The 103,991-nt window shown below is 40.7% G+C and overlaps 4 protein-coding genes and 1 pseudogene across 6 annotated transcripts; 2 read left to right on the forward strand and 3 right to left on the reverse strand.

Annotated features, from left to right (window-relative positions):
* The first annotated feature begins 9,771 nt into the window (after positions 1-9,771).
* hlfa (HLF transcription factor, PAR bZIP family member a) lies at positions 9,772-22,056 on the forward strand. The gene is made up of 4 exons (XM_085455022.1): positions 9,772-10,166; positions 11,118-11,477; positions 17,502-17,704; positions 18,534-22,056. The coding sequence occupies exons 1-4, from the start codon at positions 10,052-10,054 to the stop codon at positions 18,747-18,749; spliced, it is 894 nt and encodes a 297-aa protein (XP_085311148.1). The 5' UTR covers positions 9,772-10,051; the 3' UTR covers positions 18,750-22,056.
* Positions 22,057-23,418: 1,362 nt separating this feature from the next.
* Positions 23,419-29,489, reverse strand: mmd (monocyte to macrophage differentiation-associated). 2 transcript variants are annotated; one of them, XM_085455024.1, is made up of 7 exons: positions 28,991-29,485; positions 27,903-27,984; positions 27,640-27,800; positions 26,487-26,561; positions 26,290-26,391; positions 25,887-25,956; positions 24,872-25,147 (listed from the first exon to the last, which is right to left on the reverse strand). In XM_085455024.1, exons 1-7 carry the CDS (start codon positions 29,014-29,016, stop codon positions 24,944-24,946), a joined length of 720 nt encoding a protein of 239 aa, XP_085311150.1. In that variant the 5' UTR covers positions 29,017-29,485; the 3' UTR covers positions 24,872-24,943. The 2 variants fall into 2 exon arrangements, with proteins under 2 accessions (XP_085311149.1, XP_085311150.1); XM_085455023.1 differs by lacking the exon at positions 25,887-25,956 and having other exon boundaries at positions 23,419-25,147; positions 28,991-29,489.
* Positions 29,490-38,432: 8,943 nt separating this feature from the next.
* On the reverse strand, positions 38,433-38,796 carry LOC146711966 (small integral membrane protein 36 pseudogene; annotated as a pseudogene).
* Positions 38,797-57,318: 18,522 nt separating this feature from the next.
* Positions 57,319-60,615, reverse strand: tmem100a (transmembrane protein 100a). 2 transcript variants are annotated; one of them, XM_085455025.1, is made up of 2 exons: positions 60,224-60,615; positions 57,319-58,557 (listed from the first exon to the last, which is right to left on the reverse strand). In XM_085455025.1, exon 2 carries the CDS (start codon positions 58,472-58,474, stop codon positions 58,070-58,072), a length of 405 nt encoding a protein of 134 aa, XP_085311151.1. In that variant the 5' UTR covers positions 58,475-58,557; positions 60,224-60,615; the 3' UTR covers positions 57,319-58,069. The 2 variants fall into 2 exon arrangements, with proteins under 2 accessions (XP_085311151.1, XP_085311152.1); XM_085455026.1 differs by lacking the exon at positions 60,224-60,615 and adding an exon at positions 58,709-60,217.
* Positions 60,616-61,673: 1,058 nt separating this feature from the next.
* On the forward strand, positions 61,674-66,137 carry pctp (phosphatidylcholine transfer protein). The gene is made up of 6 exons (XM_085455027.1): positions 61,674-61,851; positions 62,812-62,929; positions 63,830-63,909; positions 64,013-64,184; positions 64,702-64,769; positions 65,322-66,137. The coding sequence occupies exons 1-6, from the start codon at positions 61,723-61,725 to the stop codon at positions 65,394-65,396; spliced, it is 642 nt and encodes a 213-aa protein (XP_085311153.1). The 5' UTR covers positions 61,674-61,722; the 3' UTR covers positions 65,397-66,137.
* Positions 66,138-103,991: the final 37,854 nt, after the last annotated feature.

A 103,991-nucleotide genomic window follows, 5' to 3' on the forward strand; every position in this document is an offset into this window, starting at 1 on the left:
TAATGCCAGCCTCAGCACATTTTTAGTAAGGAATAAAAATATGTGTGATTGATAACTTTTCTAAAATAATAACACTCTGCAGAAGCCTTCCTGCAGAGCCATCCATGCACTGAATCCTTTGATTCAATTCTGACCCCTTAACAGCATATTCAGCACCTCAGGCTGAGGTGAAAATGTAGCTATTTTGTAACCTTATCGCTCTTATGAACTTAATATAACACCACGGTGGGTAAAACGAACCACTGCAAACAGCTTCTCCGCTGCCTTGTTGATGACAGATTATGTGCAGGAAAGATTACACTTACAGGGCTGTAAGAGGTGGTTTACTGTCCCTGCACGAATCCTACACGTGAGAGGTTTATTGGTCAAAACAAGCCAAATAACAGTGAGAGTGGACAACGAGTCTGCCTTCACAAAAATATCCAACGTCTTATATCGAATTTTGTTATCTTTCTCTTAACAAGCTAGGCTGAGTCAGACCACTCACAGGTGGAAATTAATCATTTGTTTCAGCAGAAGAATATAAAATGAATTGGTTTAGTTTCCTACTCGGTGCAAATAAATATATTTTTGTGCTGGATGAATGACTATCCTCCAGACCCTGCTGATGGATGAGTGGTGGAGGGGTTGAAACATGCCAGAAGGAAAGATGGGAAATTTTATCCTAAATAGATAACCAGTTTTGGAGGGTGTGTTTGGTGTATGATGTTCAGATTGCCTGCCTGAACTAGCTCGCGGGCTTCGCTCCATTTGTGTATCCACCAGCACTAATTGACTTTCCACTGGCATTGTTTCAGTGAGCCTGGCATGTCATTTTAATACAGCACCGAGCTGTAACAGCTCTTTGTACACTACTCTGTGATATCTGGTTGGGGGGAGGTTGGTAGTTTTGGGGGTTTTCTTGCATTTTATAATTTGTTTGGTTGCAGAATACTTTTAATACAAGTAGACATTAAACAGAACAAAATGAACTTACCTACAGTCATGTTATAACGCACCACATGGAGCAAGATTTTATTTTGATGTGATTAAATCAAATTTGATTTAATCACATCAGCTGCTACATACTGGAATCACCTGCTCTTCATGGATGAGCTTCAACCTTAGAGGAGGTTTGCAGTCACTGAGTCAGCAGAGCATCCGTCACTTATATTCACTGTATGTCTCAGCACTCGGCCATCCCGCTCTGGAGCTTACGTGTTCTGTCACTTAGCTGAGGTGCTATGATTCCTAAATGCATCAACTTTGCAATATTAATGCTTGCATTTTATGCATTTTATGGAATATCTGTTAAGGAAGAAACGTTAGGAATGGACTTGTTGCAGCGTCAGCATCGTGTTACCGTGCACTCGAGTTCAGTGAGCTCTCTATTTTTCCCCATTCTCTCAGAGATGTTTGCAAAGGCAGGCTGCTAAATCTGCTCTTTATTGTAAACTCTATTTTGTTGTGAGAGAACATATTAGCTTTGATGATGAGTTAAGTTCTGAATGCTGCTGTTGTGTTTTTAAAGCTGTTCATAACTCCTACAGTTACGTGATTATTCAGCATACAGTAAGTGGACACCACGTGGTTATTGAGCATGTCATTTTAACAGCACTCAAATCTGCTCCAGTTGTTGTTTTTGGCTTTCGATCTGAGCTTTGAACCAGATTTGATCCCATTCGTGCATAAGAGCGTTAGATAGGTCTGAAAACACTGCTGGGTGATTGGGCTTGCAAGATGTCTGACGTTATCATTTTTTAAGAAACAAAAGCAAATTCATAGGTGAACAGTGATGTTATCAGAATTCAAGTCCAATATATATATTTGATCATTTCTGCAACACTTGTGGATTTAATGCAGGTAGGCTGCACTGCTCCCTCTTTGGATTCAAATTAGGACGGAAACTTGCACAATATACAACTTGTAAGGTTTTATCAGCTTTCCAAACATATCAGGTGATTATATGGAATTTCCAAAAGTATTTTCAAGGCAGATTTTCTGCAAACTCTTAGAAGCTTCCCTCCTGTCCTGTCTGAACAGCGTGTGCAGGGCGAGCCGTGTAGATTTGAACTCGGCACGCTGTTGCCATGAGCGAGGGATAACCGCCTGAGTCCGTGTAATTGCTTTGCTGAGCGTTATGTAACAGGAGTAGTTTTGTTGCAGATTCGGGATAATTTCAGCAGCAGCAGCAACAGCAGGCACAAAGCCTCCTCGCTGCTGGATTATTCAGTATATTTCATCCAGTGTATTCGCTTACGCTTCTCCTCGAGTTGTCCTGTTTCTCAGAAAGAGAAAAAAGGCGTGCCCAGTAGCATTTAATATTACATTTCTTACACTCACTTGTTACTTTTTCCAATTCATATTGTCAGGATGGACTAAAGTCAATCTCGTGGAATAATGAACTTACTCCATATCAAAAACAAAGGCCCTTCAGTTTCATTGTCTGTGATATACCTGGCCACATATTTTTATGTGGAAGGAAACATGATGCTCAGGCCTACAAAGGTTATGCAGATAGTTTTCAGCTTTGTTCCACAGAACAGTATGGGGAAGACCCATTCCTGTTTCAACATGATAACACCCCTGGCTATGTGCACGTAGCCACGGGTGAAATACCAACCAGTAATTTGCCATGTATGTAATGACTCTTCTTATGATAACAGATTTCATTAATAATGAAATGAACTGTTTAATGTGCTATTATGTTTTATTACACATAAACACATTACATGGTGGTTAGCAAAGAATAACAGGAAATGCTTTTTTGTATCATTTATACTGGACAAAAATAACAGGATAGAGTCCAGTTTGATCCTGTATCTGATCCTAAGGAGTTCCAGAATATCGGAACGATGTGGGTTTTGCTTTGGGGTGCAATGGTGATGGACATGCTGACAGATAAGGTCAGGCAGGAGTCTCTATGAATTATGATGTTTGCAGACAACATTGCAATCTGTAACGAGGAGCCGGCAGGTGGATGAGAGCCTGGAGAAGTCAAAGTATGCACTGCAAGTCTGTAGAAGCAAGAAAGAATCTGTGCGTGAATGAGACGGAGGCAGATGGAAAGGTGAAAGTGCAAGGTGTAGAGGTCGAGAGCTTAAATACTTGGGCTCAGTCATTCAACACAATTGAGTGAGGTAAAGGAGAGAGTGCAGGCAGGGTGGAGTGGGTGGAGACGAGTGTCAGGGGTGATTTGTGACACAAGGATAGCAGCAAGAGTGAAAGGGAAGATTTACAGAAGAGTGAGACCTGCTGTGATGTATGGCTCGGAGGTGGAGGCATAGATTGGAGTTGAAGAGGCTCAGAGCTTCATTGGGAGTGACCCGGATGGACAGGATTAGAAATGCGTATATGAGAGGGACAGCTCAGGTCGAGCTGTCTGGTGTCACAGCTCTCCAACCCTGCTGGTTTCTGTTTGCCTATTCTCATTGTGTGGATGGAGGCATTATGCTTACCTTTTTTTGAGAGTGGTCCTCCTTGGTGCCCGTTCTCCACCCATGTTACAGGCACACCTAAGTGTACACACTAGACAAAGATAAAAATAGGACAAGAGGAAGATCACAGAGAGGATCTATGGATGAGATGAAGGCAGATGTAAGACCCCCTAATGGGAACAGTTCAAAAAGTGAAGATTTTTGGGGTTCATTGCAATGCAAATTGTCACAAATAAGGACCCAAAGAAGGACAGCAGAAGTAGAGGTGGTAAATCCACAGGTGCTACATGGGTGGGCATCATAGACTGTTTAAAGTGAGCAGTAGTCTTAGACTTCAAATTTGGAAGCCTCAACCAGCAGTGGCCATATTTGGATGAGCAAGTGGAATGCCAAGTCCTGAGGTAATGCTAGATGCTTGGTTGTCTGTATATCTGTAGTTTCACGTGTCATACTTGTCAGATTATTTTATTAAAATGCTCCAAAGGGCTCCGATAGCTGGAGAGGCAGACAACGACCCGCTGCAGCTGCCTGTGCCGCTACACGGAGGCGCCTTAAAGCTGCATTTAGTAAATTAATGTGACTATTAGAGTCAGACAGGAGGATATCCGGGGTATGCCTATAAGCTAACAATCACAAGTCATTAGCCAATCAGCTTGCAGTGTGCTGCCTGCCACAGCAGTCGTAACATCATAATGTGGATCCAGGCAGATATGCTGTGTTTTACAATATTAACCCCCCCCTCTGTAGCAGATAGGCACCATTAAAAGTACGCTGAATCATTTATTAGCAGTTCCTGTTTGCAAAACAGTCACACATGAATGGCCAGCTGTCATTGGATTACTTTCAAGCTGAATATAACTAAAAATAAAAATGAGATAATTTGCAGGCAAGTTTTCAGCTGACAGGGACAAACTTTTATCCCTTTGTTTTTACGGAGGAGTCGCTCCAAGACGTACCTGTTCACCTGCAGTGGCAGCATTTCCACGTCTCTAAGGGTCCTCGGAAACTTGTGGCCTCGACCTTTGTGCATATTTTCTCATTATCTCATTCTTCTGTCTTGGACTTACTGATTTAAACAGTTTTCTACCTTTCTCATATCAGAATCAATATCACTTCAGCTGACAAGCAATACAGTTTTTTGTACTTCTGAGAAATGTTACCAAACATTTTTAAGTTTTTGGGAGATGGTGAGCATATTTACTCGTTGTACGCTGATCACATTAAGCAGGATTTACGTTTTGCCCAGTTCTCTTGAAACAAAATTGAATTTTTTACACTTCAACAGGAGAAAATGACCTGATTCTATTATGGCCAAAGGAGGACGTTCCGGTTCCACGTATCACTGGGTCACGCAGGCCTTATCAGGTACAAGAAACTATGTACATTTTAGAGCGTTTCTGTCTTTGTCTGTGGTGTACGTGCAAAAATGAGTCCTCTTAAACTGTGAGAAAACTCTGTGGAGGGAAATTTGTGACGTATGAGAAGAACAAAACATGTGTTGTATGAAAGCGGTCAGCTGAAGGCAGCATCATGCCCCCGAATCACTGCGGCAGAGTTAGTCAAGGACGCATAAAAAACAAATTCTAAGAACTCCGGCCCTTTGAAAATGTGATTTCCAACTGTGACTCTGGACTACAAAGACTTGTGTGTACAGGCAGAGAGGATTGCACAGTTTAACGAAGGATAAAGTCGACATAGGACATTCAGATTTCAAGATATTTATCATGAAAAGCGCTATACAAATACAGCCCATTTACCATGATGTTTGCTGTCTAGAAAAAAAAAATCTGTGTACGTGACTTAGCTATATTCAGTTGACATAAGATAAAAGTTGCCAAAGTGGTCTGTGCTTACCTTCAGCCGTTCGGTCAGACTCTGCTGTCTCGCCTCGCAAAGGAAAAACTTCCTCTGAGTGTTGTCCTGGGGAATATTATGGGATATCACGGGGGCATTCACCGTGATGAATTTGTGCCACGTCTTAAGTGTGCTCGGTGAAAAAAGGTAGGCACATTTCCATGACTATCTATATTCTAAATGCATACAAATCCCACAGGAAATACCATTAATAATGCTTTCTAGTACTGAAAAGTGTGTCACACAGAGGAGGCGGTCACACAGACCTAGTCCTGCACATCTTTAAAACCCAACCTGACAATACACGGCACTCCACATCCACACCAATGACAGTGAAGAATACTTTTTTAAACGTATGTTCATACTCTTCTCATATCCACCATATGTCTGCATACAAAGTACTACTGTTTTGTTACTTTGTTACTTTACATCTAAATACACAAACTCCTACTCACTGGACTTCCACCTTAATGAGGGCTGTTTGGGAGGAAGTCCAGAAGCAGTTTACTTCTACGAAGCTTTAGCCCAGCTCTCTCCCTCATTGTGTTCAATACATTATTTATTAGGCAAAAGAAAAACTGAATTCATGTTTTATACCCAAATTTGAGCTGTTTGATGTCAGAAATTAATCAAACATAACATTCAACCACTAAAAAATGCTAAAAGTAAATAAAAGTAAAGTTTTATTCTATGAATAAAAGATAACAGTTGTAAAAATAAATAAATAAAGATAAATAAATACAGTGTAAATATATAGGTATGGCATATACTGTACTTATGCCCGTGTCCTCAGCATAAATGGCATTATTTCACAGGTGAGAAAGCAGCAACAGGTGTGACAGAGGTGCTTACACTTTAATCAATTCATTATAAACTAATTTATCTACTTATCCTTCTATGGAAGCTTTATGGGTGTGTTTGGTGTTTCACACACAGCGTCTGCATTTTGGCTTAATTTTTTGTTAAATAAATAACGACATGATATAATGTGTGTTGTTGTTCATCTGAGATCATATTTACTGAATTACGAGACCTCCAGAGGATCCGAAGGTTCATTTTGTGTTCTGTTTGCACTAACGTGTCTCCATCTACTCATACAGCCAACATTACGTGACATTTCAAACAGTGTCTGATAAAATGATCACATCTTCTCTTCATCCGTTCATTTTCCTCGTGGTTCAAGGTTGCAGTCGGCTGAAGTCTGAGGGTAAATTAAATGCACTGAGTCATCGTTGCAGCTAGCTGTTCTGTTGTATTTTACATGAAGAGAGTGATTAAATGTTTGGCATGAAAAACAAATAAAGAGAGATGAGATGATAAATGGCAAATGTCCTTGGCCAACAACACAGTTTCTGAATGATCCAACAGTTTAACACTTCCTCACACACCCCCTGGAGAGCATCACACAATTTGAAAGGCAAATTCAAAATACTGTAACAGCTTGAATTTCAGGGACAAGAGGACATTTCCAATCAGCGGGGCTTTGAATCTAAACTAAATAAGACTTTAAAGGCATGGTGTGATGCTCTGTGACAGGATTTAACCCCTTCTAGCTTCAGTCTCTGTCTGCATTTCAGTTCCTTGCTTTAAATTTTTATTATCTGCTAATAAAATAAGTTTTCCTCAGCTCGTCATTCTTGTTATTTCTGTTTTTCTAGAGCATTTTTGTGGCGACGACAGGGTCCAATCATTAAAAACAAACAGATAGGCAGAGCCAGCAGTTGATACTATGACTCAGCCACTACAAAACTAGAAAGCATGAGTTTCCATGTGCCACGACCTGCACAGACAGAGTTTCAGCCGGGCAACACCCATTGGATAAAAGTAGGTCAAGTTTACATTCACGTCATTCTCCGCTGTGGAATTACAGTGGACCGTTTCCCTATTGCTCAGATTTACAGTTGAACGCAGCTGCTCTAAGAAGCTCGTTTTGTCGTGCCTGAGAGAAAGACTGTGTAAAGTACACAAAAGCAGGAGCTCATGTTCGAATATGAGCATGCACTAACCCTGAGGAGCAACTGTAGCAATCAGGAATCTGTGCCGTTATCACAAAACCAAGCTGGTTCATTTACTGGTCCGAGGTGGGAACATATTCGCATCCAAATGAGTTTAAATAACTCTGACATAAAATATTCTTAAATAAAAGTTTTTTGCTCATATGTTGCTTAGGAAGTTTAAACCTCGGTGAAATAAACCACCCAACAAACAAAACAAACCCCCCCCAAATGCTGTTCGTGTACATTTTTCTGTGTAATGTAGTAAAAATGATTTAAATGTGTTTTTAGGAGGAAAGCGCCCACACTCGTAATGTTTTAAATGCTTTTGGTTGGCCTGAAAAAGAACATTTGTTGTTTTTTTGTATAGCTGAGGTACAAATCCAGCGTAACTGATGGGCTGCAACATGTAACAGATTTTACATTTTGGCATAAATCCTCCAATTTCCTTGAGGTTGTAGCAAATATTGGAAAATTACATGGTTTCATCTGAACCGTTAAACATTTCACTAATAGGCTACAGATTATAACTGACATACGCTTGAAGTTTCGTGGTGGGCATGTGTGGGCGAGCATTACACAACCTGTTGTACAACCCACTTTTTAGCAAAACCGCGTGACATTCATTTAAAAGTTCAAAGACAAGAAATGAAAATTGACCCTTGTTGTTCATAGCGTGCTAACTGTGCACATCCTGGATGTTGCTTTGAAACTGATCGTTTAGCATTGATGGGACCCTCACTTATATGTAGAACAGTTATTCTATCTGCCTTAGCTTAAACCTCATTGAACGTTTTTGAACTGCATGCCGATAACAAGCCAGACAATTGTCCTTCTCTTTAGAGGACACAGCGTCCGGAGAGTCTTTCTGAATCTGTCTAATATTTCTATTTTTCTCTGCATGGTACAGTTTTAACTTTCAAGTGTTCCTAAGTTTGTGTTTCTATGCAGTGACCTGCAGCCTGGTCCTTACAGCCTAGTTCATTCCTTGAAGAGGTCTCTCCATATTCTCTGAATCTTTTAATAATTGTATGCACTGTGCATAAAAGAAAGTCCCAAATTCTTTGCATTTTTTGTGGGAGAAACTTGAAATTGTTGAAGTTTTTACCTACAAAGTTACAAACTTGTTTTCAGATGTTTTACTAGGAGCTTTTTTAAATTTTGATTTAGGATTAAAGAGATTTCCCAGTCGTTTCCTCTCCCAACTGTTACAGTTACTGTTACAGATGTATCAATTTATTCAATTAATTAACATCGATTAAAACAATAAAACTAATAAAACCCAAACAATTTCTAAAATGTAATCATTAATAATTGACTAGATTTCTCGATCTGACTTTAAAACTGGCTCTGAACCCTCCTCGAGGTTAGATAATACTGGGAGATGTCACATTTTCTCAATTTTTAAGGCATTTTTCATTTTATTTTGTTTGTTCTTTGGTGATGCACATTCCAAAAATGGCATTTAATAAAACCAGCAGCTAAAATTGTGACTTCTGGTATCTCCAAGAATCTGGAGTCCTGGGACAGTTGTTTGCTTTGCAGATAGTCTGATCTAGCTCTTGTGGAACAATTCATGGAAAATGCCCTTGTTGTGCTGAAATAACTTCTCTTTTTTTAAGGGGGGGCAGGGAGGGGGGGGGGCAAAGGAGACAGATATTTAATGACCTCTACATAGTTTTATGGATAGTGCTTTGGCTATCTGGGGGTTTTGTAGTGTAGTATGTATATTTCTTTGCAACTACGGTGAGAGGGCAGGGTGAAATAAGATAATAAAAAGGTTTTATTCATCTCCATAAAATCTTTTATGACAAAGATGCTTGGCCTAGTAAAATAAATATGTACGTAATAAACTTCTGGTGGCTTTGAGAGTTCAAATTGACTCCAACCTAAGAAAACACCAGCAAATAAAGAAATGCTGCAAAAGCGCACAAACCACAATGATTTAGGTGAGACAATAAAGTGACAAACCGGCTGTGGAAGTGACAGAAACCAAAAGATCCAATGGACAGAAGTGAAATGCGCTGAAAAGATTGTGAGGAAGAAAAAGATGCTTTTGGTGCATTTTTCTACTACAGCTGTTAGTTTTGGGTTTTACTTCTGCTGTATTTTGTGAGCCTTGGCAGCATTTTTATTTTTTTATGATATTTTCTTATTTTGCAGTGCATTTGGTCTCTCAGGGCCAGACTTCTTCTGGACACGATCTATCCTGTTATACGTTATACATGTATTTCATCATATTTTGAAAGGCAGTGTTAAATAACACTTTTACATGCCAGTTTAAACTATAATAATCTCTATATTAATATTTCCCCTAAAAAACTGAAAAATAATTAAAAGTAAATCTAAATGTATGTGTACTTGCTAGACACGTACTTTGATTAAAGCCAATGTTTCCGACTGTCACTGAACGCACCTCTGAAGCAACTCTTTTTTCTTTTTTTTCCGAACGCGCCGCGCTCCCCGCCCTCCCGGTGCTTTGACGTCACCGGCATCCGTCTCCGCACATGGATGGAGGAGTGTAGGAGCTCTGACAGCGACACTCCTCCCTCTGCCCTCCTCCTCCAGCTATTTGCCAGCCGCCCTCGACGACAGACAGCCAGCCGCTCGCCGACCTGCTGCTGCGCGGAACCCTATCGTCTCCCTCCGAGCACCGGCGTCGTTTATTCCACCTGCGCGGGACCTTCACGGACCGGCCAGCGAGTTCGGTTGCCTCTTTTTCTTTTGTTTTCGGGGGGGGAATTTAAGTCTTTGTGAGCTTTGTTCTCAAATTGCCCTTCAAGACATATGGAGAAAATGGCCAGACCTCTTCCTATAAACCCAACTTTTCTGCCGCCGACTCACGGCGTGCTGAAATCCCTGCTGGAGAATCCGCTGAAGCTGCCTTTCCACCACGATGAAGGTACGTTTAAACCGGGCCAAAACTTGAAGCCGCGAGCGCGCACTCTCGGCCGTGGTGTTTACGTGCGGGCTGTTGTGGTCATTCAGTGCGTAGATTTGACAGATCGGAGGCGATGAAGGACACTGGTTCGCTAAATCCATCAGCTGTGACTTTCCTGTTAACGTTTTTACGACGTTTGTCGATGTAACGTTATTTATCACAGATCGCTGTCCGTATCTGTTAAATGTGAGTTGACTGACAGGTTGACGTGAACTTTGGCTCGAGCTGTTTAGCATGTACTTGTCATGTAAATTAGCGCAGTGCGTGTTAATTTGCACGCTATGTGCTCCCGACTGCGCCGTTTTGAGCTTGCGGGCTCCTTCTGCAACCTTTAAACCCGCTCGTCTTCTGTGGGATTTACAGTAGCGCCACCTCTGGCTGCCGATAGAGGGCGTCGTTTCCGTTATGAAGCTGCTGCTGTTTGCGCTCTGTTTGGATTCTTGGATGCATTGAGTGAAAATGTATTTAAATATGAGTGGAGAGCAGGTTATTAATTTTTAAAAGGTGATTCCATCCAAGTTACAGGTTTCTATGTGCATTTCTATGGTTTTATTTGTCTGTGGTGTAAAATGTTGGACTTTTGTCACCGCTTCAGCACACTTGGAGCCAATACTTTTAATGTTGCTTACATTATTGGAAGATGACACACTGAAATCCCATCAGAAATCATTTATTGGCGTGTTTTAATAAGTTAACATATTATTTTTTTGTTATTTTTAACATCTGGTGCTTGCACAGATAAATAAAGTATTTTAAATTCGGTTAATCGTTTAATTTGGTCCCTTTTTGGAAAATTGGTTAAACTGACCCTTTTTTTTAACATGAGACCCTGTCTATTTATAACCAAGATCTGACCCGTGATTTCCCTCAATAAAGCAAGACAATAAAATGACTGTGTGCAAACATTTGCAGGATTCGGGAAGGACAAGGAGAAGGAGAAGAAGCTGGACGATGAGAGCAGCGCAGCCAGCCATCCACAGTCGGCTTTCCTTGGCCCGACCCTCTGGGACAAGACCCTGCCCTACGATGGGGACAACTTTCAGCTGGAGTACATGGACCTGGAGGAGTTCCTGTCGGAAAACGGCATCCCCGCCAACTCGGCCCAGAGCGACCAGGCCCCGCAGACGGCGCAGCCGCCGCAGGCCCCTCTGCAGCAGGCCCCGCCACCTGCCCCGCCCACGCCCTCCGTGGTTGACCTCAGCAGCCGTGCCACCACATCGGTTCACACGGGCATGGCGCCTCAGACCTGCCTCCACAGCCCCAGCACAGCAGGTAGGCAGCCTATGCAGTGGAGCCTATCATGCACCTCGAAATACTCGAGGCCACGTGAGTTAGTTGTACCCTTTCAGTGTAGGGGTGGGGGGGCGGAGGCCTCGAGAGGTCCGTCCTCCTGTTTGCTCACCTGGTGCAAGCACACTCTCGCCACATTTACTCACTATCAGCCAGGACGCTGAGACAGAACAATATCTTGTGCGTTTTCTCATTTAGCTCCTGATTGGAGCGTTGCATCGCACCTTAAATTCACCCTGACACACTTTAGTCCTGTTATACAGCCCTGCACTGAACTTTGGAGCGTTGCATCGCACCTTAAATTCACCCTGACACACTTTAGTCCTGTTATACAGCCCTGCACTGAACTTTGGAGCGCCTGTAAGCAAGCTCAAGTTCAAGGGTGGTGTACAATCTCATTCACAAAGCTCCGATTAGCAGAACAAATCTTCCCGCACCAACCGTGTCAGGCATTAGTCATGGTTGTTTTCTGTGTTGTGTTTCTAAAGTTGTATTGTTGCCTTCAGATTCACCCTTTTAAAGTTAGTTTCCATCGTCTTCATTCAGAATAAATCCCTGCTGGGTTTGGCAAACACTGACATCGGCTGTTTACATTACTCAGAAATGTGACTCAGAGACTACTACATACTGCTGAGCTTCATTTAGTTTGCACACATACTTCTTTTCAGCTCGGTGATGTGACTTTTGAATGAATTTTAAGGTGCCGTCTAATTATTTCTTTATTGGTTGCATGAAATCCTCAAAGCATTTTAGGTGTTAGAACCATGTTTTGTTTCGGTGCAGAGCTCCAGCGTTTCAGTGACGTGTTGATAAGCTAAAGCTCCTCATCCAGGAAGATTTCTTTTATTGTAATGAGCTAACATTAAGTGGGCAGTTTGCATTCAGGCGGAGGCGCTAAACTGTGTGACTGAGTTTGTTAAGGCGCTGCCAGATTCTGTTTGGGTTTTACGCCAGACACCAGAAGGATTGAAGTCAGTTTAAAGGACCGGCCTTCGGTACGAATGTAAACGGAGCGAGGTCTCTGCATTTAAAGGGAAGCAAGAAGTTCTTTATGTTTGTTACTCGATGCTCAAGTGGGGGCGTCCTGATTAAGTGAGTGCCTAATAGTTTGAGTGATATTTCAATGACACAACTGATAATCAGGATGAACGTGGACTGATCTGACCAAAGACTTTGGATGATAATAGAGGATGACTGGTGATTTGGCCTGACATCAGATGGGTCAAGGTCGACTCCTCGTCTATAAAATCACTCTTTTCTTAAAAGCCGCAAACAGAGTCCCGACATAAATGCTACGCAGCTGTTGTACTGGCACCTGAAAAGAAAACTCCCCCTCAGCGCGTCGTGCCTCTGAGTTTGGAGATTAGGAAGGAACAAACCTTGATGAGGTATTGTCAGCATTGTGTTGGCTTTACTCTAATATGCTAAATACATTACACAGCACCAAATCTTAGCTCTTGAACCAAGTTGGGTCATGGAAAGCTACCAAAATATTACCAGCCGTTGATAAGAAAGAAGGTTCAAATGAAAGTTTAATTAGCTACATTTTATTGACCAAGTGGCTTTTACAAAGACACTGAAACGTTCCACTGCGTCCTCGTTATGTATATGAAAGCCGATGATTAGTATCGGCATTGATTGATATCTGTGTCGTTCTTTATGCTGATTAAGTGCTCAAAGATGGTGTGATGAAGAGCTAGAAGACATAATAAAGACTTGATCGCATTCGCGGCACAAAAAGTCGAATCAGTAACAAAAAAACTGCATCTTTGGGTAACCCGATAAAATATCCAGCTGTTACATTTGTAACACCTGTTGCCTTTTAAGCCTTTCTATCCATAAAACAGTAATAAAAACCAAATATTATGACCTTCACCTCTCAGCGTTTGCGCTGACATAGCTTACACTGCTATCTCTTCATGACGCAAGTGACTAATAGTGGCGCGCTCTCTCTGACGCTGTAATTGGCCAAAGTTTCTGTGGTGTCGGCTGTGAGTTTCACAGTGTTTGCACGACAACAATAGCGAGGCAAACATTTAGAAAAGTGTGATTTTTATTTTTTATATTTATATATAGACCATTTCCTGTTCCCATTTATAATAAAATCAAATGAATAGACTTAATAACATAATTTTATATATATATATATATATATATATATATATATATATATACACTGTATAATTTTTTTTGAGGGTCAAGTTTTTTCCTCTTGAAAAATGTTTATGCAGCAGTTTAATGATGACTTTTAAAGAAGCAAGTTGCTGTGAGTGCTTTGATGTAAAGTTTTCGCTTTGAATGCATCAGCTGTGAAATTGTGGCCCAATATCAAGTTATCCAATAACAGCTTGACCAGTGGCTGGTTCCAGTCCATATTTCTGCTGTGACCAATAGCTGACCCATTTTACAGTCTTTGAGCAGTTGAATGCGTTTTTGAATGTCAGCCAACTTAAAGTTCATGCAACATGACGGCTTTATTTGCGGAAATGCTGGCATACACAGGGTTCACATTGGGTGACGTATCAGTGCAAGCACATTTTGACATTTGATTACCAGAAAACGCTAAATGCTTATTTTTGATTGATTATAGTTGAACTGGTAATTAACAAATCATCCATTAGGTTGTATAGAAAGTTGTGCAGACTAGAGTTTGAGGAGCTAACCTTACTCAGTGGAGGTGCATCTGTACCTTATGGGGTTTTTTCTTAGAGGCTGGGTGCACATGTGCATAAAGACGTATGTGTGTGTGTGTAGGTGTGTGTGTTCTGCTTGGGTCTGTCTCTGTCTGCCTCTTCACATTTGTCTCTCACGTGAACGCGGCTGGGGTTTCCTGCAGCATGCCGGGCCATGTGACGGACACATGCAGGCGCCGTGTGCAGCGCTGAGCTGCAAACAGGAGCTTGTCACGGCATGAAACCTGCCCGCTTCTCTTGTCTCCTCCTCCCTCCGTCTCTCACTCACTCTCACTTTCACGCTCCCCACCTCTCCTTCCCTCCCTACAATGCTGTCCACTTCCTGTCCAGTCTTCCTCCCCCTCCCTCGCCGGGCTCAGCTCTAAAACAGCCTCTGACTCAGAGCCAAGGCACAGACTGTACCCTGCAGAGATCACATGGACTCGGGTGTGCTTCGGTCACGTGAGCGCAATATTGTTCCAGCTCAGCGAGTCTAGTCTCGTCTAACCAGCCACACTGCCACCGTCGTCTAGCGATACAGGCAGCTGATAAGTTATCACAAGCAACAAACAAATAAAAGAGAGGGGGATGGTTTTCCTCAAACTAGCGGTTGGTTCAGAAGATGGACTCTGCTACACCGTTGGCAGGAGGCAAAGGGGAAGTCAGATCTAGGAGGGGTCAAAGGATGTGTTGTGGCGCATTCCACTAAGTTATGAAAGGTGGCTTGATGAGGGGGAAAATGAGCCGTGGCGAAAAATATCTCTCCGCTTTGTTGTTGTGGCCAGTTTCCGCTGGTCTTGTGGAAATGGTAGCTTTCCTCTGCAGGACCAGCCCGTCCTGCATGAGTGCCCTCGAGGAATGAAGTCCTGTTGACCTACAAGACACGGAGACAAACAAAATCTACGCACTTATTATAATGAACGGGGTGGGGTGGGTGCACGGTCTTAAGGGAATTTGGTGCTTCACTGTAATTTTAATAGTTTTAGACACCAATGGAGCCCCATGGCCCAGAGGTATAATTAATATCTGATTTAGGACGCTTTAATCAAATTTGTTTTGAGTTGATGCATTTTTTTTTACCTTGCCACTAGGATTTTTACGTCATGCAAATACGTTTTGACTGCCAGCTTAAAGAAGCATCATTTAAAGCCAACATAGAGGAACAGCACTTGTGGCCTTTAACGCTTTTGCACAGTATCGAGTGACTGCTGTTGGGCTCGTGTCACTCCGAGGTCAGAGTTCTGCTGCACTTCCATCCCCGCGCACAGATATGACCACCAGCTCCGCTTATCGCCGACCGTCGTGTTATCACCCACGCAGCCACATGATTACACTCACAGTAAGCTCGATACGATCATTTAGCGTGACAACAGCCTGTAACCAGCGGCGCACCGAAAGAGATAAAGTCCACAAAGGAAAACAAGTTCCACGGGTATTTCTCAGCTCAATCCTGCTTTCCCACAGCTTTTTATAAGACAGACTACCTTTCATGCCTTGTTAATTTTAGATTTCCTGGTCAGGGAGGGAACTATTTTGTGCATCCACATTCAACTACTTCCTCTCCCCTGGAATGTGCGGTCCATTAGTTTAGGATACTGCAGGTCAATGAACGGGCTTGTGTTGTAACTCTGGTAATTAGGAGATCCCAGTGGCTCGTAAAGGTGATTAGGGTGAGGTTGGGTATTTACAGCTTACAGACAGATTTATCTCTACTCTGGAAACGGTGACTCTACTTACCGACCCGACCTTAGTTGACTTGCTAAAAGATATTATTAAAAACACCTTATTCACCAAACAGGTCATCAGTATTGCTCGTTGTCTAGCCCGCAGCCTTTATCTCAGATTGAGGGTTTTTTTAAGTATCTATACTCATAATTATAACATTGAGAATAAAAAATAAAATAAAAAAGCCCACAATACCATGATAGACCAACAGGGGGCTACAGCCCACATTTTGGGACCACAGCAAAAAATATGTTGACATATCAAAAGCTGGTATTAAATCTGTTCTTTTTTTATTATATAATTCCAGTTTTTTCAAATAAGTTTAATGCTGAATTTTCAAGAAAGTTAATAAAGAGGTTGAAGATATCCAACTGTAACCATTCCCAGAAAAAATGCCAGAGGAAATTCCCTTTTCCTCAGATTTATGAGCTGATAATCGGTCATTTTAATACTCCTGCATCGTTTTTTCCGAACAAACCTGCTTCAGTGTTGTTTTCCTTTTACTTTCTATGAGAAATCCGAAGCAGGGTGGCCACTCTCTCGAGGTTTTCTTGTCATGTGATGAAGGAACCGTCACTTCCTGTGGTTGGGACGGTGCCTCTTGAGGGGCAGACAGATGCAGAGTGAGCTCAAGGATTCAGTCTGTTTCTGTTTTAAATGCAAGTGTTCTCAAACCTCCACGGCATCCAAAAGCAGAAAGCGGTGCGACTGTGTGCACGCTGGATGAAGGTCTGCAGCATTCATTGGCCATGGCCGCTCACAAGTCCAACAATTTGGGTCGTGATGTATGAGCTGCCAGTGGATCGGCAGCTCGTGGGAATGTAGGCCGCTGTGACTCGCTTTATTCGCAGTTTTTTTTTTTTTTTTCTAAGTGGGGAATACAAATGGGGTTTTTAATCACAAAACTAATTAGTGCTAATGTGATGAATCACTCAGTAAATGTTCAGCGAACTGGACTCGTTGGCCCTCAGCTTGAGATTGGTTGGAGAAGTCTCACACGACAGGCAGGTAGAGATGGGGGGAGGGGGCTGCTGATAGCTTTCAAGATGGTTTGAGAGTTGACTTCCTTGAGATCTCTAGACAATCAGTGAAATCAGCAGTATTAACAGTTCATTATAATAAGCGCGTAGATCTTGTTTGTCTTCGTGTCTTGTAAGAAGTGAGGCCTGTGTGTGTGTGTGTGTGTGTGTGTGTGTGTGTGTGTGTTTCTTTGTCCTTTTAAAGCTTGTGTGCTTGCACCACCTGCTGGGCAAATGAGGCACAAAGATTGTCTTCTATAAAAGTAGCCACCTGTCCTCAAGTCAAAGCCTGACGTCTCCTCCTGCTGCTCTAAGATGTGTGCATTCAGAGGAGAGAAAGAGCGTCCTCCTTTGTCCTTGGTCCAGCTTTAGAGCTGCTGATTGGGCCTCACCCGTGTTGCCTCGCTGCTTTCTTTAAATAGAAGTACAACTCAGAACCTTAAGGGCGCTGCTTCTGCCAAAATTAGAGGTGCTTATTGTTTAGGTCCTGCTGATTTCAAATCACGAAAGGCTTTCAACATGTAGCTCTTGCTGAGAGAATTGCATGCTTCTGTGCACTTACTGACAGCTAATGTGTCTTTTGTCCTCAGCCCGGGACACCCCCAGCCCCATCGACCCAGAGTCCATTCAGGTCCCCGTGACCTATGACCCCGACCCAGCAGACCTGGCTCTGTCCAGCGTGCCGGGCCAGGAGATGTTTGATCCGAGGAAACGCAAGTTCTCTGCCGAAGAGCTGAAGCCACAGCCGATGATCAAAAAAGCCCGCAAGGTCTTCATCCCCGAGGACCTGAAGGTGACCCGCTGCTCCGTCTCTTTGTGTTTGTGTTTATAGCCGTGTGAGATCAGATTTCATGTTCTGGCTGAAATGCCGTTATGTAAGAATGTGAGAATCTGAAGCAAGTTAAACAATGAGGGGGAGGAAGACTTTTGAACTATAAGCAAAACAATCTGTGTTCTTAAATTCAAGTCATGCAAAAAAAACAAAGATAATGGCTACATTCAAGTTGGAGATAATATTTATATATCAATTAAAAAAAGGGTTTTGCATTTGAAATGTGGGACTGGGGATCATTTAAAATTTATTGAGCGTAGCGATTTTGCAGGGTTTACACCTAAATCCCGGATGAGCCCCCATTTGTTTCCCCAACCATACTTATGAATAATTATTTCACTGAAAAGGAATACACATGAAATCTGTAAGTCTGCACTAACTGTGTAAGTGATGCATGTATGAGTCGTGCATGTGCAGCAAAACAAAACAACTATAATTCGAACAGTAACGTGTTTCTGTTCTCGCTCACAGAGAGGTATGCTCGAGACAACTATATTAGGAATGTCCCCTATTTATGACATCATACAGAGCCAAAAGTAGGAAAAGGTACTAAAACTTTAGTGTTTAGAGCATCATTATTTGTGAGCACGTTAAATATGAGCATTCACCCTTTTAACTGTGTACAAATGACAGAAAATAAGGAAAAGCATAAGCTTTCAGCAGTTAGAATAAATCACTGTCTCCCCCTAGTGGATGGATCGGGAACAGGCATCACATTCAGAGCTGTGTTTACTGTTTTTTTTAGCTCAGACTCTTGACCTCCCCATCCTGTCCCCACTGTTCTCCACAGGATGATAAGTACTGGGCCCGGCGCAGAAAGAACAACGTGGCAGCCAAGCGGTCAAGGGACGCCCGGCGGCTGAAGGAGAACCAGATTGCCATCCGCGCCTCCTTCCTGGAGAAGGAGAACGCCGCTCTCCGCCTGGAGGTAGCGGACTTGAGGAAGGAGCTGGGCCGCTGCAAGAACGTTCTGGCTAAATACGAGACCCGGCACGGGCCCCTGTGAGCCCTCAAATCCCCACCCTGCCCATCCAGCACCACCACCATGCCCCCTCCTTCCACCTGACACCCACTCTACTCCCCAGACCTCCCTTCCCCTCGAATTTGAAGGACAATGTGTCTCTTTTGGTGGCACTGAATCCCCCCCCCAGTACCCCCTGGCCCTTGAGCCCCTTCTCCTCCCACACCAACACACACCTGTATGATTCTGGTATTTTTGACTTCTATCATAAGCTTCAATTTGTCTGTACCTTCTTTTAATTTCTGTACACATTGTTTGACTAAATATGTATACATATACATGGATAATGATATATATATATTTACACCTGCATACTTCCCACTTTAATGTACTGTGAGGAGTCATGAGCCAACCCACCAGCTGAATCCCCCCGCCCGCTACCTTCCACCTTTTGAGAAGTGATGCCATGTTTGTTGTTCACTTTCATACCGATTTTATACGTGACATCAGGACTGAAAACTGTCATTTCCTTTCTTCTTCGTGTCCCCGTAACGAGCTTAAGCGCCCGCTTCCTGCTTCAAACTTGCGTTTTGTTTTTGTTTTTTAAGCCCTGTTAAAGTTGTCTTCTTCTGTTAACAACATCATCTCTTTTTTTTGTTCATGTTGTATTTTAGTTGGGTAACTCCGCCCCCCCCCCTACGTAAAGAAAACATGTCTCTTCCTCTGCAGTCATGCCCATTTTTCTTTCCTTCATCTCTCTCGGACACTGAGCAATAATTCCTGTCCACCGCTAACCCGACACAAGCATCTCTTAGCTCCGCCTTCTCTCCACATTGCATCCTAGCTCGTTAACTAAGCTAACGTTAGTTGACATCTGCACTAATGCGTGTCTCACAATCTGATCCAGTGCAATGTTTCCACTCGCTCAATTTCCTCTAACTCATATTTATCTACCTTTTATTTCTCAGATGGAAGATTGTTGTTTTGAGAAAAAAAAAATATATATATACATATATATTTCTGTTGATATAATTGTTAGTATTAATACTACTCTTGACATTGATGTTATTTAGCCTCCTTGTTTTTCAGATTTAAGCATGATTTCTTTGACAGAATGAAAAGCTCTTTGCGGTTATTTTCTCCCTTTTTTTTCCTTTTTTTTGTTTTGTTTTTGCAAAGTTGTCGATTTTTTTTGCTTCTGTTCAACTTAGCATGATTAATATGAGTGTTTTTACTTTAGAAATCAATCCAGATGTCTGTAGTCTCTCCTCATAGCTCTATGTTTGCCTTCTTTTAAAGATGGCTGTATGAATGTAAAAGGTGTTGACAAAAAGAGTTGGATGGTGTTGTCCAATACTGTGGTTAACTCAATCGATTTGTTTACTGCAGACCAAACGATTCACAACAGAGATGATATATTGGTTACAAGAGATATGTTTATATAGACCTATTCTATAAGTTGTTCTTTTTGTACAGTATTTTTCCTATACATTACTGAACTGTGTATTTTAAAGGCACAACAGATCCAGAAAATAATTAAAGAATACAAATGTATAACTCAAAGACAAATGCATATACTGGTATTTTGATATTCTGTAACAGGTAGGATGTGGTAGATTTACAGAGATTTGTGGACATCCAGCGGCACCCAAAAAGCTCCCGGGCATCGTTATTATTATGACACTCTGGTTTGTGCAGGTGCCACGTTTAGGCTCCCATATAAATCTCATGTAACTCAAAAGAAGCAAATGCGGTTCAGAAGAGAGATTTGGGCCCGCGCACGTTCACCGCGGTTAGCGTCACAGCCTCCCCGGGGATCCGAAGCTGCCCGTGAGCAAGCTTTTAATTGAATTTCCTGCTACATAATGAAACGCTTCACACAGCTCGTTGGTTTTCTTCTTCGATGGGATGAAGTTACTATGAAGGAAGGGAAATCTGTCGCTGGTTACTCTTGCTGCTCCGTGCGATTGGTTCCTTTTGGCCAATGCACTTGTAACGTGTCCCGAACCTGAGTGATAGACACCGAGAAGCTTTTTTTTTTTTTCTTCTTCTTCTTTAAACAAAGGCTGACAGTGAAGATCTACAACGTTGTTGTAGTGTAGAAATTTCCGAGCATTCAGTCCAATGCTGAAGCTTCAGCTTATTGTATGGAAGTTCAGATGTGCCAGCATTAAAATGAAATTAATGGAATTTTTCTGCAGTGGATCATCTGGTAACAAAATTACCACCCACCACTTTTTTTGGTCCTTATCTTTGTTTTTCTACACGTAATAAACTCAGTTTGTGGTTTTATGTGCTGGAGTATTGGAGATGATATTCCCAAATACGGAATTATTCATGTAATCCAGCACGTATGGCATTTTCCACATGAATAATGTTACATTCCTGCACAACTCACATTTTAGTAGGTTAAAGTCTAATTTATCTATTTGCATTTTGAAAGTAAGTAAATCTCTATAATTGGTAAACAGAACTTTGATTTGAGTAAATGATTTTATTTTCTTACTGGCATCCCTGGACTTGTTATGTTTGTGGTGACGTGTTGAAATTTTAGTCGTGAATTTCCATTTTGTTCTTTACGAAGTTGGAAGAAAAAAGGAACGACCCCAAAAAAGGCTGATATCCGCCCAGTAAAACAAAACTCACACATTCCAGCCTCAGCACCAGAGTCTGTTGAACGTAATCTATCTGATCCAAAGGCGTGCGCGATGTAAAATGATTATTTTGTAACTGTAAACTATCATCTCAGTGCTTCAGCGCTTTAGACGTTTCCTTCTCCATCCTAGCTGCACAGGCACACGGGAGAGCGTAAACAGAGTTTGCGGTAAAGACTGGAACGATGCCTCCAGAATCTCCGGAGCACCTTTCTATGAAATCGTATGCCGTGCGTGTATATATAAATACAGGAGAAAGCCAATAATGAACCCACGTGTATCCCAAAATGACCTCACTGTCAAGTGATTTCACTACCTCACCCGGAAATGTTATCCATAATCCTGAGTCTATTCCAGTGCCTTGAATACACCGACTGTTTCCCAGTCTCTCAGCAATGTAGTTTTCATCGCAGCGCCACTCGGATAAGTTCAGATCTGCACTGAAGGGCTTCTTAGTGCATCAAAATATCTACACATTATATATACTAATAACTCTCTCATGTCTTATTTTGGACATTACACCAGAACTGTAACCATTGTATTCATGGCAACACCAAAAGACTGTTTCAGAGTGTGCGGCTTAGAGTACTCGGTCTTGCTTGTCATGGAATGGATGCATAACATTTACTTGTGCTGTTCAGCCCTCAGCCTCTGTCTCTGTACATTGTAGTGTCTAATAAAATCCCAGTGCTTTTCTGCTTTGTCGTATTTTTCTGCCCGATTACAAAAGATCGCAGACGTTTGGTAAGAGTCCGTGTGGCACTGAACTCTGGGTCAGACTCGTTATTAAAAATGTGTTTTCTGATGTTAATTTGTGACTTTTATAGCTTTTTTTGTGCCTGACATGAAAAGCATCAGACAGGGACGTGATTGTTGACCAATCACATTTGAGCTGGCTGCGAACAGTGTGACAGTCAATTTGCTTTTTTTTTTGTGTCAGCATCCTTATTTTAAAAAAAAAAAAAAAAACTGGCACACAAAACAGGAAGCCATGATGATCCAGTAACTGCCCTGAAAATCCAGTAAAACTGAGAAACTAATTAACTCAATCGGTTAAATATTTATTAAAATAAAACTAGAAAAGGATGGATGAGTAGTTTTTAAAGTAAACTGAACTGCACATCAATCTTCTCTTCAAAAGCACTCAATACGTGCTGTGTGAGCTTATGCAACCTTCATTTACTTAATCTGAAGAATCAGTTTTTCCTTAATGTGTTCAGAAGTTTCCACTATGGGGTGCGTTGAGAGGACGCCCACATGTCATAGTGCTGAGAACGGCCGTTCCGAGTCCGACCCGCAGCCCTTTGCTACCTGTCTGTCCTCGTTTTCCTGTCGTTTCTTCACTTATCTAATAAAACTGAAAAAGGCCAAAAAGAGACTCCAGTCTGAGCACTTCCCATAATCGCAGACACTCGTCGGCGGAGGCTCAACTCATCCTCTTCGAGCCACGATCTGATTCCTTGGGTCAACAGCTGCAGCTCGTGGCTGTAGGTGAGGGTGGGAATGTAAATCACCCAGTAGATGGACCAGTGGGATCACAGGATGGTAACCTCAGAGATATTTCCTGCTTTGTGTGAAGAGAAATGATGCTTTGTGTCTAAAAAACACAATTATCCTATCGTTATTGAAAGAAACGCAAAGTAATGTAAATATCACACCGAATACTGAATCCTGTTTGGATTCGTGCTTCAGGGCCTTGAATCACTTTTTAAAATTATGATCATAAAAGTTTAAATTAATAAGTTTAAAAGTGTATAAATCAGGCTTGACACTCACTACCAAAAATATATTTGTACCACAAAGAAGTAAAAGTTGTGACATTAGCGCTGAATATAATATAACGAATAATTAAGCAGACTCTGGGGCTTTCTTGTTAAAGCAGAATTACATATTTATCTGTTGTAGAGGGATATTAAAAAAACCCAGCAGCAGCCTAAATGAAGAGCCTGAGATGTGCTCGTCTAAATCCTCTTAGAAACTCAATAAAGGCAGATTCTAGTTTCTTTTGTATGGAGCGTCTAATGAGAGCTGGATTAGACACAGACACAGTCAGTGCAAAGTGAATTTAGGAGAAAACCTGAAAGAGATGCAGACGTAGGGTTTCCTCGTTTTTTTATTCTCACATCAGAAAGGTGGAGAAGCTTTCGTGGTTATGCAGCACCGTTAACAGCCAACAGAAGATATGAGAAGAATTTTGTTTCCCCTGCAAAGGCCAGGAGCATGTCATTAACAGAGCAAAGAAGAGAATGTACAAACATTACAAAACAGTGGTTAAGGAAATCATTCAGCTCCAGACATCACTAAGAGGAAAGCAACAGGATTATAACTGTACAAATCAGGAGCCGTGAAGCTAATTTACAAAACCAGCAGCATGAGACAAAGACAGGAACACGAGGATTTCCCCACTGATCAGACCCTTCCAAAGACTGCAGACGGGGAACGCTGCTCAAACCTGAGCAGTCAGTGGAAACAAATGTAATACTGGACCACAGTACAAAGGTCGTGCATACAAACACTGTTCACATTACAGAAAAAGTGGAGAAAAAAAAAATCATTCTGTCTCCTTTATCCACCTCACCTGATTTCTCTCTCATGGTTTGGCTCATTACCAAAAATCCCACCTTGCCCGAGTCAAACTGAAATAGCATGAGTCGCTTTCATTACGCCTGCCCACCAGCAGGGGGCGCCAACTACTTAGAAAAGAAACAGTGGTTCTCTGAAAACTGCATCTGGTCACAGAAACAAAGCGCTGTGCATTAGACCAAAAAAGTGCAAATGTGAATCAGATGGATTTAAAACATCACTGTAACTTTACAGGAAGCAAAAAAACAAAAACAACTCCATGTGTTCACAAAACGTTACCAGCAGAATACACTGAAGCACTGAGCGGCTCTACACACTGTACATGTGTAACTACTGAGAAGAGTTTTCAATGTCGGCTTGTTTGGCATTGAACGTGTGGTTAGATCACTACTTTGCTTCTTGTTTGATCAAGTTTAAATCAGTTTTCCATTTGAAGAAATGCTTCAGTTTAGACAACATTACAGACCTTTGGCTTCTGTTAAATAAAAGTTAAATTCAGCTCCTACATTAACACTAACGTCTGATATAACATCATATAAGAGCTACTGATCAGAGTGGATATTTAGCACCTCATTCGATATCCTCCCTCATGTTCAAAACACTGAAACTGATCAATCTCCGAGTTTTGACACTCAAATAACCCCCAAAGTGGAATGTGACTGACTTCAAGTGATACAAAAGACGGCTATCAAATTTCTCAAATACTCTTTCAAATATTTATGAATGTGCCAAGGTCAACAGCAAGTGTAAAAGTTCAAAATTCCCTTCCTGACTGTCAAAGGATTTGTTTTTATTTTTACAAAACGGCTATAAAGTAGCTTTTCTTCATTGGCTTAAAAATCTGTTTTCCTTGTTAGAAAACAGTAAACAATTCACGGTCATTGTTTTCGTAAACCTTACGGCTGTCGTTGCAGCTTCAGCGGGCAGTCGAGGGAGTCGCCCCGCGCTCGGCGCGAGAGCACGAGGGTGACGGGACGGGAAGCGCCCTGTCTGGGGTCGCGGTCACGAGTCGAGGAGGGTGTCTGAGCTGGGAGCGTTGTAGAGGTACTTCCAGATGGCGTAGTAGTGCACTGCCGCCGCCAGCGCCACGAACATGTGCCAGATGGCGTGGGCGAATGGGATGACGCCATCGCTCTTGAAGAAGAAGACACCGAGGCAGTAGATGAGTCCTCCACAGGCCAGCTCCTGAAGACCGTCTGTGTTGCTCTGCAAAAACACACAAAAATGGATACATGTAACATATTCATTAAACATTACTGTTTAAAACACATTGCTGACTGTGCACTGATTGGTTGAATCGTTACAACCTGACCAGTGAGCAGGTCGGTAGGAAGAATCGGGCAGCTGGTTTGTAGCAGCTGAACCCTCAAAATGAGATTGAGTAAACCGTTTTTTGTAAGCGCATCGTGGACGGCGCCGTTTTCACAGACGGAAGACAAAGTCGAAAATAACTTTGCAAGAATGATTTGCTACACCTGAGCAGCTAACCCAAGTAAAGTGTGCAGGACATAACAGGAGCCAATGGACATAATGAAATATCAGAAAGAGCACACAAACCACCAAAGCACCACAAAATCCTGCAAAATATTAACAATAAAACATGCAGCATGCACAGAAAAGGATTACTGAGATGTGTGGCTGCTATTTCCACTGAGACCAGTAGAAGCAGAGATTAAAACAAAGACGAGGCGCCACAGCAGGATTCAAAAATTATTTTTCAGCTCTGAATCGTTTTATATGAATCATTAAATCACAAAGAAAACTTTAAATGCATCGTTTGTTTTCTGTGAACTCTTGTCAAACACCCTAAAGAGGAAGTAAGACACACTGCTAACAGCTCCACCCTACAGATGTTCGGTTTATCGGCTGAGATGAAGAAGTGATGTGAGGGTTTAAGAATTAAGCTGAATGTGATTGTGCTTGTATTAATAAAAATATATATTACCATTGATGTCACCACAGATGCGGGAAAAAATCCCATCGACAAATAGAAGGCCAGCTCAACGAGTTTATACCTGTGGAGGCAAAAAAGGGGGGAAAGTGTGTGTTTACGAGGTCTGTGCCATGCAAAGGAAAAGTGAAACACAAGCAAGGCAGGGAGATGATCAGATCTGACACAGGCGGCGTTTGGAGGATGTGACAAAGTGAAATCATGAGGAAAAAGGATTTTCGGGCATGAGTGTAGAGTTTTGAGACGTGTTTTGTATCCAGGGAAGAGTTTCGAAGCACTGTGGTTACTTCAGACTAACACAGAAAGACATTTCTAGCTATTGTGATTTTTCTTTCCTGGCTTTCTCAATAAAATGTAAAAAAACGAATGAAGAGTGAAAAACACTTTGCGAGCTCACTTTTCATGGTAGTTGAAGACATAAATGGTTCCAGCAGCAGCCATGAGCCACACAAACCAGCGCATGTGTGCTGCGAGGGGGCCCAGTTCACGCAGGTTCAACCTGAATAAAGATGAAAATCCAAATTAGATCAAGTTAGATCTCCGTGTATGACTCAGGTCCAGGGGAGTATATCATGCTGTCTGTCTGACACTCACCAAGGTGTGTAGGAGGCAGCAATGAAGAAATAGATGACCACTCTGTCACACATGTGAAAGCAATGCTCCACTGACCTGAAACAGACGACACTCAGGTTTATGCCGTTTTCCTCAACAACCATCATTTTCATGCCCACTTAGGCAGAAACATTTCTGCCTAACAGGACGTGAGATTGTGTTTCCATACCAGCAGTGAGTAATTTGCAAGTGTATGGAAATTATTGTCTGAGCAGGACAGACAAAGAACCACAAAAAAAAAAAAAAAAAAAAAAAAACAATGAGGTCGCAGGTCATTTGTCTGCAGCGTGACGCAAATGCAAACAAAGTGAATTTGCTAACACGCTAAAGGTAAACAAAAGAAGATGGGACATACGAGTCACCATAACAGGTCAACATTTCACAGTATCAAAGTATGAGAAGCGCCACACCCACTCACATGATTTTAAAAAAAGCAAAAGAAATAATGAAATGGAAAGAACACGCTAACGAAAGCATTACTCGATACACAGTAATGTTGTAATTCGCAGCGGCGTCTGAACATGTAGCATTATGTCCTGCGCAGTGATCAAAAATGATAGAATGACAGAAAAATGGCCGATGGATGAGAAGAAAGATGGCAGCGTATATCTACCTAAAAGCAACAAAGTATTTGTGAAAGCAAAGCAACAAAGAATGTTGATTTTATTCATTTAGCTCACACCAAATATCATCATCATATTTTAATTATTTAATAACAAGAAAACAAAGGACTGTCCAAATGTGTCTTTTCCAAAAAGCTCACGATATCCGGAGACTGATCGTATGTATGAAAGCTTTTATTAGAACAGTCACTCAAGGTAATACTTGAAATTCCATGAGATGACCTCAAGCACAGATTAGAAGTGGGCCATAAGGGTCCGTCTGCTTTGCATCACTTAAAATAGCACCAGATTTATTTTTTTTTTAAATGGATGCACGAAGCAGATGATGAGGACAGGAAGTCAGAGAAATGGCACAGAGAATGTGGGCAATTTCCAAAAATAAAAGAGCCTGTGCAGACTAAACGCTCCACTTTGGAAACACTGGAACAAAACTAACACAAAAACACACACACCCACCAGTATTTCTGGCATGAATCTTCTGCCTGAGTGCTTATTAATGCTTCAGTCCTCACCTCATGTGACTCTTCTTCCAGGTGATGATATGAAACACGGTGGAGACGAGGAAGAGGGCACACAGGCCCATGCCGTACACCCAGGCCGTGATCCTCTCCCAGCGGTTGTCCGACAGACAGTGCAGCAGCGTCATCCCCACGAAGGCTGGCACGATGAGGAGCTGCAAGGATGAGGGAGAAATCACAGAATAAATAAATTATTAAGACAGTTAAAGAGCAACTGTGAAATTACACGGAGGCCTAAACAGTTTGGAGCCACTCACTGCATGGGTGTAAAAGTTTGCAGCATGCTCATAGCAGGTAGGCTGGTAGCGGCAGTTTGCAGAGGCCCGTCTGTTCATGAACCTGAAACACACACAAAAACAAACAGAACAAAACATTAAAAGACCCCACGGCACCTCACCAACAAACCCACCCTTCAGTATCTGCGCTTTAAGAGAGGAATTTAATTACATCAGAGGGACAGCTCAGGTGGAGACAAAGTTTGAGCTGTGGATGTCCCTAAAAACAAAAGCATCCAAAAGAAGAACTTTATCTAGACAATATGCGTACACTGATTTTTTGAATATTTATGTACATTTATTTATTCATTCTAACATCACATATTACACAACCCGTGCAAAACAATTAACATAGGTTACATGTTGTATATGTGCTTATATATGTGCCTGGCCTTTATTCTTATCATTAGAGCTATCCTACCTTCCAAGTACAAAAAAAGAAATACCAGCAGACAGATGAACAACAATATTCTCACATTTAATGCTTTGAAATATATTTTTCTTAACACTGAAAAATGCAAATACTGCTCAAATCACACTTACTCTCCTGCACTGAAAAAAGTCTGTACACAGTTTCAAGTAAATTATGATTTTGTTTTAAACTTTATTTAAAAAATAAACCAAATCATTATAAACAGTGGCTCAGTGTGATCATATTAAATAGTCTAGAATTAACAACAACATCTGCCATTAGCTTATTTTACTGTCTCCGAACCAAAAGATTAAGATATTTAATTAAGATTAAGTGTAAGATGTAAGTCGAGGCCAGAAAATGAAGCACTTTTTTAAAATCAATGTTCGAAAAATAATTTATTATCACTCGTAGACTGAATTATTAATTTTAAATCACAGTTTAGCGCCAGTTTGTTAAAATTTAAACGTTTCGATATTTAAAGTGAAAGTTCCTTTCGTTTGTCTAAAACAGCGCTTTGCTAACGGCCAGTAGAAAGAGGAACCTAAACACTGAGTGCTTTATAAAAGTATGTAGCGTTGAAATCTCCCTGTTTTTTCTCCAATCTCATCCAGGCACAACCAAAACAGCATTTTTCGTTTTTCAGATTTCCGCTTACCTCTGAAAGCTGTTCACACGCTTCATTCCGGTGTCTTTTTTTAACCGCGGGAAGCAACGAAAAATGGACCACAGCCAGCAAAGTAAAGAGCAAAAGCCCAGCTTTAAAGAGGGAGGGATAAAACAATAAACTGTCCTGACAAGCCAAAGGAAACGAAAGGCCTAGCATTAGCTAGTCGGCTAACGTTCTGCTGTTCATAAGCTAACTTGCACTACGGCTACAAGGCACCGGCAAAATTAATACCCCTGCTGCAAAGGCACCATTTTAGTCTTTTTCGTAATACCATTCTGCAGCAAATACTGACTCACTGCCTCTTCTTTGCGCAATAAAGATCCATAAGCACCCCGTGGCAGCCAAGACAAACTAAAAACACCCCCGCAAATAAGCAACCCCGCCGGCCAAAGACGAGCTGCTACCCGCTGATCCGCTCTACAAAAAATATGATTTCTTTTTGAGCTGCACAGAGTCACAGCAGTGGTGAGATGCTGAGTGGCACGGCATGAGCCAATGAAGAGCAACGACGTCGGAAAACGACCAATCAGATCTCAGGTGGGCGGGATCCTGTAGAGGGATGTGTCATTTTTGGTTGACAGTTAAAATAGTGACAATGGCACAGTTTATGGCAATGACGGTTGAAAGGATAGTAATAAAACACAATTAGTCTTTTCACCTTCTAAGATGCATAAGGCTCAATTGAAAGTTAATTAATGATTTACCAGCACTTTTAATAGTTTTTTAATAGTTTGCAAAGATTTCCGGCTGCTGTCCATCATCATTAAACTTCAGTTTATTAGGAACTGTTTGACCTTTGACGTTAAACTTTGTAAATATGGGAACAATGGTTTCCTAACCATTATTTGATTTGTTTAATTTTTAACTGACCTCCTGCAAATTAAAACAAGAGTGATTTCTAAGTTTCCTAAAATATGCCAGGCTGTGCACACTCAGTAGTCTGCTGCTGTTCTAGTAAGCAAAACAAGCTCCGTGGGAAGATCTAAGATGGGGATGTGGTACATATCACTGTTGTTGTCCCTACAGTATACAGTCACCATGAAATCTTAGCATGTAATGCTTTAACTCAGTTTCAGCTTCTTTTTGCAGATATTAATCATATGACGGATTTTACAGTAGGCTTAAAACATGAAAAATGGGCCGCTTTATCTTAAAAGTTTCTTATGGTGCAGCACGAGTTTATGCAGCAGCAGACTGACTCACACAAGCAGAGAGTGAACTACACACAGTATCACACTGTGACAGCCTTGTTACATAATAGCACCACAACTTGACCAGTGCCCCTTAGCTATAAGAGAGCTGTGAGAGTGTTTATGTAAGACTGAAGTGAAATCCTTCGGATTAATGAAGTTCACGCCGTGCAGTTTTAGCCTCAGAGCATTCGTACCATCTTCTCTGTCTACGAATGTTTTATAGCTCAAAGAATTTAAATATTTTTAGCAAACACCACAAAAATCTGGTTATATTGCACATTGGAAATTGTACACCCCTCTTGGGTGTAGCCTGTCACTGTAAATAAAAATCAGCACACAGCAGTTACTACACCAGCGAGGGCAGAGAATAGGATTGATCCAGACAAAGACAAACGGCTCATTGTGCTTGGTTGAGTTTTAAAAAGGACGTTGGCACAGACAATGGGAGAGTGCCAGAGGCCATGTGTCAAAGGACAATGTCTTCTTCTGTTCGGTTTCTCTCTTAGTTGACACTGGCCTGAGAGCTGCAGGTGGCAGTCTGTCACAGCAGCCTAGAGTAGCTTCCTGTCCCTAAACAGTCCAGGTCTGTCTGTGTCTCACTTGCACTGATCACCTTCTCAGCTGGATGGAGTTTCCCTGCTGTGTAACCTGCACTCTTGAATCGCAGGAGCAGCTGTATCAATTTGCACCTACTCCTGTCACCATGAGGGCAGTGACTGGATTTAAAGCTGCAACCTCATCTTACTGCTTCCAATACTATTGTCACGGAAAACAACACCCAGTGCTTCACCAAAGCCCTACAGTTCAGGAAAATCAAGCAGATTTGTATTTTCCTTCTATCTCGACTAAAACAAACCAATAATTAACGAATTAATTTGAGGTGTTGTGTTCATTTACAGTTCGAAACTATCATTATCAGTCTCTTGAGTCACATTTCCAGCCTTCTGTTTACTCTCCTTTAGCTCTGTTTTGGTCACATTCTTCCTCAGCTGCTACACGATCAAGTACAATCATCAGGTGCTCTGTAAATAAGTGACTGTTGCATTTGAAAAAAAAAAAAGACTATTAACTTGAAGAGTAAAAGTATGGACTAGAAAGCTAAACAATGGCCTGAAACTCACTCACAAAAGCCCAGAAGAACTGCAGAGTCCAGCACTAGTTATTTGTTATCTTTTATCATATATCAGACTGTATCTTTTTTAATTGGTTTGATCGACTTCTTCTCAAACTGAATTTGAGAGTTATTCAATGATTTAATCAGAATTAAGATGAAAAGTTTTATAGGGATCAAAGCAAAGGAACCAAATGGTCATTTTATTGTCTCGTGGAAATACTTCGCCTCCGGTGCAGCTCGACCAACAACAGCCCAGTCAGAGAATGAAGCAGCTTATGTTTCACTGAGTCATGAAGCTCACGCTGGAGACCTAAAAGCCTTTATACAAACTTCTCCATATATGTGAAATTATTCCAAAGGACCTGCAATTAGATTGTGATGCGTTACTTCTGTCCTGTTAGCACTGACACACCTGTTAGAGCAGGATTTACCCAGCCGTCAGAATGATTGTGATAAAGAGCGATTACATTATTACACTAACAAACTACAGCTGCAGCGCTGCTCTAACAGACTCTTTGCATTTTATTTTGCTACAGTAAAAATTTAACCAAAAACACACGCGCGTCAGAAATCTAAGGTTTCAGTCTGCTGAGTGTAATATTTCATTCCTGCAATCATTTATTGTTTGATTATTTTATGAACTAATTGCGTTAATCCAGAAATATCAAAAGGAGACTGAGAAATGTTTATATAACTATGGAAATTCCTAAATGTACTACTTTATTTTGAAAAGGAATTGCAACAGCAATTTAGAGTAAGCTGAGCCGATTCTGTGTTATTTAACTTACATTTGAGTGTCTTTGGTCATCTTTAATCTGGAATAATTGTTTAAAATCACAAAGTTTTTATCATTTTTTTAATCTCAGTCCATATTTCTGATTGAATGTAGGACGCTCTATGATAGCCACAAACTGGGGGCTTCGTATCTAAAACGTTTACTACTTTATAGTACTACTATATAAGTATATAGACTGACAGAACATTGTTAAAGTTCTCACTGATTAGGTTTTGGAAATACAAGTCCAACCTGTCTTTGCAGATGACGTAAATGCTTCCAAAGTGTAAACATGGGGATTTTTACAGTAAAATGTGACGCGGTCTTCAGCATTTCCTGCTTTGCCGATCATTTCTAGTCCCCACACACCTGTTCCTTGTTTTCTCACCAAGCCACGGCACATCCCGACCCTGTGATGCTAGAATCTGAGTATTTTCATCTGATACAGAGGCCAGCTTCCTGTTTTACTTCAGGCTTGTGTGTAACCACAGCTAAAACAAATCAAATCTTTGTAATCTCTCTGCAACTGTATGAATAGCTACAGTTAGAAATGCACGCTATCTAATCTTCCTGATAGCCCGGGGTCAGGGTTCAGGTATGCTTATGGTGCACCTGGAGAACTTTCAGTTTCCTTAAAAACATTTACTGCAGACAACACAAGGTGGAAAACACGACTCAGTCCTCCACATGTAAATACTGATGCAGGATTAGCAGAAAAGCAAAGAGAAAGCACGGCTCTCGGCTCTTAGTAGATTTGTCTTGTAGGGGAAACGTATAGACAAGTGCCCTTGGAATAAAAGAGGCTTTATGTGTACATGTGACAGGGGGTTAAACAGCTTTGTAATTGGTTTACTGTTTCAGGGTAGAATGCAAAGTCCATGGGTAATATCCAGTGGGTGATGAGGGGGAGGGGAGGTATTAAGAAAATGAGTATTTAAGACATCATTTGGTTGTTGCATATTAGCTAAATGAACCGACTGTGTTTGAGAATAGAATAGACTAGAATATCCCTTTCATGTACACGTATGTCGCCGTAATGAAATAAATGTACTGAATGTATTTAAAGTGTCATCACAAACCCCAAACATAACTTTACTAAAAATGAAGGCAAATAGTTGCTTTATTTTATTTAAAATTTCATGCACTTTTTGATTGCAAATTGTTTCCTTTTGCTTTCTCAAAAAAAGGACAATCAGTGTCGCACTACTGACAGTATGTTTTTGCTTTGCCTCATTATGTTGCAAACCTTTAATAGAAACATTAAAGCTTGCCATCACAGGGCTTTACTTTGACATTGAGCAGAGGATTATTTTACACTCTCCTGTTTGTCATCACTCACTCACTCCACTCATGGTGTCACAGTTTTCCTCATCTATTTAATAGATGCAATTTAATATTAACTACAAACACAGGAACAGCTTATTTTCCTTTTCTCGTCTTCCACAGTGAAAAAACTGAATCGAATATAATAAAATGAATAAGTGTTAATTAATCATGAACAATCTGTTTAACTGCCATCGAAAGAAAGAAAATGTCAAATGAATGAAACGTTTTTAAGTCTAAATAACTATTTAAACTTAAAAATGTTTAATTTGGCTTTAGCATGATGCACAATAAAAAAGTACAATGGATCAGCACCTTTAAATCCCAGTGATTTTACAAAGCTTCTCATTCATCCAATCACCTGCGCTGCACGCTGGCATGCCATTGCCATGCAGAGAGGGCACAGCCTGAACCTCTGAGCCTGTTAATGATGGACAACTGGTCTGACGGGCAGAGCCACAGTCACCGCAGCACGAAAATGCAAAACTAAACAGAGTATTTAGGTCAGGAGCTCTCCCGCTGCAGCGTTTTCCGTACCCATCTTAATTAATCTCGCATCTATCGAGCTGAGCCTGCCGCTCTGTGTAATGGAAAGCACAAAGGCAGGATTACTATTGCTGCCGTTCTGTCCTCTTTTTACACACCTCAGTGTCAAAGGCCAACATCTATTATATCACAACCAATACTTAGAACGAGAACTGACTGTACTTTAACTGTGTCAGCTGGGAAACACATCCTCATTAGACAGAAATAATTTGGCCTCATTTAAAAAATGTAAAAAAAACCTCCATCGATACACAAGAAGTTTTAATACTATATGTACAGTTTTATTAAAGTCTCATGTCTATTAGATTCTGGAAAGTATTGATCACGATGTCACATTTTTCATTTTGGAGGAGAAACTATTGTGAGAGTAACTGAAATCTGCAAAAATACAAGAATTAGAGTGATTGAAACATTAACTCAAATATTACAGTGTGATTTTGATGTGTGCATGATATAATTAAAGTCTGCTGTTAGTACATTTAACCACCAAACTAAATGCAGTGACCTATCTTAAATGAAATTAGTGCTTAGTGCACATATTCACATTTTGTCCATATTTTATTTAATAATCTGTAGTTTATTATAGACGCTGGAGAGATTATATCTCTCGGCTGGCCTGGGAACGCCTTGGTATTCCCCCGGATAAGCTGGAGGAGGTGGCTGGGGAGAGGGAGGTCTGGGCCTCTTTGCTTAGGCTGCTGCCCCCGCGACCCGGCCCCGGACAAAGCGGATGAAGATGGATGGATGGATAGTTTATTATAGATGTTATAGATTTATTTAGGAGTGCTGTGATTGGTGTTCGGTTTTGATGTTTTTCGGCTTTGACTTGTCGATGTTGTGAGATTAAGCCATCCATGGACCCCATGACCACAGTAACACCTTTACTCTCATGTACTGTAGCACATGTACAGTACATGAGATTATCCTCATACATGTTATACATATCTCTGTACAATTTTTCTATACATATTTCAGTACATTGTTGCCTGTATATACAAACTTCAGTTGCTCATGTATGTAGGACCACTTTGTGTCTTCCTTTTATATTTTATATAATTTTCTCATCCGCAGGATAATAAAGGTCTATTCTATTCTATTCTATTCTATTCTATTCTATTCTATTCTACGCATTCGTACTATGTGAAACAAATATTAAAAGGTTGTAATTTTATAATAATTAAAAGGCTGTAAATTATAAACTAAAAGTGCAGTTTTAACAGTAGCAAAGATCTCTTAACGCCCTCTTTTGCCCATTGACCTTTGACCTTTGGTTATGAATTGGTTTCCTTTTTAATTAGGTAAAAAAAAAATTAGTGTGTTTAAATTGGTGTTAATTAAAACTCAGTTACTCTATCATGCTATATCAGGTTTATGTGCCTTATCTTTTATGCTAGTTGCACTATTTTAATTTGCACAATCAAAATTATTTATTGATTTAATTTTTGCACAAACCAGAGAGAATCTAACTGAGGCTATTTCTGGAGCCGTTGTATATTTGTCTTCTGTTTGGCGAGCCTTTCCCTTTACAAAGAATCATCCTGACCTCTTTTATGAATGTGATCTGTTTATGGTGCATTTCTTAGAAGATCCAGGATTACACTGAGAGCCATCCAGACTTTAGATCCAGATTCAGACACAGCTATTTCTGTTGAGGGCTGGCAGCACAGCACAGCCGTAATCACAATGTCCAGAATAATCAGCAAACAGGACGGCTAGCTTCGTTTTTTTCCAAGTTTAATGTTGTTTCCTTTTTGTTAAATCCCAGATGTCTTTTTATATTTGTTTCTGTAAAATGAAACTGAAGCTATCATTGATGAATAAACTGCAAAACACATTGCTGTACCATGATTTCAGTGTTTTATAGCTACAATTACTGTGTATACTCCAAACTGTTTCTGAAAAGTTAACAACAATCATGTAAACTAAATACAAAATATTTTATATCTCCAAATGTGCAACAGGAAAGTTGCAAACTGCTGGAGAAAATGTTGTGAAGCAAATTCAGTTCAGTTCAGCAACATGCGTTTTTATATGTAAAGCAACAAGAGTCGCCTCTGGGTGCTCGAAGCAAAGACACATAATCACAATTCTTCTGTTGTCTCTGAAAATCTGTTTGAAACAAAGACAAAATAATCAACATAGTTTACCAAATGAAGAGAAAGACAAAGAGAAATATAATATACAGACGTTCCTGGGAATTCACCAGCGGACTCAAACATGAAACAGAAAAAATATCTTTCTGCTCTGAAATGTGAAGAAACATTGAAGGAAAATTAGAAATGGAGAAATAAACCGACGGGGTTACGAACAATCACACAAAGAATACATGCAGATGAGTTAAAGCTACGATTCAGCTTTTTGTACTGCTACTATTTATTTCCACACATTTAAATAATGATAAAGGGAATGATGATAGGTCTTTAAAATTAATTTAAAAAATGAATGCAATTCTTTTACATCTGTTAGGAGATTCTTAGATAATTAGTTCGTAATACTGTAATCCTGTGCAATATCCCATCTGCCCTCCTGTCATATTTCTTTTCAAGATTTTCTTATTTAATCACTAGTGTACATATGTTTATATTTATAGATACATATATATTTAGTCATCTTTTCTCTTTTACCACGTCTCTCTAATATTTTGCTCCTTACTATTTTTCTATTTTTTTTTATTATTTTATTATATTTTATTATATTTTCTTCTACTGTACCATGCTGCTGAGTGACTGCTGCTCGTCAAACACATTTCATTGCAATGTTGACCCTGTGCTAACTTGCATATGACAAATAAAACTGAAAACTGACTTTTCTGCTTTTTAAATCTATTAAATGTATATTATATTATCAATTGTTAATTTGATTGTTTTCTTTTTGTTGGATCTTTTGTTCTTACATGCGGAGCTTTAAATACAAAGAACAGGAGGTGAAAGCTGCAGGGACATAAAAGTAAAGTGAATATCTTTTGATTTACTGATGTGTGAAAAAAACCTACTAAAAGTACTAAAAGAAAACAGGCAGCATGGGAGCACTGGGCAGAGATGAAACAACATCACACACACACAACATAACTAAAGCAACGCATTTGAATGTTAATATTTACATTCCTTTTTGACCCTTTGAAGGAAAAACATTACTGTACTGTTAAAAATGGTCAAATCAGTGACCTGCTGTTAAAATACCTTCTCTCTCAGAGTTGGCATTTGCGGTATTTAATTATATTTGGTATTTTAAACTTATATCCGCCCTGTGACACTGAGTACGAGACAGAAACCATTACAGGTTGACAGGTTCTAGTGTCTCAGATGCTCAGATTACAGAGCCAGGAGCACCGGGGTCATTATTGTTAGCTGATTTTTTTTTTAGGAAACGCTACAACTGATACAATAGAATCTCATTAAACTAAAGTAAAACATAATTTACCGGAAACATCTTTAGTTTTAGTCTCAGTGTCTGTGATCAAATTGGTCAACACAACCATCAGGAGTCGGTCTGATTTCTGAAACGCAGACCTGACTGTGCGTGGGTGTTTGTATTGTAACACCTGGTCTGAATTCCTGTCAGTTATCACTTATATTATAATTAAAACAACAACAAGCAGTTAGAATAATAAAAGGCACACGAGATTAACAATACAGACGACCTGAAGTGAAAATGTAAACAGTTTGATCACAACCGGAAGGAGCATAAAAGCAGATCATAGCCAAGTCCTGGAAAAGCTTTAGAGATGGAAACGTTAATAACACCCTCTCGTGCACTCTCACTCTGCAGCTTTATGTTAACTGTGCACTGTTTGCTCGACAAACACAGCTAATGTGAGTGCTCGCTTGTTTCTCACACCTTGATATGCTTTATCTGCACTTCGGTGATGTGGCAGACAAAAGGAAACCCTTCAAGCTTAACCCCGGCTTTATGCTGCTTATTCTTATCGAAATGTTTAAGATATTAAGCAAATTAACTTTTAACGTGGGGATCTAATAATGCTCGCTCAGGAACCTGATAAGAAACTTTCAACAACTACATCGATGCACGTCACATTTCCAACAATTGTTCAGCACTGACCCCTGAACTGCAGCCAGATCTGAGCGCTTGGTTTCAATAAAGCCAAGATGACTGTTTTATATGGCAAAGAGGTGCAAAGTCCAAAGACACTGAAGAATATTTATTCTGCATAACAGCACGTTTTATATTTTTCTAACCTTAATCCAGAACCTTTCATCCCACTCTTCTCAGTCAGCGCAACAGACATGCCCCTCTTATTCTTCGTCTTTTATTGGTTGTGACATTTGCTTTCCAGAGGTGACTGCAGGCTTTGCCTTTAGATCCTTGAGATAAAGAGGGATTTCACGTGCATGCACACAGTACTTAAATACATCAACACATGTCACTCTCCCTTACCGTCCGAGTTTGGTCCTATGTAGGTCAAATCGTAGCATTGTCCCAGGAAAAAAGTCAAAACAAAAGAACAAAAATAACCCCAGAAAAATGCAAAAAGCAGTGTATGTGCAAAAATGAGTTGGGTATAAACAGAGGTAAGTTGCACTCAGACCATCGTGCTCTTCTTCTCCCTGAAGTCTGAGTTCGATGGCTCGTGGTAGGTGGTGATCATGTTGGCTGTGTCCCACCGTCCCACAGGTGCTGAGGAGTTCTGCATCACCACCAGTCTGATGGGAGACTGAGTGGGTTGTGGGTCCGGGGCGTACTCCTTGGTAGGATCTTTGCCCCGACAGTCATACATTATACAGGATATCAGGAAGACGAGGAGCAAGATAACGTAGCTGGCGATAAGGATGCAAAGGTTCAAAGTGACGGGGTCAATCTCCTGGTAGTTTTCCAGAAAGCCCATGATGCCTGCCTCATGCTGGGTGGCCCAGAAGGCCCTGAAACCAGCACCTCAGTGGACGGAGAGGCAGAAGGCGTCAACAGCCGCTACACACCAAGAACACTAAGCAAGCCTGGTGACAGCAGGGCTCTCTCTCTCTATCCTCTTCAATCCGCCCTCCCTCCTTGCCCTCTGTCCAACCTCTCTGCCTCGCTCCTGTCTTCTTCCTCCTCTCTGTGTCAGACGAGCGCTGTGGATGTGTGGCTTTGAGGTAAAAATACTTTAATCCTCATCTCTCCTCCAACCTGGAATTTCTGCCATCCCTAGCTCTCTTTAATAGCTTCAGTTGTAACACAGCAACAGATTCTGTGTTACATCATCATGGGAATATTTAATTACTGTGTGTGTGACGTATTTTAGCGTGTGTGTGTGGTGTAATCTTAATCTTGATTGTAACTGGGGATTGACGGAGGAAGCCATCTGGCTGAATAGAAGCCACTAAAAAGTCACTCAGATAGAGCTCACACACCAAGCAGAAGACTCAGTCTCACAGAGGGTGCGACACACTTTCTTCCTAAAATATCTTTTCAATGATTTTGATTTTGCAGAACGTTCAAATCCAGACGGATTACGGCACCCGTTGACCTCCGGGTGTCACAGAATCAGAGATTACCACGAAGGGAATCATCTCTGCTTGTGCACGGCACACGGAGGTGGGAAAAACAGGAAATAAAAACAGCAATAAATAATGTGGAACGTCTCAGGTCGTGTTTGCACCTGTTGCTGCAGTGCAGGAAATTTTGAGTGTGATGGACAGCAGGGGGCAGCAGTTATCAGCATTAGAAGAAGTAAAGCTGCAGGTCAACTTTGACCCAGACAACCTTTCTACAAAGAGAGCAGAAATCAAACAGCAACTCGTGTTGAGATAATGACATGAAAAATAAAGAAAGCTACAATTTTTAGTGCAAAACCTTCTGGTTTTTCCACACTGAAGACAGTCTTTGTGTGGTGTGAGATTACAAGCTGGGAACCAAGTTTTAATACAGAATAAGCTACACTAAAGGTCATCACAGATACATAGTGTGCTTCATGAGTAGTAGTCCCAGTGGTATCAGTATTAAACACACAGCACTCATAGCAAAATAAAACCAAAGTCATGAAATTATTGGTTTAAAACCTTTTACAATACTATCTGCAGCAGAAATACTGCAGATGACATTTGATTAATAGAAAATCAGAAAAGATGATCCCACAAGCGTGTTTTCAGACAACATAATCAATCAGGAGGATCACTCTGGGACCTCAGAGTCCTGATTGTGCAAGAAAACCGGAGACTCCAGCTACAAAACAAGAAGGAAGAGAAAAGAGTAGATGAAGGAGCTTTTATTTCTTTATTGTAATGTTTCCTGCCTTTACTTAGAGCTCTACGATTTCTTCTGTTATTTCTGTTATTTCCTTCCCTTTAACGTTGTACTTAAACGAGTCTTTGCTATGTTTTAAAACTTTGGAGTCTTCTTAATTTCCTGATTTATTTTACAGATTTTCCAACTTTAGGACCTTGGGCATGATTATATACTTTGTAGAAGATGGTTTTCTCAGCTCTTATGGGATCAGAAAATACTTACTCTCACATATGCGTCTTTTTTCCCTTAAAAACTCCCACTGTTACCGCCTATTTCTATTGTATCTACTAGAAAGTTATTTTAAGGACTGAAACTTTTCCCCTGAATTCAGAAAAAAACAACTTATCAGTTCAGAAAATTGAGAAATTATATCAGGACCTGCTACAATATATATTTTTACTGACGTCTACAAGTTTAACAGTCTCATTGGATCTCGGGGGATTTTCACCCCACAAAGAGATTTCATAACATAAACAGTTCAGGATGAAATCAGGCACCGATCTGCTCCAGCTCTCCTGCAGACAATCAGTCGTGATGTTTCCTGCCTCGCGGTTTAAAAGTGAGTTTGAGCAGCAGATTGTACACATTAAATGTGCAGAGTACAAAATGACCTCACTGCTCTCTTCACGTTCAGGCCTGTAATCCCTCTGTATGTCCCAGGAAACAGGCTTAACCCCTGAACCTGCCCGAGCACTCAGCTCCTCTTGAAGCTTGCTGGAGGGGCAACTCCACCGAGAAACAATCTCTAACCTTTGTAAAACTTTACACTACCTTTTTGTGTTTGCAATTTTATATACAAATAAAAACCATCATTCCAAACTGTTCCTTTTGTTTTTTAGAAACACGAGCACTTTTAAAGACTAAAAAAAGTTTAATCGAAACTCTTAAAACGGCAGCAAGTCAGAGGAAGAGTGATGTTTCTGTCCTGGGGATGTTTGTGTTGTCGTGCTCTCAGAGAACGATTAGCTCAGAGGATGTAATAGGTTTGTCTGTGTGTACAGCAGCCTCTCGGGTGGAGTTTCTCCTGCTCATATCTTGGGGATAGATCTTCCCCCAGCGTCGCCAGACTCTGGTGCCAGGGAGTCCGGCAGCGTCTGCGGGACCTGGAGGCAGACAGACAGCTGGGACACATGGGAAAGGATTGTGTTGACAAATTGTGCACTTTACTTCGGCCGTGTGCGTCTGCGAGCCGAGGATGTTAAGAGTTTTTATATTCTTCCTGTGTCTCTCAGGCACGAAGCACCGACAGGTTGTTTGCTCGTTTTTCACAGCGAGCCTCTGATTCTCCCTGCGGGGGATCCTCCCCTCCATCTCACACATCCTGACCTCACCTCTGCTCTCCCTGCGTCAACCATCCCCCAAAACAAATGAGTGACCTTAAGACATGACCTTACCAAAAAACAAAAAAAACCCTTCTGGTATTTTCTTTCTAAAAGCTTGTACGTTTTTCTTGGGTGTGGATAACAACGTAAGAATGATAAATGTGGAGTAAAAGGCCAATAGATTACTCATACAGACAAATGCAGATAGTGTTTATTTCCTGCTTTACTCTTCCTTTCTTTGTTTGAGCAGTGGAAAAAGAATAGAGAATAAAACTGTAGAGCATCATTTTGTTCTCAGTTTGTTTGTACTTTTCAACTCTCCTTTTTCTCCCTCACAGACACATAACAGGTATGGCCATCCATTCTCCCTCATCACTGCCTCATGGGCAGTGATGAGGGGCAACTGTTGTTGTAATTTAGTGCTACATAGATAAAACTGAATTGAAACTGAATTGCACTGAGCTTATGTGCGACATGCATGCATGCTGTAAATCCCTCCTAGTTAATGTTAACATACAAATAATGTGATCTCCATTCATGAAAAGAAGAAAAAAACGGTGCTTCTAATAATAATTTCTAAATAAATAAATATGAATATTTACATGTGAGTTTAAATCTGTGTCATATTCGCCACATCAGGCAGTTTTTTGTAATTAAAAAAATAACCTCATCATTTTGTACAACTTAAAAATCTATTGTGTGATTTATTTAAGTTACACTGATGAAGTCTCAAAAACTCACTAAAGTCACGTAACACATGACACACTTGGCTTTAAATGGTTAAAATCTCAAGAGAATAAAACTGAGTGGAGAAAGGGTTACACAGTTACAGTTACACAACAGTTCAAATCCACCGTTCAATCCTTGGAATTAGAATTTGCTCATTTTCCTTTAGTGGGCCATGAGGGAATATTTTGTTCAGGCTGAACTGGCCTGCAGGGGCAGAAAACACACAGAGGAAGGAGGTGATGAAGATGGTGAGTCCTTCGTCTTCTCCCTGTAACAGCAGGGGTTTTCCATGAAGTCTTACACAACCGAGATGCTGCTCAGAGAACGATCGGGGCTACGTAACAATTCTTTCCTTTGACCATTTCATCATTTATGTATTTATGCAAATTAAAAATATCTTTTCTTCATTGTAATTTTTTAAAATAAGAGTTTAAGTGATGCCAAGACTGAGAAAAAAAGGTTAAATAAAAACAACTGATATTTAAACACTCACTCACTATTTGTCTATCTGGGGTTTATTCTACAGCATGGTTGTTATCTACACATACACACGACGGGTCACTACTAATGAGAAACTCTTCTTTGTAAGAGATCAAACTTATACATTCTCATTATATCTTCCTCCTCTTCATACACCTCCTCCACAACTGCTCTCTCCTCCCTCATTTCCACACTCATCCTCTTCCTCCTTACCTCAGTCACCATCTGCTGGAATTAAGTCACAAAGGCATAAGCATGCTTATCTATTCCTAATATTGCCAGAATTACTTACTGTCAGCAGATAAGACATGCGACCCTCCCATCTACAGACAGCTGGCAACAAGCGGCTAAACAACAACAACAGCTGGTTATAAACTCACATTATGCCAGCTAATATTAGGCACGAGTGTTCTAAAATCATATTCTCCCTCTGATAAACAGTTTGATTACATTCTCACATCTTATTTATCCAAGTCCAACAATGTTAGATCCATTTCAAAGAAAGTTTCTCTAACACAGCTGCAGAAACAGCAGCGCTTACCAACAGAAATTCAAAAATACACATCAGTATAGCGTTCATGAGTGAACCTCACTGAGTCATCGATTCGTATCGGACAAGATGTGACCACGTGGCATATTGACAGCTGAGGTAAACAGCAGAGAGACGGTCTGCACTCACTATAGATCAGGGTGGGCAACTCCAGGCCTCGAGGGCCGGTGTCCTGCAGGTTTTAGATCTCACCTTGGGTCAACACACCTGAACAGAGATGGGCAGTAACGCGTTACTTGTAACGTGTTACTGTAATCTGATTACTTTTTTCAAGTAACGAGTAAAGTAAGGGATTACTATTGCAAAAACGGTAATTAGATTACCGTTACTTTCCCGTAGGAACGCTGCGTTACTGCGTTACTAAAACTGTGATTTTTTGCGAGAATGTCTCACGACAGTGACGTAAGCGAGTGCGACGTTAGTGGCAACAGCTGTGTGCAGATCAACAATGGATCACATATCGATTGTGGGAGAGAGTATGAGCGTGCAGCGTTTAAAGCGTGGAAGTACTGACCTTACTTTGAGTTTGATTCCATAAAAAGTGACAAAAACATTAGTGTCCGCTGTGCGTGGGAAGAAAACTTCTTTTTACACCGAAAAAACCCCTAAACTTCCAAGCAAGCACCGAGCGCGTAACGACGTAATGAGAAATTCACAGAGAAACTCGCGGATTCTTCAACTGACCGCGGCACACCTGCACCAGGGTAAACCTCCGCCTATCCTACTCCTGCTTTACAGGTGAAAATAGAGCAACAGGGCCGCTGAGTCTTTGACTTTATTTATTTTCTGCTGTGTTTTACTTGCATCTATTTGAAAGAGTGAGTGTAAACACAAAAAATATTTTATTTTATGTGCTGGAATGAGCAGAAAATAGGTTTAAATGTTAAACTAATTTATTCAAGTCAGAGAATGTTGCATATAATTAAATTTTTGCTTGATGCATAAAGTTAAAAGATTAAAACTGATAAAAACAAGTTAAAAAAAAGAGACTTTTCCATTTGATTACATTTTGTATGATGGATTATGCAGAAAAAGTAGAATTGGGCTGAAAGATCTATCGCTTTATCACCTCTTCAGGTTGTAAATTGTGTTTTTAAAAAGTAACTAAGTAACTAAGTAATTAATTACTTTTGAAAATAAGTAATCAGTAAAGTAATGGGATTACTTTTTGGGGGAAGTAATCAGTAATTAGTTACTGATTACTTTTTTCAAGTAACTTGACCAACACTGCACCTGAATCACACGATTAGTTCGTTACCAGGCCTCTGGAGAACTGCAGGACATGTTGAGGAGCTAATTTAGTCATTTAAATCAGCTGTGTTGGTTCAAGGACACATCTAAAACCTGCAGGGACACCGACCCTCGAGGCCTGGAGTTGCCCACCCCTGCTATAGATGAACAACAGTGGTGAGATTTTGCACACTGTACCTTTAAGTATTACAAAATTATCTTTGGAATTTGTTATGAGAATGATTTGGCCAATCCTGTAAACTAAAGCTGGAAATCTGAATCTCACTGGTCTTAAGTTACTTTGAATGTGTAAATTTGTGCCTGCATACAAAGACTGTTTGTATGTCAAACCAGAAATTTAAATGAACCAGGAAGGAAACTTGAGCTCGAGTCAGCCCAGGTGAGAGCGACACTGTGTTCAAAACTTGTTTGGTTTGACATTGTAACCTGCTATAGACAATACTGCTAAAGCTAATCTCATGAAGCTAATTTACGTCAGAAAAAAGACACAGGCATGAGCTTATATCCTGATACATCCCATCAAAGTCTCAGCCGTTTAACAGCAGGTGCTTCTCCTTTTCATTCAGGATCACACTCCACTTTAAAGACCAAGTCTGCATTATTCATTATGCAGTATTGGCTGGATGAGCCTCGGGCCACACCTCTGGCCTGTTAGAGTACGTATAAATAATGCAGATTATAATTATAAATAAAACACGTCCAATAACACACTGTACTCTTGCTCTCTGCATATTCCAAGTTCCAAATTAAGTTGAGGTGTTTCAGAGGTATTAAACTGAGGAGATGGGCATACACAGAGCAAAAGATCCAGCATGCCAGGTCGCATTTTAGCAGGTAGCACTGAGTCTCTCCCTGTAATAAAATGCAATTTCCTTTTCTATTCGTGATTACAGAGTCTGATGAGACATACACTTGAGAGGCGCTCATCCCAAACATGCAGGAGAAGCGTGGCTTGGCTTAGGATCTCGCAGATCTGATAAAGACCCAACAAGTGAGCCCTTTCCTTCCTGAGTGGAGAACTGTTTGTGTTACAACGTTCTGCGTCTCTTCTTCTGGGTGTGGGAACCTGCCCCTCCCAGAGTCCATGGTTTCCTCTCACCAAGGACCCGCCACCAGCTATCCTATGTTTCACTCAGCCCTAAATGTGACTGAAGAGAGCTGCAAATGCTAAAAATCTGCTCAAGTGAAGTGCTTATCTGCATGTACGATAAACCGTCTCAAAGTTATAGAGGGTTTGTAATAATATAAGCGTATACAACACATATATATATATAAAAATAAAGAATGTATCTACAACTCTAATTTCTTTTTATCCTCTGCATACAGTTGCAATGCAGATGTACAATGGTATATTAGCCAAGAATTTTAAAAATAATGGTGTTGCTGATATACATATGAAACCTAAGTTTGCCTTTAAAAAGTCACATTGACTTTTTAAAAAAGAAAATAGATATAAGGAAAGAAGAAATCTTTACGTACAATTATTTCAGACTTTAAAACTGGCTTTTCTGACTTCATATAAGTTAAGAGTTAACGAAACGTATTCATACAGCAGCTTGATGCACAAAGACAGTTCAGAGTACTTTGTGTATTTAGCTTAAATTATTATTTTAAAAAAGAAGATATAAATTAGCAGGTCAGGCACCGTAATCAGGACAACTTGTTACATGAAATGTAGCAGTTTTATTCATCTTAGATATGTTTAGCATGCTAAAACATCACTGACATAACACAGAAACTCAGAGGAGGATTATATTGTTTAAGCACGTGCCTGCCTCAAAAACCTAAAGCATCAAAAGCTCACGAAGCTCAACATTTATACCTTTACATTTTAATAATCTTCAGATGCTTATTCTGTCCAAGAGGGTCCTGGGCAAAGTGAACAGACTATAATTGACTCTGTCAAATCTTTGTCTCGGTCTAAATGTGTGGTCTGGAGTTTAAATCAGCTGGAAGCTGTAAAACTGACTTCTCGCCATTGTCTCGTGTACGTCATCAGAGCAGCTTGTGTGTTCTCCCCGTGGGGAAACTCAGAGGAATGTCCACAGCTGATAAAACCCAAAAAAGCTCACCCAGACCTCATCAAAACACACCTCCCGGCATTCCCAGTGATTGTTTGAGTGTTTACACTCAGTTAGGGGGAGAAAGGGGGGCTTATGGTCAAGTCTGGCTCGCCTGGTGATTGGCATTCAGGGTGGCCCAACAGTGGGACATCAGTTCATTGTTCAAAATGTTCCAGAAGTTTAGAGATGTAAAGCCATAGTAGACCCAAATGCTATGAATTAAAAGCTCGGTGCATAGGATTTAGGGATCTGTTGGCAGAAATGGAACAGAATTCTTTTTCATGATATTATTAGAGCCTTTTCTATCTAACAGACCTCCTTCTAAAATCAATGCTGCATTCCTTTTGTATTTGGCACTCGCTAAATAAGCCACACACAGCACTGATCAGGCTCTCCAGACACTGCTTTTGAGGTTTCTCACATGACATTGTGTGCACATTGTGTGGAAGTTGTCTACCATATTGGATGTGATACAACCATCATTTGCAATAGAGACATGTATTTCCTGACTGGTTGGTCAGTGCAGGTTTCTGACAGTAGCTCTGTGAAATCAGTCACAAACAGTGTGCTGAACCCAAAAAACTCTCCTTCTGATTGCTTTGGTTGCTAGCAGATCGACTGCAAACACTTGCTAACCAGCCAGGTGGAGAAATAGCGAGGATTTAAAATAAAAGTTGTGCCTCAGTGCTGTAGCTAACAACTCAACTACGCTCTGATGGGAGAGTAGTTGCATCTTCCATGCAAATTACAGACAACTGAGGGGATCTAGTAGAGACCAAAGCAAATGCAAGGACGTTTTCAGTGAGCATCACAGACCTGTCAGATGGTTGCTGACTGCAGATTTTATTCACTTGGTCGTGCAACTAGTGATGGCTGAATGGCTGTACCTGCTAGAGAGCAAACGTTGCCCATTTTAACTTCTACTGTTACTGGAATGAGGTCAACTCACGTCCGATGTCACTCCTAGCTCCAACCTCTGTTTCACAAGGTAAAAGGAACGTGGAATAATTGTGCATGTTGTAAAAAGTACATTTAAACATCCACGTGATCGGACTTGGGAGTGGCAGAGCCAAAACTGCAATAGTTGGCATGATGGAAATGAGAGCATCCTGGAATTCCACACACTGCACTTCTGAACTGGTTTTATACTTAAGAGACAATAAGAGATTATTAGGAGTCGATACCTATAGTGTTACTTTAGTTGATTGTTAAGCATCAGATTTCACCCTTTGGTATCAATACTGTGACATTGGGTAGCTTTTTCCTGCACAACTGGACCAGATCGTGCTTTAATTATTTTCCAAGGTAACGCTGTGTTGTGCCGTTCCATTCAGTTTGTAATAGAAGTTGAAATGGCCTTGTGGTCTTTGACTCTTTGAATACTTCAGTGCATTAGCCTGACATTTGTTATTAACACAAAATACTATTGTGATGGCGAGCCAAACATGGTAAGATCAGCACCTCACCGCTAGTTGCTTCACTTCACTTTGCAGTCCCGACTTTAAATATATTTTACTAATTTTCCAGTATATAGTTTCTTTATTAAATTAGTTTTTTCCATCACACCTTAAAATGTTTATATGGAGTGCACACAGATCAACAATGCAAAGTCAAACTTTTGTTTGGGGGGGGAGGGGGGGGGGTTGGCTTCTCCTTCCTGGTTGGCAAAAACTGAACCAAATGCTTCATTGCCTGAGGGTGTTTTATGGTTTAGCTAAGCCCGTATTTAAGTTCCCTCATGCGTCATCTCAGCAGGTTAGTTTGCCTTATGTTTGTTTGAGTTTAGTTTATTGAGTTGACCTCTTTTATTGTTCTGCCTGTCTAAGTTTTTGGCTTTGTTAATTATTTTTCATATTTTGGGGTCAATAAATGAAATTGAATTAAACCCCTGTGTCCTTACTGCTTGGTCCCTGCAGCTGAGGCTGATGGGATGCATGTCTCGATGGTTTCACAGGTTGGTTCAGCATTAAAAAAACAAACAAAATAAAAACATCTACTATAATGGCAATGTCAAACAAAAAATCAGCGAATCAGAGTTACCCTGGCCTGCAACAAATTTTAATCCAACCAACACAACAGAAACACATTTGTCAACCACATGATGATACCAGCTGGCAGCTTGATACAAACTCTGACATACAAAACTCAAAATCACAAAGTGAAATCTAACAAAACTAAAAAGTAACAGAGTTGATTAGTGTGCAGGGTGAGGTCTAAATTCAGTTAGAAAAGCACATAGAACTTCATGCTCGAACTACGGCTTGCTGGAAACAGATGTGAGTCTGTGTGTGATACTTTTATCAGACATCAGAGTAAATATAATCCAAAAAACTGAACATGAACAGAACTCTGCAATCAACATGTTTTCAAGCTTAAAGTCAAAGTAAAACATGTAGGTTGCATATTGCATGTTGTTGCATAGATTGCGGGCGAGGACGTAGAAGTGATTCTGGAAAGGGGGGGGGGGGGTATATCAGCTTTATGAGGCCCAGGCAGGAAAGTTTCAGCTGCACAAAGCAGCTCAGCTGTTCACATGAAAAGGAAACTGAGTGCTGTGAAGAAGCTACTTCCCATGACATCACCGTGTTTGTTAAATGACCTCTGCGGGCACGACAGACACACCTTCTCATATCCTCCCCGAGCCATTCAAATTATTTACTTCATTGACAGAAGAGGGAAATGGCAGTTTACGTTTGCCAAAACACTTAAAAGATAAAAAGATTTGAATCAAAGAATGATCTGCAGGCACGCTAATTTAAAGGTTTTTAACAAAAAAGATTTAGGAAATTATATCTATCATTTTATTGTAACTTTTTAAAACGTTTTTAAAGCACAGCATTGCATTACATTGTAATCAAAGGCGTAGAGATCTGATAGAAACTGCTGACGTAAAGGGGACACTGTTCAGTCAGCATCAAAAATCTTGTTTCCACACAACCAAGCAGCAAACTGGGAGCATCAAGCCAATGAGAGAGAGGAGTGCTAAAAACCGTGATTCCTGAAGTGGCCACTTGAGTCCAAAAGTGAGTCAGTCCACTCACACGCGTGTGATAAAATGTCTTGCGAGCAAAATCTAAAACTCTGCTCCCTAGAGCTAATTTCCCTTTTCATAGCAGCTGCACAACGAGTGAAGTTGTTAATTTGTTATGTTATATATGTATATATGTTTCTTAGTGAAGAACTTCCAGACAGTGCAGACAACAGATACTGTAGCACCTCTGCAGTGCTGCCACAGTCTCGCCAGTAAATATTTACAAAGTTCGACAGGTGAAAATGACATGAGACGCTGGACGCAGGTTAGAGAGGCTTGTTGTGAAACGAGAGGTTAACAGCTGCAGCAAACTTCAGATTTAATGAGGAGTCTCATGTTTTTGTGGTCATTTAATGGTCATCAGGATTACAAAAAAGCTATCTTCTGACAATTAACTGGTTCTTATTCTCGCTTTCTTTAAATCTCATTATACAGTATGTGTCCAATCATGCAGTTAATATAAGATTAATGTCCTCGGATCAGACATATATCTAACAGGCTGATAAGTGATTTAAGTTAGAGGAAATCTTTGAATAACAAACTCTAATTTCTAAACTTCCTTAAGTGGACAGGGCTGATCAGGAACAATAAAGACAAACATAATGGCCATGTATGCTCAGCCTAACGAAATGCCAAAAATCTGCCTGTAGAAAAGAAAAGAAAAGAAACAGATTAACCCAGTTCAAGACAAACAAACAGTCACAATTTCTCCTTCCATATGGATGCAATCACTCTTGGTGCACGATGATCTTGAGAGCAGGGTGTTGACTCTCCTTTTGTTCATTCACTTTTGTCCTCGTCTGCTGTTTACCGCAAACATTGCACAAGAGAGGATTCAGATGCTGCGCAGTCATAAATCAAATGCTTTACGAGACGCTTTCACATATGAATCAGATCTATTGTGCGACCCTGCTCCCCACGAGGAAAAAGTACCTTCAACTGTGGGTTCAAATAAAAAGTGCATAAAGAAGCAGGACGTCAGAATCTAACAGAGGACAAAAGCAGCTGCATTAAAGAAAGTGTTCTGGCAATTGATTTGCTGGCTCAGCAGTTTAATAGCAGGCGGATGCGTAAGGACTCTGCAAGGTACATCTCAGTACTTTCTGTTGCTCAGCAGAGCAAAGAAGAGTCAGTTTTGTTATTTTCTTGATGCAGAGCAGGAAGATTTCATCACAGGGCATTGAACTTCTTAACAAACTTTACATTTGGTTATTTAAAGCTGCGTATTGTCATCAAGTGTGTTATCTAGTTTTTCTTGCAGTTTCTAGGATTTTTAGACCTTGAGTACACAAGGTTCACACAGTTTTTCAAAATGTTATTTTATTAATATATTAAAAAGGTGACAAGAGGAAACATTACTAACCAACTGGAGGTGCGTTTCTATTCACCGGATAAAGATCAATTTAATGTCTTTATTTCCTTTTTCCGCGGTAACGCTCATTACCGATGTTTTGGCATATAATCGTTACTCTTTAGTTGCTAAATGTTATTTTATGTTCACCTTGCAAACTTTTCTGTTGTTGTAGGATAAATCGTGGAGTTAGTGATGCTGAATACAGGAACTAAAACAATGACTTTAACACAGAACCAAAACTATCAGCCAAAACCATGTAAACAGATCCAGAGCCGCAGAACAGCGTGTCTCCGGATGGCTGGTGTTGCAGACAGGTTAAAGTTCTGCGTTTGGTTGGATTTTATTGGAAATGACACTAGGAGTCCTGGTGAAGTGGGATTTAATGTAAAAATTGGAGGAAATGGTCAGGAAAAGCTTTTTCTTCATAATGTGGTAGAATGAGAGCAAACCTATCCGGCAGCACCTTTGGGACTGTGGGCAGCCAACTCTTCAGACACTCCAAGAATCACTGGCAGCACATGAAAGGACTGAAGAAAAAGCATGTCGTGCAGAGTTTCTGACACACGCTCTCTAAACTAGAGTTAAAAAGTGCCCAAAAGCTCAAAGCTATAATGTTTAATTAGGGAAAAGATGATGGATTTAGCCCCGGGTTATGCTCAGGCTATTTAACTTTGCACCATCATAGTGGTTTTACAAAGCTGAGCTCAGTGTGTTTAACTACATTGGATCTGATCAACGTGAACTTTGCGTTGAAGCTGGGAAGTCACAGATCAGCTTCACCAACAAGTGGTTTTCTCCACATGCTATTATTTTAGCGTAACACCAAATATTACCACAGCACATGTACTTTGACCTGCTGAAGTTAGCTAACAAATTGTCATTGGCAACATCCATGTACTAATGGCTGAAATGTTCGGTAAGGCATCTTTAGCCATTTGCAGGTCCAAATGTTCCCTCAGCTCCCAAATGCAAACACGCACTGAGGCACCACTGAGAGTAAAAACCATCTAAATTCTTTCAGCTCCAATAAAATGACCAGTGTGGCTGTTCTCCCAGGTGTAACAATAAAGTTCAAACATCCAGGCATCCGTGAAAAGGAGAATTTATGAGGTTCAGGCAAGTTGGTTGCATTCGCTAGCTAACTGATGTTGATAAAGACGATGTGCCTTGTTCTAACTGAATAACTTCTTTAACAATATCTAGTGTTGCAATAGTTTTGGATGTAAAAGCAACAGAAAATGATAACAGCAACATTTGGAGATTTATTGAAGGTGTGATAGCTATAAATGATCTACTGTTACAGAGCTGTGGTGTGGCTAACATGAACACATTACTGTAGGGAAGATGTAGCATGGTTTCAATCACCATCATATGGAGATCACACGGGAAGAAGACAGAAAACAGTTCAAACTAACACAACACCAAGTAGATGGACGGACTTGGAAACACGAAACTGCTTTTAAGAAGCAGGTTGTTTGGCAACTCCAACATTTACACCACAGAGGAAAGATGACAACTATTTAAGGAGTGTGCACACCTTTGTGACTGTTATGAATACAACAGTCAAACAGTATTAAAGATGGGCACAGCTGCTGTGATGTCACCCACTGGTTTCTTAAGTCCCTGTATGAAGTTTTGAGATGAGCATCGCCATCGTTCTCCATCTTGGTTGCACAAACTTGGACGTGATGAAGAAGGGGCAGGTCTGACTGTGAAAGTGCATGCTCATTGGCTGAGGAGTGGTTGACCAATGAGCATGCAGTTTCATGTTACACATGATCTTTCATTTGATACACAGAATGGCCAAGATTTACAAAACAGACTTGAAGTTGACCGACTGAGCCCATAAACTCAACAGCAAAGTGTTTACAGAGTCAAGCAAGACAGCCACCTTCCCGTAGACGTGTTTTTGCAACTACAGCTATCACCTTCTGGTGGCCTTCGGATCGGTTTAAGGCACTTCCACATTGGCTTCATTTTTTCCGACCTGGAAGCTATGTCCGTCTTTTATATAATCTATGGTACATCATCACTGCACTTGTTGTGTACTCAATGTGAACCCACTTATACACTCAAAATAGTTAGTGTAAGTATGGAAGAGTATGCAATTTGAGATGGCAATTATGTGTTAGCATGCTGATGTTAGCATTACTCTCAAAGCACCACTGTGCAGGACCTCTGAGAGCTGCAGGGATGGAAGATGAAGAAATATGCAGAACAAAAGATTCCAGTGGATCTCCATCTCCGGACACCTGAAAAACCGGTTAAAATTGCTCCGACAAGTACAGAACTTGACTTTGGCCTTTTCTTGGAGTGGATATTAACAGTGCTGTGCTTGTTTCACCCTCATCAGGCAACCTGAACCAAGTCAAACAAAAGAAATTTTTGTAATTTTCAGGTTGTTATCGAAAATGAGCAAATGTCACTTGAGTCCGGTCAGCTAGTCAGAGAGCTGTCAGGTCGGGTCTGTCCGAGCCTCTTCACGCTCCGGCTGCACAGCTGTTTCATTAGAGGCAGCAGGAAGGAGCAGGATGTCTGTAATGCTGAGCTCGTTATGTTTAATTTTTTCAACAATGTGCAGTCGGTTGTTTTGAAGTCTGGAATTTAACACTGCAGCTTGTTCTCCTTTGTTGAAAGAGGCTGAAGGAGAACACATTCATTCCACAAGTCTTCCTTTTCATTTGTAACACTTTCTACTTTTTCCGTGCTAGTCACTTTTCTTTATTTTTTACTTCCATACTTGATTGACCTCTTAATTCTTCCTCTTCCGATCACCTTCTTTCCTTCCTTCCTTCCTTCCTTCCTTCCTTCCTTCCTTCCTTCTTTCCTTCATTCCTTCACTCATTCCTTCCTTCCAATTGAATTCTTTACGTCACTCGTTTTCTTGCTTCTATTCTCCTTTGGAACTCTTGAAATTCTTTCCTGTTTTTTTAAACTACGTGCCCCCGGCTTCTTTCAGTTTATTGATAAAGTAACCCAGCAGCAGCGTGGCACTGATTGAAATGACAACTATGTGAGGCACAAAAAGTGACGCACACAGTCCCTACATGAGGTGCCAGCAGTGTGTAATGAGGCTAAAGACGCCGGGGGAGAGCACCTGTCAAACTTCATCTCAAGTCACCCATTTTTCCAGCTTCAGTCTGGCTTCCTCTAACCTGACAAGCAGGAGGAGATGCCTCACCGTGTCATGTGTCTCATTAACGTGTTACTGAGCTGATCTCGGAGTCTATTAAGTGCACGTCTTCAGCCGATTGCATGTGTGGTGGTGATCTCCCAAAAGTGACAAAGTGTGTTGTAGGTTCTCCTCTGACGCAAGGAAACCATTTAGTTGTAGTGTCTGGTGTCACGGGGACGCATAGCAACGCAAATGCTGCCTATAAATATACTTCCATGTCCAGGCTATTTTAAACCTGACGGGGTCGGACGACAGCGCTCAACTTCCTTTTACTTTAGAGAATTTATGTCCTGAAACATTCAATTAGTCGTCCAGCAGAAGAAAAACAGCCAATATTTAGACACATAAAGTGATGATGGTGGTGGGAAAAAAGTAACAAATAGAGAGAAGCTATGTGTTAAATTGTTACTAAAGTGATTCCGACTGCTTTGAGTTTAGGTGCAAAGGCTGACTGTGATTTTTAAATTTGCCAGAATAATTAACTTTCTGCAACTTCCATCAGAATCATCTTCCTTTGTCAGTTGATGTTATTTTTACATTTGCAAGTTTGTAATGTCAAATAATCTGTAAACTGGAAATCCACCGAAATGTAACTCAGCTAAAACTAAATTGCCTCATATTTTCAAAGCTGATTAACTTAAAAGCTATTTTACTTAACGAATAGAAATATAAAAATTATTATTTTTTAATTTAAAAAAGAAGAAATGTCACAGAAATGTCAAAATATTCAAGTTAAGTTTTTATTTGCATCTGTAACTCTCGATATCTGAACAAAGTATTGAGGTTGGTCTGCATGTTTTTGACATTTGTGGCAGTGTACAACAAAGCAGCTTTTACTCAAGTATTTTTATGCTTTGAGTTACGTTTCATTTCCTCTCCATTGGACAAAATTGTACTTTTATTTACCTACAAATTAAGATTTTTTTGGAGTTTATAAAATCCAAATTTTTGCCATAGATTAATCTATCCAAGAGTTTAGTTCACACAGGAACTAGAATTTAACAAGATTTGCTTTATACCATTTAAAATTAGTCTTCAAGCTTCTTTTTTCCACAAATCTTTACAAATTACAATTGTTTACAGAGCATTCAGTAGTCATCAGGATCATCCATAATGAAAGTAGTGATTATTAGCTGTAGCCCAGAGTGAAATAGGAAAAGAATGACTCCACCTTAATGAACTACAACAGTAAAATCCTATAAATATGTGAGTAAAAGTAATGTAGTTATTCAGTATCAGTGGCTGTTTTTTACATAAAGTACTTTTATTTGCTTGTTTGCAGTTACATCCTCTTATTTAAATTACATAGAGGTTCTGAGTACTTCCTTGACATAAACCAAAACGTAGCCTCTGCTTTGTTGTTGATATTTTAACGGGGCAGGCCGTGATGACTGTGTTTTGAATGAAATCTAAATTCTCAAGTGAATACATTGGCTTTGGATTTGTCACCAGAAGACATGTGCAGTAAATTTGTGCGAAGACTCAAAGGCACACCCAAGTACGTCATGAGAGGCAAAACATTTCCCTCAACTCAGCAGTGAAAGCCAATGACTGAATGTTAATAAAATAACTCATCGCTTCTCCTACTCATAAACTGTCTCTAAGAAATACAAACACTGACGTCAAACCTCTGAGAGTCACATTTCCTATGAATGTAACAAGCCTGAAGAAACAGTCACACTTACTAATCCACTCTATGAGTGTAAGGCGACAGCAAACTGGAGCATAACTGTGTGACCAGGGAATATTGACAGTAAAATTATCCTATTGGTCACATTTTTAATACCAATATTAAAATAATCTTAATTTGAATATTTATTAATGTTATGTGCTTCAACGATTATCTCTGTCCTAATGCATTTTTAATAATTTACTGATTTCACTCTCATCATGCGTGTTATCATTTTGGTAGTCAGCTTTTTGGTTAAGAAAATAGTCCTCTACTAACAGATATACATATTCACCTAGGAGGTGATATGAATCTTTTTGTCCAGCAGTGGTCAGTTCCTTTGGTGGTGGAAACATATTTTGTGTAGTATTATAGAGAACTCTGAGAAAACTGACATACTGTTATTTGTGACCTTACCTGTTTCCTAGTTTGTTTAGCTGCTGATTCAGTTACATCTGTTCTGTCCGTCATGTTCAAAGATGTTAAAATGTTAAGTGGAGGGGTGACACGATGGCTTGATGGATAAGACAGTGTTGCTACTCCATTTTTAATATACGTCATTCAAGCTGTAGCAAAAAGACCCACACTGTTTGTATACTGAATATGCCCCAGGTGACGGTGGGTGACTTTTGTGTGTAGTTAAAATTTTAGAAGAACTGCAAATAGAGGATTAAGCTGAGCTCACTGTGTCTAAAGGTAGACCAAAACCTCGTGTCCCTAATCAACATTACTAATGTTGTATTAGCACTTTGCTAAGTGTTTGATCTATGCATACACATGTTACCAAAAACCTGGTGATCTTAGCAAATGAAAAATAAGCTTTACATATTATATTTAATTAAATGTCACTCAATGGGTTTTAGAACACTTAGAACACTTTAGAACACTGATAATCTGGACACACACAGGCTAGCAGTTTCACATTTTTCTGCTAAGCTAAAGTGGCTACAGTGTTTGGGGCTAAGAAACAAAGCGAGTGGAAATAAAAACCCTAAAAAACAAAACTGCAGCATTTTGGGGACATTTTGGGGGCTTTATGGATGATTTCTCTCTTTATAAAAACTTTATGGTGGGTGGTATATTTATTTTTTAAATAACTTGCTTAAATGTAGGTGCTGTGGCTAATAGCCTAGCTATCTGCTAAGCATTTCCTCTGCTAATTTGAGTCACTGAACTGTACAAGAAGTCTATGGTCCAGTTTCACTTGGTGAAATGCTAGTATTTTATTAATCTTTTATTTAGCAGGTGTGTCTGTATGTGTGATGCAGTCAGAATTTTTGGATGCGGCTAGCTAACCATTCTTGCTAGCGCTACACTCCCCCCTTTGGTCTAAATACCGTCACTCGTGGCTCCACAAACCCAACATCGTAGCTAAAACACTTATGTTAGCTCTTCAAATTTCAAACCAATGGGTGACATGGCTACACCCATCTTTTATATACAGTCTTTCCTTTCAAGACGTACAACAAAACAAGACAAAACTAAATTAATTCTGTCCAGTTGCGACACTAACAACATGCTTGATAAAATGATTTTATTAAACATCATGATCATGTGATAACAATGAATACATGCAAATGATTACGCTAAAACAAAGCTGCTAGTTTAATTTTACACAATATGAGCTATAGACAGTAAAAATGTAGTTGTCCACATTAAGTATTGCTACATAAAATGTGGATGTATCTTTGCATTATTTTTTTTAAAGAAATGTATTACATAATATGATGAATATGTAGGATCAAAGTGCTTTAAGAGGATGCATATTCAAGATTTAATAGTCCTTCTCAGCCATTATAACGTACCATACTTCAAAAGCAGGTCATTTCTCCCCATTTCCTGCAAGATGAGACTTTCTAAACAGATATTTGCAAGTTGAAGCCTAGCAAATGAGGCGAGAGTCATTGTTCTGGACTTTTTCAAACCACAGTCCTTCCCGCTGCAATCAAAGGCAGCACATCCAACAGCCGATTAATGGGAGACTTCCTCTACGCCACTCCGCACAGTGGTAATTCATCTTAATTGTGATACATTCCTTCTGGCTGTGTTCCCAGCTTACCAGATGCTCCACGTCTGTTTGACAAATAAATCCCTCACAATGTCTGTAAAGCTTTGAATTCTGAGCCTTGAGAGTCGGAGCTTTTACAGGTCGGAAACTGAAGAAACATTCTGGACAACATCTGCCTTCAGCTGGTTCTTCATCAAACCGTGTCGAGATCAGGCCTTTTCAGACTCAGAAAACCTGGAGCTGCGTTGTTTAAACTGCCGCTTCAAGTGAAAATGCTCCTCTGGTTTGCAACCAAGGCCGTTTGGCTCTCCCGCCGCCTCTCCTTCTTCCTCTCCAGCCGCACCTTCCAACAGATGGCACTGGACGCTAAAAGCAAGAGTCCTGCAGAGAGGAGCACCAGGCCAAAATAGGAGATGGTGGAGCCGTGCGAATTAAAGCTGTAAGCGACCGCGGTGACCACGATGCCCGCAATGAGCACTACCACACCAAACGGGATCGTGCAGCGATAGCAGGAGAGCTCTGCCCCGCCGGTGGCTGCGGTCAGCTGCACTTCATTAACTAGGGGGATGTTTAGGGCTGTCATGGCGACAGCAGGGCGCTCGGCGTTGTTGGCCTTCTCTGGTGTCGCTGGTGTTCTCATGGCCTCCTTGCTAGCGTCTTCTGGCATTTCAGGATCCAGCAGTCTTCTGTTAACAGACCACAGATGGTTCCTCGTTATTGATCTTTTCCCTGTGATCAGGATCTCCCAGTCTGTGGAGAAAGAAGCAGTGAAAGTGCTCAAACGTGTTGCTCAACACTGTAAACAGCAAAAGAAACTCTGGCAGAAGCTTTTTATTATAATTCAACACATTTCACAACTCCCCCCTCCTGACCACATGCTGCTTTAATAAACCCATGTAACCTCTTTGCACAATCCCAGCCGCCTCCTTCTGACCCAGTCAGAGGAGAATGACGCCGGACCACTCGTCCCAGCACGAGCTGAGACATTCCCTGGAGAGCGCAGGATATGACATTACAAACTGCTCCATGAATTGCAAGGAGCTTCGAAATCACAAACATCTTCACAAGCGCTCACCCCGCCTCCACACACACGCCTGCTGCATGGAAAGCTGAGTCACAATAAGTGGGTAGAAAAGACTTGCTGGGACTTTATCAGTCCAGATGTTTGAAATTGAAATTATTTAATCAAGTTTCTAAACATGAGCAGAATTTCCTCGCCCAATGGTCAGTGCTACACCTACAGGATTGTGTCTTCTGCAGCCAATACTTTGGGGCTCACTATTTCAAAATAATACAGAAGCCGCAGCATTTTACCACCAAAACTACTTCCCAACAGAGTGGAGACCCGTTTGGTTTAACTGTGTAATGACACTGAAAAACACAAGATAATAAAATCTCATCACCTTCCCTGTTTTCCTCCAGGAAAACAACTTTATCAAGATGAAGAAAGCCATTTAATGTCCAGCATTAAATTTAGACGCTGCGTTTGGTATCTGCTGGTATCTGATGTCTCACACTGTATGGATTTTAGTATCTAAAAGTCCTTAGAGCGGGGTCACCGCATAAATGAAGAAGAAACTTCTGTGTACATCAGCACACGTGTCAAAATCTTTACTATCCACAAACAATGAAACAAAACAACCAGAAAAGAGAGCACAGATCTGTGTATTTCTGTTACTTCAAGTCAAGAAATGTATTTTTTTCCCTCAAACAAAAGCTTTTAAAATTTGTTTTATATAAAAAATTAATAAATTTGAATAACTGTAAATGATTTACTCATGGAAGAAGCAGTGTAACTGTAACCAGTATGTCCCCCCACTCTTATTTATGAATCTTGTTTAATATTTTTGTGATTAAATATTTTCTTGATTTGAGTCGTCTTCTCTTAAAAGTAAAAAAAAAAAAATAGAGGACATAAATCATATAAATGTCAAACCCTAACCCTTTAGTTCAGCAGTACACAAAGTTCCTGTAAAGTGACTGATCTATTATTCATACACAGCTGCAATGAAAATGACCAGCATCGGGACAGACTGAAGAAATTAAGTGTAGTTTGTGGCTCTGGACCATTTAAAGAAGGGAGGATACTGTAGGGGGGAAAGCTGCAAGCTGTGAAGCCACAGGACTTTTAAACAACAAGAAAATGTGAAGAGTGGGGAACTCTCCAAACTAACTCTTGCAGGCTTTCTTAGTGGTAAACATGAAAATTTGTTTATTGGGGTAACAAAAAATGAGGATTTATAAAGTTAAAAGTAAATCTATAAAATCTTAGCAAATAACCAAATCCAGTTCAGCTATAGCAACAAGCAGCAACACAGCCTGGCTTCAGCTGGTAACGATATATGTTTTTAATGTGTAGTAAATTTAGTGCAGATAGCCTGTTTTAGGTGGGAAATAAAGAAGAAAGCTTCGTTACCTCAGAGCCGTTTTCCATGTGGCAAAGTTTGCAAAGTGTCCCTCTGCTGCAGTGAGACTTGTCTATGAGCTGATGAATTATTTAACCAGACTAATCTAATTAAAAGTGAATGTTGTTTGTTCTCGCTCAGTGTTGAAGCTCACAGCGGACTCTCCGGGCTGGAATCTGACTCCCATTCATGAGAACTGCCGCACCGTAGAGTCGTCAGGTTAGGAGCTGCCAGCCGCACTGCCATCCTCATTCTAGCGGGACTGTTTCATGCGCCTCTGACTGCAGAGCGAAGATAGAAACCATCGGGGACAGCTGGTGAATCCGGCGGTGCGTTTCAAAATAAAACGCGTTGATTGCCTGCCTTTATTTTGAAGTCCGAAGGTTTGCTTTGTTTGTTTTGTTACGCCTTGAGTTTATCAGCTGATAAAGGGCATACTGTGTAAGCGATGTAAATGAATGAAAGAGAAATAATGGCATATCACTCCATAATCTTTTATCATTATGACTGTTCACTGATAACGTCAGGTTGGGCTGTATGTAGCCTGAGTAAACATTCTAACACCCTGCAATAAACAGTACCTCACTTCTTTAGATTTATATCAGAATCAGAATCAGAATACTTTATAGATCCCTAGGGGAAATTATTTTGGTTACAGTGCTGCAATATAAACAGTAACAAAGACAGACAATACACTAAGTAAGAAATAGACACAATATATACATGCATATATATATATAAGTCACCTATATACTGAGCTTTTCCATCCATCCATCCATTTTCTACCTCTCTGCTTCTTACCTGGGTCCAGGTCTTTCTTCTTCTTCTCCAACCTAGCCCTTTAGCCTTTTTTTTCTTAAACAGACTCATACAAGTTTTTATATATATTGACCAATTTAAGAAAAAAAAATCATAATTATGGCTAATTATTAGAGTTTGTCCTGAAACTAGTATCAAACTATCAGAATCCACTATCTGAATCTGGCCATCCCAGATGGCAGCCTGGTTCTGCCAGAGGTTTCTTCCTGTTAAAAGGGCGTTTTCCCTTCCCACTGTCACAAAGTGCTTATTCATAGGGGATTGTTTGATTCTTGAGATGTTCTCTGTATTATCGTAGGGTCTCTAGCATGAACATAAAGCGCCTTGAGACTGTTGCTATACTTTTTTGAGTTAAACTGAAACTGAAAAGTTAAATAAAATCCATATGAAATCTATATTAGCTAGTTTTATTATATAATTGCACTTTATTAACATTACTAGAAAATTCATAATAATACCAGCATTTTTTTTAAATTGCTCTCATTCACGTTCATTTTGCAGCTTAATTAAATATCATTCTGAATAGAAGTGTGGAGAGGTCAAATCTGTACAGAAGCGTGATGTCCAAACATCCTGTACGTCCTATCTCAGAAATGCTCCTGTTTGCACTGCGTGTTTTATTTTGAAGGCCGGGAGCGGAAGTATGGTGCTTGGCTGCGGGCTGGCCGGTGTGTCACAGTGAGAGTCCATCATGTCGCTGCGGTTTACGGATGAGGAGTTCCAGAATGCGTGGAAGGAGCTGGACGAGCCGCAGCTGGAGGGAGGATGGGAGCTGTTCGTGGAGACGATGGGAGTGAAAATCTACCGGCTCTATGACAAGGTAGGAAATCTCCAGTCAAACTGCTGCTTCTGCTGCAGGAAAAGCGACTCGGCGAGCCAGTTTGAATGAATGTGGTGAGCGCTGCAGAGCCTGAACTGTCGCTGTTTTATGTTTCCACCTTTTCTCTGTCAAAACGTTGAGCTGTTATCAAGCTGAGTATAAGTTTAGTTTAATTTATTAGCAGCAAAGATAAACAGCAGCGGCTAGCATGGGGAAGAAGCCGGAAGCTGAGCGGGAGTATGTTTTTTCTCCACTCAGAAACTTGCTGCACCAGTCCAACCAAACTCCATTCGGATAGACGTCGATTTATAGTTGCCTTGCCTTGGGGCGTAAACAGACACCCTGACTAACCTCGTTGAAGACATTCTTGCATCTGCAATGATCCACCCTTCAATTCGGCACATCCCTGACACATCTAGGTTGGCTTTTTGGTTGATTTAAAACAAGATTGTCAGTGGAAGCCTAATGTAAATAACAATGAAAGTTTAAAATCTCAGTTATGAAAAATGTTTCTTCAAGGTTATGTGTGAATTGTCACCTCTGTTTACTTCAAAACATGCTGAGTGATATAAGTGAAATGATTCTTTGAACATTTTTCTTTAAAAACAAACTTTTGGAGAAAAAAAAACTATCTTAAATCTAAAATAAATCACTTCAATTTGTACACGTTATAGATAATGGAATTTGGTATGACTTTTACTCTTAGAAGACATAAATGTACCTAATATATTTCTCATTCTAAGTATTGCTTTAGTTTTCTTGCGTAAAACATTGAAAAATCAATGTTAAAAGGAAAAAAACCCAAACATTTGAATCTAGGCCAACACAGTTCCTCACTGGGCGTGAGAAACGTAGACTGGCACTAATCAGAGTGGTGTGGTCAGGGCTTAGTTGCATAGTGTGGGTGTGGCATCATATGGCCTGCAGTTGGAAGAGAGAACTTTCATGTGCTGTTTGCAGGAAACTGGACTTTATGAGTACAAAGTCTATGGTGTGCTCACCACCTGCACTCCAGAGCTGTGTGCAGATGTCTACATGGACTTGACGTATCGAAAAGATTGGGATGGATATGTGAAAGGTAAAAAAACAGAAACAGCCCAGGAAGGCAGGGTTCACACCACATTTACTGTCTTTCTTTTATCTCTGTGTCTTCTCCGATCTTTTAGTCTTCATTAATGCTTTAAAATAACAGTTTCACTTTTCTTTCATCCCTGTTTTCATGCACATCTACAGTACCCAGCAGGTAACATGGTGTAGCTGTAGTCTTTTAGCTGAAAGCTGCTCATTTCAGTAGCATTTTCTGTGTTTTCTGTGGTGATAGCTTCTCAGTGTCTCTCCTTAAAAATATCCAGATATCAGAGGGGCCTACATTACCCATGAATGCCACTTTACAACCGACTGGCAACTAGTTTCCTGATTTTGGGTGTGTTAATATAAAGCAAGATTACATAAGAGCAAAAGAAGTGGAGAATAAACTAAAGATAATGATCAATCAGCAGGAAAACTTTAAAGGTAAATCTCTAGTGTATTCGCTGTAGTGTCTTAAACAGATGCAAATTGTTCTAGTATAGTGAAAAATATTAAAGTGAAGGAGAGAATAAAACCCAAAGATTTCCTTTATTATCCTTTCATTGAATCTAAAGTGCTCCTTCTCTTCCATGCAGTCTGTCTTGTGCAGTATGCAAACCACAACTTGTACAAATACAACCTGCTAGTGTTGCAAGTAGTTTTCTGTAAAGATGAAGTGGTTATTGCAGTATTTCAGGTATATTCCTTGAAAATATTCATTTCCTTGGCCATTTTTTCCTCATAAGACATTAAAATGTAATGGTTAGTATAGTTGGGGGTGGTTGTCCTTCTCTTTTCCCTAATTTCCCTCGGGATTAATAAAGTATTCTGATTCTGATATCATGTATTTCAGCTGATATTTATGTGCTTCTGTAGCTCATTGAATGATTGTGTCATTTTTCTTATTCAGAGCTATATGAGAAGGACTTTGATGGACAGTCAGCCATCTACTGGGAAGTGAAATACCCGTTCCCGCTGTCAAACAGAGACGTATCCTTCTGATCTGCACTAATACGTTCAGTTCGCATAGATTTGGAAAAGGCTGTGAATGCTTTTCTCAGCGTGTCATGTTCCCTAACAGCTTAAACCTAAGTATGTTTATGTGAGGGAGCGGAAAGACCTGGATATGGACGGCAGGAAGATCTGGGTGATCCTTGCCAAAAGCTCCCCGGAGACACCGTGTCCAGAAAAGAGCGGCGTGCTTCGGGTCAAAGACTACAAGCAGAGCGTTTCCCTGGAGAGTGACGGAGCTGGTGGAACTAAACGTAACACAATAAGATCACTTTAAACAATTGCAGTTATATAATTATGTTCATGTAAATAAATGTGTTTTTTTTAAACAGAAAGATTCCAGGTTCATGTGAATACATTTGCAGTTTAAATTATACAAATGGCCCATCATTTGAGCCGTTCACTGAAACGGAATAACATATATGCTCGTAGATTCGTCGGTGGCCCTGGTTTATCATCTGTTTTACTGTAAATGGGACCATAATTTACTAGATGAACATAATAAGTTATTAAATAAATCTTTAAATGAGTGATTGAATTTATAAACGCTTCTGAAAAGTGTCTACTGAAGTTGCAAATCAAGTGAGAAGTAGACTCATTTTCTCATAGACTTCTATGTAATTATTCCTCTTTTGAACAAGGATAGTCGCCCCCTGCTGGCCATTAGAAAGAATGCAGGTTTGAAAACGTGCTGCATTAGCTTCACTTTTCAGAATGGAAGGCTTGGTTGCAGAAACTGTATAAATATTGAACCGCCTGCTTGTGTTTCAGTTTTCATGAATTACTTTGACAATCCTGGCGGAAATATTCCCACCTGGCTGGTGAACTGGGCAGCGAAGGTGAGTCAAACACAAACACACAAACACATTTAGAACTTTGCATGAAAAACTCTAAATCAGATGATTGCCCATTAAACAGATGGGTCAACTGCAAAGACAACTGCATGTAAGACTACATCCTCAACAGATACGTCTTCCTCTTCTGTGCTCTGTGTGGTTAACATACACCAAAACATCTGTGCATCACTCCTTCATCATTTGAAACACGTTCTGATTTATTAGTTCTTGTTTAAAGGGGCGTTCAAAGTCTTGCAGTGTTTAAGGCGTCAGTTTGCACCAGGGCCTCACAACCCCTGAAATGCACACGTGTTCATAGTTGACCTGCTTAAACTGATCTGTGATGAGAGCTTTAAAGAGGGCGTTAAAGAGTTCACTCGCAGGCCCGCGAGAGCTCCGTCCCTCTGCCTGCCTTCATGCTTTCCCATCGTTATGGTTCGCAGATGTGTTGCAGGCTGACGTCAATGCTTGCCACTCCTAGGTGGGTCTTCTTGGCACATGTGTGAATGACGCTCGCTGATAGAGATGCTCTTTGCGTGTGTTTTTTCAAAACAGAAAGGGGTTCCAGGGTTCTTAACGGACATGCAGAAGGCCTGCAGTAACTACAAAAACTACTGCCAGAAGAAATGAGGGCAGCTGACGGGAAAGCGGCTTCTGGTCAAGAGCTTTGGTTGATTTTTCTTTCTGTCTCTTTAGTTCTGGGAAGCATTTTTAAAATTGTATAATTACACTGAAATTGCGTTTACGGGATGAATGTGGCTTTGTGTGGGCTGCTACTTGTTTTTTCTAGCATGCTGTTGACTCAGGCATGACGTGCATGGCCGGCCACTCTGATTAAATAGCTGCAGGGAATCAATTCAAGTCCTTTGTGCTGTATTGATTAATACTGTGTTGTTTTGTTTGTGCAATCTATGCAAATTCCAATCAGGATTAATGGGATGCCGTGGGGTATTTTTTAAATTAAATGTTTATACAGAAGTTATAGGTTATTCCTTTTGGGCCTGTGTAGTGAAATCTTGTATAAAATGCTCCGACTTTGTCTGTTTCTATAAAGTCATTTACTGTAAATGTGACAGATGGATTATGTATTTAGATTTACTGAAGGTTTGAAAACACTGGAATCTGTTCATTTTCAATCCACTGCATGTAGTTTATTTAATCTCTTTCTGTTTCCGATGACGTGAAAATGAGAGTACCTTCTAAAGGTTTCGGGAGTTTTAGTCAAAGATGCAATATTATCTCAGATATTGTGTAAATTCAGGCTATATTTCCTGTTGATACAGGTGAATGTGGTTTTATCTGGTCATAAAAAGCCTATTACTGTGTAATATTGCTTTTATTGATGTAATTAAACTTTTATTTTAAACTAAAGCTGAAATTGTTGAGTTTTTCCACACACACTGACACTTGTTTGTTAAGAGAACAAAAATCCTGTGCTTTTGTTAAAAATGGTGGGTAGTTTCAAAATTCTTAAAAGGTAAAATTCAGTGTACCATAATTTTAATTCAGTTTCAATTCAGTTTTATTTATATTGTGTCAAAGCACAATAACAGTCACCTCAAGGTCCTCTACAGCGTCTCAAACTCGTGGCCTGGGGGCCACTTGCGGCTCACGTGACCGTTACTATATAATGTAATTTGACCTGGAAGTTATTGTTTTGTTAGGGAGGATTTGTTTGTTGTTGAGTGCAGTGTTAAGTTCTAAGAATGATTTAATATGAAGGCAACATGAGCAGAGAGTACAGTCGTGCTGAGGGACTGGCTGTGTTAGCTCAGTGAGAGAGTCGAACACTGTGTACACTGCATTTTTGTTTTGTTAAATATAGGGCTGCTCAATTAATCGAATTTTAATCACGATTACGATCTGGGCTTTCAACGATCATTAAAAATGACTGAGCCGATTATTAGCCCCTCCCTCGTTTATCCGCGACACCTTAAAGGCCGGTCCATGAAAATATTGTCGGGCATAAACCGGTCCGTGGCGCAAAAAAGGTTGGAGACCGCTGATTAAGAGGACCCGAGGGAAGCTCGGAAAGCTAAGCAGAAGTTATTTGGAGAGTGACTGCCGTTGGTTGAAAAGAGAGGTAAAAAAAAAAAAAAAAAAACTTCAGTGGTGTTGCACACTATTTTATATTATTTTCTAAAGTCATTGTTAACCCTTTAAAGCCGTCAGAGCAGCACGCTCCGTTTTGTGTAACTATTTTTAAATCCCTGTAGAACCTGGACCGTGTAAGCTAGCGCAATAATTTGTTTTGCATATGAAACCGGAGGAGTTGTACTTACATCTGATGCCATCAGCTTGTCCTCGGTCACGGTTTCCTTCCACATAAAGCTTTGCAAAAATTGCATAAAAAGCGCTTGCAGGAACAAAAACATAATATTCCAGAAACACGCTTCGCTCATCCGATCAGCTGTTCGTAACACTTCCCACAGTGAAACAGGCGTCAGCGCGAACTATCGCATATCCGCCATTTCCTGGCCGAAACCGGAAGTGACGTCATTTTCGCGGAAATGTAGTTTTTTTTACTTGTAGGCCTTAAAGGCCTATACTGGTCATGTTTGACTTTTCTGAATAGTTTCTGGGATGCTTAGAACTCGAATTGCACTGCTGGAAATAGTTTATTTTGATGCACATGCTGTTTTCTTTGAAAATTTGCATCATAGGATTGTTTTTTTGTTTTTCCTGCAGTATATAAAAATTGGTGTATCTCCAAAATAAAACTATGAACACACTCAAAATAAATTTCCTGTTGTTGTAAACTATTTTTTGCAACTTTTTTGTATTTAAAGTTTTGAGGGATAAACCTCTTAAATTTCTCCAAGTAGAAATATATGTAAAAAAAACAAACAAAAACGATTTTCAATTTTTTTTTGTAGTTTATTGCACTTTTTTGCAATTAATGTAGTTACTATGGACTTAATTCATACATATTATTAAAATATGGGCTATAACAGTTGTATAGCAACTTGAAATGCTCCCATAAATGGCACTACAACATGTAAAAAAATAATATAAGCTCTGGCGGACTTGGTTCTATAGTAGGTCTTAAAGGGTTAAATAAATATCGTCAAATAATCGAGATCTCAATTTCAGTGAAAATAATCGTGATTATCATTTTTGCCATAATCGAGCAGCCCTAGTTAAATATGAACAAAATAATAGCAACAGTGCTGCCACGTGTCTGTCCAGAAAGAGAGGACCAATGTGTTTGTATCGCCGGAGCACCACTTCCTGCCATAAAAGACATCTACAGGAAGCGGTGTCTGAAAAGGGCTGGGAAAATCATCAAAGACCCCAGTCACCCATCACATGGACTCTTCACCCTCCTGCCCTCTGGGAGGCGCCACAGGAGCCTCCGGACTAAGACCACCAGGTACCGGAACAGCTTCTTCCCCACAGCTGTCAGACTCCTGAACTCTGCCTCCTGACATCTGACCCACGTTAACACATGGACTGAACATACACACCCACACAATGGACAACCGTACCCTCAAACACACAATAATAACATGGACTGAACCACCACTCACAACCACTAGCACTTTATACAGCCTCTGTAGAAACTATCTACACCCTCACTTATCTTAACTGCACTACTGTATAGCTCTGTGTAAATAATCATTCTGTACATTGGATAATTTTTAATCCTACAACTGTTTACAACTTGCATAGTTCCCATTTCTGTATAGCTGTATATCCCAGATTCTGTAAAGTTATTTATTTCATATTCTGTATAGTTTTTCATATTTATATCCTGTTCATAGCCTGTACATACTTATAGTTATAGAATATTCACAACATACTTCATACCGTGTACATTATAACATACCATAATAGACCCATTTCTGTAATATACTCACATATATATATTATTGCTAATATATATTGTAATATACCTATATCACTAAAGCACTTCTGGATGGATGCAAACTGCATTTCGTTGCCCTGTACCTGTGCATGTGCAATGACAATAAAGTTGAATTCTATTCTATTCTATTCTATTCTATTTATTTGGTAGTTCAATGGAAAAAAAATTGCCCTCACGTTTGCAGTTTTGTGTTGTTATAAAATATTTGAAATTTAAAAAACAAAACAAAACCCAACATTTGCAGAAATATTTGTGGGTGTTTTCTTTTTTTAGTTTTTTGGACTACTTGAACACTAAATCGGCCCTCCAATGAGATGACAGTGCTAGCAGTGGCCCTCAGCTCATTTAACTGTGTAAGATAAAAACTCTACAATAATACCGAGAAACCCCAACATCAGATGATTCCCTATGAACAAGTGCTCAGACAGTGGAAAGGAAAAACTCCCTTTTAACAGGAAGAAACAGGAGGCCAAAGGAAGGACGGTCATCTGCCGTGATCCTCCCCGTGGAGCAGGGACGTGCAGAGAGGTTTAAAGGGGCGGGTGCTCAAAGTTAAAAAGGGGCACATTGAACCAGGCTGAATAATAAGCTAATACTCCTGGGTGCTACACACTACAGTGTACGCTGTACACCTACTTACTGGTTTTGTCGCATCAGTCTGTGTCTCTGAGTTAACTTGTGTTTCTCCTACAGCTCCGGACCGCAAAAAATGCGCGTGCTCTTTGTGAGCTCGTTCCCGGCTCGTAACCAGCGCGTTCTGCCGTCGAGGGCGATCATTGGTTAATAGTGATCATGTGACTGATGCAAGCCAGATCCTTTTATTTAGCAAAACTGTGATTAATAGTTAAATATTATTGTTGAGGGGCACAGAAAGGACTCCGCACGCACACACACATAAAAAAATAAATAAAATTTTTTTAAAAGTTGCCTCAACAAAAGGGCACTTTGGGCACTCATCAGGAAAGGGGCGGGTGCTCAAGCCCCTCTAGCCCCCCCCTCTGCACGTCCCTGCCGTGGAGAGAGCGAGAGTCTGTTCCTGCATGAACCCTCCACAGCTAATGACGCACTTGATACTTTAAACGTTTTACAGGCGGCGCATTCACGGATCATTCATATCAACAGTGCCACAGTATTTACCTGAGGCATTTAAAAACAGTTTACCGTCTGCAGACTAAACCACAGCAGTGGTGTATAACAGCAGCATGTGGGATTTACAGCTGCGATGTTTTTCTGTCAAATGTGAGTGCTTGAAGACTTTCACCGTGTTGTGCTCAAAGCACACAGCCAGCAAATACGCACTTGGTCTTTATTTCACTAAGAATAAGGCTGTGTGCTTTAATCCAAGTCTAGATTAATTATTATTTATTTATTTTAATCGTGTGGTTGGGATTGAATGCATTAGGAAGGTCAAAGTTGTTCTTAAAACTAAAAATATCAACAAACAACATACATTTTTCCCGAAAAATGAACTTCACAATAACAGCTACCGTTATAATCACACGCATGCGCACAGGTTTCCTGACCAGATGGAGGCCCTGCTGCTGATTGTGAATTTAAAAAAGGAAAAGTAGGCTATATCCGGTTCACCAGCGGCACTTTCATCAATTAATTGATGATGTAAAGTAATTAAATGCCACATAACCGGATTGAATGTGAATTTATTGTATGTCTTGGAAGCGTGCTAGCTGTTCCTTAAAAAAAAAAAAATATATATATACATATTGTCCAGTTAGCAGATCCGACTCTTCACTGCGAAGCCTCCGATTGTGCCATCTCAGCAGCTCCTGGTGAGTTTTTTTCACCCCCTTTTCTATATTTAACAACAGTTACAGAAGTAAAACTTAAACAGGAAACTACACTGTGTGTTAAAGCCTAATAGGGCGGCTAATACAGCTAACAGAAAGCTGTTGAAAACAGCTGGATTTTAGCTTTAGTTTGTCTCTAAATGAAGATGTCTAACAGGTGCGTGCTGCTAACAGACTGACTCTCTAATATGACTTCATATGTAAAGTGTATATGTAGCCTTAGCTTGAAGTGAGCGCCATGTGACTGTAGGTGTCAAACAGAAGTTCAACAACAACAACAACAACAAAACAAATGTTGTTTAAAGGAAACATTTAGCCTTTAACGCTGGTTTGAATCAAGAAAATAACAACAACACTACATAAACACAACTATCGAATCTAAATAGAGCAACATGTTTTATTCCTTTCTACAAACTAATGCACATGCATGTAAAGATACAGCAGATATGAGCTGAACAGGTTGGTGATTGTGCTTAAAGTTTAAACCAGATGTTTCTCGTATAAAAACAAATTAACAAAACATTTTGTTTCTGTTCTGGGAATTATGCTAACCGTACTGTGATAGGAAATGTGAGCAGAGCTATGGCTTTTCTCGTTTCTCATCCTGTGACGGAGTTTTCTCCACAACAAGTGGATCCTGGAAGCAGACGCCCAGGTCCTTAGAAGGTTTGTGTCTGACTGTCCTACAAACATGCACAGAAGCCTCTGAACCTGTCAGGCTGTCCATTGGGATCTTCGCAGGTGTCCAGCGTTGTCTAGTTGAGGAACGCTTGGAGTTGTGTGAATCTTGGGGTCGGGCCTCCCTAGATGTTGCTTGGCACAGATAGCACAGTGGTGTGCGGAGTGACAGGAAATGAAAAACAAACAAACAAAAGGTATCTGTCTCATGTCTTGAGCTGGAACAGGCATGTCAGCAGCTCTAAGCTCCAGTGTGTCATCTGTCATCTGAAGATGATTAATAGTAGCATGGTGCCAAGCAAGCCGAAGAGACCCTTGGAAGCCAAACGTGCTTTGTGAGACAGTCTTGGCCTGCTTTAAATGAATAAACCAGAGGAAGCAAGAGTTTGTCTGATGGTGTGTGTGATAAGGCGGTGGAGTCGAAATGTGTGCCTGTGGAGACAACATGTCAGCTGTCTGTCATTTACATGGGACCTTTGAGGGTGGCAGTGGAGTTTGTGGATTTTAATTTTGTTGACGTGTGGCCTCAATCGATATCGCTTGATCCTGAGAAACTGGCAGATACACTTCAAATGATGTGCTGTGTCCAGGTGTGCTAATTTGATGACAGCCATGCATTATTGCTTCATTATTTATTTATCTGCATAACAACATTTTAATTTAATGTATCAAAAACAATTATTTGCGAGCTATGAACTGAAGTCGGCACCGGTGCTGCTGAACAACTAGTGAAAGACAACTGAGACGAGAAATAAAAAACAAACCGAACTGGAAAGGTTTCAGTTGGGCCAGGGATGTCAACAGCTCTAAGCTCTAGTGCGTCATCTGTCATCCTAAGTTGGCTATTGCTAGCATGGTGCCAAGCAAGCTGAAGAGACACTTGGAATCCAAACATCGCTTCTGAGAAAGTCTTGGCCTGCTTTAAATGAATAACCAAAGGCAACATTGTGTCTGATAAGCCGGGGGAGGCAAGCTGACACTTCATGATTCCTCATTTTTGGGGGTAGACGTGTGCTTTAAAATGTGGGCTTGCCCTCTGCTGTGCACTGGGCCACAGCCGAGTCCATTAGAGCCTTTTGGGCTCTTTGACGTGCTCCACCTGCTGATGCTGGGCAGTTGTTGTGGAATGTCAGTGTGCTCACCTGCTACAAGAGGCTGTGAGGGGTCACTGCTGCCATTAGGAATGTGCTTATCTGCAGGTGGGGGATAAGACCTGGAGTTTCCCACAACACGGCTTGTAACAAGATGATAATGATATTCACGTCACCTGTTAGTGTTTTTACTGTCGCAGCCATATGTGCGTGTTTAAACATCTCATCGTAAAACTCTGAGCATTAATCTGCTGCTGTAACAACACCCACTCTTCTTAAGAGGCTTACTGTAGCGCAGGATTTTGGGACGGTGCCTAAACCAGAAAAACAGGCTCGTAGTAAAAGTGCTGACAGTTTGAACTGCATCAGAACAATTTATCAAACCCTTCCTCTTATTAGCTGTGTTGTTGTTGCTATGACTAACAAATAATTACAGACGTTGTTTTACACATTTGACCGTCGGTGCTTCACATGGCTCGTAAACCTTCATCTGATCTGCTTTAGTCTTGCTTAGATGTGTTTTTTGGGCACTCGAGTAAGTGCAGAGCAGGGTTTGAAGGGCGTCTGTTAACTAGAAAGAGTAGCATTAATCTCCATTTCAAGGAAACTTGCAAATTTATAATACACACACACCTAGGATGGCTCCTGGTTGAGGTGTTTCAGGCATGTCTTCCTGGGAGGAGTCCCTGGGGTAGACTCGCAACACACTGGAGAGATTGTCTCTCAGCTGTCTGGGTAATGCCTCTGCGTTCCCCAGAGAAGCTGAGGAAAGTGGTAGGGAAGAAGGAGGTCTACACTTCTCTGCTTAGGCTGATGCATCATAAACCTGGCTCCGGATAAGTGAAAGAAAGTGGATGGATTCAGGGATTTATGTCGATATAGGAAAATGTTATCTGTAGTTGGAGGTTTCAAGCAGCAGCATTTTGGAGTGCAACAGTAGTGACACAGACATAACCTAGGTCATGTTTTCCCTGGAAGTTTTAAGTGTAAAATAACTAATTAACTTTAATTTTAACTTTATAACTATTGCTAAAGTAGCTTAACCTTGGAACTTTTCAGGAACTGCACAAAATATTGTAAATTTCGGGTTGAGGTTATTTTTAACCAGCTGCTTAAATTCCTCTTTTTCCACCACGGAACCTCATCAGTCACTTCCATCCACATGGCGTGCATCTAATCCAGGGGTGAGCAACTCCAGGCCTCGAGGTCCGGTGTCCTACAGGTTTTAGATCGCACCCTGGGTCAACACACCTGAATGAAATGATGAGTTCATTAGCAGGCCTCTGGAGAACTTCAAGACATGCTGAGGAGGTCATTTAGCCATTCAAATCAACTGCGTTGGATCAAGGATACATCTAAAACCTGCAGGACACCGGCCCTCGAGGCCTGGAGTTGCCCACCCCTGATCCAGTGAGTGCTTCGACCCTCGGTGTAGTCATTTGTTCATTTCCAGAGTGCACGTCACCAGCTGGTAGCATCTACTAATATGTCTTCTCAGCCTGGTCGTACTTGACGGTGCGTTTTTTGCGTAAAGTGGTGAAACAGGCTTGTTTCTATCATTAGCAGGAACAATTTTCTCCCATATTTCTCAAAGCACTGTGATGCGGTTTGGTCTGCATTCTCCACAAACAGGCTTATTAAGAGTTAACAAGAGATATTTTTATAACTGAATTATCTAACTCTTGTTTCCCAATAATCTCCCCAGTAATCTCTTACATTGAATTGTAGTTTATAATTCGTGCTTAATCTGACAATGATGTAACACTGTGGTCGGTTTAGGCATTAAACACATGTCCAAAAGCTCAAAACAGTGATGGCAAATGGACAATGCAGCAAATATGAGCAGTTATTATTCCGTGTTTTTTGCTTCATGATGCACTAAAACTGATAAGAATCTAGTGTTGACTTTATGAGACATCTCCAGTTCCAGATCTAAGATTCATAGTCACCATGGACAAATAACAATACAGAATTTATTTCCATCTCCAGCATCAGTCATTGACGTATGCCGCCATATACACTGCAAACCCTCTTTGAGCTGCCTCAGAGGACTGCTCAGTGGAAACGATGTATTACAAGGTCATTTCCTCGTTGACCCTATAATCCACCTGGTTGGCCCTCCACCACAGAGTTAAAAGTGAAAGCAGACCAGGGACCTTTGTATCCCTCCCACCCCTGTCCTGTTTTCTTTCTTTCTTTTTTTTATTTCTCTGCTGATGTGGCGTGAAACTGAAGTGTTTGCCCAGATGTTTCCTGATGGAAGAAGATGGTCGTAGTTTCCTATGAGGTCACAGTGCTGCTGGTGGTGCAGTGACGGCTTTAATGGACTTTTCTGTTGTAGTCTCCCGTTTTCTTTTACTCTGTTTCTGGGATCTTGCTTTGATAGATGCTCCAATCAGATTTGTTTAAAAGAAGAAAAAAAACCTTTGACTCTAACAGTCGGCTTTCTATGCTAGTCAGGTCAAGTGGCTTGATTGGCCACTGCAGTGGTGCAGTAATAATAATAATAATAATAGAGGCGACCGTGGCTCAGGGGGTTGGGAATCGCATCTGTAACCGGAAGGTCGCCGGTTCGATCCCAGGGCTCTCTGTCCTGGTCGTTGTGTCCCTGGGCAAGACACTTTACCCTACTTGCCTACTGGTCTTGGCCAGAGGGGCCGATGGCGCGATATGGCAGCCTCGCTTCTGTCAGTCTGCCCCAGGGCAGCTGTGGCTACAACTGTAGCCTCCACCAGTGTATGAATGTGAGAGTGAATGAATAGTGGCATTGTAAAGCGCTTTGGGTGCCTTGAAAAGCGCTATATAAATCCAATCCATTATTATTATTATAAGACACACCTTGTCCCTGGCCACCTTGTCCCTGGCCACCTCCTCCAGCTCATCTAGGGAGACACAAGGCCCAAGCCAGCTGACGGATATCTCTGAAAGCTTTTGTTTCTCTCTGAGGAGTATCAGCTCTACTGAGTCACTCCCGATTGATCAAACTCCTCATCCTATCGCTAAGGAAGAGCCCACCCAGCTCTCGAAGGAAGCTCCTTGCCAGTTCTTCTACCTGCGATCTCATTCTTTCAGTCCCTATTCTGAGCTCGTTGCCATAGGGTGAGCGTGGGAATCTAGATCGCCTGGTAGATCGCCAGCTTGAGCTCAGCTTTCTTCTCCACAATAGACTGACACAGTGTCCACATTACTGCAGACATGACACCAACCTCCCACTTCATTCTCCCCTCACTCCTGAGCAAAACCCTGAGTTACTTAAGCTCCTCCACTTGGGGCAGTTCCAGTTAAGAAACGTGGACTTTCCATTCCCACTCCTTCACACCTGACTGCAAACTGGCCCAGTGCGAGCTGGAGGTTACCACCTGATTAAGCCAAAAGGACTAAATCATTTACAAAAAGCAGAGGCAAGGCCGCTGGTTTATAAGTAGAAATTCTCTCCATTAAAAATGATGAACATAACTGGAGGCAAAGGGCAGCCTTGGGAGTGTCAAACACCACCAGGAATTTATTTTTAAAGGTCCGACTGTATCGACAGGATAACCAAAACTGTGCTATGTGAAGATCCTCAAAGGTTTGAAGAGCCTAAATTAAATTCTGAAAGCTACTGTGAGTCGATGAAGGTGATCAGCTGATTCTTTAAAAAATGTCAAAATCTTAAAAAGTTGTTGCAAAGTAAAGATTAAAGATCAAAATAACAGAGACTCTGCCAAGAATCAACACTTTACACTAGAAATATCTCAGGTGCACAACAAAACTGCCTTGTTTAGTTTACTAAATATGGAATCTTATATTACGAAGGTCTCCTGGATTTTTATCTTTTTGCCTTGTATAGCCTGCAGTTGTACTTTGTAGCACATTGATGAAGCATTTCTTCTAAATAAATGTCATGCATTTTCTGCGCTTATTGCTTTTTCCTTCGTGTTAGATGAGCAAATCTGATTGAGGCTGGTTGCTGGATTGATGACGATCCTTGTGATGGATTTATTGAAGTGTAGATTTACAAGTTCTGAAAATAGAAAAATGCTGAGAAGAACTGCCGTCTTCCTCGTCTCTGTCAAGAGTCACTCTCTGCTCTGCCTGGTGGTTTCACACAAATCAAAAGCAACAAGAAGTGAGTCCAGTTCCGCATTACTACCAGAGGTAGAGGCGTTACAGTAAAGTGATGTTACCCCTAGCTCTGATCTCGTTTGATGTGACGTGAAAGTTTAAAAGTTGTCAAGATGTCACCTGAAAATAGACGTTTGAAACTGGAAACATTAAGGAGATCGAGAAATCCACACATCACCAAAACTAAGTAGTCTTTATATGGTTTTTACATCAAAGTAGCTTCTTTGGAAATTGTTCCATATTGCAGGAGCCATAACTAAATGTATTGAATTTTGATGATCACTGGGTTTTCATTTGTTTGGTTGCTATGGTGATGTGTAACGGGAGTCACGTGGGTGCTAGCGGTGACATTAAGAGGGCGTTGTCAGTCTGTCATTCACTGGTTTTGATTTTGACAGAGAGGAGGGGTGGTAGCCGTAGTTTTTGTTGACCTCTGTAAACTCTCAAAGCACTTTAATAAACAAGCAAACAATTCCACCTCTCGCATTATTGCGTAAAGTTGACAGCGCGTCAGGCAAAGAGGCAGGCTCCATCCCCGGCCTCTAGCGACTGTGGAAGTCGCTACACGTATAGTGCAGGAAGGTCTATTTCAGGTTTGTTTCATACACGTTTTTAAATGATTTGTTCATTTTGATAAATGTATGCGTTACATACTAAACCTGAATATTGTGGTTTTAGGTTTGGCACTTAGAGAACTGCTTGTTTTTATCAGTACTGAGTAGATTTGCATCAAATGGTCACTGTGTGCAGGTCTGTGCCATCTTTGATGTTTTTCCTCCATCTGCTGGTGAAATGTACACACTGACTGAAGTCTTGCCTCTGTGGCCTGATTCAAGCTGTTATTCCTGGTTTTTATCAGGCATAGGAGCAAACTGAAGGTACTACCCAGGCTTCATTGTGCACGAGTTACCTGGAATATCTGGGAATGTTAGCAAAATGAATGCAGTGTTTTATGCCCAAGAATCACAGATGCAAATACCAGCATGTCATTTTTTCCTACTAGTTTTGGGGGCTTTCCAGTATACATATAACTACTAATATATAATGTAAGGTAGATGTTCATGCTGTTAACTGGTGTGATTCAGGTTAAATACACTAGCTACTATTACAAAGGTAAATGCTGTCTTTTAAATATTGGAATAGAAATAATGAAACATTTAAAAATGTTTAAATATCCAAGTAACTTCAGTTAGAAACAATCTTTAAAAAAAAAAAAAAGAATAAAGTCCTGTTTTATGACACGATGATGACTACCACACAACTGGCACTCAGAAAATGTCTAAACGGTGAAACACAGAACATTTAATTGCTCAGGTTTGTCAAATCCAAATGTTTATCTCTGATGCAGCTAATACAAGTTTATCGTTGCATAACTGTCACTTTAAAGCGCCTCCGAAGTACATTCTGTCGCGTCCGTCAGTCTAAGGTCTGTCAGAGCAGCATCATCGGGGCGAACGTTGACCTTCCTTTCAGTTTTTCACGTTGACGGTGAGATCCAGTTTCATCTCTTCGTTCGTTCGTTTGGGGAAAACGGTGGAGCAGTGACAAAAATCAGACGCTTAATGCAACATTTTATCCCCTGGAATGTCTTTGTTGAATAATATTCGGTCCTGGAGTCTTTCCACTGCCAGTCTCTCACAAATGGAAGACAAATATATTTCTTGGCTGGCCATTGTGTTTCAGAGTGAGGCTCTTTTGATTCGTAATATTCAGGGCTAATTAGCTTAAGAAAGTGATATAGTTTTTCTGCTGGACTGCTGCTGCCCGTTAACGTCGGCTCAGATTTCCCAGGTGCCTCGCTGTCTGCCAGAGGTAACAAAATAATGGCTGCGCTTGGAAGCCTGTTTTTCAATGTGTTTTTTTTTTCTTAGTGATTTTTAATAGCTTACTATTAGAGATATTACCCAAGGGATACCTTGATGCTTTTTGCTGTTGTTTCTTTTCTTTTTCTATGCTCTCCTGTGCAGATCAACTATATTTGTGTTGAAGGCTTTCTGCTCTATTATGCGTGCAGATTCATGAAACCACAGCTTGAGCACATTTACACCAGTTTCAGTGTCTAAATTTCCCAAAACGTCCTGTTTTTAGGCTGGTAATGTCTGGTATGCATGTATCGCTTTTTTGTGAAAGAATTTTTGTCTTTCGTTAAGTAAACGTGAACACGTAGCAAGTAAAAACAAAAAATAAGCAAGCGAAGAATCACAGAGAGCAGATTCAGAAGGCCGCAAGACGAAGAAGATTTTTCAGATGTTTGTTTCATGTCCTCATCCATCGTGATCTGGTTACTCAGAGTTCATAAGCCTTATTTCCTTTATTTCTATGTTTGCCAACTATCTTACTTGGCAGAAGGAAGCAAGTAAGCATCTTTTGCTTAGTCGGTGTAGTTTATTAGAAGGCGGGGAACGCCATTAGAAGCAAAAACCTGTTTGACAGCTGTTTGTTTGTTGATGGCTCTAGTGCAGTTTGACTATTTTGTAGTGCAACATCTCAAAGTACCAACATTTACATTCTGGCTGAAGGCAGTGAGTCATGTGTTCTTCTATCTCTGGTTTTTAATGACAGTTGAGGTCATGCTGCCACTTTTTGGTGGTCGGAGTGCATTACATACAATTGAGCTTGAAAAGGCAAAAAAAAGTAACTCTATGAATCTTTGAAAATTCTAAAATTCACGACCGTTCCTTGTAGACAAAAGTAATCCCTATAAGGACGGGGATTACAAGAGGTTTACTAAACCCGAGTTTAACCCGTTTGGCCACTTGCTGTAGAATGTTTGTGTACTGGGATTAAAACGTTCAAACATGGCCTTATACTGGGGAGGTATGTGTTTGTATAGACGTGGAGAATATAAATCTGCGTAGTTCTTGTGGTTTTATTGAAGACCGGTTCTGCATTGTTACAGGTATTTAAACCTGTCTACCATTTCTGCCTCTAAAGCAAAGAAAAAGTAACAAACTGTAGAGACGGTGTAGATACATGCTGTAATGAATGGCTGCTTTTACAAGAAGGAAAACCTCGGACGGGTATCGGTTGATAAGGTTCTCTTGTCGTACATTGTGCCCGAGGCCACGCAACTTGCATAACAGCTCCACTGCAGTGGATATTTGTAATTTTAGCACAGCTGTATTTCTCCTGCCACTTTTTCAGTTGAGTAAATCAAACCCTGAGCATTTCGAGGTAATTCTACCTCAGCGAATGATAATTTATCAAACTGTCCTGAGCTTAAGTGCATATTCAGATGACTGCGTTGCTATAAAAGACGGAGTTGTCCTGAGGGGGTGTAATTTAGACATGATCTATGTGTGCGTTTAGGAAAACCACTTGAAGGTCACGGAGTAAATGAGCAAAGAGCTGCATTACTGTAGCGATACCCAGCTGTTTACACTCGTGAAACATTTCAATTAATTTTGGTTGATTGAAGCACTTTAAGCTTAGCTTGTTTTCCCAAAGATTTGATATTTGCCTCAACAATTTTAACTCTTTAAAAACACCAGATAACAGCCGCATGCCTGCAGCGAAGCTTCGGCCATTTGGATACAAGTCTCGGGTATTTGTACGCTATGAATATAATGTAACATGTTTACAGTTTGTCCTCATCTGCATATAGTTTCTGGGTCATTACTACAAACTCCAAAACAAATGTTTTCTTTCTTTGACCTCATTCTGTCGTGTGTGTTTGAGGGGGTTTGGGTTTATTCTGAGGCTTTCATTGTTTTAATCACAAACTGTATATGAAAGGTGGTCGTGACACCATGACCCACTGGTTTTTGAATCCCAGTTGAAGCCTCTGAGCCTTTAGAATCTGTTGGAATCTTATTTTCTGTTTTTTACGGTTTTTGTATCCACATTTGAGCGAGAGGTCAGAGTGCGTGGTAGGTAACATTACTGCTACTGTTACCAAGCCTATTGAGGAATACACGGGCTGTGTAGGTGCATCACAGAGACGCTGTTATAGATGGTGGTATAATGGTCTAACTCGGCGGTCCCGAACCCCTGGGCCACGGACCGGTACCGGGCCGCGAGAGTTGAGGCTCGGGTGTGAAATTTATGGTTTTCAGGGTTTTTATTGTTTTGTTTTGTTTTTTTTAGCATTAACTCTGTTACCCTGAATCTTTTCCTGTGTGTTATGAATAAATCTTTTTGGTAGCAGTACTCATTTTATTTAGTTGTATTTATCCACAACACCTTAAAGGCCGGTCCGTGAAAATCCAGACATAAACCGACCTGTGGCGCAAAAAAGGTTTGGGACCGCTGGTCTAACTCACTCACTGAGGCCAGTTAGCGGAGATGGGTGGCTAGCAGACAGCTAATACTCAAGTCTGCAGCCACGGCCCTAATAATGTTTATCTTACTGTGGGTAAAAACTCAATTTTTATGGACAAGTATACAAAATTAGGGGTGTTTGATTGTATATCTGGACTGTGGATATTTTCTGTGATCATGTCTATCTCTGCTTTAAAGGTTAACATGGAGTCTATGGGGATCGACTCTTCTGTGGCTTCTAGTGGCCGTTAGAGGAACTGCAGTTTTAAGCACTTCTGCATTTGCATTGTTGTCATTTTTTCCTGCTTGTGCTATCAGACAGCCGGATGAGGGTGATGATTTTTATTTGCCAGTAATGAATACGTTGGACCTGTTGGGCTTAAAATCCAACAGGAATGCAGAGGTTTGAGTGTAGCTCCGGATTTGTGATTTTTCACTCTTGAAATGTTGTTTAAAAGGAAAATTGAGATGCACAAAAATGGAGCGGTGGGGAAAAACTGTGCTGGTTTCAGGCGGTGTCAGGGCCTTTCTGTGTGGAGCTGGCTGCTTCTGTTTGCCCTTGTGTGGGTTTCCTCTGGGAGCTCCTGCCATCGTCGCCCATGTTAATGCTGCGTATGAGAACCCGGGACAATCTCGCGAGAGTTTAATTTCCTGGTTAAATAAAGGTTTTTAAAAATGTTGGTAACAAGTGCTAACTATTTAGTTTACCTGCACGTCATGTGCTTCTTGATAAAAGTCTGTTTGTTGTCACGAAAGAGGCCGAGCAGCAGTCACTGTTTGCGTTTGAGTGACGGGGAGATACACCCTGCGGTTCAGACCCCCCCAATTCAAATTTACTGTACACTCGGAGTGAATGCATTTCTAAATTTGAGAGACTTGTCTATACCAGTATGGATTTGATTGCGTAACATTAATGGCCGCACTGCATTTTTTTGTGCGTATTCATTAAAAATAATTGTCTTCTGCTCAGCAGACCACAGACTGGCACCTCCTCAGAGCTGCAGCTGCTCTCTCAGCCAACACAAGCCATGCGTACTAAGGAGAGACTACCAGTGTTTACCTCTCCTTACAGCACAGACCAACGGTAGACGGAGGTGCTCTCCCTTTTCTTCTGTGGTTTCTGGCAGCCAACACCAGATTCCTTCATGTCTATCACTGCAATCAGCAGGCCAGACCTGTAGTCAGCCAAGCAGCTTGAAACAAAGCAGCAAGAACGGCTGAACATGAAGTAGGCGAAGCGTTTCTTTCTGGATACTGCGAGGAAGAATCTGTTTTCTCTCAGCTGTGTCAGTTTTCCACTCTTCATCAGAGGACTATTCTGTTTTGCGATAGTGCGTCATGCACCGCTTCCTCCTCAGAAGAGAGCTTAAATGTGTTTTAACACCACTTCTCCCTGACCTGCAGACAGACTTATCGTTCTCATTCTTGCAGAAACGTACGCCTCAAATTATGTCATTACCCCAAACTGTGTACGCGCCGATATGCTAAGCGTGTTATTTAAATAGCAGAAGATGTAAAGCATCCAGAAAATGAGGGTGTTGGTTAAAAATGCATGTAACGCAGAGACACTTTTACTGCAGAATGATAAATGGGATAATTTCTGTTGGTACCATCTAAGTGCTTTTCTTGGAATAGTGCATCACCTTCAGTGATTATTTGGTTTACACTAAATCTTACTAATACCACTCCAGAAACGACAGAGAAATGGGAGACCTGCAGTAACACGGTGGCTGCGGTTACGCGCACACATTTTATCATCCTGATTGAGGATTTTAGCTCAAGTGTTTACACGGGACGTGATTCAGTACGTGCATGTGTGACAGGGGCGAAAAGGAAGAATATGTCCTGGATCAGACTTGACTTTTGTCTGTCCAGCCCGGTAGTCGCTGCTATCATGTTGCTCTTAATTCCTTAAGCATTTATATTAAAGACAAAGTTTCCACAGAGGAGCAGTTCAGCTCAGAAGAGTCAGGATGGGATGGTTTACAAGTACAGTTTGTCTTCTGATCGGTTTATGAAAGCTTTAATTTGGTTCAGGCCTGTGGAAAAAGTAGTAGCTGTGACAGGTTTGAACCCTAGATGTACTTTAATAAAGATCATTGCGTCATTTTAAATAATTTCATATAATTCTGGTTAATTTGGCTGATATAATAGCTGATACAATATGTTATTGTTATGCAAGTATTTTAATGTTTGCTCGCTTTCTCAGTTTCTATTTAAAAAAACAAAACCTGCATACTACATGTTTCTCATCTCCCACCAAGAAAGGTCATTCACGCTCCGTCACAGGGCTTGCAAGTTTACTCTACTGTATTTTTCGGACCATAAAGCGCACCGGATTATAAGACTCATATATAAAATCGACACATAAAATCGATTCGAGGTCAGTAAGCACAACCAGAATTCATACATAAGGCGCACTGACGAGTTTTGAGAAAATTAAAGGATTTAATTGCGCCTTATAGTGCGGAAAATACGGTACATTCGTTTTGTGTATTTTTGGCTTTCAAGATGAGTTTTTATCGCTTTCAATAAAATATTTAGAGGTTAAGGGTTAGTCAGTATTCACAGTATTGGAGGCTTTTTCTCCAGAGTTGTGAATATTAGAAAGATACTGTCATACATGGCCCAGTCAGTCAGTTGACTTGGAGCAGCTCGTGCAGCCTCTCACAGGTTTCCAGCACACAAAAGCAACTTTTCTGGCTCTCCTTTTGTTTTCTTTTTCAATCCCGCCTGGAAAGCACCGATGGGCTCAGCTCTTTTGTTCGCGTCTGAGGAAATGGCCATCAGCAATCACATTAGAATCATTTGAACTGTTTTGAACATTTGGAAAGTTATTCAGATGCCTGGAAATGGGCAATTTAAAGGAAATTAACTAATAAATCACAATAAGAAATTCAATTGTCTGTAATAACTATAATAACTAAATATTGTACACCTTCCAGAGGGACACGAGTGTGACTTTGTCCATGACTTGGCATGAAATGTTAGCTAGTAATCAGAGATTTCGATGATTACAAATACCGAGGCAGGAAAACTGCAAACAGCTTTTTAGTTGGTCGTCACCCATCGTAACCTTTCTTTAAATCGCTCTTTCAGCCTCAGGTGTCACTTCAGTCTTTGACTGTGGGGTTTGTTTTTTTTCTGCTGCATTTTACGCCGTAATTGTCAAATTAACCAAGAATGGCACCGCGCTTCGGTACGTACAGACACCAAAGAAGAAGCCCGATGATATGAATCTTTCTGTCTCCACTGCTATTTGGGTTTCACTAAGCCCTCACTTTCCTTTGAGCAGTGAAACGGGTTTAAGAGAAATGTTTGTTATTTCACACCAAGCGCACGGAGCCAGCAGTAAACCCGTCTGTGAACTTAAGTGCTCCTCTATAAACTTCTCGACAGCGCATTTTCTAGTAAAGAAAATGCTGCGTTAGTCAGAGATAGATTTGGGGGCAGGGGGTGCATTCTGGGACCAATAAATCCAAAATACACAAATGCCTCAAATGAGATGGCTCATTGTAGCCTGCAGACTGATTTACTCATTTCCAAAATCAAAGGCCAGTCACCCTCGTACGGTCCTGTTTTACAAACTCAGTGGGAGTCGCACAATGGCTGCGACAGTATTACTGTTATTATCATTCCGCTGTTGTTCACTCCACGCTATCAAGTCGCTGGTAATAGATATAATTCATGTGCTGCTGCAAGGGTGTTGTTGAAACCCCCCTTTTAATCTGTCTCTGTGTGTAAATAACCGTGTTTTATGCACAAAGCCAAGAAGGAACGGCAAAAGATTTAGCTGGTTTTCAGATTTGTTTTGAAAAATCTGTTGGAATGGATGAAAATGAGACTACAATTCCTTCCACCTTTCCTGACCTGATCTCTTATATATATGAGCTATTGCGACTGCACATCCCCTCCCTGCATTCCAGTAATGCACTTAGATATGATTGAAGCCTGCTCTTTGCAGACACGTGCCTGAAAAACTACCCCATTACAAACCCAGTTAACTGCAGTAATGCAGGCCGTGGCGGGAGCACATCTTGCAGTATCGTTAATGCCACTGCTCATTACGACTCTGCCCTTGAATCCACACATACAGAGATGGTTCGAAAGTGTTTAACGGCTGCAGCCATGGTTACAGAAATCCTGCTTCTTTCTCCTTTTCCTGGAAAAATGCATCTTAATCAACTGCACACTCGAGTTTGGTATTCATGTCAGTTAAAAAAAAAAAAAAAAAAAAACAAGATTTCATGTTGGCTCTGCAATGTACCGTAACCTTCTCCATCCACAAACAAAACAGAGTTAACAAAATGAGGCTTGTGTACATAAATTATTCAATCTACCTCAATTTAATCCGGTTATTTTGTTAGCATGTTTTTGGAATCCGGAGATAGGCAGAGGTCCAGACTCTCAGGGTTTCCCGAGCTTGGCACGTATTTGTTCTGCCGCCGTTAACTTTGTGTTTGTAATTAGTTTAATTCTACAGTTATTAAGCCGTCTCACAAACACTGGAAGGAATTCAAGCTGCAGACTGATTCTCACAGAGCTCGACATGCAGCCTTGTCTGGATGAGTCTGGTGCCAGGGTTCTTAGGTGGGGATGACTCCACGTGTTGTCGTTTGTTTGAGCTCTGCAGCACCAAACTGTTAGCGGTGCTCGCAGTTAAAATAAAGATGTGCAGTGTGCACGGTTACTGTCGTGCTGAACTGTGCAAATATTGTGAGGAAAATGCTCGACACTGGAGAACATTTTTAGATGGTGTTACTTTTCCGGCTCTCAGATTCTCCCTCTTATGCTGGACTCGTATGCAGAAGTGCCCTTTTGCATAAGAGTTTCCACTGACCCAAGGTTAAAGTAATGTTACACAGTCTTTCAACAATTGTTGAATCTCTAGGAAAACTTAGATTTAAATCCGAGTTTTGCTGATTGGAGTTAAAAAGAGCGAGGTGAAGTGACCGGCTTTGTTTCACTTCATGCTGCAGCATTATTTTCCAGAACACACAGACATGTGATAAAGAGTTTTCACAGCACTCTATGCAGTCTTGTGAAAAACAAAGTACAATTTTACTTCTTCCACAGGGATTAAGAAGGTGAGTAGCTGCCAGGTGCTGCTAATTTGTGAACTGATAATGGAGACTGTAAACCACATCTATAAAAGCTGTGTTTTGGCTGTGTGCTGGTCTGGAACATTCAGGTGTGGGTTATGGCGTCTCCTACACACTAGGTGTCTCTGTTTTGGTTCTTGTGTTGCACTTTCTGTGTTTTGTTCTGCAGGAGCTGATTGGAGGAGTAACTGTAGCGTGAGCTACACCTGGGTCTAGTGAGCTCAGTCACAAAGGTGCCTCCTTTCTGCAGCTGACCTCACGTTGCTCAGTGTCCTGCTTCGGATAACAGCTTCCTGAAGTTTTACTTTCCACGCACTGCCACATGTCCATCAACACTTTGCATGAGTAACTCGCTGACAAACACGTTCTCTTTAATTATGTCCTGTAGAATAAATGATTAGTACCTCATGTAGTGCCCCTCAGTTTTATTGCAGCCTATGAGCTAGGTTGTGACAGGTTTAACAGCCACAATCGTCCCAGCAGATTCATCTGAGACTCTGCAGGCTTCAGACGGATCAAGAATGGCTTGTTTGGAAGGGAGAAAAGCCTCTTCTCTTTTTTAAATAAAGAGAAGATGGCACAGCTTAGGTTTGCAAAGCAGCATCTGAACAAGCGACAGAGGTTTTGGAACAATGTCCTTTGGAGAAATGACACCAAAGTGGAGACGTTTCAATGCCTCATTTGAGAAAACCAAACACGGCAGCGTCTCAAAGCAACTGTCAGCACGGTGGTGGACCTGTGAGGATTTGGCTTGTTTGCAGCCACAGAACCTGGACACCGTGCAGTCATTGAGTCATAACATCAAATATGAGGCTAAAGCCAGGTCCAAACCAGGGCATGCATCAGGACAATGATCCCAAACACAGCAGCAAATCTAGAACTGATTGGTTCAAAAATAAAAGGATCCAGGTTCTGCAACAGCCCAGTCAAAGTCCAACTAAGTTTAAGTGGAATGGCAGGAACTCGAGCAGTGCATAAATGAATGTCTGCAAACCTCAGGGAACTGAAGTGATGTTGTAAAGAAAAACTGTCCTGAATTTGTCCACATTGGTGTAAAGAACTAACAAAGTCACACAAAAAGACAGAAAACTGTTTCTTCAAGTTGCTGCTGCTAAAGTTGGTTCTACAAGCTCTCATGCAAGACTCTGAGTCTTATGCAAACTCTCTTTTTCAAATGCATGGATATCTGCATTGAAATATATCTGGAATCTGCTGGCAAGGGACACGATTGTTCATACCAGAAACTTTCTGCTCTGCATCCAGTCTCTGTTTTAGTGTTTTAGCTCTGAGCAAACTCTGGATGCATGCAGGTAAGCACAATATGGATTTGATTTACTGAAACACAATCCTGAAGAAAACTGCTATTTTCTTACAATTTAGTTTTTTGGTTTTTTTTATCTTTCTTGCATAAAAGTCTGCATTCTTGCACAACTCCTGGCACACGGAACAAGAAGATTTAAACCAGATATCTGTGCAAGCTAGGCCCTGGGTCCACAGATTGCCACTACTGTAAATTTATTTTTAAAAAATGTTGCAGTATTCCTGCCAAGTTCGCACCTTCATGCAAAAACTCTTGTCAAATACAAGTAAACTTCAAATGACAGTAAAAGTGAGTTGGGCTTGTCATTTTTATGCCATTGTGTTGTATGAAGGTCCAGAAATGAAACTTCTAGAAACGAATAGTTATTTTCTTTTTTAAATCATTTGTTTGTTTTACTTGACAAGTCAGTTAATCAGTGAATTTCCACCTTGCTTGCTTGTCCGACCAACGGTCCAACTTTTAAGTTGGCAAATTAATCAGCAAATTGCGTCGGCAGTAAATCATTCAAAACATAAATGAGTCTTCTCAGGATCCCATAATGACCTGCCGTTCGTCTGGATGAATTATGTAATGTCTGTTTTCCAAGAAGCGGGTATAAAAGTGTCAGTCAGGCAGTCAGAAACGGAGAGCGAATCATCTCGCGCGCTGATCTTTTGGGGTGAAATATCAAATTCAGTGTTTTTCCCTGCGTTTTGTTGTTTGTTTTTTGTTTGTTTTTTTTAATCCCAAATTGCTGATGACCTTCTTTCAAATGAGAAGTGATCTAACAGATAAGTACATCTTTGAAGTGACATATTTGCCTAAAGAATATATGACACTGTTTACACATGTTAGCGTATCATTTGAACTCCTTAAGTAGTTTACCTGCTGCCTGCTATGAGCCCTGGTCTGCATTCAAAGTGGACTGAGAAGAGCAGGTTTGCCCTTTGTACTCCCCAAAGCGTCCAGGGTGGACTGGTCTTTGTTTAGTCTGACCTCCGTCTTCATCCTCTGCTCCTAAAGCCTTTAGAGATGCCAATCTCAGAGCGTCTGAATGACCAGCAGCACATCAGTCACTGTCAGTTCTCCTGAGGTTAAGCTGTACTTCAGGTCATTGTCCAACATGGATAGACATCCTATATTGTTGAGTTATTTTTAAGTTAGGTAAAGTGGAGTTTAGACTTTCATTGGCCAGGGGCGTTTGCAGTATCAGGTCTTAAGATTTAAGCAGACAGACGTTTTTATCAGCTAAAAAAAGTAGCTGGAACGTAGCTCTGAGGACAAAAGCAGCAAAAGCAATTTCCAAAAGTATTTTTGAGCACTTTAGATAGTTTCTATTTTGTTTTGCTTGATGATGGGTGTCATCTGTCCCATGAATAGTGTGCACGTCTGTAGTAATTACCAGGTTATTACATAAGAGCTGGTGTGATTCCTAGACGAAAGATGGCCTTTCCCCAGTTTCCTTTGCAGCTGCCACATTGCACCTGCATGTTAAACTCAAGGGTGCAGAAGTTTTTGGGTCCTTTTCTAAAGACTGACAAGTTTGAATTTGATTAACTCTTACAGGCTGTTCACATGCAGCCCAGTCCCAGCCTACTTGTTCATGTTAAAGAACGAAAATTGTCACTTTTTCACCATTTGACTTCTTATTTTGTCCAGAGGAAGTGAGGAGGCGTCACCACGACAACTAAGGAGCCAAAATTATTGAAAGATGTTGTATTTGAACCCAAACCATGTTTTTCCAAACCTATTCCAGTAGTTTTATTTTTTTATTAATGAGCGACATGTTTGTAATTAATGAAAAATAAAAAATGATACAAATGATGTGTGAACATCTCTGACATCTCTGACTCAAACTTGGGTCTCCGGCGTGAGCAGGTAATGATTTGCTCCAACACAAACTCCTCCAACCTGATGTGGACGGTTTTTTGCCTTTTTAAAGCGGCGTACAGAAGACTTATGATAGCTTTGTAGTTTATAATTGTTTTTTTTATTTTAATTTTGTTTTTGACTCTTTGCTTTGAGTTTAACTGAACATTGTATTTTATTTTTTGACAGTTTTAAGTTTCAGTTGTAATCTTTATTAATTATTATTGTATGGAGGGCTTTGTCAGAGGGAAGATTTGAGAGAATCGGGACAAGCGTTAGAATAAAAACACTGAATATTGTGAAAGCAGGGAACATGGGCAGTTTTTCAGCATACAGGGTTAATGCTGTGGAGCCACAATCTTTGTGATGCCTTAACCTCACGGGTGGCTGAAACCAAAAAGAAGCTGGTGAACTGGGATTAAACTGGGATTAAAGGGGTAAAAATCAGTATTTCTTTTTTTAAAAAAATCTAAAGTAGTGCATTATGTAGTACACATGATTAATTTGCCGTGTTAAAGGATGCACAGTGGAAGTTGTATCTACAGTGCAGAGCAGACTCGCTGCCAAGCAGAATGGGAAGGACAATAAAAACAATCGGACTTCTCAGCTTTCACAGTCAGCCTCTCCCGTCTGTCCCGGCCCTGGCTGTTTGTTGCTGCAGAGGATTCTGTGAAACGGGTTACGATATTGAATAAATCAGCTGTGTCGGGGTACCGGATGTTAATCTGCTGTCTATCAAGCTGTGACTGTCATAACTTTGTCTACATTTTGTCTGCATTACTGCTTTTCTGCCGTTGCACAGTCCTGTGTACTGTAGGGCTTCTTTTAAGTCAGTGGAGGAAATAATGGGAGTTTGCACAAATCCAGTAAAGGTTTTGGACTTTGCATTTCACGCTTTCCCAACACTTTGTCCCATCAGACCACAGTCGTGCTCCTAAAAACACTGATATGATTGCTAAGATAATCTAAAAGAGCCCCCCCTAGATTTGATGCGCCAGTCGGTCGGCGTCTGGCTTCTTTTTCTGTCTTAGGGGTCGGTAGCTGTGCTTCGCCTCTGTCTACGGTATCATTTTTATTTCTTTAATCCTATTTTGAAAATGTGGATGTGGGTGGTCCGAGTTGATCTTTCTTTGTAGGAGCTTCTCGGTTGACTTTCAAGACTGCTCAGGTAATCCGAGTGTCTCCTAATTAATTGTTACAGCATGGCAAAAAGCAGTCACCCGTCTTTACTTGCAGACCTCAGTTGGCGTCAGACTGAAATTTAAAGGAGGGGGGTTTCAGGGTCGGATACTGGGCCTCTGTCTCTGAGCCTCTATTTTCATACTTCAGTGTCTGGGAAGCTGATTTGGAGCAATAAATGTTCATAGACTGTATGATGGATTTTCATGACAGAGTTAAGAATCGGTCAGAGCAGCTGGACAGGCAGAGCAATGTTGGAATAAAGGTAAAAACAGATGGAGCTGATGGTGGAGGAGGGATGATATATTCTTCATAAAGGCGCATCATCGGTCATTTAAACGGCACAGTCTCTCCACCAGTTTTTATTGATATTAAACTTTCATCAACCCGTTTTGGTGAAATATCTGGATGAATTTAGAGAGCAAATGTGTCATTTATTGTTTCGTCATTATAGCGTTTTGATTTCTCATAACACCATAAAAAGAACCACTTCTAGAGCCGTTTTAAATATCACTGCCAACAAATCATTCAAAACAGCTTTTTATGGAAGCCCATAACTGACAAACTTTCCCTGACATTTATTGCATTATTCAGCCTGTTTACTTTATTCTGTCGCTTTCTATTTGGAGCAGTTTGTTAGCTGACACCGTAAAAATACACGTAATCAGATAAAATATCACAAGTTATGCACAATATCATGAATGATTTGTCATTCAAGCCCGCAAATTACACAGTCACCCACACTTTACCACAAGCATTTCAATAATAAGCCCTTTTTAAACTGGTGTGAGCGTTTTCGTGACACTGATTGAAAAGCGAATACAGGATTTTTCCTGTACAGAGAAAAGTTTGGCTTCACTCACAACGCTAACGGAAAATCTGCAAAACCAAGGCGATAGTCATCATTAAGCGTTTCTGATTGCTAATCAGTTAAAATCAGACAACTCATTACCTTCACTGCATGTGTTCAATTTCTCCTATATACACTCAAAAAATTACTCTTGGCCGTCATAAACATGAAGTCATAGTTTTAAGAAAATGCAACAAAAACAAATAAAAACAAAGGTGTAGTTATTCACATAAATAATCCGTAAGTAAACCGGTCTAAAATACCAAGCAAGTAAATTTAATTTGACCAGATTTGTGTAACAAAATGTGACATTACTTAATAAAAACACCTCTTTATTATGAATGGTAACTTTGATACTACTTGGAGACCCAGTTCCACACCTGGAGACGTCAGCATGAAGTTTGCGTTCATTCATTTATTTATTCTAATGAAGCTAATCCACTGCATTTAAAAAAGGATTAGTAAAACTGCATGTTTGACAGCTTGTATAGTCTTTAAATGATGGATTTTAAAACTGAACAAAATATTTGTAAATGTGCTGGTGTTGGCATAATAGAGGATACATGATATTTTCTTTATTAAAAAAATGGCCATATGCTTCAGAGATTTAATTCCTTTAAAATGACCCACGTTCTGTTGTAAATGATTCATCGTACCACGTCCAAGAATTGTAGGCTCACCGAGCACTGCGTAGGTATTTGAACAATGTAGTTTACTCGTCTACTTCTAAAAATAGTTTGTTTCGAGGGGGTGGTCGTAGATTTGTAGTCATAAAACACTCGAGTTAAATAATTTAACCATCACTAACTCGGTGAGGAATGTGCTGTCACTTGCCTCGTAAAAGTTCTTTTATCCTTTTAGACAGCAAAGGGTACAATTACAGGTCACGGATGCCTATATTTACACTGTGTTTAATTCTTTTGGGAAAGGGGGCTGACAGGAGGAGATAGATTTGAAAGCAGACACAATGCTGCTGCCTTTGTCTTCATAAAGGCATTTAAGCACCACTCCTGTTTTTCTTTAATAAAACACCAGCTTGAGTCACGGGCTCGTCCGGGATCTACCGTCCCCGTTGCCGAGACGAGCGGAAGATCTTAAGCTGGGTGTCTCTGCTGTGCACCCAGTGGGCTTAAACATATATCACACTGGCAGCGGGCTGTTTGCTTTCTAACCCCCCCTTCCTTCCCCGTTCCCTCAGCAGGTCCAGCCGAGGATCCCCTCTCCGTCTCTATCTCAGTGTATCCCTTCTAGTCAGGAGTACAACGTTGAGCTTTCACAGTGAAACGGCACCCATGCTGGCTGAGAATTTCTTTGATCTCCAAAGAGGCTGTACGTGACAGCAATACTAGGCAGCCCCCTCGTCACCAGGCTAATTACACGTACTTAAAATTAAACAAATAATAAAATGGGCAAATACCTGTTTCGTTTCTACAGTGGCACACATGGTCATCTGATAAGTATCCACTTAATGTTTTTATTGTAGTTGTTAGTACCAGGTGTCAGGCAGGGTTTTCCTGGGACCACCTTATCAACACTGAATCCAAAGGCATCAAAAAAACCCCAGAAATGCTCATTTAATGCCAAGTCGGAAGCAAAATGTAACCAAAATTTGTGTGCAGCCAACTGTCAGACCTCCACAGTTCACGAGGCCGGGGATAAGACGGGAAAGTATGCAGTGGTTCAGAAAGAGGGCCGGTATGGGCGTGAAGACTGTGAACTGTCCTACTGACCTCTGTGACTCCTTTGATCACTGGACCTTGGTGACGGCGCACCATTCCATGCCAAATTGCCATGTCACAACATAGCAGACCATCTATCAATCTAGATTTCCCTCAAAGAAACAACATTTATCAGCAGCTGATTTGAAATGCTGCGGGGAGGCGAGCTCCAGGGACCACTCTGAGCCACGCGAGTGCGTTTTATGTGATTTAATCTCAAACTGAAACTATTAGTTGATCATTGATCAAAGCAGTTTTGAAAACAGTCCATTTGATTTACAGTAGGGCTGCTCGATTATGGCAAAAATGATAATCACGATTATTTTCACTGAAATTGAGATCACGATTATTTGACGATATTTATTTAACCCTTTAAGACCTACTATAGAACCAAGTCCACCAGAGCTTATATTATTTTTATTTTATTTTTTTACATGCTGTAGTGCCATTTGTGGGAGCATTTCAAGTTGCTATACATCAATACAACTGTTATAGCCCATATTTTAATAATATGTATGCATTAAGTCCATAGTAATTACATAAATTGCAAAAAAGTGCAATAAACTACAAAAAAAATTGAAAATCGCTTTTGTTTTGTTTACATATATTTCTACTTGGAGAAATTTAAGAGGCTTATCCCTCAAAACTTTAAATACAATAAAGTTGCAAAAAATAGTTTCCCACCACAGGAAATTTATTTTGAGTGTCTTCATAGTTTTATTTTGGAGATACAGCAATTTTTATATACTGCAGGAAAAACAAAAAACAATCCTATGATGCAAGTTTGCAAAGAAAACAGCATGTGCATCATTTCACTATGGGAAGTGTTACGAACAGCTGATAGGAACGGCAAAGCGTGTTTCTGGAATATTATGTTTTTGTTCCTGCAAGCGCTTTTTATGCAATTTTTGCAAAGCTATATGTGGAACGAAACCGTGACCGAGGACAAGCTGATGGCATCAGATGTAAGTACAACTCCTCCGGTTTCATATGCAAAACAAATTATTGCGCTAGCTTACACGGTTCAGGTTCTACAGGGATTTAAAAATAGTTACGCAAAACGGAGCGTGCTGCTCTGACCGGCTTTAAAGGGTTAACAATGACTTTAAAAAATAATATAAAATAGTGTGCAACACCACTGAAGTTTTTTTTTTTTTTTTTAAACTCTTCAACCAACGGCAGTCACTCTCCTCTCCAAATAACTTCTGCTTAGCTTTCCGAGCTTCCCTCGGGTCCTCTTAATCAGCGGTCTCCAACCTTTTTTGCGCCACGGACCGGTTTATGCCCGACAATATTTTCACGGACCGGCCTTTAAGGTGTCGCGGATAAATGAGGGAGGGGCTAATAATTGGCTCAGTCATTTTTAATGATCGTTGAAAGCCCAGATCGTAATCGTGATTAAAATTCGATTAATTGAGCAGCCCTAATTTACAGTGACATTAACATTTTGGCAGATGGAACTGCTGAACTTCTCTCTGTAGCATTATAAGTGGTGAAAGAGACTCTGTGCAGTTCTGTGAACAACTAGATCATTTGATTGAACAGTCTCGTGTTGTGTTGCAGGAATTTTGATCAACTCTTCTTAACAGCGTTTCTTAGGCACAGCTCTCTGAAGGTTCTGCCACAATCCGACTGACGTCTCCGTCTCTGGGCTTTTTCAATGCTTGGGGTCATTGTCCTGTTGCGTGACCCAGTTTGAGTCAAGCTTTATCTGTCTGACATTTGACTCACATTTCACTGGAGAATTCTTCGGAACACAGAGGAGATCACGAGGTCCCGTTGTCACAAAAAGACCCCAAATCATCATCTCTTCACATCTTGGTGAACACCTCCAACTTGTTCTCGTCCATCCAGAGGACGTTGTTCTAGAAGTCTTGTGGTTTGTTCAGATGAAGCTTCGTGAACTTGGCGGTGCATGCCATGTTTGGGCCATGTCCACACTAATACGTTTTTTGTTAGAAAATGCATCTTTTTCTCTCCGTTTTGGCCTTCCAACCACACTGAGACGGCGTTTTTGGTCAAGGAAAACTGAGCTTTTTGAAAACACTCTCCAAAGTGGATACATTTGAAAACGAAGCTTTCGGAAACAATGATGCATTTTAGTCATATGATGCAGCTAAGGTGGCGGACGGCATTGTACAACAATTGTTTTGTTGCTCTCAATTTTGGCAGCCCTGTTAAAGATTAATGTCAGTTTGTACATACTCCAGATAAAACTTGGCGTGAAGTTTCAAAGAGCCGGAAAGTAAACAAACGGCAGACGGAAATGACACAGGTCGAATCTTACGTTTCACAGTACAGGAACGTAGCGTTTTCAGTGTGGATGAAAACAACTTTTGTTGTTTTCTAATTTATCCAGATTAGTGTAGACGTAGCCTTACAGAGAAGAGGCCTTCTCCTGGCAAACAAGCCATAAGTGTCCCGTCTTTTTCTCATCCGATTGTTCAGTCTGACGTCACTAGCCGTGTCTGGGCCTAAACTCCGCTGTAGGTCCATATATCAAACGATCACTATGGCATTACTGAGAGTTGAAAAACTGTCTAAAGTCTTTCATCTTTAATAAAATGATCAGCGTTCTGCTCTACCAGGTGTAACAATTGAGTTTAACATCCAGGCATCCATGAAAACGGAATTTATGACATTTAACGGAGTTAGAAGTTAGCAGGGAGTTAGCTCGCTAGCTTCTATCTAAATACAATATAGCATGTCCTGACTGCAGGGTTTTGGAAACAAATTAAAACGTACAGCTCTGTTATCACTTCCAGCATAAATGAAGACAGAAAACTAAACAGCAGTGACGTTTGTAGGGTTACTGAAGTTTGGCTAGCTGGTATATAATGATGTGCTACGTGACCGCTAGCGACACAGCTATGTTAGCATAATATAAACAAGCTAACTTTTTTTCCACTCGATAAAAGTTAACGTGAGTGTTCTCGGTGGTCAGGTTCCTGCAGGATGCTGTAAAAGGACCAAACTTCAGCCAGGAGAACAACTGAGATAATCCATCCACAATACGAGGTTAGTCATTCATATACTGCTGCATGGGCTGGGCTGTAGTTACATCCTAAGGTTTTAAAAACTGAGCTTAAATAAATGATTAGCGGTAATAAAAGCCGAGGGAGGTCAACAGTGATCACTGACTGTTTTAGGAGCCTTTTGAGATCAAATAGAAGAAAATACAAAACATTAAACATGTTAACAACACAAAAGCCATATTAAACGCAGACTACTTTAGACCCGGAAGTAGGATTCGTCGCGTCATCACTGAACAACCGGATTGTACTGTCACGAACTTTAACCTTTAGCATGCTAACTTATGCTTGTAGGTAGGGCTGTTCAATATAACGATATATCGGATGACGATATAAAAACGTCTATCGTTTCATTTTATGCTATCCTTTGTTTCGTGGTGTCGCAAAATAAACTGTTTACGGTAATATATTTTCATCGTTCTGATGGTCACTGTAGTGGCTATATTAATTTCTTAAAGTTCTCTCTTTCTCTTATATTTAATATAACCACACTACAGACGGACAAGCACCTGTTTTTATGCGTTGTCGTTAGCAACAACGACGGTAACACCATCGCGTGTCCGCTTGTTTATGTTCCACATAAACCTTTCACAATAAAGCTCAAGATCCTGTTCAGACTTTTCAAAATAAACTGAATCACGTGAAAGAGCAGATCATTTACAGATGAGAATTGAAAAAAGAGCCGCCAGGTGCTAACAAATAAACCTTAGACTCAAACGTTAGAACAGGCTTTTCCCCGCAGCACGCCGTGTAATAAATACTCACAAAGAAAACGGCAGCCGTTACAACTTATGTCTAAAAATGTATCGTTTCATGCATCGGTTAAAACACTCGACTCAGGTACATGACGCGCAGCTGGAAACACTTCACGCAAGTCGAGCTGCACGAGATTCACAGAATTTACAGAAAAATGTTACATTTTTGTGATTTATATCGTTATCGGATGATAGATGTCTTATATCGGGATATGAGATTTTGGTCATATCGCACAGCCCTACTTGTAGGATCTGAGATGTAGCTCTTTTTCTTTGTGTGTAGATGAACAGGAGTTTTCACAGCGTTGCATAAAGCCATGTGATTGTTGTCTTTTTCACATGACTAAATATTGCTCACTGTTGTTAACAGTCTTGGTAACAATGCATACTCATGTCTAGACCAGTCACTGTGCACGTGCATCTCTCAAAGGTTTCCTGTGTGCAGAGCAGGAGCTAAAAAAGACAGTTGGGTTCCAATAATGTTATTTAGTGTGGAGACAAACACACACATGGACAATAATAGAAACCATTAAAGTGTTCCTTTGGTCCCAAAGCACCTCATATAACAAAGTATACTGGCTTATCTTTGTGTGGAGTACTGGTTCCTAATGGAGAATTCAAAATGAGGTTCAGTTTAATTTACCATTCCAAATATTTGTTCCTTCCTGTCTACATGCGCAGACAGCTATACAGTTCATGACTAAACTAACAACAAACAGTACAAGCTCGATCTTATCAAATCTGTATTCTCGCTTAAATTTGTGGCATCCATGAAATTGAATGGCCAGAGAAAACAACGTAAAGGCTGCTCGTCTCTGCTGTATGCCGTGTATTTCTTTTTTCTTTTCACATCTCGTACATGGCTGTGAGAAACAACGAGTTGTTCTCTTCTGCATCACAGCCCACTCCATTAAAACCCAGTCCACATTAAAAGTACGCGGGTGTGACCGGCATAGAAAGGTCTTTATGGAATACGTGAACGCAGCCGGTGTCTGCAGCGGAGCCCCGTAGGTGCCGTGTTGGATGTCTTCACGTTTCGTTATGCGTGAGAAAAATGCTTGAGAAAAACAAACGGCGCACAGCCCGCAGCGGTGGAAAATGTCTTTGTTTCTGTGTTTATATGATGGTCTAATTTAAACTAAAACAGAACTCATTGGTACAAATTGCCTGTTAATTTTGCTTGTGTGCAGCACAGATGTTTGATTTCATGGTCCTATAATCTGCCCACAGGAATCCATCAAAAAACAGAGAGAAAAGAAGCCTAATAAAGTTTGTTTGTGGGGTGGGTTTGCTGTTACATGTCAAACCTAACGAAAGCTGTTCGTCAACTCTTTATAGCAGCAAATTAAGCTTTTTTTTTTAACCACCTGAGCAGGTATGAGCTCTCACACAAGTAAAATAACCAACCCTTCTTTCTTTTTTGTCTTAGACTTTGACTGCAGGGCCCTTGGGAAGAATGTGTCTCCCACTAAAGCGTCACCTCTTAAAGAAAGCATATTGTGTTACATACAAACATGTCATTTGTGGGACACTGGGGTGGAAATGTCTCCCAAGGGAGCAATCAGACTGACTCCAGTTTTTTAAAAAGTCTCCTCTCTCTCTGCCACTCCTCATTTTTCAGACTCGGGGAATTGGTTGAAATTCTAGCTTTAGTAGTATTTGCCTCACCCGCACAGCTCGGTTACATTGATTAGAAATCAATTAACATTTTCCTGTTTGTAAGTCCCTTTGTAATTCGACTCCACTGAAGATAAATCAGACTGTGGACCGCTGTTTGCGCCTCACACGGGCTCGGCTATGCCTTTCGGGCTTTCTTTAATGGTTAAAAACAGTAAATGGAGAAATGAAACCACTGGCCGAATGAAATATGTTGATCGGCAAAACAAAAATTAATTGTTTGTAAACTCTGTAAATGCAATATACAGCGGTCCCTCGTTCACTGCAGGAGTTACGTTCTAAAAGTAACCCGCTATAGGTGAAATCCGCGAAGTAACCAGGTTTATTTTTTACAGTTATTACAGATGTACAGATGTTACAGTTGATGAACATTTTCACACTTTTCTCTCTTGTTTAAACACTCTAAAAAGTTCAAACCTTGGTAGAAAAATAAGTCCAGTATTATAGAAAGAAACCAAAGATCAAACCCTGTTTTCAGGTCCAGAACATGTGAACCGAGCAGCTGCCAGAGAATGCAACATTAATGAATCACTGGTACGGAAGTAGAGGAAGCAAGAAGAAGGAGCTGAGTAAAGTTTGACTTATCTGACTGTTTTGTTTCACTTAATGCGCCTTATAATCCGGAAAACACGGTAACTTCTACCTTCCATTAGCATGTCAGGAAGTCCAACTTTTTGTGCGATGGTTAGCATCTTCCTCTGCCTTCTGGGAGCTACCGCAGCTGCTTTTGACGGTGCAAACGTTTCGTCGACAGTGTTGTTTGTTGGGGAGAAAACTTACAAACATACAGTGCAGCACTTCAGAGTCACGCTGCTAGCGATCGAAGATTTATGTAAATTTGATGAGCTGAACTCATTCTGTACTGTACAGGAGACACGGCGCGAGATTTTGACAATGGTCTGCAACCAATCAGGACGCAGGAGAAAATGCGCTGTATTAAAAAAAAAAAAGCACTCAAAATTGCACAAAAAAATCCGCAAAACAGCGAGCCTGCTGAGATTCTATTTTTAATTTCTTTCTCACCTTTCCAGGTAGTTTGTAACAAAATCCCATTATTTCTTGGAAGATGTAATAATGTAAGAACTTCATCCACTACAGCGGAAACCGTGGAAACCAAGCACGGCCCTGCAGTATCAGTAAGTAGCTAGGCTGTCCTGGTGGCCTGCCAGAGAGCCAAAACACCAAACTCCATCAGGAGAAAGTTGGATTGTTGTGCTGCTAAAGCCTCAGACCTGATATTAATGCTCACGTCTGCATCCGATTTTCTACCGGCCCAAAGATAACATCGGAGGGAATGCTAGACCCACTTTTCTTGATTTCTTGGTATAAATAGCCCCCCGCTTTTTATTGATGAAGAACAGGTCTGCTGTTTATAGAGATTTACTTTGCTATTAGCTGTGCTTCTCCTAACCCCACCTAAAGCCCACTTGGAGAATCACTGGTGCGGTGATTATGCCATGGAATTGATTTGTGTTTTACACTTTTATACTCCCGTACTGACGACTGGGACATGTAGGAATAGGATACAGCATCAGTTCATCATTTGTGGACCAGATTTACTTAAGTAACAACATTGAGGCTGATCTCATAACCTGATCTTTAGAAAATCCTTCTCAAAAAAACAGTTAATTGACTTTTAATTAAAAGTTTTGAGAGAGAGACTTCAGGTTTTCGAAGTGGCTTCGGTGTGTAGCCCACAAACACAAGCCCGGTCCAGCCTGTTTATTCCAGCTACAGAAAGAGCATCTGCTTAGCACGACTGGGAAGCTGTGTAGGGTTGCACCCTAACATTTACACACTTGGCTTTGGCAACAAAGCAGCCATTGCTGTGGCAACCTCCGCCGGTCATTAAGCATAATTTGTCTGGTATCCCTGTGTTCAAAATGCACAAAAGAGGGTGAGTAAAGCCAGCATGAGGTTGTCTTCTGAGCTGTCATGTGGAAGGTGGTGAGGGCCCCATGCAGGGCAGACAGCGACAGAGAGGCTGGCCGAGCTCCCACAGGACCGCTTGGGGACAGAGGCAACCCGAGAGGGATGCCCCCCACCTTTCCTCCAAATCCCACCTACAGTCACTGCACCACCACCCCCTCCCTGCAGCCGTGCATCTGACGGTTAAAACAACAGCCCCTGTGGTCAGCCAGGCTCCATATCTCCTACTGGATTTACGCATATTTCCCACCTCCCTTTTCTTACCCGTCTAATGCTTCGGCTCCATCCCCTTGTACCCAGGAATTATATTCCTTCTGCACTTCCTTCTGTAGTCAGGGCTCTTCTGCTGTTCTAGAAAAAAGGGCTTCTGCTGACAAGAAAAACTGTTGTCAGAAGCACTTCTTTGCTATTTGAATTGAAATGCCAGAAATATTCTCCAGTGTTCCTGTGCAACATGAAAGGACAGTATGGTTGAAGATCACTGCAGGAACTACAGGTGCTTCATAGTTCTAACATTCAGAGTTAGTACCCCTTTTTTCCCATTTCTGAATAGCAGTAATCGTTGTGAGAAGACTTATTCAATCTTCATTTTTAGCCCCACTGCTTCTTAACAAAAGCATTTTTGTGTGCTGTGATTGGTCTAAATGTAAGTCTACTTTGGATTTATCAAACGTGCATGAAGCACCAGTAACTCCCAGTGAAATGAAACTTATAACAGCATGTAGCCACGTAATCAGCAGCTCTTAAATTGGCCTAAAAATGGAGGACATTAAACTGCAGTAAGCTTCGGGATTTACCTGTGATAGTGTAACATAAAAATCGATAAACAGAGAAGAAAGGCAGAGAGAAAATCACAGGCACAAACAGGATGAAAGACAAAAGACCACAGCATAAAGTAAAGCTCAAATGCCAACAGTTGGACTTTCTGGAGCAGAACCGTTTGGTCTGAAATGAATTTGCATTTCTGAAAAGGTAGATGCATTTGGAAACAGCTGTGAGGCTAACACAAACGTCTCTCTCCTTCCTCGTTTCCGTTGACATGTAACTATCGTGTGACGGCGCTTTCCTGGCCTCTCGCCTACTGCGTGCAGAGATGGGCTCCATCCTGCTGTGGGCCTGAACGGGATAAGAGAGTGCAGGAAGTGTTTTCATAGATGCACCAACATTTTTTGGTAGGAGTGGTCTTAAATCGTTGGTGGGTCAGAAAATGTTAAGCGCCTACTGCAGTGAACCTCTACAGTGATTCCTATAAATACATGTATGGATGGATGGGAGATGGATGTAATCTCCGAATAAAAAGAAATTAAGCGTATCCTAAAATTTCATTCAACTGTCACTTATAACTGTGTTTGAGCCAAACACTGAGTTTCAGAGAGGTTTTTTTCTTCTCTTGGCTTTCATTGATGTCAGAATAGGTCACCTCTAAATGTATTCCATTAAAGTTTTCAAGGTAGGCCAGTTTGAAGTCGATGGTGTTGTAACTCCAGAGTTTGATACAAACTTTCACCTGCAGGAGAAAGCTGCTTGTGTCGTGAACGACTGAAGTGACAAAGCAAACAACCTCTGTCGTAAAACCATAAACCAATCATCATAAAACACATTCAGCACAGGCTGTAAAACATCTTTCTTTCTTTTTTTGCCTTGCTCTGTGTAGTTTGACTACTTGGGATGATTTAAACTGTTAACAAAGCCTGAAAGAGGATCGTGAACTAGTCTGAAAATAGCCTTCTGGGTAAGACCAAGCTCATTCCAACCCTGCTCAATAATGAAAGTCAGCCCTGAAAAGGAGGACAAAAAGTGACTCTCACTCCTTGATGTCCACGTCTCAGATGAAGGCAACAATACTGTCACTTTTGTGGAACTGAGTGGACGTCTGGGGGTGTGAATAGGAGGTGGTGTGAGGAGCTGCCGCAGGCAGTAAAGTGATTACAGGTCTCTTCCTTTAAAGCCCACAGATCTGCCTGACGGTTCAGTTCAGCAGCAGCATAAACAGACCATGAAGTACTTTCCATTAAATACTTGTTTCTTTATTTAGTTTGATATTCTAATTCAAAGATTCTAAAATAACTGAGCCCCCAAATCATACTTGGGCTATTTCTAGGTTATTATTATTCGACTTTACTTTGAAAACGGGTGCAACGATTTATTAAAATGTGCAAACAAAAATGAAATGTATATAAAACGGTATACAATATGTACAGTATGTGCACAGCTCAAATGAGCGCCTTTATTCTGCAACACAGCCTGAACGCTCCTAAGCTTCTTTGAGTAATGTTTCGTTAAAAAACAAAGATGTTGTCCGTTCATATTTCATCGATTTTGAGAACATCTCCAACACTGAAATCCAGCCCCAAACCGTGACCGAGCCTCCACCGTGTTTTACAGGTCAAACCCATCACTGCATCAGACCCAGTCACTGATTTTCAGTCGTGTTCTTGTGTAATTTTGCATAACTTTGGCTTCTTTACACCCATCCATCCACTGAGACCAGTTTTGATGATGCTTCAGTGAACAGATGGGAGTAAATGAAGCTCCAAGTGCGTCTTTCAGGTTCTGCATTAGATCTTTGCTGGACTATGGCTCTGAGATACTTTAGATATGTGAGATAACTGAGAGTTTTTTGGTTTGTTGACAAGATTTCTTTGCTCTTTCAGCATCACGCTGTTTGTGCAGAAATAGTGTTTCATGCTGTCAAACTGTGATATATTTGGCAGTTTTTGTATATTTAACTAATGAAGGGGATTCAATTATGTGTTTTTGCAACAGGCTGCTAACACCGTGCTTAAAAATACAGTTTAAAATATGTTCTTCAAGCCTTCTGTTATGTGTGAATACAACACTAGCTCAGTCTTTGCGTTGGCTGCTTTTTACAGCTCCGTGTTAAATGACAAAAATTCCTCTGAAAATGATCAGGTACAAGGACCGGACTGAGAATGAGTGAAAAAGCAGCTGATGTCCGTGGAAAACTGAAAGACCTTCAGGAAACCTAGAGTAGTCCTTGCACAGTACTGGGAAAACTCTTGAAATTCAGTTAATAACAATAATTTTAATGCCTAGGTTTAGTTTTTTAATGCTAGAATGAAATCATTACAGCCTTCATGACTGACACAAAGTGACACAGAGCAGCTACTGAGATGAAATTGAGCTATGAAGTCATGTGTTTGACACCCATCGCTCTGCGGCGCTGGACCGCCGGCCAGCGAAAGTGACTGCCTGTCTACTCGCCTGCTTTGCCTCTCGGTTGTTTGACACGTTGAAGCCACATGGAGGAACGCTGACCCTCTGGCCCGGATCTGCTGCCGCTGCTGTGCGAGCTGTGGAGGTGAGTTGGGAAGCTCCTGGGTGGCAGGGCAACGCGCGGGGCCTCCCTGGCTGGCGCCTGTAATTTTACCTTCCCATTCATCAGCCAGAGATATTAATAATAACAGCACATCTGGATTCACTTTACTGTCTCATGTTAACCCTTTCTACAGCGCTGCTTCTGGGCTCAGCCCCAAACCCCCCACTCCAACTAAAGACCCATTGCTCTTGCTGTCAGTCTTCGTTTCTCTGTCTCATCTACAGCTGCAGTTTCCTTTTTCAGCTTCACACAAAGCCGTCTCCCTCACCTGAAACGCTGTGTGCTAGCACCAGTTTTCCCTCCAGTTTTTCAGAAGAATTTGCATTCGATTTTTACAAAATTTTAGGTACATGCTTTTAGATGTAAATGTATAGATATGCATTTTATACTGCACAAAAAAACCACTATAGCTGTGATGATGCTCTGCAGTACTAACAATGAACTCTGCTGCAGCCTATTTCCATTAAAACTGGACTCTGCAAGACTTTACTGTCAAAGAAACCCTCACAAGTCAAAGCATTTGTTTACACAGTTACCATCCTACCCATTTTGCATCGTGTGTTACTTAAGTGACCAACTGTGGTTGGAACCTGAAGTTCCCATAGCTGCAGTTTCTCCGATGGCCTCTAGGGGCTGGTTTCAGAAACGACTCCATTCCAGCCTCACTG

The sequence above is a fragment of the Copadichromis virginalis genome, linkage group LG4, assembly GCF_057382275.1.
Source record: "Copadichromis virginalis isolate Kocher_CV1m ecotype Utaka linkage group LG4, C_Virginalis_male_GT1.1, whole genome shotgun sequence".
In the NCBI taxonomy this organism is placed as follows: domain Eukaryota; kingdom Metazoa; phylum Chordata; class Actinopteri; order Cichliformes; family Cichlidae; genus Copadichromis; species Copadichromis virginalis.

Bases quoted from the DNA above. Each gene is read 5' to 3' on its own strand.
- hlfa (XM_085455022.1), top strand. From the start codon at position 10,052: ATGGAGAAAATGGCCAGACCTCTTCCTATAAACCCAACTTTTCTGCCG. The intron at 11,478-17,501 runs GTAGGCAGCCTA...TTTTGTCCTCAG, and splicing joins CCACAGCCCCAGCACAGCAG to CCCGGGACACCCCCAGCCCC. The intron at 17,705-18,533 runs GTGACCCGCTGC...TGTTCTCCACAG, and splicing joins TCATCCCCGAGGACCTGAAG to GATGATAAGTACTGGGCCCG.
- mmd (XM_085455023.1), bottom strand. From the start codon at position 29,016: ATGAAGCGTGTGAACAGCTTTCAGAG. The intron at 26,562-27,639 runs GTGAGGACTGAA...CGTCTGTTTCAG, and splicing joins TGGAAGAAGAGTCACATGAG to GTCAGTGGAGCATTGCTTTC. The intron at 26,392-26,486 runs GTGAGTGTCAGA...ATCTTTATTCAG, and splicing joins GCTGCCTCCTACACACCTTG to GTTGAACCTGCGTGAACTGG.
- tmem100a (XM_085455025.1), bottom strand. From the start codon at position 58,474: ATGCCAGAAGACGCTAGCAAGGAGGCCATGAGAACACCAGCGACACCA.
- pctp (XM_085455027.1), top strand. From the start codon at position 61,723: ATGTCGCTGCGGTTTACGGATGAGGAGTTCCAGAATGCGTGGAAGGAG. The intron at 61,852-62,811 runs GTAGGAAATCTC...TGCTGTTTGCAG, and splicing joins TCTACCGGCTCTATGACAAG to GAAACTGGACTTTATGAGTA. The intron at 64,185-64,701 runs GTAACACAATAA...CTTGTGTTTCAG, and splicing joins CGGAGCTGGTGGAACTAAAC to TTTTCATGAATTACTTTGAC.